General features: G+C 41.8%; 13 protein-coding genes across 19 annotated transcripts; 7 read left to right on the top strand and 6 right to left on the bottom strand.

Moving 5' to 3' along the window:
• Positions 1 to 9,497: 9,497 nt before the first annotated feature.
• clic4 (chloride intracellular channel 4) lies at positions 9,498 to 29,321 on the bottom strand. Its single transcript, XM_030391936.1, has 6 exons — positions 28,885 to 29,321; positions 16,857 to 16,966; positions 13,611 to 13,736; positions 13,015 to 13,121; positions 11,779 to 11,960; positions 9,498 to 11,450 (listed from the first exon to the last, which is right to left on the bottom strand). The coding sequence occupies exons 1-6, from the start codon at positions 28,951 to 28,953 to the stop codon at positions 11,286 to 11,288; spliced, it is 759 nt and encodes a 252-aa protein (XP_030247796.1). The 5' UTR covers positions 28,954 to 29,321; the 3' UTR covers positions 9,498 to 11,285.
• A 1,034-nt stretch (positions 29,322 to 30,355) lies between these two features.
• srrm1 (serine/arginine repetitive matrix 1) lies at positions 30,356 to 40,719 on the bottom strand. 5 transcript variants are annotated; one of them, XM_030443506.1, is made up of 17 exons: positions 40,585 to 40,719; positions 39,571 to 39,660; positions 39,236 to 39,358; positions 36,915 to 37,085; positions 36,590 to 36,690; positions 36,261 to 36,485; positions 35,792 to 35,977; positions 35,523 to 35,642; positions 35,147 to 35,355; positions 34,305 to 34,385; positions 33,473 to 33,559; positions 33,133 to 33,268; positions 32,943 to 33,029; positions 32,365 to 32,847; positions 32,068 to 32,254; positions 31,329 to 31,502; positions 30,356 to 31,209 (listed from the first exon to the last, which is right to left on the bottom strand). In XM_030443506.1, exons 1-17 carry the CDS (start codon positions 40,603 to 40,605, stop codon positions 31,099 to 31,101), a joined length of 2,592 nt encoding a protein of 863 aa, XP_030299366.1. In that variant the 5' UTR covers positions 40,606 to 40,719; the 3' UTR covers positions 30,356 to 31,098. The 5 variants fall into 5 exon arrangements, with proteins under 5 accessions (XP_030299366.1, XP_030299368.1, XP_030299367.1 ...); XM_030443508.1 differs by having other exon boundaries at positions 30,356 to 31,202; XM_030443507.1 differs by having other exon boundaries at positions 32,365 to 32,805.
• Positions 40,720 to 41,736: 1,017 nt separating this feature from the next.
• LOC115597369 (tubulin alpha-1C chain-like) lies at positions 41,737 to 43,971 on the bottom strand. The gene is made up of 4 exons (XM_030443214.1): positions 43,905 to 43,971; positions 43,115 to 43,337; positions 42,879 to 43,027; positions 41,737 to 42,795 (listed from the first exon to the last, which is right to left on the bottom strand). Exons 1-4 carry the CDS (start codon positions 43,905 to 43,907, stop codon positions 41,818 to 41,820), a joined length of 1,353 nt encoding a protein of 450 aa, XP_030299074.1. The 5' UTR covers positions 43,908 to 43,971; the 3' UTR covers positions 41,737 to 41,817.
• A 1,229-nt stretch (positions 43,972 to 45,200) lies between these two features.
• Positions 45,201 to 50,226, bottom strand: tdh2 (L-threonine dehydrogenase 2). Its single transcript, XM_030392428.1, has 10 exons — positions 49,981 to 50,226; positions 49,828 to 49,884; positions 49,486 to 49,692; positions 48,855 to 48,897; positions 48,698 to 48,768; positions 48,449 to 48,598; positions 48,193 to 48,365; positions 47,994 to 48,084; positions 47,630 to 47,899; positions 45,201 to 46,171 (listed from the first exon to the last, which is right to left on the bottom strand). The coding sequence occupies exons 3-10, from the start codon at positions 49,676 to 49,678 to the stop codon at positions 46,026 to 46,028; spliced, it is 1,137 nt and encodes a 378-aa protein (XP_030248288.1). The 5' UTR covers positions 49,679 to 49,692; positions 49,828 to 49,884; positions 49,981 to 50,226; the 3' UTR covers positions 45,201 to 46,025.
• Positions 50,227 to 50,364: 138 nt separating this feature from the next.
• Positions 50,365 to 57,606, bottom strand: LOC115566503 (myotubularin-related protein 9). Of its 2 annotated transcripts, XM_030392425.1 has the most exons (11): positions 56,966 to 57,606; positions 56,561 to 56,617; positions 56,005 to 56,113; positions 55,786 to 55,911; positions 53,619 to 53,792; positions 53,317 to 53,534; positions 53,046 to 53,207; positions 52,467 to 52,608; positions 51,893 to 52,113; positions 51,623 to 51,774; positions 50,365 to 50,638 (listed from the first exon to the last, which is right to left on the bottom strand). In XM_030392425.1, the coding sequence occupies exons 1-11, from the start codon at positions 57,148 to 57,150 to the stop codon at positions 50,505 to 50,507; spliced, it is 1,680 nt and encodes a 559-aa protein (XP_030248285.1). In that variant the 5' UTR covers positions 57,151 to 57,606; the 3' UTR covers positions 50,365 to 50,504. The 2 variants fall into 2 exon arrangements, with proteins under 2 accessions (XP_030248285.1, XP_030248286.1); XM_030392426.1 differs by lacking the exon at positions 56,561 to 56,617 and having other exon boundaries at positions 56,966 to 57,604.
• A 1,227-nt stretch (positions 57,607 to 58,833) lies between these two features.
• fam167b (family with sequence similarity 167 member B) lies at positions 58,834 to 62,202 on the top strand. Its single transcript, XM_030392349.1, has 2 exons — positions 58,834 to 59,237; positions 59,605 to 62,202. The coding sequence occupies exons 1-2, from the start codon at positions 58,938 to 58,940 to the stop codon at positions 59,866 to 59,868; spliced, it is 564 nt and encodes a 187-aa protein (XP_030248209.1). The 5' UTR covers positions 58,834 to 58,937; the 3' UTR covers positions 59,869 to 62,202.
• A 2,606-nt stretch (positions 62,203 to 64,808) lies between these two features.
• Positions 64,809 to 79,161, top strand: lck (LCK proto-oncogene, Src family tyrosine kinase). The gene is made up of 13 exons (XM_030443054.1): positions 64,809 to 65,052; positions 66,782 to 66,894; positions 67,514 to 67,577; positions 68,336 to 68,426; positions 69,590 to 69,688; positions 69,836 to 69,939; positions 70,315 to 70,464; positions 70,561 to 70,713; positions 73,344 to 73,523; positions 75,895 to 75,971; positions 77,806 to 77,959; positions 78,154 to 78,285; positions 78,494 to 79,161. The coding sequence occupies exons 2-13, from the start codon at positions 66,787 to 66,789 to the stop codon at positions 78,688 to 78,690; spliced, it is 1,509 nt and encodes a 502-aa protein (XP_030298914.1). The 5' UTR covers positions 64,809 to 65,052; positions 66,782 to 66,786; the 3' UTR covers positions 78,691 to 79,161.
• Positions 79,162 to 80,786: 1,625 nt separating this feature from the next.
• Positions 80,787 to 85,202, top strand: LOC115566005 (probable histone deacetylase 1-B). 2 transcript variants are annotated; one of them, XM_030391747.1, is made up of 14 exons: positions 80,787 to 80,940; positions 81,671 to 81,783; positions 81,873 to 81,990; positions 82,074 to 82,148; positions 82,233 to 82,371; positions 82,522 to 82,663; positions 82,746 to 82,838; positions 82,932 to 83,040; positions 83,153 to 83,293; positions 83,692 to 83,800; positions 84,049 to 84,179; positions 84,264 to 84,416; positions 84,574 to 84,625; positions 84,714 to 85,202. In XM_030391747.1, exons 1-14 carry the CDS (start codon positions 80,889 to 80,891, stop codon positions 84,739 to 84,741), a joined length of 1,455 nt encoding a protein of 484 aa, XP_030247607.1. In that variant the 5' UTR covers positions 80,787 to 80,888; the 3' UTR covers positions 84,742 to 85,202. The 2 variants fall into 2 exon arrangements, with proteins under 2 accessions (XP_030247607.1, XP_030247606.1); XM_030391746.1 differs by having other exon boundaries at positions 84,264 to 84,434.
• A 526-nt stretch (positions 85,203 to 85,728) lies between these two features.
• On the bottom strand, positions 85,729 to 90,264 carry tmem54a (transmembrane protein 54a). Its single transcript, XM_030391748.1, has 6 exons — positions 90,080 to 90,264; positions 88,702 to 88,898; positions 88,163 to 88,222; positions 87,653 to 87,841; positions 87,410 to 87,547; positions 85,729 to 86,164 (listed from the first exon to the last, which is right to left on the bottom strand). Exons 1-6 carry the CDS (start codon positions 90,090 to 90,092, stop codon positions 86,027 to 86,029), a joined length of 735 nt encoding a protein of 244 aa, XP_030247608.1. The 5' UTR covers positions 90,093 to 90,264; the 3' UTR covers positions 85,729 to 86,026.
• Positions 90,265 to 91,706: 1,442 nt separating this feature from the next.
• On the top strand, positions 91,707 to 94,373 carry zpcx (zona pellucida protein C). Its single transcript, XM_030443218.1, has 9 exons — positions 91,707 to 92,177; positions 92,257 to 92,369; positions 92,449 to 92,528; positions 92,607 to 92,778; positions 92,859 to 92,964; positions 93,060 to 93,145; positions 93,215 to 93,300; positions 93,374 to 94,223; positions 94,300 to 94,373. The coding sequence occupies exons 1-9, from the start codon at positions 91,758 to 91,760 to the stop codon at positions 94,319 to 94,321; spliced, it is 1,935 nt and encodes a 644-aa protein (XP_030299078.1). The 5' UTR covers positions 91,707 to 91,757; the 3' UTR covers positions 94,322 to 94,373.
• Positions 94,374 to 95,527: 1,154 nt separating this feature from the next.
• pabpc4 (poly(A) binding protein, cytoplasmic 4 (inducible form)) lies at positions 95,528 to 104,622 on the top strand. Its single transcript, XM_030392097.1, has 15 exons — positions 95,528 to 96,159; positions 98,570 to 98,763; positions 99,562 to 99,677; positions 100,631 to 100,770; positions 100,850 to 100,944; positions 101,025 to 101,162; positions 101,255 to 101,350; positions 101,487 to 101,756; positions 102,227 to 102,317; positions 102,419 to 102,514; positions 103,384 to 103,514; positions 103,631 to 103,721; positions 103,816 to 103,946; positions 104,049 to 104,170; positions 104,273 to 104,622. Exons 1-14 carry the CDS (start codon positions 95,967 to 95,969, stop codon positions 104,148 to 104,150), a joined length of 1,884 nt encoding a protein of 627 aa, XP_030247957.1. The 5' UTR covers positions 95,528 to 95,966; the 3' UTR covers positions 104,151 to 104,170; positions 104,273 to 104,622.
• Positions 104,623 to 106,142: 1,520 nt separating this feature from the next.
• Positions 106,143 to 110,591, top strand: ppie (peptidylprolyl isomerase E (cyclophilin E)). Its single transcript, XM_030443092.1, has 10 exons — positions 106,143 to 106,297; positions 106,776 to 106,874; positions 107,020 to 107,063; positions 108,094 to 108,120; positions 108,234 to 108,315; positions 108,401 to 108,504; positions 108,594 to 108,717; positions 108,944 to 109,129; positions 109,247 to 109,389; positions 110,367 to 110,591. Exons 1-10 carry the CDS (start codon positions 106,267 to 106,269, stop codon positions 110,433 to 110,435), a joined length of 909 nt encoding a protein of 302 aa, XP_030298952.1. The 5' UTR covers positions 106,143 to 106,266; the 3' UTR covers positions 110,436 to 110,591.
• Positions 110,592 to 111,088: 497 nt separating this feature from the next.
• gjb10 (gap junction protein beta 10) lies at positions 111,089 to 113,231 on the top strand. The gene is made up of 2 exons (XM_030443212.1): positions 111,089 to 111,238; positions 111,645 to 113,231. The coding sequence occupies exon 2, from the start codon at positions 111,739 to 111,741 to the stop codon at positions 112,528 to 112,530; it is 792 nt and encodes a 263-aa protein (XP_030299072.1). The 5' UTR covers positions 111,089 to 111,238; positions 111,645 to 111,738; the 3' UTR covers positions 112,531 to 113,231.
• The last annotated feature ends 3,325 nt before the right edge of the window (positions 113,232 to 116,556 follow it).

The following is a 116,556-nucleotide window of genomic DNA, read 5'->3' as shown; positions in this document are numbered from 1 at the left end:
CAGTCTGGGGTAGAGGAGGTGTTGATTTTTACTGTAACCAGCGGCAACCCAGAGCAGGCCTGTTATGGGGAGTCCAGGGCCAAACACAGCCTGTTAATATAGGATGGGGAGACAGTAGAGGAGTTTGTCTTTATGATGGCTGGAAAAAAAACAGCCGAGCTTCCAACCAAAGCAAGATCCTCGGGTATGCGGTCCAGCCGCAGGAGAAACGGACCCAGGAGGCTTCCGTAGCTCAAGCGCTGGTGCAGAGAGAACACAGGGACGCTTCCAAAAATGGCACAAGTGCGTGCACGTACACACAACGAGCAGCCTTCCCGGCAAGCGACAGTCAACGCGGTGGAAAAATACGGTAACCGATGCATTAAAGCCCAGGGCTTTGAGGGCTTGCAGGGACACAGTGGCATTAAAGACAGACAGACCAGGGGGAAACACACCACAAAATATCCAGAAAGCAGAGGAGTCAGTTAAGCAATATGGGTCAGTGCCGCACACAGACTAGTTAAAAAAAAAAAAGGAATCAAACCAATGTGATTTATGCTCATACAGTTGGGAAAGTGTACATGTGTATGTGTCAGTGCATATTCAACCCATACATATTACTATAGATATGTGCAGCCTCTCGACATATCAAAATGCCAGTGTGTGCACCATCAAAGCCAGACGTACCCAATAATTAAAGCGATCGGAAACCAGTGTTGGCCACAGCGCCTTTCTCCACAAAAGAGGGACCTTGCCTCCTAATAAACAACTTTTATAAAAACAAGATGGTTTTAGAAGCAGAACCAGAAAACAGCTCAACAAAAAAAAATCCCCCAAAACTAACAGTCTCTTCCTTTCATGGCAGCAGAGGCCTCTGGTTCTTTTACCAACCGATGCACTTCCAACCCCAATCCTATTGAGCCCCCTTTCTCAGTATGGAGCCATGGGTGTCTCCTCATTTAGTGGACTGTACAAACGTTCACAACTCCTTGCACTTTAGATGTGAGACAGGACTGTACACGAGTCAAGGGTCCGTGCAAGTTTACAGGTTGAGGGAGCTGCAGCCTCTCTCTGCTCAATCGAACAAATCCCCCAAAGTCTACAAGCTAATCCGTCTCAGGGCTTACCCATAAAAAACAGCAAAGCAAGACAGTGACACGCTCAAAATGACGACAGTAAGCCAGGCTTTTGGCTTTGCGATCTCAACTTGTGCCTTCCTGATGAGCTGACAGGCTGTAGGAGTAACACTGACTGTCTTATTAATGCTTAAAGTATTCTGACAGAGCCTTTTGTTACTTACTTAAACCACGCTGCCTGCAACGACTTAATGGAAGTCTAAAAAGCCATTAGGCTAGAGGGCTTAGCCAACACAAACCATGCGCACTGGCTATGAAAGAGCAGCTAAGGGCAATCAATATATCTCCCCTCTTTCTCCTCCTCCTCTCCTGCTCCAGTGTTAAAGCATGGAATTCTCTTTGGCTGCTGGCGAGTAAAGGAGACACCTTGGTTTAGATCAGAGAGAAAGCAGGGACAGAGTGCCAGCACCTGCAGCGTGAGCAGATTGGATACATCCATTAACGTCAGCTGCAAGTTAATTGCCTTTCGCTCTGTGCTTCTCTGCTTGGTTTTTCTACTGTACTTTGACGTCTATCATGTTGGTTATGCACTGCTCAGCTGAAAATCAAAAATTCATATTTTTCCCTTTGACCCTTTTTCCCTATTTACTCATCTAGATAGTTTTGGTGTGAGTTTTTTTAGAGATGTTCTTTATGGCACTAGATGGTTCTCAAACCACCCAAAAAAACATACATTTGAAAAACTCAACAGATATGTCTCTGCTGATGTTGTACTGAACTAGTGCTGCACAATATAATAGTTCAGTATCAACATCACAAAGTGTGCTGCAAAATAGTCCCACTGCAGGATATACAATGTCATGTATGGCAAATTAACTCCACTCTTGATTAATTTATCAAACAAAGCAGGACCTACTGCACATCAACATTTTTCTGTAATGATGAATTCTTTCCCAATTTGGCTATTTAAGTTACCTGATGAAAACTCTTTGTGTTTTTCATATCGCAACACTCCATACCACCGTATGACCGCGCAGAGGGAAGTTTTAGCACTCAGGGACAAGAGGCTAGCTACCACAGATAACTAATTTAGCTTGGCCCGCAGAGGAGGCCATCACTGTTTACATCCTGGCCTGTCACGAGCCTCTCATCCACGTGTAGATGGACACTTTCTTCTGCGTGGTGATATTACAGAAAGAAAATAGTTCCAACTTCAGACTGCTCACAGCAAGGCCTGTGGATTGTCTTGAGTAACCGTGTCATGATTTCTGGAAAGAGACATTGCTGCTGAGTTTTTCAAATGTATTTTTCTGTGCTTTGAGCGCCACAAGCCGAGTGCCAATTAGTTCCATTATAGTGGACAGAAGGCAGACATCTCTACAGACCTCCAAAACTCTGGTGTGCAGCTCACACCAAAACAACCTAAATGGATAAACACCACTACATGTAAGGAAAGATAGGTATTTTTGTTTTGGGGGGTGAACTGTCCCTTTAAGGCACAGACAGAACAAAAGCCAAAATCAAAACAGAGAGAAGCTTCGCTGTCAGTGGGGGCACGTGAGTGTAGTCTGTTGTCATTTTACCATGGCGACACGGGCAGGGAGGAGCCAGCTGGGGCGTTTCTCTTCAACAGGCCTGGCATGAAAAGAAAAGGCAGCAGGCTGGAAACCGATGGCAGAACCAAAACTTCAAAGACCTCCTCTCTCTCCCCCTAGATGTACTGTATGGCGCTGAAAGAGAACCTGCTAGTTCACTTTAGCACAAAGACATTCAGGCACACTGTTTCTAATGCGTGCACACACACACACACACACACACACACACACACACACACACACACACACACACACACACACACACCTGGGACTATCAGCCGGCCCAACAGACGTTTCCTGATTCCTTTTAAAAAAGGGACGACAGGAGTGCGGTTATGAAAAAAACACACATATACAGACACACGTAGTATTACACAAATGCAAAAGCGCACAGACGCAGCAATAATTCACCACATACCAGACAGATATTCGCCTGCAGGCTCTGACACACTACCATAAGATAAACTGAAAGGTAAATCTTCCTCTGTGTGGAGCTGAGGTGTGGCTGCTGACAGAGCAAACTCTTTCATGCCTAATAGTTTTCCCGTCACAGACAAAATAAAACAAGCCACTATTGTAGTCTCATAAAGAGACTAAACAACCTGGACAAAAGGCCCCTGCAGGCATCAAATACCTGACGTCACAAGTTTTCTTTCAAGTGCACAGCTGACTTGGGCTTATAGTCGCCCCCTTTTTTTCATTTTAAAACCACTTACTTTAAGACCCACATCTCTCTTTATCCCCCACTCACGCACACACAACGTCCCTCACGCTTCCTGTGAAAAAGTGCTGACCGTGTAAAAGAGATAAGAACAAATCCCCAAGAGTATTGTCACAGCAGGCTTGGAGAGTTCCCCCTCCTATAGCTCAGTGTGGCTGAGGCCCACCCTCCAGTGGTGATTATAGTGAATGGCACTTCTCCTACAGGAATTTGTGTCCTCGAAACCCCTTATGTGCCTCTTTACCAGCCAACAGCCGCAGTTAACCACAGCTCTGCCACAGGGTGTGACTGCAGGACACACAAGGGGTGAGTGGCAAGCAGGGGAAGGGGGTGAGGCAGCTTTTTGTGGGTCGCCCAAGGGGGTCCACCACATTCCTCTATCTCCCCACCACAGTAGCCACCGAGCCCTGGAGAGAGACAGCCACCCCACCACATTTTAATGAGGGCTAAAATAAACAATATGAGCACACAAAACCCACCCTGACTGGTTGACTGCGGGCACTGGAGCGGGGCAGATAAGCTGGGCTGTTACTCAAAGGTCTGGGAGTCGATGGGGTGGCAGATGCCACAATGAAATCCACTATTAACTCATGCTGTACGGTAACGTTAGACCTTTAAAGGGCTCGAATAATGGGTAACAGTGTTTATCGCAGAGGCACTGTGCACCCACTGGGAGACAGAGTCTTGAAGGGACAGTCTTTGAAACTGTAAAGGGTCAGTTCAACCAAATGACAAATTAACAGATTTGCTCACTTACCTGTGATGGAATCCAGCCATGCAGAAACTTTAGCTTTGGTTGTCTTCGCCCAGGCTTTGAAAGTGAGAGTTCTGCTTCTACCCCAACACAAAGGAGGCGAGAGAAACTTTAGATATTCTGTTCAAAAAAATCGGTTCAGAAATAATTTTTTTTTTCTGTTTCTGGACAATCCATGGAACACACGATCAACTTTAACCATCGGAGCAGCTTTGAAAAATAGAATTACAGTTAAAAATCACAATGAAAACAGTAAGTGGAACGTTAATACATTCTTCAGTGAGACAGATACCATGATGTATAATTTGATGATTGTCTTGCAATTTATCAATTATGGCAGAAGCTCCATATTGTGATACTATTATTATCATCAAGGGCAACGTATTACATATATCATATCGTGACTTACACTGTGATTCCCACCCCATTATTATCATTATTACTATTATTATTATTATTATTATTATTATTATTATTATTATTATTATTATTATCATCATGAGAATGGTTACTGTTCTGCTGTCAGAGAGGAGGAGCAAATACACTAGCCTGAAGAAAACTTTCACCTTAATTGATAATCTATGAAGTGTAACTAAGCACATAAAGTCAGTTACCTGATCATCTGATAGTGGTGCAACAAGAATTTATGATTCATCCTGCATTCATTCATTTATCATCATGAGTCATGCATCATTCGAGAGTTACTTAAGAAGGCCAAACAGATTGCACCTCTATGTGTCAGCAACTGAACCTTATAAAAGGCACCTCTTATAACACGCGTACCATTTAGTCCAGTCTTGACACCAAATAAAATGCCCAAAATATTGAGATTCATCACATATGGAAGCCATTCAGACACACCAGCTATATATAGGAATATTCTCTAGTTTCACACTTTCCTCCCGCGTGCCACTTTGCATCACTCTTAGCATATTGACGTGGTTTTTTTCATCTGTCACAGTACATGTGGGCCTATTCATGAGTAATTACATGCCGCCAGACAAAAGCCCAGTGTCGCTGCCAAAAAAGACACACAAGATGACGACTTGACGACGTTTTGCAAGTAAAACATACCTTGTTGCAGGATCAACACTCCCTCGGTTCTCATGCTAACAGGTCGCAGACGGCCAGTATTTAGAAGGGCATGCTAACTACTGAAGGGTGCCAGCGGAGGCCAACATATTTTCTGAATAAAGGCCAATGTCGCTGAAGATGTACGGAGCAGATAAACTGTATGGGAAGCATTATGGAGGCTGTGAGCAAGTTCTTTGCTACACAACAACAACAACAACAACCACAACTCAGTGTGTGGTCCGTGCCAAGCTAGCTAACAGCTACTGTGTTTTCATGTTCTGCTGCTTGCCTCTGATTGGTTCATTAGCTGTGCTTAATTACCTTCTGATGCCACCTGTGGCTACACAACAAGTCATTAAAAATATTGACATGCTTCTATTCAGTCACATTATGTAATTATGACTGAGTCACAACAATTCCTTTGAATTGGTTTATAGACGCTTCTCACTTGCCAATGTGTCTCATTGCAGGGAAAGCACAGGTGGAACTAATAGCATTAATTGTGGTTTGGTGGTTCCATTTGGGTGTGCCAGTGTATCCCTCCAGCAGGCCAGCATGTACAGTGCCATCACTCTTCCACTCAAACACCTGAGTGGAATACAGCCATTATTAATGTTATTAGTTCATTTACAAGTCATACAATTTTCCTTTTTTCCTGATGTTTTATTCGGACGGCTAGACACGTTTTATTTTTTGCTTCAAGGTGTGCCATGAGGAGGAATCTCCGCTTGAGATGCTTGACATCAGATATGTTTTCCTCATTCTGATTTGAACTGGCTGAATGCAGTAAGGGGAAAATAAGAAAAATGAATACTTTGATGACCGCATAATTATCATTACGTTGGCAGTTTGGTTCCTAAACTGGGAGCCTGGATGCCACAAGTTGTCACAACAGAAACTGGTCTATTGTCACGAACTTTACATAAATATACACGTTTAGTTTATTTCAAGCTGGCTAAACTTAACATTTATAGTTGGTTTTTTTTTACTTTCAGACCAGGTCAGAACTCATAAACAGGAGTTCATCAAACTTGAGGTTTGTCATTATGAGTTGAACCATATTTTAATGAGTTGAGTCTGCACTGTTCATTCATACAGTTCAGACTGAAAACAATATTTCATTGTTTGAAAAAAAAAAACATATAAGATGGAAAATTGCTGTGTTTCTCTGAAGGTGCTATTTGTAAGAGAAAAAAAAATGTTTGAGTCTCACTCCAAACTTGTCAAAAAAGACTCTTTGGGATGGCAATATTTAAGACAAACTGATCAGTCGGTCAACTGTTTTCAGTGGAAGAATATTAAAAGATTGTGTTGATTTATCTCGAGAATTATAGGAACGAATTTGTGACAAGCTACATGACTAGATGGTCCTTTTTCAGTCATCTAGAAATTCTAAGGCAGTCAGGAAACTAACAGGATGATTACCAGGAGAGAAGAACAGGTAAACATGTGAATGCTATGTTTAATTTACTTTTCGAATGCCAAATGTTTATTACTCATAAATTACTCAATAAAATTGTCCCTTGAGGTCACAAAAGATGTTCAAACTAAATAATAGTGAAAATAAATCCCTCTTTGTTTGTTCTGGTCAGAATCTGTGGTGACGTAGGTCCCAAGTAGAAACTGCTTTGTTATAAAGGCCCATACAAAGTTTTTTTTTTCTCCTGATAAATATCTATAATTTAAAAACTACATTCAATCTATATATTTGCACAATTACTTAAAAAAACTTTGCAGTTTCTCTTCTAAAACCACTGTAAAGCTTGGCTCTAACTCAAGGCTACTTGTGGCTTATATCTTAAATTGATAATGGCAGGCCTTGCCTGTTGGCCACAGTGAACTTTGAAAACTGGCAGTGGAAATAACATTTATCCTTTTATTTCTTTCAAACCTGTCATAATAGAGGTTGGATAATGCACACGAATGGAATATTGTGAGCAAAATAAACTGAAAAGATATTTCACAACATGGATTATTCGTCCAACCATGAATTTTCCACGTATAGGGCTGTGCGCTGTCAATCAACAGATTAACCGAATACAAAGCAACCTGTATGTAGCCACATCAAATGTCAGGTGCACAGAGTCCATATGCAAAAAAAAGGGTTTTTCACACATTGTAGGTCCAAAACCCAGTTGGGATATCACTGTGTACCCTTGAGCGAGCTACTTTACCAGAGTAAATATTTAGCCAGCTGTATAAATGGGTGTTGTGTGTAAAAACCTGCAAACTGAACTGGCACTGCAGCGAAAGGAGTCAATGCCAAACAGAAACAAGGCTCCACTGAAAAACACACCGCTGATTGATTTGCCTGTTAAAGTAAAAGGACGATGGCTAAAATGTGTAGCGAGGGTGAAGACGTCACACATCTTTCTCTTCATAACAAAGAAAATCCGAGGAAACAACTGCGACTGTATCCTTTGTGTGCTCATAGCTTAGCTGAGTTGTTGGCTCCCTCTCATGGTGTATAATATGGCCTGCTCTTTACAGACAGACACACACACACACACACACACACACACACACAGTCAACAGGCTTGAGAAACAATACTCAGCCACTCCTTGCCTCACCTTCATTACCCAATTACACTAATACACTCGCCCTGCTTGTAATGAGTGTGTGGTCTGAATGATAGCCAGCCTTATTGTGTCTTCTCTTACCTCACACTGACACACACATACACACACATTCGTCTGTCTGTTTGCATCTGGGTGGATTTCCTTCCAGTGAATTACAAGTGGAGACCGTGTCTCAGCGCTCGCCAGTAAGGGAGGAGAGAATGTGTGGGGCTGAAACACGACACTTTAATGATCTGGAGAGCGTCCAAAAACTGTACGCCCCCTCACCTTTTCTTCTTTTTTTCCTCCTCTTGCAAAACTTTGTCTGTGATCGGCCCTGCGGAATAGGCTTGTTTGTGCCTCAGAACAGTAGGGAATTGGCTGAAAAACATCATCAAGCTGACAGCCAGAGGGTGTCTTCTGGGGGAGGTGGGGCCCACAGTGGGTGGACACCCACATGAGACATTCCTTGGAGATGGAGAGCTGTAAACAAACATCCCAAACCAAAAGAGTGTAAAGCAAGAAACCCAGTACGAGACGGTTTTAATTTTGGATGATAGTGCAGGAATAAAAAACCTTCACAAAAACATTCCCTGCAGTTATTTTTCCATTGTTTTTTTTACATTTAAAGAGTGAAATAATAATGACATTTCCTATTTTGCAGTTTGCTAGGGAGCTCATGGAGGCCCTCAAGATCCCTGGGCCCCTCTTTGAGATACTCCGTGTTTACACCGCAGGTAAAAATGTCACAAAAGTAGATTTTCCCCAGTAGAACTTAAACGGATTTTGAAGACCGTGTGAACACATCAAATGAAACAAAATATAAAGTTAAGATTTCTAACTTCAGTGTGAATGCCTAATGTCCAAAGGCTGACTTTTGCTGGCTTTAAAAGTTGACGAGCACCAATAATTCATGAAAGATGTGGAATATTTTCTTGAAAAGGTGACGCAAAACTGAATTGCTGGCTTTAATTTGCATTAGGAAGTAGCTGTTGCAACCCTGATCTGTTTCAATGACACTTCAGTTTGAAAAGTTACATCAGCAACTTTCGTGTCACTCCAGCGTAAAGATTTAACATTAGTAACACTGAATGGATGGAAGATAGAGGCAATAGGCCATTGGTCACCAAAGACATTTTGAGATGTCCCAGTATTTTCCTACTGGTGCAGATGAGAAGAAAGGAGCAATAGCTAAATTCCACGTGGCTGCATCTATGGGCTATTCATGCAATATGGTGGTTATGAGACAAAGTTCATGACTGTTTTAATCAAAAGGTGTACCGATCCATTAACATCTTAAATGTCAGGACACCCTAACCCTAACCATGTCGGATTTAGGGGGACCTCTTGGCAGAAATTGAATAAACATCTATATTTGTGTGTATTATCATCACCTAAGACTAAAAGTAATTGAGTTTTCATCCCTTTAAAATGAGCCTTTACCATCTACACCTTGAGCAGCATTGCCCATGATGCACCACAACATTTCTACAGGTGCCCTGAACAGACAAACCAAACCCTGGCTCTGGGACGTAGCTACTTCAGGGCATGAGATGAGGTGTATGTCATTCTTTGAGATCTGCAACGACACCTCTAGGTGCCTCTAAATCCTCCACGCTGGACTTTGATTAAGGAACTGGCTCTGACTCATGTGGGTTGTGACTAATAATGTAAAAGGCAACCATGTGTACTACAGCAAATTACATAAAGGAGGTTTGTACGAAAATCACAAGTCGGAGTGCCAATAAGAATTTTATTTCAATTCAATCAATATTGTTAACAAAAAAAAAAAAAATGAAAGCCATGACATAGCTCGGATATTTTCTATTTTCTTTGTACAACATCACACTCATGTTGTAATCAAATGACATGTGAAAAACCTTCCTGCAAGACACCTGCAGAGAGAAAACAAGTAAGGCAAAGAGGAGATGGTTTATCTAGAATCAGAATCCAGCAGGCGATAAACAGATCCATTTTCCTCAAAGTTCAGATGAAATGTATGCAATTTACACTCAAAACAAATATTTACAATTCCTTTTTTTTTTTTTTTTTTAAATCAAATTTGTTACATAACAAATACGTCGGAGAAACATGGCGAACGGGAGAAAACAAAAACAGGTTTTGCTTTATCCGCACTAAAGCACTTATGGAGCTACCGTATCATAACGTACATTCACTACTTTAGAGATCGATCTACGTACTGAAGAGAAAGTGAAATTTGACCAGGTATTCTTTTACTGCTACTCTCCTCGGATGGTTATGTCATAAATATCTTTAGTATCGCCTGACTGCACATTAGTGTCCTTCGTTTGAGTAAGCTATGGAGAAGGAAACGTTGAGTGTGTGGTTTCTTTCTTTTTCTTTGACTTCACTAGTTTACATAGCTGGAGTCATCCTATCCACAGTGAGATCAGAATCATGTGCCCGTTTTTTTTGGTCCGCCACGTGTAATCCAAACTAGCGCTACAGTCAGCACGACCACAGTGAAGACTTTCCTTCATGCTTCATGAGAAGAGAAAGAGTCTGCAAGCTTGCACGTGCTGCTCAGTGTTTAAATTGACACTTTATATGGCAATGTGGTGATAAACAAAAGGCCAGTCTATACATATTTAAGCATCTGCAAGCTACATATGGTTGAAACTTTTAGACCTCAGGTTACATTTTTCCTGAGTTATCAATTCTGCAGCCAATACAGGAAATCCCCTACAATTCTACTGAGCTGAGCTACAAGACGTTTGCCTTGTTGAGGCAATGAGGAAATCAGAGCATTGATGCCAGGTAGCTTTACCTGCAATTATTTTGATTTATTAAAAAAAAACAAAAAAAAAAACTAACTCAACATTAAAATAAAGCATCTTTAAGTTGATATGTCGACCAGTCGGGTTTGGACTAGCTTCAGCTTCTACTTATAAAGCTGTTGAATACTTGAGTCGCTGAAACTTCAACACTGTTTACCTCTTAATAAGCCAAAAGACAGGACAAAAAAAAAACAACTGCTGCTCGGTGTTGATCTATAGCAACCCTACAAAGAGCTACTTCATCACTAAAACAGACAACAGAAAATTAACAAGAGCATGTGACCTGAGAGAAGGTCAGCTTGAAGGTCACTTATCGGGGAGTGTTGTTTGAAGCGAAGCTCCCAACATTGATAAGCACTGATACACGTCACGCCTCGCCACCACACAACATTCATCAGCATCATGTAAAGCAAAAAAGCAATTAATGATGAAAGGTGGTACAATGGTGACCATTTGCTGCATCAACTAAAGAGGTCTTCATAAAAACCGGAGAACAGGGGGGGGGGGGGGGGGGGGGTCGGGGGTGATGATCGAGTAGGGTTCATGCATTGGCTCTAGATGAGGAGAGAAGGAAAAGAAGTCCAGAGTTTTTTCTTTCTCGTGAATGAGCACATCAGTCCCAGTGCTGGGATGGGGGGTGGCCGCCGTGGGGGTGGTGGTGGGGGGTGGTGGGGGTGGTGTTGGGGCATTTGGGGGGTTACAGTGTGAGGGAATGGAGGACAGACAAGCTTATTTGACCAGCCTCTTGGCTACATCTCCGTAGGCTATCTCGATCTCCTTGTCACTGGGGCAGGTGTTGGTGAACTCTTCACGCGTGTAGGCGTTGTTCAGGTACTTCCAGATGGCGGTCATCTCTTTGGGGATGTCAAAGCCACGGTACTTCTTGGCTACCACCTGGAGGAAGGCATCAGAAGTTAGAACTCTCACCAAACTGGGCTTTGTACTCCTTAGAAACTCCGAGCATACTGTCAGCTATTTGCATTAGTTCAGAACTAATCTAACCTGAAGAATCATCTGTCAAGAAAATATACATTTAAGGAACAGAACAGTTATTTTCAGTCATTTTTTAGTACTTAATCGCTAAAATGCTTGAAATATTTTATTTATTTTTTCTAAATTGATATCATGATTAGTGGCTATTGTGAGAGACTTGACTTAAGACTAAACGCAAAAAAAGAATAGGGCAAACCCTGGGCCTGGGCCTGACAATAATAATGCTCACCTTGACTATATGCAGCTTGGGCAGCAGGTTACAGTCAGCGAGGGTCATTTCATCACCATCCAGGAAGTTGCGGTTGGAGACCTTGATGTCCTCGATGCTGTTGTGGTCGATCTCATCGGGCAGGGGTGAGCGAAGATACTCATCCAGCTTCTGCAGTGTCTTCAGAAGCCCACGCTCCAGAGCTGCAAAGAGATGTATTATAATATTAAACAGTAAAAACTGCTTTAACAGATGTTCTATTATTTCTTCAGCATGAGCAAATACTTAGTAGTGTTAAATTGCCACAGCTTTTCCTGACGCCACCTACTACAGCTGCTACACCGATATGCTCATCGGCCACATGGGGGCAGCATTTCATCAAGAGACAAGCACTTGTGTGCATTATAACTACAGGGAAACTACAATCTAACACAAAGCTTTAGAAAAGCAGCGTAAAACAATATGATGCTTATTAGGAGCTCATTACCCGCCACATATTTCAATGTACTGCAGTTTGTTGCACAGGTGTTATACTTTGTCCTCACCCCATATCCATCCATCTACAGATTATTCATTAATAATTAATTCCATTGTTAGAAAATATGACATGAATGCCTGATTCACTTTTTCCACAGCATTCTTGACTTGAGACCTTATCACCGAACCATGAGATTCAGTCTCAAAATCTGTTGACACAGCTTTGGCTTTCACATCTAGCTCACCATGGTTCAATATTTTCCCACGGTGGAGAACAGCCAACTAAAACATGACACAAAATCTGAGTATTTTCTGAATACCATCAACATCTTCCTAGGGAAACAATTCCACAAATTGTTTCCCCTTAAGATTCAACAGGGTCTACGGGACAATATAGTCCACATTTCTCATATTTTTCCAATAAATCTATCTGTTAAAGTTTGCGATATGACCACTCTTACAGCAGTGACCAGGGTGCATGTATCAGGAACCAGAAGGATGAGATTGTGAGCACTTGTTCATTCTACTGAGCTGCTCTGTGGTTTTCCAGAGACCTCCACCAGGCTAGACAGGGAACATGAGGACAGGAGGAGGCTGCAGAACAAAAGCGCTGTGTTCCTGACCGAACCAGGATACCAGTAAGGGCAAGGGCTACCAGTGTCGCCTAGCAATCAGAGAATTCTCTACACACAGTTGGAAGGTTTCTGGATCTCTGTGCTAAACCAGTGCGCCCTCCCTAGTGCGCGTTTGTGTTTGTCAAAACAGACACAGGTAACTTACCTTCATTTGCATCTGGTTTTGAGTTCTTAATGAATGCGGAAAACTTGGCGAAGATGTCCATACCAGCTGTGTTGGACTCTGGGTGTCTGGCACCGAGCTTGATGTACCTGCACACAGGCAAACATGAAACAATAACAGGTAAACACACACAAATGTATGAAGAGGTTAAAAGGATAATAGATGAAACCCAATAAAAGAAAAAGAAAAAGATTTAACCTGTTGACAAATATTGCTAATGTTGCGCTTGAACATGGTAATTGTAGTTTACTTTGAGTCCTAAATACACCACCACCCTGCTGCTGTAAATATTTACGTGTTTTATTATGCAGAAAATAATCTTTCACAAATGCAGTCGTTACTCCTGTTCGAGTAAATTTTTGTGATTTTTTTAAATTTGATTTTGTTTTATGTCTCCAACAGGAACATACGGTCTATGGGTTGAGACCACAGGCTGGCTGAGAAAGTCAAAAGGAACTGAGAAATGAACTGAAAGATTGTTGGAATTATCTCGATTTAGCCTAATTCATAGCATTGATCTAAGAGTGTGCTCAAGCCACTGCAGTGCAGTATTGCCACAGAGGTGAGAAAATACTCACTTTGGTGGGCAGAGGATGTCCTCAAGGAACTCCTCAATCTTGTTGACGTCAGTTTTGACCTCGCCGTTAAAGGTGATGAAGGGTGGGTGTGTGCCTGGGGCCAGGTTCTGGAGGTCTGCAGGCTTCCTGAAAGACAAGTGGAGCAACTTTAGTGGATTGAAACAAAAGCTATAAAACATGTTGTTTTTTTTTATTATTATTATAATACATATTTGTGGATCCGACCAGTAAAGTAAAATACATAAAAGCAATTGTGAGAAGATTCACAATTGGCCTTCTGTTTCCTGGTTAAACATGTGAATACAGTGGGTGTATATTCACTTCATAAAAGTTCAAGCAATTGAGAGTCTGCCTCACTATAAACCACTTTTTTTTTCTTTTACAGCCATCTCACTCTCGTCCTTCCATAACCACGGTTCCTCACTGTTTTTCCGTCTCTATGAGCGTGTTTGTGTCCCTTTCTCACTGCGGCCTTCTAACCAGCACATTTTGTACCAGATGTCTCTGGCAGGCAGATGACACTGACACACATAAACAAAATGAGCATGTGTTGAATGAGCAGTGTGGACACAACTGACTCATGAAATCCACAGACGCTTTAATCCCTCCGGTTTAGAAACGGCAAAAACACACAGCAGTGTCTCCACGACTGCTGGAAGCTAATAGACTGATGTGAGCCAGCAGGCGGCGTGAATCCACTCAAACTAATGTTACAAACAACTGCATCCACCCACAGAGACTGTTTGATGGTCCGGGAGCAATTGTAATGGTAGCTCAAGTTTTAGGATAGGCCATCTAAGGGCAAAAAAAAAACAACAACAGGAAATTACTTCAATTCTTCAGCATACAAAGAGGAAGTTGCACCCTCACCCAATGATATCACTGAAGAATGGCCAACAAACCGTCCAGGAGAATCCCAGGCTTTCATCACAGAAATATAAACACGACAGCCTTGACCCGAGACAGGACAGGAACTCAAGGACTTATGGCAGTGACATGTGACATTCAAGTCCGTCTACAGGCATATTTAAATACTACAATAAAATCAGCCATAAACATGGCAAACACACACCTTCTTCTGCAATACATAGTTATTTTATGTTTACTCAAGATTACAGACACTATGTAGCACGAACCAAGAATCACATGTTCCTCTACAAATAAAAAAAATATATATATAAAAAATTAAGCAGCAAGTAGTGCCACCAGCTGAACAAAGGGTTGTTTGAGAAGAGAGGGGTATAAACAGGCACTGCTAAGTAGGCGGACATCCTCCATTGGCTTTTACAGGATATCAGCCAGCTTTGTTTCATGTTACACCTCCGCTGCCAGGGAAAATACATGCAAATATAGCCAAAGTTGACTAGTCAAATGGGCTCTGCTTTCCTCTTTTTCCCTATATAAAAAGCCCCAGTGTTTATATGGGTGTCTATTTTCTGCGTGAAGTTTGCATGCAACAATTTTTTTGTTATCCCATCTAATTTTAGTTTACTATTAAACCATTTTCCCTTTGACTCACCTAAATTAGCATCTGCGTCATGTGAGCGCCTCATATTGGCTGCTGCAAATATATACTTAGGTGTGGCCACACCTCTGATGTTGAGCCCTGATCAAGACATAGTGCTAGAAAAACACTTTTTTTTTTTTTTAATGATTTGCCTGTAAACCCTTATCCACGTCAACAATGGCTTTTTAATATTTCCTTTCCTCCTTGTTTGACACGTTTCCTTTAAATCTGAAGAGCCTGGAGAGCAGGGCTCAAGACTTATGGTGTCCTGTTGTCCCAGGGATAATAGACCATGTGTTTTAAAAATGCCTCATATAGCTATTAGTATGTGTAACTATTGCTAAGCAAATGAAAAAGAACAGTGCCGTTTGTCCTTTGCACCGTGTCTTCTTTTGCTGTTACCATAGTTATCTCTAGCTTTCTCTCTCTCTCCCTCTCTCTCTCTCTCTCTGTGTAGTGCTGTGTCAGCGTTAGTTATGGTCACTGGCCAGATACTAAGTTCAAGACCCAAGAAAAATGACGCTCAATGACATTTTTGACACAGTTCAATAACTATCGACAGGGGGCGCAACCCTTCTTTTTCCTGATAACACAACACTGTGAGCAAAAAATCTGTTTAAATTGGCAGGAGGTGAGCTTGTTAGCCGGTAGCTGATACCAGCCGGCAGGCAGCAGAGTCCTGCTGAGTGTTTGGCTGAGGAAGCTAACCGCTAAGGAGCTAATAGCCTACAGCTAACAGAGCTAACAAAAGTAACAGCTAAACAAAGCAGGACTCAGACCAAATTTCTGAGTTGTCTAACACAACAAGTCTGACACAAGTTTACAGTACATGATGTACTTAAGTACTTCAACTGAGTACAGTTTCGTGTTACAAGTACTTTGCATGCCAATAATAACAACCAAAGATGAGAACACAATAAAGAAGCAACATTTAAATTTGACATTTTACACAACAGTTTACGTTCATTTAAGGATGGTTAACGTGGTGAAAAAAAAAGGAGCCCTGTTGGATTGTCTTCTTGTTTTTGAAAGCACAGTATTTATCTTATCCAAGTTGATCTCTGTGGTGTTTTTGGTCCCCTTGTCTCAGAGGAGGCGACGCCTGTCAGAAATCCAGAATCTCTGAGTCAAACACATGTGACAAAGAGAGACCATATAAACCAGACATCCATTTGACCATGCCTGGAAAATGATCTGGCACTCGTCTGTCCTGCCTTTAGCATGTGGAAAAAACGTTTAGGGAGTATTTAGATGAATCATACACGAAAAAGAAAATAGAGTGGGTTTGGTAAAGAGCTCCTGGTACTGGAATCCACATGTGAAGGCACGTTTGCTTGCAGCTGGGAGGAAAAATTTAAATTGCAGTCAAAATTGCAGGGGATAACTGTTTTTTGATCCCTGTGGTTAAAAAAAAAAAAAAACATGCCGCCCATCGAGATCTAGGCAGGAAGTAAGTGGAGTGAAGAACCCCGAATAGCCTCTCCAGAGTCTGTATGTTTATTTTTCTCGAATTTTCTCCAGCCTGGGATAGGGTCATGGGAAAACCAAATAAGCAGTGGGGAAGCAGCGAAGTGTGTTAGAGGTGGGGCTGGATCAAAGCGGTATGGAGTCACCCAAAAAAAACTGAAGGAAAAGCCAAAGGAAGAAAAAGAGGAATATCCGGGTTTAACAGCCAATGACAGGAGAACAGGGCAGAGGAGGAAAAACAAGCAGAGGATGATAACGGGTGTGGGACTCACCTCTTGAGATCCACCGTGGTGACGTTGAAGACGACTCCTTTGAGCCACAGGATCATGAAGAGCCTCTGGGAGAAGGGGCAGTTCCCGATGCTCTCTCCATCACTTCCCGCCTTGAACAAACAAGACAGATAGCAAGTTAGAACGCGAGTAGATACACAAACAATGCCAGCCGTTTCTATCCTATGAAGACCGCTGAAAGTAGAGTGGAAATGTCTGGGAATTAATGACGGCAGGGTCTTAAAAACATCTGGAACAGGTTTCTGATGGCACTGATAGCACTTAGCTTATAGCTGAACACAAAATGGAAAAAATAAAAATAAAAAATGGTCCCTGCAATCTTGATAGAGATCACATCTCTGTTGCATAACCTTTATGGCCCAGAGCATTTTACTGCACTCACCCAGAGAGGGCCCATTTCAGACAATGACTCTTTCATGCACATTACAGGCTGCCCTCAAATAGCCTTAAGTGGGAGAGCCGACCCCCTTGTCTTAAATGCTTCAGCACACTTCCTCTCCATTAATCTGCAGAACTACTGTCCAAGAGTAAGAGGAAACTTCTGGAGTGATTAATACTGGGACAGCCTCTTGTTTCCTCTTTTGCTACACTGCACAAACACAAGAGGTGAGCTGCGGCGGCGGCGGGAATGAGATCGACAGAAGCGGCGCGTGTCCTCCAAATTAATGAGGAATGCTCATCGTTTAGCACGCAGCGTTTGACATATGCGATCACTCAATGGAGGATGAGAAAGTGTGACAATGGCAGTGTTTCTGTCAGTAAACCGAAAGGGAGGGTGTTGTAAACTGTCAGAGATATCTCCCATCTTCACAGCAGCCACCCTGCTCTTTGTCATGTGCTCTCCTTTCGTTCTCTCAATCTCTAAATGATCCTTCCCTTCAGCTCACAGCCATGTATGGGGTGGGGAGCCTGAAGCAGAGGACAAATATGGTTTGGGTTCTACATGAGAAGGCAGATTGACCATCTCATTTGATTAAGTGAGCTTTGCGCAATATCTTAATGAAATCTGCAATGCTGGCTGGTGCACACCGACGTCTGCTTCAAGAGAACCAATTTCATTCTTAGTTAAGTCATATAATGGCTAAAATTCTGAACCATCACGTGAAACAGAAATTGTTATAATTTGCTCCTTTTCGTTCCTAGTGCATTGACCAGTGATAAACTGCAACCTTTATCATAGACTGGAGCTATATAGCTGTGGATACAATGTTGAGGTATGCCACTCTCCAGGCGAGGTAGGCCAAATAAGAATGCACCGTATTCATCTATTCACAAGGACAAGCATGGAGGTCATTCAAGTACCCGCCCTCTGGAATGCACCTCTTCATTCATCCAGTGAATTACTGTAGCAGAGCCTCTGTGGAACGGCTAAATATCGTTTCGTCAGTCACAACCCATTACCTGCAATTTTCACCTCGACTTGTGTCCTGCAGGATGTGATATGCAAAGTGTGGCTCTATTATCACACAAATTCATTTTCTTAAAAAGGGGAATTCTGGTATTTTTACCCTTGGGTCTTATAGTTACTTGTTTGGTGGATAATGTTTAATTCGTACCAAATGTCTGACAACATTACAGGAACAATTTCCACATAAATCAGATCCTTTCTGTAACCAGAACCTCTTTTATTCAAGGGGAAGTGTCATTCTGAAATCTCTTTGGAAAGAGTAGTTTGGAGTTTACCTAGAGGAACTGCCTGCAAGAGCTTTTTTTTCTAAAGTCATGGCTGAATATCAAACTGATTTTGACAATCTAGATGAATTGCAGTGAGAACATAACTGACGGTCCAAGTGTCCCCAAAGGATTTAGTTGCAGCTGTGTCGTGGGTAACAGCTTAGGTGATTAATGGACCCACCCAAAAACCTTTGGTGAATCTGAATAAATACATATGGCCCAGGTTTAAAAATACTGCAATTGACTTTAAGTTGTGGACAGATTTGCAAAGGGTGCTGCATAAAAACACATTTCAGATCAGTTTTTAACTCTCGCACAAATGGATGTTTAGTATCAGAGAGGAAGGTTCTACACTGTCCTCAATAGTGGACTTTGTTCTCAAGTGTCCAGGCAGACCAGCAGCTCCTGGTCAGTGCGGGGCTGGCTGCTGTTGTCCTCTGTGTAACGCCCAGTGGGATGGCTCTGTTTGATCTGCCTGCTGGCATCCATTGTACTGCGGCTGTCCTCCTCCCCTCCCTCTGAATTCAATATCTGAAAAGCTTGGATTAGATCACTGCCTTTGTTCGGCAAATGAAAGTCCCCTTTTCACCTTACATGATTCAATTTCTAAAATAAAGCTTCGGCCATGAAATGTTGGGGGTATCGTGGCGCATGGCCATTACTAGACCGGACAAGCATCAGATGTTTCTTAGGGGGATCAGAAATGACATCAATGGGATGATCACTCCATTTTCCCCACAGCGCTACACCTACAGAGACCCATTCAGCTCTGGATCAAGGGTGGCAGTGCAGCGCAGCAACGTTCCCATGGCGATGGCCAGACACATGACGTGAAAAGCAGAGCACACAGTGTCGAGGGGATGACCGATTCACAGGTAAACCACCAAGAAAGTTTTCTTTCTTTGGGGACAAAAATGCAAACCACACAATGCACTATCATTTTAAATCCTAAAGACCTTCCCCTAACCTTACTGCACTGTAACATAATGAGCTGCTTTTAAGCTGAGCTCATCTTCAAGTTCTGTGTCTCAAGTGGCCAAGAAGAAGGCCACAGCAGCTGAGAATGACATTTCACTCTTTTCTCTCTCTCTCTGTCTGCTCTCAGAGCCATGGCGGTGCACCTACCCTCTGGAGTCTGCAGTAGAGCAGCTCTCTAGCGAAAATAGACAGCTAGAGAAGGAGATATTACAGGAAATAGAGATCATGAGTAGTGCTAACAGATATTAAGGAGAACAGGCAGTAATGGATGCTTTCTATGGGAGAAAGGTGAGACTGCAAGCTTTGGAGGCTATGAGCCATTTGCACATTGCTCTTTTCTTCCTCATCTTCTCCCTCCTTTATCCCTCTCCCCTTATCCTGGGCCCCTCTGTGGAGTCAGACAGGGGGCGGGGGGGATGGGCATTTGGGGAGGAGGGAGAAACTATTCCAGAAATGTCCTGTTACTACCGCCGAGGAGGATGCATGGTTTGGTTTAAACGATGATGCTGGTTGGAGCAGCATTTCAGCTGCTTGTGACATATAAACTGCTTGGCTATTAAAGAACTGCTGCCCTAAATTTCAGTGTGTAGTGGTCTTCAGCAATAATTGTGCTGAATAACATTTCAAAGTAGCACCCTGGAGTGTGAGCTCAGTGGATTAATTAGAATTAGAAATTAAAATGAAATGTTATTTGAAGCCAATTGGCCAAAACAAGTTTGTAGAGGTTTCGGACCCCCCTCCAAACATTTTCCTTCTCCACCCTACTAACACTTTCCAGAGTGCTATTATTATAGTGTGACATTCAGAAAAGGGCTTCTGGAGAACCCTCTATACAGCAACAACACAAAGCGCTTTTTGTTTGTAGAGTTTAAGGCACGTCACCAGTTGGCAAGGGAGGGGAAAAAACACCCCAATAAAAATAAAAAAAAACAAGCGAGGAAAGAAATGATTTTGAAATGGGGGCCTTATAAAAGGCATTTTCCAAGAAGTAGACGAGCGTTTCGATTCTGAACACAAGCAGCGTTCACAGGAACATTTCGCAGTGCCCTGTGTTTTGCCTGCCATTTCGCCTCCCGTGTCAAAAATGACACATCTTGCAGACAGTTGCACCATCTTTCACTGAGATTCGAACAGAGATTTCCCCTGATTTGGATAACGTCTGGGCGACAGAAGCCACAACAGCTGACGACTGCCAACAGACTCTCAAGCTTTATTTAGGCTCAATGGATAGACCATGAGTTAACAGATGCCTGTTTATTTAATGCCACACACACACACACACACACAGCTGCCTAGTGGAGAGTGTGAGTCACGCTCAAGTCGGATGTTATCTAGTAGTCGGTGTCCAGGACAACACTGCCCCACAGCAGGACAATGAGACCTCTGTCAGCATGGGGGCCAGTATCTTTACGCTTATTCCTCTATAACACAGCGTGAGATCATACCTCTTCATCACTTCCCCTAAGACAAATTGTCATACAGCCACTGATGTAATGGACCAACTTAACACAATGTCAGACCTCAACTGATCAGCTCGAGCGCGTCAAGGTATATGGACTTTTAACAGGCTTCTTCTGCACCGTCCTGTAACATTTTACGAGCAGGCACATATAACGCTAGAGCTGTTCAGCTCAACCTCCCTCTCAAACACTCCCAATTTCTCAGTTATTTAGTGATATATCTGCGTTTTAAAGCTCTCTCATCATAACTTGATACACAGCTTTCCTTTTTTTTAGATGGGTGATGTGAGATCACAGTAACCCTAGTCAGCAATCAAGGACAATGGATCCTGTTCAGACTGGGCATGGTCCTCCCAGTCTCTGCTCACAGCCTAATTTTAGTAACACGGAGGCCTGAGCGTTCCCCTCCCAGATTTCATATTCTAAAATTGGGTGGGCTGCTCAGCAAGTTCAAGGCACACTTTGACCGAATAAGGATCTGCACTGTAACAGCGCAGCAGCTTTCCTCCTCCTGCTCCAACACACATCAGGAATGTCCGTTTGAGAGAGTGGGCAGCCATGGTAACGTCACAGCAGGAACGCCTCGCCCTGTTTGCTGGACAAGTATGCAGCAGGGTGGTGGGTTAGGACTGTGACTCGACTGAGCAGCTGAATCCAAAGCTGGCCGTCTTCGTCAGTTTGCTGAATTGAATCAGGTTGAATGATTAAGTTTGGTTAATGACCCATATAATCTTGGTCATATGTCCTATTCCAAAAGGCAAGGCCAACTGCTGAACAGCAGCCTCACACCTGGAATGACTTGATACCTTGCTCAAGGTCAAGTCATGTGTACGACAATATGAGAGGGGTCAAAAGAAGGTGGTACTGTTATTAAAAGGTTCGCAAGCCAATTTTTGTTGGGGAAACACTGCTTGATGTGGTAGAAAACTAAATATCTCTGAACTTTGTTGGGACGGAACAAGCAATCTGATAACATCGTCTTGGACATTTTAGGATATTTTATAGACCATTTTGGGATATTTTTATTTATAATTTAGAAAATAATCAGCAGAATTATAGATAAAAAAAAAAAAAAGATTATCCTCCAGGCCTTTTCGCCATCTTTCGAAGGGATGGCAAAGAATGACAGTAAATGGGAGGGGACAACAACATGCAGCAAGCTGGACTCAGAGCCAGGTCATTGTGTTGAGGGCATTACCTTTGTAGATGGAGCACATGCTCCATCGGGTGACGTACCAAGTCGCCCCAAATTGTTAGAACTTAATAGCTAGGTATCATTCAATACTCAACAGCTTTCAATACTCTATTGGAAGGTTTTGGCCGTCACCAAAAAGGTACTGGTTTTCATTCTCATTTTCTGAATGACTCAGCTTGACTGGGTGGGTAATGAGAGGTGAATCCCTCATTCTAACAGCAATCAGTGATGTGAGTATGAGTGTACAGTAGAGTCTGAGTTTGCCATAACATGGAAATGCCATCACATCCTTGGTGTGGCTCTGACTCAGGCTTACATCACTCTGTGGAAACCTCAACACTTCCAGTCAGACACATGCCTACTGTGCTGGACCACAGTGCTGTCTAAGAACCAGTGGCTAATGTGGAAAGTTGGAGACTCAAGTCAAAAAGAGACCGACTACATAACCAAGTCAGTATTGTTATAACTTCTGTATCTAGCCTCAGTGTAGAAGAGATAGATGACACGCAGCTAGTTCAGGTTTCTCGAATCACATGATGGTGTTTGGTGATGAGTAATACGGATCCAAAATGACGGAAAAACAAACAGACCGCCATGTGGGAGATCAGCATGAACCAACAACCCTCGCCCTAACTGTTGTTTCAAGTGTCTTGCACAAACAGTGTGCTGCATACTGAAGACTTCAGCGGCTCCAACGCTCCACCCACTTAGAGATTCAGAGAACCCAGGCCGATGACCAGGGCAGACTCATGCCTCACAAACAAAAACCCATGCCCCTTTCATCCTCCCTGTTTTTTTCCCCAACATTTGCATAGGAAAATCTAGCTCCACCTATCTGAAACTTATCTTCAAAATGTAATTTCTCCGCACAGAAACGACATTCATTTCATTTCCAACCAAAATTAACCTTGTCGCAATTCTTTCGGAACAAATGTCTAGACAGCTGTGTGAACCACCCTTTGGCACCAACACAATGCCAGCATGCGTCTACCACTCATGCCAGATTTGCATGGCAATATATGTCTAAACCATGGCCACACAAACACTGGCCTCATCTGTAATTCTGAGCAGACAGCGCGTCTCCCTCCGGCCACTCGCTGCTTGCATCCACTCTGACCTGCAATTGAGTTGCCTCTCAGTACCAGGCTGGGACACACTTGCCTGGCTTTTCACAACATGAAAATCAAACATGCAAAACGCTTGAGGAACAGCGCACGCACGATCCTTTAAATCTGCGTGAGTGTAAACTGAACATTTATACATCACATTACTATAAGTCATGATATTAAACGGCATATCAAACCAGTATTAATATAAACCAAATTTTACTTGCCATTCCTGCTGTAGTTTAGTCACAATGTTAAAGTACCACATATGATGCAGTTCAATCATGCAGGTCAATACTCAAGACTCATTTCAGCCAAACGTAAATATAATGAATGCATAACATTACCAAGCAGAGTTGCAATGATTTGTCGAAGAAAAGAATATTATACCGCAATCAATTGTTTCATTCAATTTTAAACAAAAAGGTCAAACATTTGCTACTTCCTGCTTCTTAAATGTAATTTCCCCTCTTTTTCATTTATGATAATAAACTTGACTGCTGGTTGGACAAAAGAGGCAATTTGAAGATGTCACTTTGGGCTCTGGGAAACTGATGAGCATTTTTTCACAATTTGTTGACATTTTATAGACTTAACGACTGATCAACTACATTAAAAGATTAACTGAAAGACAGCCTAGGTGGACATGTGGGACACTCAAGGTTCACTGTACACCTTGATGGCAGAGATGCTCAGATAGTTTGATGAGTCAAAAAAGATGCCCCGTCATCCTATCCTGCATGTTCAGTTACTACACTTTGGGTTACACACACTTTGGCTCTGCTATGAAGACCACAGCACGTGAAACACAAGCAGACTGGATCATGTTAAGACTGATTGAGTTACACGTGCAGCGAGCAGGGGAGATTCTCCTCATTTAAGAGGTCACACACCTCCTCCGACAGTGAAGATGATACAACAGAGTCACTGGCTTGTTTTCCCTCTGTATCCTGATCTGGAGGATTACAATTCCTGCACTAATCTGTCCCTTTGGTGAACAAGTAAAACACACCAGCCAGTGAAGTAACAAGACCCTCTGTCGGAATTAAACCTTAAAAGTCTCATTTCCATTCATGTTTTTCTAGGGTGGTCTTACTTCCTGTCCTTGGGCTTACAGGAGAAATGCCTCATTAGCCAAAGACTTCCTGGACAGGCAATACATACAAGACATACTTTTCCTCCTTTTAACAGGCTGTACAAAGCTTTTCCTCAGAATACATTGCACAGGATGATTATATACAGCAACTATTCATTCAGACACAACCAATAAACGGGCCTATATTCCATAAAATGGACATGCGCACATTCAGTCTCAAAATGCAAAGACTGGCCAGAAAGCGCCTCTTTAAACTAGTGTCATAACACACTGCATCGAATTGGCCAGTCTCCATGCTCAGTGAACCGGATCGTAACAGTGGTAGAAGCAGTGACCGGGCCAGGTGCTGCAATAACAAAGTATGAGAAACAACAGCTTAAAGCAACAGCACAGCACTCTACAAGAGAAACAAGCCATTAATTATTGTTACCGAACTCATGATGCTGACTGAAGCATTGCCACATGCTTGGGAAACATTAACTAGGCTATTGATTTTCTTATATTAAAAAAACAAACAAAAAAACACAGTACTCAGTTAGGCTATCTGGAATAATGCCCAGGGGGAGAGGAACAGTTCATTTTAAAAGGCAAGTCTGACATTTTTAAACCTGGGGCTTATTTGGTGTTTAAATAAAATGACTAATAAAGACAAAATGTTTGGTTCTAAAGGGTATGTTTGAACTTGAACTTGAACACCAAAGTCACACAATACCACAAAATAGTCGATTGTGTCGATGTAGTACAATGAATCCGGTGTACTGCAAAGTAAATCGCAATGTCAGTGGAGTCTTGTGGCTTCGAGGAGAGCGATATAACAGACGTTCTGGTTAAACAAAAATGATCATACTCTAGCAACAAGTAGTATCTCTGTAGGAATCCTTTTACATAATGTTATCAGACACATAATTACAATACAAGAATGCCAGTGGCAAAAAAAAGCACTTTTAATGGACATAATTTGACTGTTGCAATTGCCCCAACAATTTGTTGCAGTCATTGCAGCCCATGTTGTAGCTCCCAACTGAGGTGAACTAATTACCAAACTTCTGTTCTTAATACTTACTTTCACACCAAAATATGTTAAAAAAAAAAGGGGGGAGGGAGCCAAGATTTTAGAATATAGTAATTGCTCTTTAAGATGAAAAGCAACCTGTAATCATAAGGCAAACTGAAATTCCAGCAAGATAAAGTATTATCTACTATTATAACCACCGTTAATGCAGTGGTTTAAAAAGTCATCCTTGGCCTTGGATGTCATTTCATGCAACAGCACTGACTAGAGCACAGGAACTGCTGAAAAAAGGTCATTGGATTGCCATAAAAGAACACATCACAAGGCACAAGTCTGATTGTCACATGTGCAACTGATAGCACAATATGACATGAGCAGCTCCTCCCAAGGATCCTTATACGCGTTTATGGTGTGACACAAAACATATTTTCCCTTGTCCATGGAAGAGAGACTTTGATCTCAGTGTGCATTGTGATATGTGCTGCTGAGTATTCATTCCTTCTATAAAATGGTCTGACAATGCAGACCCCGAACGTCCCTACAAAAGTGTGGCATTGTTGGGTACTCCCCCTTAACACAAGCATCTCCACGGATGGTTCCCATGGGATTGTGCTGAAGGACACAAACAAACACAGAGAGGCTCTTATGCAGTCCAGACTTAAAAGCACTTCACCATGTTTACTGGCTTCGCCGTCGCTGTCTGCTGGCAAGAAAGTGGAAATCTGGAGGCAGCAGAAGGCTTTGCAACCAGTAGTGCGACCTTGGCACACTTGCAGCCATGAGACGCATACACAAGTAGAGATAAAGCCTGCCTGTTTCACTTGACTCATCTGTATTCCGTGCACTCTCATATAGACGGGTCATAGGCCGTTGGAGGATGAGTAACCGGCAAACTTGAATTGATTCAGATTTGTGAAAAGCTGAATGAAAACATATCCAAAATAGTAATGATCTAATGATGAATCTTGGGTACATTGACAACAGTGAATCTCCTTCACCTTCCTGGAGAAGTAACACAAGACACTCATCTGAGTGATGTCGGAAAGGCTTTCAAGAAAATCACTGATTCAACCAGGTAGTGCTTTTATCAATAGACAGGATACTTAAAGTAATTTTACTTCACTATATGCAGCTGCACTCATCCTTTTAGGCTTAATGTCAGTTATACTTTTCCCAACAATCACAGCACAGTTGATGCCAGGTTTAGGGTTTCACATTGCCACTATAGGTATGGGATGTGTGGAGGGGCAAAGTCAAACAGACATGGGCGGATGCTGGGAAGTCACCCTCTACAGCAGTGAAGCACTGTCTACTTCTCATGTGTGCTAAACAATATCTGTACGGTGATGAGGTCAAGGGTCCATCCTCCCTCCTACAAAGTCATCACATCGTGCTCATTTGTACCTGAGAGCAATATAAACTGACAAACTTCAACTCCGGGGCCCATTAAATGTGAGCACAATGTGAAATGTTCCCATAGCAATGTGACAACTGTTGCTATAAACACCGCGGGAGAAAACGTCGCAAGATCATAGAATCTCTAAACAGGGACAGTCAGCCACTAGTGTTGTCACTGCTTGGTCTATACAGACACGGTGGCAAGTCTTGTTCTAGTAGCATAATTAGTCCCCTTTGATATGTGGCAGCTCCCTGCCAGATCAGACACTGCTGTGTGTGGAGAGCACACACAGTTTGTTATCAGCTGTTCCCAGAGGCCCGGTTCAACACAGTGTGCCTATGGCAACCTGCATGCCTGCCATTGTCTCCCATGACTGTGTTTAACGCAGCGCCGTAAGAACAACAGCATCAATAATAGACGTGGACATGTCAGACACTAGTACATAATGCAAAGCTGTGAAAGAGGCAATAGAGACTTGCACACAAGTGAAAACACACAGTGGAAGAAACTTCTTCTCAAGGTCCGGGGAGGGAGGGGCTGAGAGGGAAGAGCATGCCACATGTGTAAACCTTCCAGGCCCGGGGATGATGTAACCTCTCCTGTAGGCTGGGAGAGGTATTTAGAAGAAATGGTGCTGGCCAGTTCGTTTTTCCATCCATTCTGCCTCGTCACTAAGAGGCGCTCTGTTCAGCCTCGTCTACAGAAGGCTCTTCTTAAAGAGGGCAACAGGAACAACACAAGCAGGACAGAGGTTTGGGGGATTATAAATGAATCTGGAAAACTAGAAGAAGACCATTCACAGCTACTGCAACTTAAGAGTACAACTTTTACAGGCCAGAGCCAACGGCATTTGGAAATGCATTATTTGATTAGATTTTATTTGCAGGTAATCCTCTCTTAAATTAATGACTCCCGCGTGTAGCATTTACAGTTTGTTTTTTCCAGGCCTGAGAGCGTTCACCATCGCCGTTACTTTTTAAGCGCTTGCTATTGACAGCCCACTGCACCATCACCCACAGTCTATTCAGCACGACCCCCTCCCAGTCCCCCCCTGTCCCAGGCCCACACTCCCCCTTCTTCTTTGCCATTTTCCCGCCCTGCAAAGCAGCAGGCTGAAGAAAGAAGAACAGCCATTCACAACCCCATCAACCATCACCGTGCTGGGGCAGAGACAATGATGCACGATTATAGTTTCAGGGAAGGTAGTTGTGCAGTAGAGCGGATGGGAAACAGACCATCAATTAGGCGCTCGAATCCATAACAATACATGGATGAACTGTGCTTTCCAGAAAGCAGTAAGGGCAGCTAAACAACATTGAAACCAGTGCCATGACACCGTTAATGACAGATGACTGACAAATACAGCAGCCATAGCCCACAATATAAAACATAAATAAATATAAATATAAAGAACGACCTTGGATACTGTCTAACAAAATAGTATCTCCAAATTAATTCAGTGATCTTTGATTGCAGCATTCAGTGACGACACACTAAACTTCACAACAAAAGAGCCGGTTTTAGCCTATTCCAGTGTTCATCAACGACCGGACAGAAATAATGTACACACTTCCAATAAACCCCATTACTTTGTGTCGCTATATAATTACTCTGTCAGCCCAGCAGCATGAACACGCAGACGAGGCACGTCAGCCAACGCTAGTGTTGAATTCGAGTGTAGGGGACCACAACTACTGAGCTTTTGTTACCGAATTAGCGCCCTGCTTTCCAGCATGGCAGGCTCGGCGAGGGGAGCAGACGCCGTGTCCGCCCTGCCGGTGACACCGCAGGCTCCACATGGCCACGGTGGCACGGCGGGTTTATGGATGGACAGCCTAACAAAGATTCAACTCAGTCCGACTACAATTGTTCTCCTCGCGGTTTTTATCAAATATACAAACCCTCGCGAGCGAAAAGGTATCTTAGACGGTCTTAAGCACACACAAAAAAACCTAACGTTCATTTGTAGAAAGACACAAAAGCAAACACATGCAAACCTTCATCATCACAATACGCTGGTGTGGGTTCAGCTACGTGTGAGGTTCGTAGAGAGAAAAAGTTCTCCCATGCGGCTGCTTCTGCGGTCTTACCTTCACAAACAGCTCGATAACGGGCTCGTTATCCGCCTTTACTCCGTTCTGCGGTACCGACAGCGACATTGTTGGTAGTACTATTTAACTTTTGCTATCAAATGGGAGTTTTTTTTCTTCTTCTCCTGCTACCACGCCCGACTTAGCTCGGTCCTCTTCTCCACCACTCTTTTTTTTCCCCCGTACTGAAGCCCAGCAGGCGCTTTGTCACCCCGAGGAGGACCCGGTGCAGGGAGCACAGAAGTCTCGTTGGCAAAGCGGACAGGGAGGGCGGCGGTGTCTGCCAGATACAGCTGTTCAAACGGTGCTAGTAAATAACGCTAAGCTATTACAACATTGTTGGACCATGAGGCTCTTCCTCCTGGGTATGTAGTGATGATGAGGACGGGTGGGAAGAGGCGACGGGATTATTTAAAGCCGTGATGTCATCTGAAGCGCAAACATACGAAAAAAATGTGGGAGGGTTTCGGGAGGGGAGTCTTCTTGTTGGGAGGAGGACGAGGATGTCTCAGAGCCGCTCACGGCTACCGAGAAACAAATATACAGCAGACACACATATTCTGCCTCGTATCAACAAATGAATCCATCGTGGATACCCAAGGAGCACCATGTAGTGTTGGTCAAGTTAAATTAAAACTCACAATTTAAATATTTACTATAGGCTATTAATGCGGTAATAACACAGACTCAGTATTTATTTATTTAACAACTGAAAGAAGCTGTTCCCAGAAAGTACCCAGAAAGGTTTTTTGAAGCTAGGAAGGTAAACAAACATAAACAAAGTAAAGCTGTATGAAACTGAGTTGTCCTTCAAGGCTAGTTTGTTTATTCAACTTATTTATTCATGAAAAACAGTTTTATTATTTAGTTTGTTTAAACATAAAGAATCAATGGAGACTTTCTCGTCCGATTAAAGTTTCTTCTTCAACAATACATATTGCACTTTAAAACTAACTTTTCATTGGTTATTTGTCAATCATTTACTTTCGTCTATGCAATTCTCTTGACTTTTGATTTTATTTATTTAGGTGCTTTTGATCCAATCACCTGTGTACATACACTGCATTCTGCTTTGTCCGGTTTTACCCCAGATACTTCATAATTATCAGTAAAAAGGCCATTCAATTTAATGAATCAGTCAATGATTAATTCACTTATGTCAAAGATCGAGGTTAACTGGTATTTACTTAATTGTCCAGTACTACTGTTACAAAAGACATATTTTATTGATTTAGCTACAATGCACACTTTTCAGTTCAGCTTTTAAATGTGCTGCATCATGTATTGTGGGTTTTGAAGGCGAGTTTGTGGCTCATCTCTTCAATTAGCACACAAAAGGTGTTTCACTTCTTTGTATCAGATGTAGACCTGCATACAGAGGCAGACATTCAAACGCAATATCTGACAGCTTCTTTTTTTTCCATTCTTCTAAATTAGCTAGTTGTTATACCAAACAAATGACAAAAATCTGAACATTAAGGAATGCACACATCCTATAAAAAGGTTTTATTTCCGAAAGGATGACAGTATGACAAGAGCCAGGGGTACTAAATACAAATCAAATAGCAGTCCCACAGAGTTTAGCTTGGTGCAAGGGTTTCAACATAAAATTGCATATCAATCCATTTGGAAAAATTAAAGCAAACTGTATCACATCAGATTAGTCTTGAAATGAGACCAAGTCAGAGTCAGAAACAGCCAGGTTAACAGTGCCAAAGACCTCTATTCGATTACAATAAGGGACAAGACATTCTGTAACAGCCTCTGATAGTTCACACAGCTATGCAACTGTTTCCACTAGTGAAAGGCATTGGTAACAGTATGTTACTGTATGTTGGTTTTTCTCTACACTCCATAAGTGGTTCATGCACATTAGAGACAATCACTGCACATGCAATCATTTCTCAGTGGAATCTATTGAAGCCTGTGGGAAATATTTCAAACCTGCCTACTTCAAACATCTGAAAGCTCTTTAACTGTTCCCCTGCTCAACATTTTAAAATCAAGGACAACAAAAGCGTTTTTACAGTTTAGATAATACACTAACTGACAAATCAAGTTTTTAGTCAAACACACTCTTCAGAATGTACCAAACCAGTAAAAAGAAAACAAAGACAAAGATTTAACAATTTGTACATTCTAAAGCTGAACCAGGTTGATGACAAACATCAAAAGTGAGTGGAAAATTCAAAAGTGACAAAGGCTCTCTTGCTTTCAGGACATCTGTGATGGAGACATCTGGGCCTTCCTCATGGAGCGCAGCGCCTTCTCTCGTAGGTGCTTCTCCAGGTCGTCCAAGCTGTCCTCTACTTCACTGTCTGATTCCTAAAACAAAAACAGCATGAAATACACACAAATACACAATGTTGGTGCATGAAAACAACAAACAGTATCTGTCTTAGGAGCAGAAGGCCATAGTGGCCACAATCAGAAACGGATTTAACCTTTCTCGACTCTCCATCCTCCTCCATGCCCTGGTTTTCTTGTCCCTCTCCAGTCACAGTGGGAACACTCTTCTCCTTCTTATGCTTCTTGTGCTTCTTGTGTTTCTTCTCCTTCTTGTGTTTCTTTTCCTTCTTCTTCTTCTTTTTCTTTCCACTGCCATCAACATCAGAATTCTGTAGTAAACAAAATTTAATTAGTTAATGTGCCAAGATTGGAAGGCCACAAAAAGGTTCTTATTTATTTCAAGACATAATATCCAGGGAAACTTTAACAATCTAAAGAATTTCTTTTAGTGGTTAATGCATTCAAGGACTCCTGAATGAGGGGTGGGAAAGAGGTGGGATGATGTTGCAGATTTACTCTTCAGAGAATTGTTCACAATCCCGTATATTACTAATCTATTGAAGGAATTGTTGCTGTGATGTTGGACAATTATTGGCTGAGAGCATATGATGATGTTTTTGGCTTGCTGCTCAACTATTTACAGAAAGGCAATGTATCTGCAAACTTTCACTGCAATTTTCAACTCTAAAATAATTTTAAATGCTGCCAGTTAGAGGGCACCAGACAAAAATGTGCATTAAACAACCGGGCATTTTACAATGTGCAGCAATTGTGCATTTACATAATCTCCCAAAGTACCCATGATAATCAAGACTCAAGTTAAGAACTTGCATAAATATAAAGCTGATCTAAGAAATCTATGTTAGTATGTTTATGTAAGCTGTAATGTCAAACCTTGCTTGGAGACTGACTGCCAGAACCACTGCTGGCCTTTTTAGCAGGGGGTGGAGACCCACTGGCTGAGCGGGATGGTGATGGGGAGGCAGATGCGGGGGCTGGACGTTTCTGAGCTGCTGGTCGAGGGGAAACTGATCTGGATCTTGAGGATGCTCTCCTCATAGGCTGAGGACTGGGAGACGGTCTGTGAAGAAGAAAAGGGTGACATTTAAATGAAGGCACATGTACAAAACAGATTATTGCATCCAAAAAGATAAGACAGCATTATTTAGGCATGCTAGCTGCCTTGACTACCTCTGGTTGTTGCGTGGCTCTGGAGTGCGGGACACTCTGCGGATGGGTTTACCACTGTGTGAAGGGGACTGCTGTCTCCGCTGGTTAGATGGCGATGAACTGGAGGTCTCAAAACGTCCCTGAGGACTAGTGGAACCCCTAACATTGCGACTGCGGTTTGCAGGTGATGGGGAGAGGCGGCTGGCTGCTCCGTTGGGAGATCGTGTATCCCTGCTTGGCCTGACAGAAGGCAACATGGGGCTCCTCCTGTGTCTCGGTGGAGATGAGGAGGTTGGAGGCGTGCGTCTCCTTTGAGCGGGAGAACTTCTGCGCTTTGGGGATCTAGAGGGACGTCGCTTGGCCCCTGGAGAGGAGCGTTTGGCAGGAGAGTTTGACATCCTCCTCTTCTGTGGCGGCAAAGGTGAGGGGCTGTAGCGACGCTGGATAGGGGGAGAATATCGTCTGGGGGATGGAGAACGACGACGGGGAGGTGGGGAAGGAGACCTGAGTAACATCAAATTCAATTATCAAAAACATTCCAAATAGTCAAATATGATATACAAATGATAGCTCTAGAAATAAAATGATGATGTTTATACCTTCGTCTAGGAGGCGAGGGAGATCTGCGACGACGTGGTGGAGAAGGGGTACGACGTCTGCGTCCAGGAGATGGAGAGCGTCTTTTTCTGAAGGCAAAAAAACACGTGTGAAATGTAGACCATGGATTTCAGTCTGATTCTCGGAACATCAAGTTAAGTCATTCCAATAAAAATGTTGTAAGTGTCTGACCTTGGAGAGATATCCCTGTGTCGCCTCCGTAGGGAAGGGGTACGACTACGTCTCCTCCTGACCTCACCGTTTCTGGCACCTGGCCCTGCATTTGGCCTCTTGAGCCCCTCGTCTTCTGAGGAGGAAGACCCTGTATCTGAAACCAAAGACATAGTGGACATCAACAAGTGTTTTTATTATATCCATAAGTATATGCTGAGGAAAAAACACCAAGGTTGGGGTTAGGGCACAGCTTCAAAAGTCCATGAGACGATGAGAGCAAGATGACATGGACAGACTTGGTTAAAAAGAGAGGGTTGAGTATGTGAGAGGACAGAACGGGGATAAAAACGCTAATAACCTGAAGATGACTGTCGGTTCTGCCTGCGATACTGACGCCGCTGCTGCACCGAATCTGCTGTTGCCCCTTTCTCATTTTTATCCTCCTCTGAAATGTAGAGCAATGAGTGTCCCATCAGTGTAGACAGAGCCAGGGCAAAAGACCAGTGCCATGGAAAAGTTACAGATAAAACATAAAAATAAAGATCCCTATATCTGGGTATACTGAGTTCTCTTTAAGTTGTGGTACAATGTGGTACAGTGTAATGAGACATATGCTACCATTTCTTCTTGTGCAAGTGTGATTCATCATGTTTTAGACTGTACTGATAACTGGGACCATTAGACAATTATGATACAGAATTATCATTGCAGGTTATTCACTGGCATGAGGTCCTTGAACACAGATTACTTAACCTTCTTCTTCACAGACCATTTCCATTTGCAATGATCAAAAATATTTTTTTGGCAAAAAACTAGTTCTAAAGACAACAGAAAAATATTCATTTTTTATGTTAAAATTGGATTTTCAAACAAGCCCCTGGAAATGTCCTCCAATTTTTTCCTCCATAGCTAAACCAAGCTTCTACCATTAGCTTAACTTGTAGTGCATTTTCACAGATAATCATTTCAACCCAGGAAAGCAAACATTCGACAAATCTTGCAAAAACTATTGACAGGACAACATCTACCACTGTGCTCCTTCCTACTGAAAGTCAGGGCAAACCGACCCAGGTAAACAGTATCCATTTCTGACAGATACAAGTTTCTGGAAACTTCGTATGACCGGTCATCCCTATTTTTAAAGTGAAAGGCCATTAAAGTTCTTCAAACAGACCTAACTTAACTCTTACCTGAGTCAGACCCTTCAGAAGGTCTGGGCTTGGCATTATCTGATGGAGAGTCGCTCCTTCCTCCTGGTTTTCGCTTTAAACCTGAAAAACAAGAATTTTAAATTCACTTATGATAATCATTCTAATTTACTATAACTAGTGAAATGAACAATGCCATAGCCTATCGCTGATGGGTTACAGCCATCGATTACTAATCACTCACTATTGTAACATCGTGATTCAAAAGGCCAGAGAGCACAATTAAGCGGCATGCCCCCTCAGATATACAGTAGGGCAAGAGTTATTTATGATATATGGGGAGAAGAAATGAGAAGAAGAATGTTGCTGCTCGGTGCACTAACATCATGTCTCCATGTCCCATTTATTATTTTCTTAGTGAACCAGATCCGTTTAGCAAACACAAGACACTCGGTTAAATTTGTTGCAGCAGTGTTTCTTTTCATGCAGGCCGCGGTTGGTCTCAGTCGAGCCATTTCATATACAGCCTTCTTAGCTTAGCTTTTTTTACTAGCCAACCAATGTTTTATTCACATGAGGCTAAACAAAGCCAAGTTACGGATATGTGGTACTGAGATGAGAACGCTTTTAAAGCTGGCACAGGGATGTATGTTGGTGGTGATGGGAGATTTATGGGTAGGGGTAAGATAGTTGGAGATTCATGTTAGAGCAGCAGTGGGAAACAGCGGCAGCTACAGTGGTGAGCTAATACACACCACACTACGACTACACTGAGGGGACACTCTGCCTTAAATTCATAAACAATGTCATCGTCCATCATGATGTTTCACTGTAGACATCATCATATGTCAATTCAGCAGATATCATCCAATCCTGGATCATACCCATTGATCTAGGTGGTGACGCCGAGCCTCTGCCTCTTCTGCCCCGTGGAGATGGTGATCTTCTGTCCTTCCCTGCAGGGCTGATGGAGGTGTCAGGATGATGGACTTGTTTTCGTGGTGGTGTGCTTGATATTCTTTTCATCGCTTTTTTAGGTGAACGAGATCCGGAGGAGCTGCTGCCAGATGATGAAGCAGAACGAGAGCGCCTCCTGCAGGAAGCAAAATATTAAGCCTTGTAAAGCCATGATATACTGTACACAAATTATAAGGTAGCCAGTAATATATTTAAACAATAAAAATAGGAATGAGCTCTTCAGAAACTAAACCTGTAAGCCAAAACAACTGATTTTTTAACCAGTAAGCTGCATTCACTGACCTGCGGACTGGGGAGCGTCTATGCCTGTGTCTGGAGCTGATGGGGCCACGTCTCGGGGGGCTCCTTCGTCGAGGAGACATTCTCCTCCTAGGACTCGGTCTTCTACGAGGGGAGTAAGATCTGAAATATGGTTTAGAGGGAGAGCTTAGAAAGCTTTTAATTTTTCTCAATACGTTCAAGAACTATGAAGTTACACAAGGTTTATTAGACAAGGCTTTTGAAGAACCAGAACACACTAATATTTCATAAGTAACAAAATCAGAAATAACCTGGAACGAGAGCGCCGTCTGCGAGAGCGGGAATGAGAACGTGAGCGGTGGTGAGGTCTTTCCCTCCTGTTGTCCTTTTCCCTTTCCCGAGACCTAGGCCTTTCCTCTTTCTTCTGAGTCTTCTCTGGTGAAGGTTCTTTGACTTCAATCACAGAGTCTGCCTTCACCACCTCCACAACTGTTTCACTACAGGCCACAGAGAGCATATTATATTCTAAATGTTACCCTTCAGGATATCATTTTGTTTATCTGAAAACAAAACTACCCCTATAAAACCCATTTTCATGTAACATTATCATTTTTGACCCAGTCTACAGTTTACATTCTGTTTGTTAAGAATCATGACAACAAACACAAGAACACTAAACTAAAAACTGTGGATTTGTAACTAAAATCAACATCACAAACAAATTGTAAAAAAATAAATAAATAAATGTAAAATTGAACACAAAGGAAGTTTTCTACAAACCAGGTGGAAGGTGTTTCTTGGATGACTGGTTCTGGCATGGCTCTTCCAGATATCTCAGGCTCTACAAGTGGCTCCAACGGTTTTGTGGGCAACTGCATCAAGGATGGTGGGGGTGAATTGCCACCAGCTGGACTGGGTTTGCGTCTAGGTGATCGGGAAGCACTGCGTTTCCTTTCCCGCTTCACTGGCGACCTTCGCCGTGGTGATGGTGACCTTGTCTTCCGCCTGGACAAATAAGCAGTAAACAAAGAGTTTGTTGTCATGTTCTGTAAAAAAAAATAGACTATACCAACTTCACAACTTCAATACTTGGGACACTTTTCTCTTACCTCCTTGGGCTCTTCGACTGAGCCCTTTCTCTGATGTCCTTGTCCTTTTCCTTCTTATCCTCGTCAACTTTTTTCAAAGAAGCTAGCTTCTCCTGTTCAATCTATCAGACATGAAACAATGGGGAACAAATATGAGTTTAAAGGTGTGGTCTATATTATCTATTGTAGTACACACAAGAGGCAGTAACTTTTCTGAAAAATGCTTTAGGACTGTACACTCTTTCCACCAAGAAATAAATCAACCACCCCCTACTCTGACCACAGATCCATGACCTTCCTATGATCAACAAAGAAGTGCTGAAGTGCATCTCTGGGAGAAGCTCACCTGTCTCTGTTTAATTTCCTCTTTCTTCTGTTCCAGAAAAGCAGATGGGATGCCAGCAATGTTATCCTGGGCACTCAGCAGCAGGGGCCACAAGTCCTTCATGAACTCCCGGGCATTCCTCCCATTCAGGAAGCCTGTCAGGTTGATCTGCATCATCTTGCTATCCGGGTGCTGTAACACACACACGAAGGGGGAGAGAAAAGACCAAATGGCCATTGAAATAATGGAAGTCAAAATATCATGGGGAGGTAGGATCCCACTGGTGGGACTGCCTACCTTCTAGTCCTAACTAAACTATACCTGTAACTATGCAGTTAACCATAATCAAAACATGACTACAATATTTAACATACCTGGGTCCAATACTTGACTCAATAACCTATCAAACTAAAAGTGTATTGTACTCACAAACTCATCAAACTGAGAATGCGAGCTAGCTGAGGGGAGACATATCTAGAGACTTAAAAACTGCATGCAATATTCTTTTCTACCCATTTCTGATCTGATTCTCCCTAGATATTCAATCAACACACTCACATAACACAAAAATTGTTTGCATTATATTGATTTCCTCAGTGCTATCCCCACTACATTACATGTATGTGTCCCTACCCACCCCGTGTTCTCCGGTCTCCCCACAGTCTACACTTCAGGAGTTAAACAAATAGCCACAATACAGAGTGCATTAAAACCCAACACAGCAAGTACAGTTCCGGTGTCTTCAGTGAGTCCCGTGGGATCAGTGGGCACGGAGCTCCCTTGGCTTGCTTCCGCCTCCCTACTGCTTGAGACTCAACCACCTTGAGCTTAATGTTATATCATTTATCTAAATTGCAAGAGACGAACAAGCAATAATGAGTACACAGTTACACAAAAAGGAGTTTTATTTCAACAACTGATAAAAATATTGAGAGATACCGTAATCTCAATTAAATCACCCTTTCTTACCATTATGCAACAGTACCCGTTAAACTTAGCTTTAACAGCCCCCATCCCCCAAATGCTATGGCAGGAAAAGATCTAATGAAAAGACAAAAAATAATATTTTTTTGTGCAGTGCTCATGTCACCTATATCATTACTTAATACATGTGTTGTTTTTAGCATATTAGGAGAAGAAAAATCATTGGTTATAGGCATATGCCAAAACTTGCATTCTGAAATAACGTGTGTAAATTACTTAACCTTTTCTCAAAAGTCAGTCTGTGCAATGGAAATTACCCATCTCAGGTGGCTTGGCATATAAGTGGGATACACAGTATGAATCAAGGACAATTTGGCCATAATAATTCTATTTGAATAAAGGGGCTTACAGTCTACAGGATGAAGAACATGCACAACTAAGTCTTCAAAAATTAAATGCATAGCATTGTGGGGCTCAGTATTACAGGTCTACTGGCAAGAAAGATTTTGTTAAGTTCCAAAACATTGGCTTTTACACTGGTCTTGCAGTTTCAGAAGAGTAACTTAATGCCAGACTGTAAAGTATTGTTTCTAATGGTTCAAAATCTCCAGTCTGTTCAACATCTGATAACACATAAATGAGATGCAGAGGTTTAACAGACTTGTTACAGAATAATTCTAAATCATCTGAAAATCTTGTGTTTGCTGACCTCCAGTGGCTGAAAGTCTCAACTTTCCACAGTGATGTAGAGGTACATCTGGCTGGGTTCACAGCACCCTCACATCACTGTTAGGTGTGGTTACATAAACTGCAACCAACAGAGGTGCAAAACACCTGAAACTTCCAGAGGTGGTCAGGTGGACACAATACTTTTCAGCTTGGTGTTAAAATACTCTTAAAAAATGTTTTCAGCTTATAATTCTAGATATATTTGAAAGGATCTGGGCAATTTAACGATGCACTGCAAATACCCAGGAGAATTATGATTATGGCATTGTTCAGGTGTCTTTCACTGACATGATATTGGTGATCCCTGCATATAACTCACCTCAAACCACACACTGCATCATGAAGGGAGAGTTGGGCTCAGTGACTTTGGGCTCAGGAGAGAGCTAATTAGGTGTTGGTGCTATACTTCTGATGCAAGGTATAACATCCATATTGGTTCAGGCCTTTTAAATCATAAATCACATCATCATTAGAAGACTGCTGAATAAAGGCACTTTGTCACATAACATCAAAACATGGTTATGTCATTATAAATGAGTTTTACACCAATTGTTACTTTACCCACTCAATGTCAATTTGACTAGGATGTGCAATTATGCGCAGTTACCCCTATGTACTGAGTAAGCAATGCCCTAACATATATCACAGTTCTAAAAAAAAAAAAAGAGACACAAAATTAAAGGCATTACCTTCTCCTCAAGCTGGTTAAATATGAACTCTATGACGACGTCATCCTCGAATCCAAGAATCTCTGTCACTCGCTGAGTAATCCAAGGTTTGATGACTTCCAGGTTCACTTTGGTCATGTCCACCTAAGGGGCAGAATAAGCAGCCAACAGGTTGGTAAAGACCAGCAGGACAAGCATGACTAAATGACTTGAGGCTACAACGTCTACAGAGAGGTCTGGGTTTTTAGTTTCATGCAAACAACAGTGAGTGCTACATTACCAAGTAATCACATGTTTCAACAAACAAATCAGTACCAAGACTGTGACAAAAATAATGTAAATGGACGATTTGATACCTTCTTGTCCAGACATTCTGCAAATTTCAGCTGCTTCAGCAGTTTCTTCTGCTTGTTGCTGAACCGGTTGTCTTGCTCTGCACTTGTGCCCTATAAAAAAAAAAAAAATGAATGTTAAAATGTTTGGCGTATTGAAAGCAAGTGCACAGTTAACGCTACATCGACACACACATCAACATGTGTTTGAGACAGCACTCAAAAACATGCCGGTAATACTGACATCAAAACCAAAACAATGACTTTAAGTTATGTTAGCAAACATGAACATTATGCTACTTGTACGAGCATATGGAAGTTGGTAAATTGGTCAGCAGTAGTACCCATGCCCGGTGCCCACAGAATAATGTTGAAATAACCCTTGAGATTGAAGGCAGAGAAGCTAACGTTAGCTTGACAGGCTAAGCGGTAGCCTGCTTAATCCTCCAAAGGGACCTGACAGTCTTATATTAGCCAAAGTCTGGAGGCTATTTTGACCGACTACGACTGTTACAAGTATAGAGTATCAAAGTGACATCCGCGATGTTATTCAGTTCACAGTTAGGTGAACTTCACCCTAGCTAACGTTAGCATAGCAACGGTCGTGACTAGCTCCCTCAAAGATAGAAACGATGCACCCCTTGGACGCCATTTTCAGTCAAGGCTAACACATTAGTAGTCGCTAGCTAGCTATTTTGGCTTGTCTATTTGCTGCAAATATGTTTTTACACACGAATGTGCACACGCCATGCCTCCTAAGCAATAAAACGCAAACATTACACAATAGAACAGGGTAACATTTACATCGTTAAACCACGTAAACTATAGAACTAGACCAGCTGAAAAAAAGACTCATGTCGAAATCTAAGATTGTTTGTCATCAGTTGATAGACGAAGCCACCCTGACCATACCGTTTCCGACTGTATGGCCCTTCACCTGAACACATACTGCATATGTTGTGTTATCAAAAACGACTTCAGCTCCGTGCAACTTTGCCACAAATACCGTGAGGTTAGAAAATAAATGTAGAGACTTACGCGGAAGAATCCCGCGTCCATTATCGGAGAAAATTAACAGGCGGCGTTCAGAGAGACGTGTGTGTGGCTCCGGTGAAATTCTTAGAGGCTAGTCGGATGAAGAGAGCGCCTCTACAGGAAGCAACACGAACTGCATCTACTGTGACAGTAGGGACTAACACTGCTTGACCGGTTTATGAAGTAATGAAGTGAGAAAACACCTTACCTTTGTGTTGTGTTTTTTTACTCGCCAGAAGGGATTCCTTTGTCTGGTTTACACCAGAGAAGCAATCATGCACACCGAGAAAATGACCAAGTGCAGATATGAGCGGCTTTTAATGTGTTGTTGATGAACAGGACACATTTGTTGATATTGTTTTAAAGCTATTAACGCTATGATCTTCTGTGAAGATCGAGCTTCTATATTAATATCCACAAAATGTGTTAATTTTTCCTTTCCTGAATAATATATTTTGGTCGTACTAAAATGATTTTGAGTAACTTGTCCCTTAGTAGGGCTAAATATTTTATATCTGCCCTGAATACACCAAATAATCCCTAACCCTTAGAGTTGTGTCCTGACTAGCTGTGGCCCTAGAGGAAGCTTCATGTAATCGTATGTATTTCCTCCAGTGATATCACTCGGTGGCTAAGTTGCATTGTGGGTAATTTAGGTATTTGAAAGGCAGTCCACTGGTCTAGCATTGCATTCCTGTAACAATGTTCGACTAATTATGGACAGTTGATAAGACAAATGATCTGAATCAACAATCCAGAAAAAGAGATATCACCTTTTTTATCCCACGCATTCTTCTTCCTTCTCACAAACTGGTGCTTTAAATGAGATTGCCTTAGCTATGATGATAATTCTAACATGACTGTTTGAGGAGTTTTTTCCAAACACAGTTGTTATAGAAATAGACCTGGGATGGTTAAAAACATACACCTAGCGCAAAAAAAGTTGAATATCAACACAGTTTTGGTGAGCAGAGTAAGAGTTGTTCTCGGACAAAGTATCACTAACAGCTGTGCTTTTTAAAACAATTTCAAAAACCAGTTTGATACTGACCAGGAGAGCACTATGCTTTAACCATTGGCCAAACTACAGAAAATCTGAACTGCTCTATTAAAAATGCTTTTATTAAAAGTAATGAGTGTATCAAAGACAGGAAATAGACCAGTCAGTGAACAAATTTTATTTCTTACACTGATGAGGCACAGATCAGTGATCGGTATAAGGGATTGCATGCCTGTTTAAAAATCTTCTCCATCATCGTCGTCGTCTCCCTGACTATCGGTTCCAACCTCTTCATAATCCTTCTCCAGAGCTGCCATGTCCTCCCTGGCCTCAGAGAACTCTCCCTCCTCCATACCCTCACCCACATACCAGTGAACAAAGGCACGCTTAGCGTACATCAGATCAAACTTGTGGTCAAGCCGAGCCCAGGCCTCTGCAATAGCAGTGGTGTTGCTCAGCATGCACACAGCCCTCTGGACCTTGGCCAGGTCTCCACCAGGAACTACAGTGGGTGGCTGGTAGTTGATGCCAACCTTGAAACCAGTGGGGCACCAGTCCACAAACTGGATGGTGCGCTTGGTCTTGATGCTGGCAATGGCAGCATTCACATCTTTGGGCACCACATCACCACGGAACAGCAGGCAACAAGCCATGTACTTGCCGTGGCGAGGGTCACATTTGACCAACTGATTAGCTGGCTCGAAGCAGGCATTGGTGATTTCTGACACCGTTAGCTGCTCATGGTAAGCCTTCTCAGCTGAGATGACAGGGGCGTAGGTGGCCAGAGGGAAGTGGATACGGGGATATGGCACCAAGTTGGTCTGGAACTCTGTCAGATCAACATTGAGGGCGCCATCGAAACGAAGGGAGGCAGTGATGGAGGACACAATCTGACTGATCAACCTGTTCAGGTTGGTGTAAGTGGGACGCTCAATATCGAGGTTCCTACGGCAGATATCGTAGATGGCTTCGTTATCCACCATGAAGGCACAGTCAGAGTGCTCCAGGGTGGTGTGGGTAGTCAGGATGGCGTTGTAGGGCTCCACCACAGCAGTGGACACCTGGGGAGCGGGGTAGACCGAGAACTCCAGCTTTGACTTCTTGCCATAGTCAACAGACAGACGCTCCATCAGCAGGGAGGTGAAACCAGAGCCAGTGCCACCTCCGAAGCTGTGGAAAACTAGGAAGCCCTGAAGGCCTGTGCACTGGTCAGCCTGAGGACAGAGAGGGGGAGGCAATGATCAAATATTCTGAATTTTTTTTTTTAATTAAAGTGTTCTGCACTGAATTTACTCACCAGTTTGCGGATCCTGTCCATTACCAGGTCGATGAGCTCTTTGCCAATGGTGTAGTGTCCACGGGCGTAGTTGTTGGCAGCATCCTCCTTGCCAGTGATCAGCTGCTCAGGGTGAAACAGCTGGCGGTATATCCCAGTGCGCACCTCATCTAAGGGGAATTACCATAAAATATGACAGTAGCAGCTGGAAAGAAACCCAAGCAACAATTTTAAAAATGAATTTGATTTCAGTTTACCAATGACAGTGGGCTCCAGGTCGACAAAAACAGCTCTGGGGACATGCTTTCCAGCTCCAGTCACACTAAAGAAGGTGTTGAAGGAATCATCTCCTCCTCCAATGGCCTTGTCACTGAGCATCTGTCCATCCGGCTGGATCCCATGTTCCAGGCAGTAAAGCTCCCAGCAGGCATTGCCACTCTGGACACCAGCCTGACCAACGTGCACTGAGATACACTCACGCTGTGGAATGGTACAAAGGTTTTAAGGAATCAGAATAAGACTAAGTCTCTCTGTCTGAAAAGTTCTAGGAGCAACTGTAACAAATTTAACACTGGAGGCTACTCATCACATGTTGGGGACTCCTCTAGAGCTAATACAAACCAAGGAGTAGGAAACAAGAATCTTTTGTAAAGAATCAGACACCAGCTCATCATGACTTAAGTCACCTGATGAAACAGTGCACAGTCATTTTCCCTCTGAAAGAACACCTTTCAGACACAAATATATAACAAAGAGGCTCATTATTCAGACATACAGTTTGCCTAGATAAGATTGAAAATCTTGCTTTGGAAGTTCTGTAACAAAAACACACATCTGTAGTGAAAGATTTTCGTATAAAAGTAGCCTCCAAAACATGCAACATGGTTTTAAGTGAATGGGTTTTGTTCCATTCCTTCAAATAAAAGTTAAATTGTAGAAGGTTAATCCTGCTTCCTTGAGTTGGCTGCCTTGTGATAACACACCTCAGAGCTTTAAATTTGCTGAAATCAACACAAAAATCAAGATAAGCTGTATTTTAATACTCACCATGTTTCCTTAAGTTGTTTTACGTCTTTCGGAGTTGAGACAAAGATGAGGAGGAGACTGGGAAAACTCTTTCAGGTCGACTTTAATGAGTCCTGTGTAAGAAGTAACTGGTGATTTCTCCTAGGCGGTGCTTTTAATACTATCTTTCTCGGTGGAAAAGTGGGGTCACATGGGGGGATTCCTATTGGTTAAAAATGAAATCTTCACAGTATGACAGGTCATAGGCTTGCTTCATGCAGCAAAAAACAAACAAAACAAAAACACAATAAAACAAAAAAGGCACTAAGTGATTGAGTGAATACTTGCCTCCATTAACACATCAGTATCTTAAATGAGACACATAATGCTGCTTTTCAATTTCATTATTCAATTTTGGGCTACTACTAGAATAGGTCTTCAAGCTTTAATGCTAAAAAAAATGAGTTTTCTCACACTGTCCAGAGCAGCAGCTCTATATTCCCCCTCTTTCGGTTTTAGCTATTGTTTCTTTAAGGTTCCCCCCTCCTGAATACCAAGCTTGCTCTGATTGGTCAGCTCACACAACCTCGTAGCTTCGATTAGTGTTAATAAAGGAATATATTATGCAAATGTGTGACATGGTGACATAGTGTGATGTCAGAAAGTCAAGTAAATAAAGGCGGGACTACCAACGAGGTGTTTCTGACGCTTCAGGAGCAGGATTTTCTATGGGAGAGATAAACTTTTACAAGTCCTTTTACATGCACAATGACCTATATAACACACTGGAGAAAAGGGAACAAAGGCATGAAAGGTCTCCTTTAACAGTAACAGAGTCTACTAAATATTACTTTATGTAGTAGGGTTACCTTGTCCACCTTAAAGGCCAGTCTGCCTTCTTACAGCCTGATCACATGTCCCACTAAACCACAGGTGTAGCTCATTTAGGCTCCTCTAACTGTTAAATAATGTTCCAGCTCTAGCAACATTTTCAAGCATCTCTTGAAGAACATTCTTGGAATATTCTCAGACTATTCTTTAAAGGTTTTTTTTTTTTTTTTTACAAAAACAACAACAAGGTTCCCTAAATGTTCTCTAGGGGACAACGCCATGGGAATCTTCCATTTTCTAATGTCTTGTATGTAAAATCAGAACTTTCAACTTTCTGGTAACAGTAGAATTAAGTACAATTACCTTAAAATTGTGCCGAGTTTCCACCATAATTAATGTTATTTTGTCAGCATCATCATAAACATCATCACGGCTCACTCATTATTAAACATTACTCCACACTCCAGATGTGGAATACATGAAGTGCAAGAATTTACAATGTTTTTTTTGAGGTTTGCTTTTATTATCAAGGTCCGATTCAAAGTACACTGCATTTTTATACATTGTTGTCAAAAGTAATCTACAGTAAATAAGGCTTCATTGATTACTGGTACTCCTTCGTAACCAAAATCACACAAATGGCAAAAAAAGTTAAAGAAAGGCTCCCTGTTAGATGCCACAGCAGGGGTAGTTGGGTTGTATAAATTGTGTGATTTTTCACTTGATAGACTATATTATAAAAGACTGCCCTTTAAGACAGCCAGAATACATGATGAGTCATTACAGTCCAGAGTTATCTGAGCCTGCCACTCCTGATGATCCTGAAATCAAAGTGTACAACAGATTTGTTACTTTAAATGTGCAACTGGTCCATATTGTATTCAACATTTGAATAGACATTGTAACAGACTGTTGTGTCCATGGATGCGATTAACATGACATTTGGAAAATCTCTAAAGTTTAAGAAATAAGTACTTTTCTATCCCATCTGAGGCAACAAGTGTAAAGTGATGCTTATACCATGATAACAATTAAAAACAACAAAGATGAAGAGAAGATTTGACAGTATATGATTCCCTGAAAAAGACTGAAATGTGCGTGTTTGAGAGCATGCACATGACGTCTCACTGTTTACCAAATATTGAGAGGTTCTGACTGGGGATTCCTACTTTACAAACAGTCCCTGGCTCATTGTTGTAATGTTCCAGAGCAGCGGAGGATAGTGGTTGACAACTTGCGAAAGTGAAGTGAAAGAAAGTGTATTGGTGGTGAATGCTGGCTGAAGAAAAGTCAGGGCTAGGGCATTGGTCAGTCTTTGTGGAGCAGGATTCGCTAGCTGACTGGCAAACCCTCATTTGTCCTCTTGTCTCGAATGGAGCGCAGCATGTCTGCCACCAGCTCCTCAAGCCCAAAAGCAGGTGCCCAGCCCCAGTCCCTCCTGGCATTGGAGTCATCAAACCTCACGGGCCAGCTGTCTGCTGCCAGATGACAAGCAAAATCCCAAAATTATTTCAAACACGTCAGTTTTAATTTAAGACAGCGATATCAATGCCAAAAATGATTATTTCACAATAAAAAATGTATAAAATATCAAGTAAAAACTTTCGGGTCCATCCAAGAAAAGACCTCCAAACTTGCAGATAAAGCTTGTTTAAGTGTCACATATTTTCAGCATGTTAACACATGCCAGGACATGAATGAAATTTCTTCAGCAAGTGAACAAATCATCAGAAATGTTGCATGAAAACAAGCTACTGCAATTTTTCATTGCCCGAATGCAGAGTAGAGTGCACAAGGAAAGTCATATTTGCATTTATTTTTTGCAACCTGTGTAGATTGGCCTGTTCAAGGTCGCTCCACACAAATAGGGGGAAGCATATCACCAGAGTAACCACCAGCTGCTGCACACCATAATCTTTGCTGTAGCTGTCTTTGGTTTCAGCGAGTAGCTGCCATTAGTTAGTTAGCTTATTTTACAACAGCTTGACGCCCCGTAGACCATATTTACACGGCAGCCATTTTCCTCTGAAGTCACGCTCAGGTCAGGAAGCTCAAATGCTGGCATAGTGTTACACTGTAGCGTTCCAGGTTGCAAGTCGTATAAATGTAGAGAATCTTACAGATAGTTATCATTCATTTTGATTAATCATCAACTAAAAAGATGATATTCATCACAGTTTAGTTAAAATTCTGGAGGGACATCAAACCATATTTTCAAGAAAAACTGAACATGACAAAATTTCACATCATCCTTCCATATTTCAAAGTAAAACAACACATTTGATAACCCATCAGCTAACATTAGCATGCAACAACTTCCTAGCTACCGTTTTTACAGTCAGTACATTTCACTTTCAGGTTTAAATAAATGTGTCCAAGATGTTGTGACATTATTTTACAGTAGAAAGTGGTTGAATGCTAATGTTGGCTGGTGTCTCAAGGTAGCAAATAGTTTATCAATATGTTGTTTTACCCTGAAGTATGGATAGATTTTCACTATCTGTTGAGTTGCAATCAGGAAGAGAGTGCTGAAATGACAACGTTTCGTCAGATTCTCTGCGTTTGTTGGACTCGCAACTTGAACACAGCATTATGATGTGAGCTGCCCACCCTGAGCGTGGCGTCAGAGGAAAGAGGGCCACAATTTGCCAAGGTCTTACTTCGATCAAACCAGGGGTGATTGTTAGAGCAGTGTTGTTACATTTATTTTGTGTCTGTCGACTTTGAATGATGTGAGTCAAAGTTAACAAACCAGTTAAGCTTGTAAAAGGGAGAAACTTAATTTAGGAAGTGTTTAGTTGTACCTTCTGTTTGAAAAGAGAACTAGTTGGACCCCATGTTTCCGAAACGTATAGTCTTTTAACAAATTGAAAACACTGCAAATATGTGTCATCCCACACCGGTTTTATTTGTATACCACGTGTGTCCGGTCTTACCGATGGTCTGGCGGACAGAGTCGGGATTGTAGGTGACCTTCAGGTGAGGGAGGTGCTTGCGGATTTCTTGGGCCACCTCCTCTGGAGTGAAGCTCATGGCGGCGATGTTGTAGGTACGCAGGGACAGCTGGCACTCTGGGGCCTGCATGAACTCTACCGTGGCACGATGGCAGTCGGAGATATGCATCATGGGAAGGCGAGTGTTGGGGCGCAGGTAGCACTCATGGTGACCTGTGCTGAGAGCGTCGTGGAAGATCTGAACGGCATAGTCTGTGAAGATAGAGGTCATAAGCGCTTAGTCCGCAACATCAGTTGATTATGGGGGAATCTATGTGGCATACGCAGACGTCCGGCGATGGAATACCTGTTGTTCCTCCTCCAGGAGTCGTGTTGACTGATATCACACCTGGGTAACGCAGGCAGCGGAAGTCCAGACCATATTTATGATGGAGATACTGAATAAAAAGATGCAAAGAACATTGACACGCCACAAAATCATGCATATACATGTAGTGGAAGAGTGCCTGCGCGTGTAATGTGTGTGCACTTTAAGAGGAACCTACCTCCCCCATCAGCTCTCCGTGCACTTTTGACACGCCATAAATGGTTCGAGGTCTCTGGACACAGAGGTCAGGGGCGGGGTCACGTGGAGAAGAGGGACCAAACGCTCCAATGGTGCTGGGGACAAAGAGGCGCAGGCAGTTCTCCAGGGCCAAGTCCAGCACATTATGAAGGCCTAGATGGACAGCAGAACATCAAAAGTGGAGTTCAACCCATAAAAAAGGCAGTACATGTAAACTGTGTGCGCATTCAGCTTACCTGTGATGTTGATCTTGCGTGCCAAAGCCACGTTAGCCTCGCCCACGGCACTGAGCAGAGCGCTGTAGTGGACCAGCCAAGTGATACGATTATTTACAATCAGTTCTCGGAGAAGTTTGTAGTCCAACACATCAGCGTAAACAAATGGGCCTGGCGGGAAAAGACGGGAAGGCCAGTTAAAAGAAAACTAGTGCTTTCTTTTGAGTGTAAATTGTGTTTAAAAGAGAGCAAACCAAGATTTTTGCGTACCACTGCTGTAAACATGAGGCGGAGGCTTCTTGATGTCTGACAGGATTACATTCTCTATTCCATACTGTTTCCTAGACATTAATACACAGATGGTGACATTCACGTTTCAAACATCAAGTAACTTTGATGTCTCAGGAATTCCCTCACCCTGTCTCACCTCAGTATCTGTGCGAGTCCCACACCTAGCTGCCCAAGACCACCTGCACACAGAGATCAAGTTAAATATTGTATCTCTCCAGAGAAAACAAGACAATCTTTGGAGGTCTAAAAATGAAATCAATGTTTTCGGTGCCCCGCGTTTCAGCTTTTTTGTTTGTTCCAAAGCTTTATCCGAGGACAAAAAGTGACAGCAGGGTATTATTCTAACCCACAGCTGCTCATTGGCTCTTTTATGTCACCAGCACTGTCTGTACGCACCCTATTGTCAGGAGTCAAAATGGGGGTCCTGCTGCTGCACAGTGAAAACAACTCGAAAAGACAAAAAGACAGCACGTGTCTGTAGTATTCCACTCATGGTGTTGATGCTGCTATACACTCTTGGATTTGATTTAATTCAGACACGGGACCTGCTTGAAAGTGATTTGAGAAAAAAGGTTCCCTTCCCTCAACACCTTTTGTAACTTTTCTTTGGCCAACAGCAGAAAACTGTAGCTACACACTGACAGTGGTAGAAAACAATGCTTCAGTGTTTGGGTGGCAGTGGAAAAGTCCATCGTTTCCCTGATTGTATACAGGAGGAGGAATTCAGGTGGACGTAGACAGTATGAGCTCAGAAAAATGTGCATTACCCGTAATGAGGACGCGGGGGTTTTCCTGAGGAGGTGGGGGGCCGCAGCCCTCCTGGCTGTTCCATCTGCTCATCTGCCTGGGCAAACAGCTGAAGCTGCGACTGGGCAAACTCCGCGCCCTGCTGAGACAACCTCGGCAAAACAGGCCCAGCACAGCCGCAGTGGGCACACAGACCCGCACACACTGTTGCATATCCAGTAGCAGTCCTTTAAAAAGTTAAATTAACCGGACAATACTGATGACACAGAAGCTCCCACAACTTAGGCAGACACAAGTTGTGTTAAAATAAAATTACAGGCCACAAAGCTGAACTGAAATGATCAAGAAAGAATACGTTTTACCTGATAAAATCAGAAATCCCAGACAGATGATTCTTGATCCAAAACAAGCTGAGGCAACTACGGCAAAAGAAAAAGGAAACAAAAAAAATCAAAAACTATTCCTCTAAATCATGAAATAAGAGCTGATAAGAAGTGTTGGAATTAAAAGATTACCATCCACTGGGTCACCGTTTCAGTTCACTCGACAACACTGGATATAAAAGCAGGTGAAGAAAGTCATGCTGGGCTATGTGGTTCTTGTCTACTTTGTATAATCACCAGGGCTTGTGGCTCTTGACTGAACAGGACTACAGTCTCCAGCTTGCAAAGCTCCATGAGTGCAAACATGCTGACTTGCACAGGGATTTGTATTGTGAAGAGTGTTTAGCTGAGCTTAACAGGACTGGGAGGTGTGTCCGTTACACAGGGATCCGCTATTGATAATATTTATGAGTGAATGTGCCTTACGTCAGAAATAATGACTCCATTGAAATTATGCAAAACAGGGAGAAAATATAAAAATCCTTAATCAGTTGTTTGAAACACTGGAACACGATGTGAAAATAGTTTTTTTAATCATACACTTTTTATAAAAAGTATACAAAATGACTGTACATTAAGACACAGTAGTATGTTAAGACTTGGGAAATAAAAAAATACGATGTCAAAAGACACTGCAGATTGGTAACATTCCTCCTTTAAACATGTTCCACATGTTCAGGCTGAGTATCCACAGAAAGTGTCAGCTTCCCCCACTCGATGACCATGTTCCTGATTTCCTCCTGAGCCTCTTCCAGGTGACGAGCTTGTGGGGTCCACCTCAGGAAAAAACCTAAGAAACAGACATGGTTGGAATCAGCAGCAACACTTCAGTAAAATCCTAGAATCATCAAAGTTAGCAACACAGTTCACTTACAACACTGAACTAGAACAGTGCAGGATTATCAGCCTCCCGGGGTGTATATTCAGCATTTTTCTAATAACTGTATCAGTGTTTTTTTTTTATATATATCCAACTGCAGAGAAAATAAATCCTTTTTAAAATATGCCCCTTCACTCTGGTGCAGCAATATCTAACGATCAACACTAAATAATCTCAATCTGCAAAGTAATCGGTAACTAAAGTTATCAAACATATCTAGTAGAGTGGAATAAAGGAGCAGAAAATGGAAAACCTCAGATAAAGTCCCTTTAAAATTGTAATTAATTAACTGTTATAATTCCATCATTGGTTATCGTCAATTGGGACACCAAAATTGAAGTAGGTGTTGATCACTTGCAACCTCTGCTGGCCAGTTAACAGAAGTGAAGATTTAGCAGTCAAATGCAGCATACAACAGAGCCTTCACTAAAACATTAATATTGGTTATGTAGATGGTTTCCAGCTCATTTTGGCTGATTTCCGATATTCAAGTGTTTCTTTGGCCACATAACTGCAGAGAACATCAACACGCTTCACCGAACACAGTCATATTTTTGGCGAACGGTGAACTGAATGTAACTATTTGCAACTAATGAACATGAACGAGAGCGCCGCAAACTCCTGCGAGAGTTAACAACACTCCTAAGACTGACTAGGCATTATCAAATGGAGGAGGGTAATGTTTCATTTCGAGTAATCTCTGCGCTGAAGCTCAAGTTCAATGCAATTCATTACAAATCCAGCGGTGGGCTATACTTTATATACTCAACGTCAGAAATAAAAGCATTGTGATTTTATTTGAAGCCACTGTGTCGTAGGAGCTTCACTGCCGACACCAACTACAGGTCAAAAACGTGAAATCAAGTTACAATACTTGTGCCAACTAAAGCTTACCTCTCCAAAGCTGCAGGGACTGAGGGTGCACTGAGGGCCAGATTGCTAGCTCAGTGGGCTCATACAGGGGGTTAGAGTAGTAATCTCTCTCCCCGGGCCTCAACAGGGCCCAGAACAAACAGTGAGTGTTCTTCATCACTCCTAGAGAACACCTGACAGGGAAGAAACAGGTGGAAGGTAAGAAAAGTGTGTGAGAAGATGAAGCTGTTTGGGTTTCTGTGCCAACCTTTAAATTCAAAGTGCCCGGTCGCTCGGAGAGGAACGACTGACCTTTCCTGATGGCTGTTGCAAAGGAAGGTGCCATAGTTGGATGCGTAAGCCTCAGTGGCCAGCCTCAGAAGCAGCGCCTGAGAGAAGCCTAGTGCCAGAGGGAACTGATGCAACAGCTGCCACACACAGTCCAGCAGCAGCAGGAAGACCGGGGACTCCAGCTGGAGACGAGCGTGGGAGTAGGCAAAGTGGGCACATCGCTGCTGAAACGGGTGTCCTGCCTGAAGAGAAGAACCCATGATGGACACAGTCTTGTTCTCTAAAGACATTAGAGGTGTTTACAGGTCTTGGGGGGTACACTACTGCATATGTAAAATACAAGAAAATACAAAATAAATAAAGAGTCCTATGGAGGCTTTTGTGGCTCCAAAGGAAGCAGCATGTAATCTGATACACTGCCTACAGCGATGTCACACAGTGGCTAAGTAATGTAGGTGCTAGAAGCATAAACCTAACCACTGAGCTAATATGCTATCACCTACAAAATAAGATCTATACTCACAAGTCTTCTTTACAAATTAGACATCTTCCAGTCTTTGACACATGCACATACACATACACACAGCACGCTCACTTGTATCCATTCTCTCTCCAGCAGAGCCAGGAAGCCCTCCAGCGTGCGGCAGCGCGGGTCCATGATGAGCTGAGCCAGAGTGCTGATGAGCAAAGTGGAATCTGTCCCCTCAGAGCCGTGAACCAGAACTGAATGACCGTCCCTGGACGAAACCCACAGATGTAGATTAATACAGTTCTGTTCTCCCGCATGGGTAAGAAAAGGCATACATGCATTCATTTAAATGCTAAGAAACTGAAGCCCTTCTACCGGTGCTGTTGACATATTTTACGTTTGCTTTTTATTCTTCTGTTTTAACATGCATGTCCGGCCTATGCTGTGGTACTTTACTGTCTTTTGACATAATGTTCTTTATGTGATTTTTTTGCAATTTGCACAAACTATTGTGTACAGGTTCAATTAATTAAATATTATCAATCTATTCACACATTATAACTGTGGATTTTACCTGCGTGAAAGTGAAAAAAAAAATAATTCTAAAAAGGTTGTTTGCATACAGTTTGCAGTTACACACGCAGGAGATCAGAGCACACAAGCTACAATCCCATCACAAACACACACAGTGTGTGTAGTTCCTACCTCTCCACGCACTCTGCCAGCAGGCCAGCGGTCGACAAAGCTGTCTGGACGTGAGACAGCCACTTTGAATTTTCAAGCTTACTGAGCCAACGATCCATATTATGGGTCGAGTCACCACAAGCCTCCACCAGTTTAATTAGACTCTCCTGCAGTGCTTTACCCCTGTGCACACATATAAAGATAGAGAGTTTGACCGGACGGAACGGTTATTATAGAAAGCTGAGCAGCATCCACTTCCCACTAAACGCTTTTTACAAACACACACACACACCTCTCCATCTGCCTGTGCAGTCTCTTCCAGTGGCTATAAGACGATTTGGACTCGAACCCTCCACCTGTCATCCGTGCCTGCTGCGCCTGCTGACTGGAGCGTGTGTCGATAATGTAGCCTTTATCTGAGCCTTCCATCACAGCCTGGAGGAGCTGCTCGTCTTCCCTGCAGCGCTTCCTATTGGCTCCTGTCAGGGGCTGACTGCTGCGCATGATTACCTGAAGAGTTTTTATTTGATTAGAATAATTTAGCTGCAGTTATGGATTGTAAGCTGACAGCAGAGATACATAAAAGCACCTCACCATGCCATTCTTCCTGTGGTAGTAACAGAGGACGGGGAAGCGTCCTCCCTGTCGGAATTTGGCCACCTTCTTTAGCACCTCGTCGTCTGTGTTCTTGGGGACGATGACAGCTGGGGGGTACGAGGGGCACACCGAGTAGTCTCTGTTCACAGCGCTCACCCTCCACCTATCATGCTGGAGCGAGAGAGGACGATGAGGGCTTGTCCCAGTGACACATGGGTAATAAAAAATATTGGACTCTCGATAACTCACTATTTGGAAAATTTGAACTTAATACACATAAGTCATCTAAACCTTTGCCAGTGATCTGCACACAGTACAGCCTTGTTTTCCACGCTGTAATGACTTTATGTCAACAGACACTAAAATGACAGGAAACAGCACTGATGTGGGTGAGTGAACCTTCCTCTGCACAGAGCATGTCTTTACTCACTCACTTAAAAAAAACTTTGTTCCTCGCTTTTCAATTGCATACTACATAAAAAAAACTATCTGAGCTTGAAATAAACAGTTTGACATTTTAGGAAATACACTCTTTTGCTGCTCTGCCCATAGTTAGTGGTGGAGAAGACCGAAACCACTTATAATTCTGTACGATCAATATGAGGCTACAGGAAGGAGACCGGAGAGATTTAGCTTATCTTAGGTTAGTTTAGCATGAAGTGTGAGAGAAGTGGGAAACAGAAAGCATGGCCCTGTGCCAAAGTGAAAAAAAAAAAATTGCCAAGCAACAAAAAAAATTATAAACACAATGATATCTTGTTTGTTGAACAGATAAACAGTAAAAACTGTAAGACTGACGTGTCTGGACCCCCCCCCCCCCCCCCCGTTTCCTGGCAATAACAATAAGGCTCCAGGCACTCCAGACACTCTCCTCTATAGGAGAAGAGGAGAAGGTTGGGCACATAACGCGCTGGAAAAGCAAACCCTGAAACCAAGTTTCACATGTTGGTTTTTATTTTTAAGCTTTAGAGGTGTTGGTATCTGGATTGTTTTCTGGCCTTTGCTAGCTGTTGTCCTGATTCTAATCTTTCTGCTAAGCTTAACATACAGTCTCTTGGCTTTATTACGCTATTTTTTTTACCATAAAGTTAGGTTTTCCTTTTTATTTTGCCAATGTTTTAATGTATTTGTATTTACTTACTTCCGTATTATTTAGATCTCTCCGCTATTTATTTACCTATACCTATTTATTTTGGTGTTTTCTTCTTGCATTTTTCCTATGTGTTCAGGGGGCCTGTCATTGAAAGCTTGTCCTTCCTGGGGTCAACTATTTGCCTTATGGTTGACTGACATCAGGGTGCATATATTGATAATACATGCATTGTTACCACATAAGACATAAGTCAATTATTTTTTGTGCATGTAATGGCATATTTATTTATTGGCTCATTAATTTATCTAATTTTTCCATTTTTGGCAGTTTAAATCCTCCACACTACCAGCCACCGACAGATACAACTTTGTCTAAAATCAACAAGCAGCGCTCACGTTTTACCAGCTTTTAGCTCTGAAGAGTGATATAGATCTTCTCATCTAACTCTTCCCAAGAAAGTGAACAAGCTTATTTCCCAAAATGTCAAGCAATTCCATATAAACTCTTTTTGACAAACCTCAACAACATAACATATTTTTGGGGAGAAAAATGAATAGTTACATTTTACACAAAACAACGTAACTCCAATGGAGGTGGCAGGAATTAACTTGAGTAGCGGGCAAGCTCCAAACAGTTTCTTCTCAGAGACGGGAAAGTCAACAGACTGGCCTGTTGAAAATTAAAGATATCCTAAATGTTCTGGGAACATTGTTCCGGAAAAAACCCCCCCAAAAAAACCACATTCAACAATGCTGCCCTCAGGACATACCCTTCACCACCGCAACATGCCATTCACAGAGGAAGGTCTCTTTCTATTAAACATTAAATCAAGCTGTGTGCAGCACATTCCTGAGTTTAAGGAAAACAAGTGAAAGCTAAGCAACAGGGACATCCTGACTCTCGACCCCTGCATTCAGTTTTGCTAGCATTTTCCTGTCATGTGGATGTTAGATCATTGCTATAAAAGGTTGCCTGTGAGTGGCTGGGTGTGCATACTGTATGTTTTATGCACGGCGCATCACATCCATTTGTAGCAGAAACCAGTATATAAGTCTTTAGTATGTTTCTTACGAGCTCTTTCATTTGACTGTAGTGCTTTTCAGGGGATGAGAGACCCCACTGGTCCTGCAGGCTGAGATCAGAGGGTCTGTAAAAGAAAGGGTACATCTCCGACACCCTGTCCAGACAGGACAGGGTCTACAGAGAGAGACATGGGAGATTGTTGTAAGAAATGTCATGAATGTAATCAAATGTTAAGCACAGATTTGTAATCAAATTATTGTATCATACCTCAATGGAGTGTGCAATGTTGAGACACTGCTCCATGCCTGGGATGTCAAGCTGGAGCACTCGCAGATCTTTACACTTAATGATAATTGTCCCCGAAGATCCAGATAACCTACACACACACACAAGCACACAAAACAGTAGAAACAATGCCCCTGTGCCCACTTCCCGCCTCGCCCCTCAGGCTTTGACTCCAGCAGTGCACAAAGTTTGACTTGCAGCAGCAAAGAAAGGCGACCCCAGTCAGCTGAGCTGAGCTGTTTGTGTCTCCTGCTGACAAACTGGGTCTGCAGCCGCTACTGTCGTTGGCCAAAAATATATCAAGTGGTCTCAACGCAAAGGCTTTCATGAAGCTAATACAAAGCTGTTAGTAGCAAGCAACACACAACATGTTCTGTTTGTGTGTGTGTGTGTGTGTGTGTGTGTGTGTGTGTATGTGTGTGTCTGTGTGTGTGTCTGTGTGTGGAAGGTAATGAGAAACCAGAGTTGCTGTAATCTTATTAGCACATTTCCTATTTCAGCACACAATAGACACATGGCAACACAGATGATGTCCAACCTTTCACCACGGCGTGCATTAGAGAAGAGGCCCGAATAGGCCAAAAGGTTTTCCACACTGGTTAAAAAGATTTGAGGAATAATGGAATTAGACAAGAATTATACACTGACACAGTTAGTTGTGTGGATTAGTGTAGTTTTGTTTCGTTTGTAATAATACTCCTTATAATTAATAAGCGTTAAAATGATCCATGCACCGGTTATTAAATGCTGTAATTAGTATTTCAAGCAATCGAATCAGGCTAACAGTTGAATTTTGTTGAATCAAATGACAAACGGAATAAAATGACTATTTACTACTGTTTTATAGCTTAGTTTCATGATGTAATGCTCAACTAGACTACTTAATCAACAGTATATCATTGCAGTGAGGATGAGGTGCCACCTCTCAGTCCTCCTCCCCCACCTTTTCTCTATGGCATCGATGTTTCTGAGGAGCAGCAAGACCTGCCGGGAGCTGCCCTCGTCTCTGTCCGAGAAGAGCAGGTGGTGGCCCGTGATGCACAGGGTGCCTCTGCTCGGCGGGTGCAGCGGCTGTCGGAGGACAACATCCTCCACGTTGGCCGTCTTAATGTGCTCAGAAAACTCCATCAATCACAAAACATTAAAAAAAATAAAAAAAATAAAAAAATAAAAACACCTTCCGCTCCTGAACTTCTACAGAGCACTTCAAATCACTTCCTCGCCTCTCTTGTTAGAAAATGAAAGCAACCTCCCTCCTCCTGCTCCCTCACCCTGTCGGGCTGCTGGGTAGGGCTGCAGATGCGCTCTGTTTATTTGCCGATAAGGTGCCTATAAATAGAGCCACTTCCATCTGAGCACAATCAGCATGGAGTGCAGCTACACCTTCTGTCACACAGGTGGCTGAGCAGAGAGCACGCGACCGCTCTGGAAGTGGTAACGCACGGCTCGAGGCGACAGAAGGCGGAAGTGGACGTTTCCTGAGAAAGAGCAACACTGAGATGTGTCACAAAGTGCTGGTAAAAGTTCTGCAGGCGACATTGTGAGTGTGGAGGGGGGGAGGGAGAGATGTGCTTGTTATATATAAGAGACGACCACAAGATGGCGGCATAGTCAAACGTAAAGAGTGGGTCGATCACGAGCACGACTCACCAAACAATATTTCTGTGGTTCAGTGCAGCGGTGGAAGCAGTTTTTACTAAAAGTTTCCCCACAGTGTAGAGATAGTAAGCATCAAAAGTACACATGTAGAATTCAAAGTATTAGATTCTTGTATTAATGCTAAAATACCTCACTTTAAGTATCAAGTCATTATATTTAGTCTATTACTCACCATATAGAGCATTTTATTATTACTACGCTAGAACGCACCATTTAAAGTAGAATATTATTATATTAAGGCTAGAATGCCCCATGTAGAGCCCTTTATTATTATATTTAGGCTAGAATGCACCATGTAAAGTGTTATATTGTCATATGTAGGCTGGAATGCTCCATTTAAAGTTTTATATTATTATATAAAGGCAATATTATGTTATTGTTTTGGTATTACTGATGCACAAGAGCGCATGCAGCATTTGAATGTTGTAATCGGTTGGCTGAAGCTTTTTTAGCTATTAACTTTTATATGTGACGTTTATTCTTAAAATGACTTATGAACTAAACAACTAAAATAACTTAACTATACTCCTCAGAGAAAGTTTAATATTTACTTTATTATATGTAATATAGCGGTGGAATTAAAACCAAGTAGAATGTTGAGGGTGCTTTTAAAACTTACTTGAGTATTTTCAATGGATGCTATTTCATACTTTGACTCACAGTGGCCATTTTCCTGCTATGTGTAATTGTATTTCTCATTCTTTAGATAGGTTTGATTCTCAATACTTTGCTGACACTTGTAATTGAGAGTTTCTAAACTTGCCTAAACTTAACTTAACTACTTAACTTACTTAACCCAAAAAGATTAACCTGGCGACTGATGACGCAGAAGTATAAAATAACACTCAAGTACATCAAGTACCTTAAAATTATACTGGAGTTACTAAGTTACTTAGAATTCCTTAAAACAAATATAAAAAAAACAGTGGATGTAATGTAGACAGTGTAAATCTGCGCCACAATTGATTCGAAAATCTCAAAATGATTTTATTGTGAAATTCTTAACGCACAGTTCACAACTTCTTTTTTTTTTTTTTGTGTGTTACAATCCAAATGTGACTGGGCGACCCCTGGGCTTTGCTGGATATCCCACTTCCTTACACACACGCGCGCGCGCACACACACACACACACACACAAACTATAAGTGAGCCAGATGGGCGGTCACTGCCCCTTATAAAGAAGTTGAGGACCTGTTGCGCTCTAATCGCCGAGCTGCCGATCCAGACAGCGAATTCCTCAAGGGGCGCATTCATCATGGATCCTAAAGAGTTCGTAGATGAGTCCTCCGAGGGAGACACCGAGGATCTGGACAGCGTGAAAGCGCTCACAGAGAAGCTGAAGTTACAGACCCGCAGACCATCCTATCTGGAGTGGCAGGAGCGGGTACAGAGCCGGCCGTGGATCGAGAGTTATTCCGCGCACAGTCCGGAGTCCGGAGGAGAAGTCGTTTCCATGCCTGCGACTCAGAGGAATGACAACTCAGAGGTGGCTGTGCGCAACATCTGTGGCTTTGACACTATTGATGATGCTTTGGAGTTTCTGAGAAAAGAGCTGGTGAGTGCTGTCATTTTAGTTCTGCTAATGTTGCAAACTGCACTGTGCCAAAAAAAATATATATATATATATCTAGCTCCCTGCTTCACCTCTCAGGTAGACAGTCATCTATGACTTATGGAATTGCATGACTGACTACCAGCAGCCCTCACAGCTTAGACAAACTGCTTGTCAAACAATATGGTGTCTGCTTTCTCACGCTCTCATCCACAGCCGGTATCAAACTCATGCCAGTGATTTACACGCCTTGATAAGAAGATAAAAACTATAAACCAAACGCACACTTCCACACATTTTCTGGTTTCTCAGTGATGCTCACGTTCTCTCCAACCCCCCTCCCCCACCCTTCCAACCTCTCAACCCTTAGAGGGAGATGCAGGTTCAGGACAACCGTCTGGCCCGCCAGCTGATCCACCTGCGTGGGGAGATCCACCGGCTGAAAGTGGAGCAGGTGTGCGACCGCCACAAGGAGATGCTGGACGATGCAACGTACGAGCTGGAGGAGTGCGGCGAGGAATCGGACCTGCTGTGTGACATCCCGATGAAGGCTGCCTTCGCTCTGTCCACCCCACTCAAACATCTGGGCCTCACCAAGATGAACATCAACTCCAGACGTTTCTCACTGTGTTAAAACCTCTAACTTTAGCCGTGTAACATTCAGGACATTCCCCTCACCTCCCATGTGTTTGTGTTGGCAAGTAGGGTTATTTCCTCTTTCGGAGGAAGGTGTGTTTCAGGATAGAGCGAAGGGAGATTGCCAGTTTTGGTGCCCTTGGTGGAAGTGAAAATGACTCCTTTGATTCTCACCTTGGCCTGACATGCATGAAGAAGCGTCGGCATGCAGACCTGCAGGGGCACACGCCCTTAATACAAACATGCCCTCCTGGTGGACGGAGCATCTGCTGCGCCACTGTTAACTGTTCTTTGCACAGTGCAGTGTTCATTACAGTATTTAGGTGAAGACTAGCTTGACTGAACTGTAAATGTAGGTATGGAATGGGCATTATGTTTAGTGTCTTATTCCCAATTATTTGGTAATGTGCAAAACAAAGTTTCATACGTGCCAAAGAAGTTTAAGACAGTTACAGGGAGAGTAGTGCGGATTTTCTCTAAGATTGTCATAGAAAATAGAAGAGGGTCACTCCAGCATAGAGGACAGTTGAGGGTGCTGACGTGACCCTCTTCTTCTGACAGCTAGTCTTATTTTTGTATATCAGTGGTTCCCAACCTAGGTGTCAGGACCCAGACAAGGCATCATAACACAAATCTGAGAGGTTGTGAGCTGATTAAAACTGAATCACCAGAATAAATGTTGGCACCGTGCCTTTCTGCAAACTTCTGAAACTTTTTATGTGATGCAAAACTACATTTTATATGTTCAATTTTCAATTTTATGTGTTGATAATTCTATGCTTATGTTCCGGTTAGATTTAGGCACAAAAACCACTTGGTTATGATCAGGGAAAGATCATGTCTTTGCTTATGTGGGTCTATCATGACGTCACGGTAAAAACATCAAGTTTTAGCTAGAAATTATCCTGGTTTTTCATCTAAAATATCAGTTTTTTTGTTGCTAATTATAAGATTAGAAAATGACACCTTGTTGATAATATCCAGTGGTTTCACAATTACAGATTTTGAAACTATCTGAAACAGCGATCTCTTGCCTGGCAGCTGTACAAATGCTGAAATGCTGTCTGGAACAGCGTTCTCTCTTGAAAAAAATCCAGTGGGTTAGCTTGTACAGATTTTAAAGCACCATCGAAAAACAGTGGTCTCTCGCCTAACAGCAGTACAAATGTTGAAACGTTATTTCGAACAGTGGACTTTTGCTTTAGGCAGTGCTGATGGTGAAATGCTGTCTCCAACAAAGGTCTCTCATTAAAAATATCCAGTGGTTTCGCTCTAACAAATGTTAAAACACTGTCTCAAAGAGTTATCTCTCATTTGGCAGCAGTATAAATGCTAAAACTGTCTCCAACAGTGGTCTCTTGTCAAAAATATGCAGTGGTTTTGCTCTTATAGATGTTAAAACACCAGCACAACCAGTGGTCTCTCCCCTAACAGCAGTCCAAATGTTGAAACGCCGTCTCAAACAGTGATCTCTCACTTGGCAGCAGTACAAACGTTAACATGCTTACCGCGTGTCGAAAGGCCTAGCTGTCATACCACCACCAGCCCCTCCTCCTCCAGACATGATACCTAGCTCATATACATGTAATCTGAATGTGATATATCAGGTATTATAGAAATGTTGATGATACGTATGAAACATGCAAGTTCAACAGGCTTTTCATGTAAACGTTCAAATGCTCCATTTTAACAGGTCACAAGATAAAAAAAAAGGTACGGAGCCACTGCTTTACATTACATGTACTAGTAAAGTTGGCTGAAAATAGAAAAAGTAGGAAGTAGGAAATGTTCAGCAGCACTTAAGTGTAAATTGGGTAAATCTGTTGAAGCCTTCATCTAGCTGACTGTCTCTAACTTTGTCCTCAAAGGAAGTGGGAGGTCACACTCCAGCATTTTTACACCTCGTCTTCACAGACCAAAAATATCTCCATAGCCTCACCAGTGCAGTGACAGCACCCAGGAAGCTATGCTTAATGCATTTTGTTTTCCATTACCATATCCAGATGCTGCAGAGCACGGCTTGGTAACTATATATGGCTGGACACGTGACCAAGTGTATTTTGTTGCTGCGTGGGCAGTTGAGGGAGAATTAAATCATTTATCATATAGCTAACTAGTAACAACAAATAGGAAGAAGAAGGTAGTTTTGTTGATTGTAAATAGAAAAAGGATGCTACAATTAGCCTTATTAGACTGTTAAATCATGCTACTGTAATATGAATGTATCTACATGACAAATGAGTGTAAAAGCAAAATGCCTTTAAATGTAAAGTTGTTATTTTCTGTTGTACATACAAGACAATATTGAATAAACTTAACTTTATCCATTTAATTTGTAAGTGATATTTTAACCCTAACCCTTGTTTATCACATGTGCAAGTGGTATTTTGGACTGGTTCTTTGTTTTTGTTCATGCACAATTTACCATTAGTATTATCTAGGCTAAGTGTCAGCATATAATCCACCAAATCCAGCCCTCGCACTTAAACCCAACTTGACAATAGTCTTTTCTTTTCTTCCCCGGGCACATTCATGACCTGGTGTAATATCCAAACATATGAATGGGGCCCTACAGGGATGTGCAGAACCATAGACATTGTTGGGCATAATTAGCTAAACAGGAAACCGAATATGCCTTAGCAGACTGTGGTCACTATGTGAAACAAGAGCACAACTATGACTGCTGAAAAGTGCATAATGCCACATACTTCAGGACGCATGGCCTCATGTGATGACCTCAATAATGGAAATTAATATCATATGGAAAATGCACAGAAGCAGAGGTACTGTGCCTCCGGGCCTCTTTGGTGAGTGCTTTTGGAAGAAAGCATCGCAGACTTGTGTTTCTCATGCCACTCAGCACTGCCCTGCAGATACTTTCCCTCGACCTTTTCCCCATATCACAGCACATGTCATCGTATGAGCAGTAGCTGACAGCAGAGAGTAAATAAAGCACACAGTTTTGTTATTAACTTATGCAAACTTAAAAACGCACGGTGTTTGAATTTGTTTAAGACTTTTTAAAAGTGTGCGTGAGTGCACATCTGCAGGGAAACAAAAGCGGATCTCGCTCACGTGAAAGAGGCCAACACCTGCATCAAGAGGCGGGCAGGAGGAGGGTTGGAAAACTTTCCACATATTGATATTATCTCTGTTTGATTGCGTAACAGAATGTGATTTCCAACCACATTCTGAAGTAGTGACAACTGCGGTTCAGGGTAAACTAGGAATACCCTTTAAGGCTCACAGGGCCTTCCAAAAAGTGAACTTGAATATGATGAAGCAGGAGGATCCACGGTATTATTCCATCAGATTAATGGGGAATTTGTGCCTGATAGGATCGTTCCGCCAGAAACAGATAAAATACCATTGCTATTTTCTCTTGTTGTAATCCGCTCAGCAAAAGGGTCTGCAGCATACATCACTGTCAAAGGTGAGACTACTTCACTCATCCTCCTGTACAGTGTCTCAGCTATGTGCTTTAACGGAAAAAGAGAGAGCTCAGGTGGTTTCATCGCAAGTGACACTTAATCTATGCTGTGGCAGTCATCTAAGCACATTTTTCTGTGCACTTCCTGTAATGTTTGGACTGACTTCCTGCCAGTGCATGCTCTGTAGCAGCAGCCGTTCACCACAAGAGAAGAGATGCGGCCCACAGCAGAGTTGTCTGAGAGGTAGAAAACGCAACAGCACAGGCTTGGAGTGTGTTGGGAACCTTAGAGACTTTTTAATTCACTTCTCCTCTCAGGGCTCAAAGTTACTGAGCTGTGGCCCCCCGCTCAACAAAGATGTGTTGATTTTTACGAGGGTCATTCACTGATTGATATTTTTTTTTTCTTTGTGGGTGATATTGTCAATTTTTTCAAGCCTGACTTGTAAAAAACCAAGGTCGGGGTCTTTTCTTTGAATGGTCCGCTGGCCACAGAGCAGGCTCAAACCACGTGTGATTGACACAAATAGCCTTGTTGTCTTGTTGTCTTGAGAGTGGCCTGAAACCACTCAACAGGAAACACAACAGCTCCAAATAACAAAATGCTCTTTTGTGTGGCTATGGTGTAATCATTTATGACTAATTATAATACTGCTAAGATCAATCTGATGCTGTCTCGTCAAAAAACTCTCTTGCATGGTAAGTTATTTTGGATAGTGTTGCATATAGTATCCAAAAGTCTTATATAGTATCTGATATGAACTGTACTTAGAACCAAAAGGACAATTAAAGGTAAATTTAGTATACATTTACATGTATGTATACACTGTCTACTTGGCATTGACTTAGTGTTATAGATGTTGGTGTTTTCAGTAATGCATAATCAGTGATGGTGTTATCAGATCTAATAGTCAGCATTTTTCTGCTTACTGGAATCAGCTTCTTTTTTTTTTTTTTTTTGAATCTGACAGCAGATAAAAACTATTTTTTTTTTTTCAAATGCGCTGCTTTAGCTCTGATGGAGCATGTACTCTGCAAAGTAGCTAGTAACTAAGGTTATAAACTTAATATAGTGCAGTAAAAAGTACATTTGCCTCCAAATGTAGTGGAATGGAAGTATGAAGTGGCAGAAAATTTAAATAGTGCCTCAAAGTATCTCAAAGTTGTACTTAAGTAGAGTACCTGAGTATATGTACTTTGTTACATTCCATCAGTGCTCTTGGATAACCCTGGACCGCCACCTCAACCCTGACGGTGTTCCTCACCTTTAAAGGTCACGGACTAACAACTGTTACACACAAGAGTAGCACAAACATACACAAATATAACCCCCACCAGTGTCTCCTACCCTCCTTGTCTAACTGTATTGGAACATTTACATCTCTGGGAGAGGCGCCGTCCTGACCCGTTAACCATGGAGCCCATGACGTTCCCCTTGCTCTGCTCACACACAGCTGCATGGTAAAGCACCTGTTAGAAGCCTGCAGAGCAACCCCTCAACCTTTCAACGACAGGAAGTTCTCTGGGCTGCTCTCCTCCACTCCTCTGCGCTCTGCGTTTGCGTGTGTGTGAACAGACACATATCAGCAATAAGAGAAGCGGATGATGACATCTTCACACCCGGGCTCCGGTGGTGAAAAACTCAAAAACTGCTAACAAACACAAGAACTATTAAATACAGAATATCTCTATGGCGGTGCTCGAAATCTGATATTACTTGGACACTTGAAGAGAAAAGTTATACTTCAAGAGGTAAGTTTCAAACTCGTGATTTGATCGGTGTCACATAGTTAAAATCGGATAAAGAAAAGACTGTGATTGCGGTAGATAACATTATCATATTTGTTGCATAAAATATGTTAGGTAAAGCAGACAAGTTGATTAGAGAAGACCAAATGACTTATCTTTCGACATTTTTATGAAATACATTGTACTTTGAAAGTTGACATAAAGAGCAGGATATGCCCACACCCAGAAGTGATGGCCAATTGCCAAAAATACATATTTTGTTTGATATGAGATAATAGAAAAACTAGCAAATAAACACATGTTCAGGTACCAGTTGTGTTATCATCACTGTTGTTTAAAAATCATTATTTAAAAGAAGATGGGACCACATAGGAACAAGGACGCTTTCACACCTCAATAAAACATACACTCTATCTTATTAATTCATCTCTTAAGTGTACTATTAAAATCTAACAAAAACATCAGGCATTTTTGTGTTTTATGAATGTTTAGCTGTCACGCCAACATGTCTAAATGCAGGAGATAATGACAAGATGTGAAGTACAAAATTGGAAAGTCAAACCTCAAATTGTAAATGTAAAATTGACACAACAGCAGAAAAAGTTTAAAAATCCACGTAAAGGTGTTTTTTGTGTAAATGTTTCTCGTTTTGTAGGGTTCTAATGTCTTTTGAAAATATATAGTTTTAGACCACAAGCTTCTAGCACATGAACTTATTTTCTCAATACCCATAATACTTTGCAAACAGTGACAATCTTCGTTATTTGTTTGGAACGGCCTTCAAGCTGTGCATCATAAAAAGGAGAGGGTAGCCCCTCAATGGAAAATGCTGACTTTGTTTGTGTGACTCCTTAATGCTCACTTGCAGGCGTAGGAGTGCTGATCATTCCAAAAAAACTTCTGGTGATCCTCCACTGATTTGCCTCTCAGGTCTCAGTACAGTGGTGTGTTGTTACTGCCGGGTCAGGCCTCCTCAGATTTTCTCACGGCTTGGAGCCCTTGGGACAGACGAGTGCTGCGATTAGCCCACTGACCCTGTTCTACGAGTGGCCCAATGGGAGCCAAGTGATCTTGAGAAAACCAGTTCGTACAGGGCACCAGTGTAAAACACAGTGTAGAGCACGTGCAGACATTGGATTATTCAAGATTAGTCTTTGTGGACTTTGGTAAAGCCTGATATTCAAGTCTCAATTAGAATTCGAACATGTAACCGCCTGAGTATTGCAACACTGAAAGTTGTGGAAACAAGGTAGTCGTTTGTTGCAGGTCAGCATGTGATTTTATATCATTGCTCTGTAGATGTTTACACAGTGTCAAAACAGTGTCTAAAAATGGAGGCTTTTACAGTTATTCCGCTCTTAGTTTCCAGCTCCATTCACCGTCAAGCCTCCATTTTGAGGCGAGGCCCACAGGCACATCCGATTCAAGCAGTTCTCTGAGACGAAAACATTTTCTTTAAGCGTCCTTCGCCCGTAAATCTTAAAATGCAACCATGAAAGAGGTCTAAAAATGATATGTGGAAAATTACATTATTTTGCTAAGAGTGTTTGTCTGTTCTCAATTAAAAACTGTCTTGGATTGTTATGAAAGACATTTATTTGCCGGTCAAAAATAAAATACTTCCGATAGAGAGTTATTTGCAAATAAAAAAAAATAAGTATTTGTCATTTTTTTTACATTTTGATGTCTGTTCTCGACCTATTAAAAGACAGCTTGAGCCTCTAAATTGCAGGAAAGATGGGATGTAACTGCAGTTCGGACTATTCAGACAGCGAGTGGATCGAGAACTTGGATGAAATCTGTGAACACTGCAACTGTCCCATAGCTCCTCAGTCATGCAATCCAGTGAGTGTCCACACACACACACACACATTTTGTATTTGACATGTTTTTTTTGTTTTGTTTAACAGGGGCAGCACATGTGTACCTTGTGGTGTGTTAAAGTGTGTACATGACATTGACATGGGTGGGTTTTGGTTGTAAGTGTGGTTGAATGTGATTGACCCCACTTTAAAAATATACACAAGGAAATACACATGAGGTGACTTTAGCTAACAAGTGAGGGGGTGTGATCTCATTTCCCACAATTCATTTCAAGTTGTGTAAATTACGTAAACATACCTGAGAAAAATATAAAGTAAAATCTGTTATTATTCCAGGATAGTTTTACAACAAACATGATTGCGAGGGAAGTTGTCTTTTGTTTGTGTCTGATTAAATGGCAGTGTAATTACTCTTGCAATGTTGTTTGTTTCCTTTCCATGAGTTTGATGAACCATTAGATTAGAAATAAAGGAGAAAACCACCTGTGTGTGCCACAATACACTGAGACACATTGTCTGGGGGAAAACTGCTGATGTTTTTAGCGACGAGATCTGTGCAATAGAGCAGAAATGCACATATCTTTCATTTTCCTACGGAAAGTTGAATTCAAAATGTGTCGACTCTTATTTTCCCTCACCAGTACACAGACCAGCTGATTCCCTTCCAGCCATCAAATCATTCGCCCCCTACATCTCCTTTACCAGGTGAGACAGTGTATTTTCCGCCATGTGTTTGTGCGTGTACTTCTCGTATGATACTTTTATTCGAGTCAAGTTTCATGCAGAGCTTTAAGATTTTATAGAAGGTATTATTGAATATATAAAGAAACAATATTACACAAATTGAATTATATGTTTTCAAAAGCTTTTGATTTTGTCCTTTACACCAAATCAAATTGATGTATATGAGTATCTTTTACATCACCATGTATTGTTATTATGTAAGCCTTTTATATTTCACCCATACAGCGTTTTCCCTTTTTCCCACCAGTTTCCTGGGAACATTTCCGTTTATTGCTTTCATTGTATCCCCCGGTGTCTCATATGAATCTGTGGTTGCTATATTATATTTCAATCTTGAAGTAAAAAGAGCTTATCGCTGTATGCTGGAATTCTTTTTAGCTCCTTGTAGGCTCCTTGGAAACAAAATACATCAGTAATCATGGAAATCAAAGGAAAACAATTTGATGCACATGTCTTGAAAAGCAAATTAAACTGGGAATTTCCATTTGTCACACAAGAAAAGTATGGTGTTGGAGAATCACATGTAAACATGGTGTTAATATGCTGTTGGAGAATCATGAGTCTCTGATTCTGTACGCCTCACCTTCAGACACCCGATCAAAATTATCTAACCATCACAAACTCTCTCCGTTTACCATGCTTAGCAGAAGTGATTTGTCAAAATATTAATACATCGTTAGAAGGAATTTTAACTCAAGCATACAATATTCCTCTTGCAGACAACCTTGTGGTGGCCATTTACAGTTATGAACCCAACCATGATGGTGACCTGGGCTTTGAGAAGGGAGACAAACTCAAGATCATCAACAAGTAAGCTGCTGATTTATATATAGTAAACCATGGTAAAATAAATCATTTTAAATAATGTTTTCAGACCAACCACGACACCTGAATGTTACTCTAAGTGTGTAGAACCGCAACATACACAGCAAGACAACCCGCTGCGCATGCTTGCCAGTTATGTTAACTATCATTTACCGCTCCAAAAACCTAACCTCGGTGTTCACGGTGGCCTCGCAGCCCCGCTCTCGCCCCGTCTTCCCTGCCTCTATACTCCTGTAACACACCAATACACATAAATACAGGAAATAAAGGTACATGTTGTGCTGACAGTACAGACCTACAGGGCCATTTTTAGCTATAACATACATAGGTAACACACCATGAAGTAAAATGCAACAATCTTTTTTTTTTTTCTTATTTCAATTTTTGATCAATCAAAAGCTTGTCTCCAGAAATGTGAAAAAGCCTAGGAGGAAGGATTTATTTGGTTTTATTTGAACCACAAGGTCATGTCTTTTGGTCATGTTTGTGTTTTGTTTATGTTTTCACAAGGTAATCTAGGTTTCAATTTAGGACAGAATTACTAAATTTTGGTTCCTTGGGCATAAATCCCTAAATATTATAAACATTTACTATGTTACAACCTCATCATCTTTTGTGCAAAGGGGCCACCAGAATCAACCATAAAGGAAATATTTTCCTTGTAGTATCTTTAAAGGTGCAGTATTAATTTATAATGGAGACGTTCAAAAACCAACTCAAAATTTGTGTGAAGTAATACAAGTTTTGATGTTATGGTACTGATATATTGTGTTGCAGAGGTATCTACTGAAGTTAGCATGCGATCCAGCTAGCTCCGTCCCATCCCAGACCAAAACTTCTGTGCTGGCCGTGTAAACGCCAACATTCATCTGGTGCTCTGAGCTCCCAGTCTAGCCCACTAGATGCAGTGGTAAACCAGCTAAATAGAGTTATCAGCAGCTACTCTGGTGACATGCTGACCTCAAGTTGTTTTTGATAATTGCAAATTGTTAGCGGCCAATTTTTATATATTGCACCTTTAATCAAAGTGAAAGAATTTAGTGCTCTACATACTTGGTGCAACAATGATTTTCATTACAAAGACTCCTTTTGCCTGAAGGGGCTGACTGAAACTGTACTCATATACTGCTGTCTCTTTTAACACCCAGGGAGGATCCTGAGTGGTATTTGGCAGAGTCTCTCACCACAGGCCAGCAAGGCTACATCCCATACAACTTTGTTGCAATGACCACAGTGGAGACTGAACCGTACGTCATACAGGAAACATAACGATACCGCTCTCAGCACCATGTGACTTAACCTATACACCATCTCACAAAATTCATGCTGTGTCCCAGAGTGCAAAGGAAGTGGTTAGCTCAAAGCATGAAGTATGTTGTGTATTTGTGCTGCAGGTGGTTCTTTAAGAACATCTCTAGAAACGAAGCCATGAGGCTCCTCCTGGCTCCCGGGAATACGCTGGGCTCCTTCCTGATTCGAGAGAGTGAGACGACCCCAGGTGATTGACTCCTACACAATCTACACATACTCTGTTTCACAAGGTTGTTTCTCAGCAGTATACACAAGTATGGCCTATCAAATTTGCTTAAAGGTCCGTCCTGTAGCATTTCATAACATCATACAAGTGAGATAATACTTGAGAAAATTACTTGGAACCCCAATTTCTCATTCTTGTTATTACTGGCAGCATTTCTAAAATAGGCCCCATTTGATCAGCTGCAGAATGAAGTCAGTGTTAAGTCTGATTGACTTTGCCTCTGTTCTACTGAAATATAATTAGAAATGCATTTAGCGATGTTAAAATGCTACACAAATGATCTTATGGGAAATATGAAATCATTTCACACTGGACCACGCTTCTTTTTTTTCTCAGGCTCATACTCCTTATCGATCAGGGACTTGGACCACAACACCGGCGAGGGGGTGAAGCACTACAGAATCCGCAACATGGACAACGGCGGCTTCTACATCACGGCCAAGATATCCTTTAACTCGCTGAAGGAGCTAGTCCAGCATCACTCACGTGCGTGCAGCCTCTTGAGGGGATTGATCAAGCTTAACGTGTTGATCTTTACCTGAATCATTTCAAACATGTCTCCTCACTCTTGTTACCATCCAGGTGATGCAGATGGGTTGTGCACAAAGCTGATGAAGCCGTGTCAGTCGAGGGCGCCGCAGAAGCCCTGGTGGCAGGATGAGTGGGAGATTCCTAGAGAGTCCCTGAAGCTGGAGCGCAGGCTCGGAGCGGGACAGTTTGGAGAAGTCTGGATGGGTGAGTGACAGGTCATGATTTCTGGAAAGAGTATATAGAAAGAGTATCATATTATGTATTTTTTTAAACACTTTGAGTGCCACAGACTGACTGCCATCTTTTTCCATAATATTGAAGAGAAGGCTGATATCTCTAGGTACTCTTGATTTTGGGGTGAACAGCCCCTTTAAGTTCAATCACTTAAGTGTTCATTTTGTTCATTTTGTACAACCATTTTGCAAAGATACATCACATGTTCAAAGCCCAGTTGCTCAATTGTCAAGTTGTGGGTTTGAATGTGTGTCTGCTAGCAAGCCATTTGCCAGGGTTTTTTCCGCAGTGTATGCGGAACAGTTTCCTCCACACAGCCTTAATTGTAGGCTTGTATGAGCTGGTTAACTGGAGAATGATGTGAGGTTTTATCCCTGTGCAGCAACACTAGAATTATTTGAACCTTCCTTTTAAATGAGCTCCCAAATTTAGAGGAATTGCCTCTTTACAATAGTTGCATGAACGTCTATTGTCATAGTGGAATATTGAGGTAAACAAGAAGGGAAAATGTTTTGTTTTAGAAGGGTATCCACTGAAATAATCTGAGCCACAACCCTCTTACTGGTTTCCATCCACATTAGCCAGCACAATTCAGCATCCCAAACAAACCAATGTATTAGAGTTAAACATTACCAACCATGGAGCTCTATGTTCTCATTTCACAGCCACTTTTATTTACAGTATCTCCTTGCATGTAGCCTGGGCACTGCATTTGTTTCTTTATCCTCGTCCAAACACTGGACGCACTTGAATTATGGGAGTGACTGTCATTTATTCTGTGGTGTTTACTCATGCCAGATAACGTGAAAATATGTGATAACCATATTTTATAGCGAGAAGATTTCCATAGAAGATAAAAGCGAGCGAGGAATGCTTTGAATAGTGATCATAAATTGTTTTGCTAACCTTCATGCATGGTGTGAGATGTTCACAGTGTTTTATGACTGCAGAAGAAGCACGATGCAGGAGTGTTAATGTACCGGTGCTGGAATGAGATCGTGTTTGCATGAGAGTTATATGGAACTTTGTTAGTTTAGCAGACATTTGGTCACAACTCATGATCCTTACAAGCTGAGATGAGCGTTTTCCTGGTTTACTTTTACATTAAATGCAGTGTATTATTTATGTGCACAAAACATTTAAATCCTGCTCACAGCATGGCTCTATTTGGTATGTATCTTGGTTGGTCCACCGTTTTGGTCCATATTGAAGTATCTCAAGGCCTACTGACTTACTTTTCCACCACTAATACAAGGGTGCAAAGGTATAGTTAAATAACCCAACAATCATTTGGTGGATTGCTTTCAAAATTAGTATAGATATTCATGGTCCCCAGAGGATGAATCCCAATGACTTTCTGTGTCCTCTGCTTGTTTGTTTAGCATAACCCGAAGGTCATTGTTTTCGTTCATCTAATTAAATGCTCAACATCCACTTGATGAACTGGCACAAACTTTGGTGCAAATATTCACGGTTCCCTCACAATAAATCCTACCAACATCAGTGATTCCCCAACTTTGCCTCTAGCATCATCCTGAGGTTGATTGTGGTTTTGAAGCAACATTTCTCAACAACTCTTGACCTAGTTCCTGTCAAGATGAAATACCAAAACAAACGGCAACTCATGCAACTATCAAGGTTTTTAATCAATCAGTGCAGAGGTGATGTGAAGTGCACATGTGAATTGACATTTTTCAAAAATGTTGTACAATTTTTTGGGTGATTTGATTCTCATCACCACAAAAGAGACTAAGCAAGTGGCGTTCATGTTGCCTTCTACCTTCAAGTCCCTCTACCCTAAATTAATTACAGTAATTGTATAAATCCCTTTTCCTTTATCAACATTACCAAGTGATTATTCAGATTAGTCCAATTCTTTGGTATATGCCTACTACAAGTTTGGTGCTACTTAACAAATGTTAGCATGCTTACACGCTAAACTATATGGCACCATGGTACAGTATACCTCAGCATGTGAGCACTGTAATCGTGCATGCAAGCATACTGATGTTAGCCTTGAAGGTGCAGTATGTGAGAATTTTAGTTGAAAACTGACTTGAAGCAATAACGGTTTCGGCGTTATGACATCTAAGTGATGTGTAGTAGAGATATCTACTGATGTTAGCGTGCCAAGCAGCTAGCCCCAGCCCATCCCAGGCCAGCTACGCTTGTGCTAGTGTTGCACAACACTTGCTGGTGCTTCAAGCTCCCGGTCTACACTACTAGCTGCACAGATAACTGAGCTAACTAGCTATTGACAGCTACAGTTAGCAGCAAATATCCCCCTATGTGTCTATAAGTTTGACGGGTGGCCAATTTCTACACACTGCGCCTTTAAGCTCAAAGCACAATTATATCTAAGTAGATCCTCACAGAGCTGCACAGTCACAAAATTGTCTAGCATGGCCAGCTACATTGCTGCCAATTGCTGTTGAATGTTGAGGTCAGCACAAGTCATATGTGTAGCACAGCACGAACATCCATCACACAGCAAAGCATTTTGGGTGTCAGTATGTAGCTTCATATTTCTGCATTACTCTTAGTTTTGTTTTAATAAATACCTTTCAATAACCCAGTGACATTTACATGTACATTTCCAGGTGTCTACAATAATGACCGGAGGGTGGCAATTAAAAACCTCAAGATGGGTACAATGTCAGTGGAAGCCTTCCTGGCAGAGGCGAACATGATGAAGAACTTGCAGCACGCACGCCTCGTACGCCTCTTTGCTGTCGTCACCCAGGAGCCAATCTATATCGTCACAGAGTACATGGAAAATGGTAGGTAGAAATACCCTGTCTCGCTACATCTTTTGTAATCACGCCAACCATTTAGAGGAAATTCCAGATATCACTGAAAGCATCAAAAGAGAATAAACACCATGTCCCCCGGTGTTTCCCTGAAATTAATGCTTAATTGGACATGAAATAAAAAGATCTCCTTGGGTGATCTCACCAGCTTGTTCCAGTCGGGTTTAGTCATCTAAATATGTCTAAGCATGTCTGCAATGATCATTTCCTTAATCTCCCGCTGTTACGCTGAACACCAAAGATGGTATCATCAGGGCGAGCTCTGTGCCCGGAGCAAAGACAAAGAAAACCGTTTGTAGTCAGGATCAAACATGTTGATCTGTTATCGGACTCTGGGTGCCAAAAGCACATGCTGAAACAAAAGACTGGACTGCCCAGTGTGTTTCACCCTGTTAAATGAGTCATAGTGTTACTAAACTTTAGTGACTTTGTTGAATGAGCTTTTTGATCACAGCTGCCTTTTTATTTATTTGTGATTGATAAACAATATGAGATTTTAAGTGAATCTAGCTGTGTGAGCAAACCCAAATAAGGCAGATTAAGTCGTGAGCCTTGCCACCCAAAGCATGCTGCTCTGCTCTGCTCTGCTCCGCTCCGCTGAAGTGGCCCACCTTCTGATAGGCTATTTTCAGCTTCTCCTCATGAGCCCCTTGTATTCGCCGCTCCGTGCTAAAATGTTTCAAAGCAAACATGAACTCTCACTTCTTTTCCCGAGCCCCTCCAGACAGGTTACTGTTGTTTACCCGCAGAGGGGAAGTCTATCCTGGCCCGTCTGGGACGAGGGGGTGTTAAAAGAGGAGAGGGTGAATCACAAGGTTATTGTTCAGCCCTGATGAGACCTGGCTACCTTCCAAAGTACGCGTTAGGCACATGCATCCACAGAAACTCACATGCACAGACACGGAATGGACAGAAATATTGGTTGCGGTAGTAAACAAGCTTCCACAGTGGTGGTTTGTTCAGCATCTGCCCACTGCGTCTTCATAATTTCCCCAACCTTACTAGATAACAAAATACATGTGAAATTACTGTGAATCACGAACGTGAGTTGTAAGATGGCAGCCATATGGAAGTGATACAGTATATGTCTCACTTTAAGCTCAAACGCCGTTGTTGTTCTTTCTCACTGGGAGGAACAATAACAAAATGCACGGAGAGATGCCGTCACAAACACAGCAGCTGCCTTACAGCTGAATTGAATGGAGTGCCTTTGTACAGTCTTGTATGTGTGGCCTGTAAACCACCAGCTATGGTGCTACATGAGGCTGCCTCTTTGTCTGGGATCTACGTGTGGACAGGACACAATTGTCGTCTCTGTTGTCAAGAGAAAGGATGGCTCAGAGTTCCCGTCTTTTCAATTTGTCCCTTTTTTTTTATTATCGAAGACAACAAAGATGGAAAATAACAGGCGTGTCATCCCAGCTTCCCTTTGTGACCTTGACAAAGAGTCGTCCTCTGGCTCTCAGACTTCAAAAGCAGTCTTCCGGACTTAAGCAGAGGAGCAAAGGCCTCCTCTTTCCTGGCATGGTCATTCCTCTTAAAGTATTTCCTTTGGTTTGACTTGGCTGGCTGGCGTGCAGACGTATTGTTCTGCGCTAATCAAACCCGACACAAAGTCAGCTGTCATAGATGATGCATCAACCTGACTGATGCTCTGTGTACTTCCTCACTGTGTTATGTTCCCTGATTCGGAAAAAAACGGCTATTCTAATCCGACTCCGTCTATTTATGTCTGTCGGGAATCAGGGCGTTGCAATTACTGCTGCATTTATTTGTAGCTTAAAGGTGCAATACGTAAGAACTGGCCGCCTGGAATTCATAGTCCCAGCAAATGGAGGAAGCAGATCACCAGAGTACATGCTTACTGCTGCTCACTGTGTTCTTTTCATACATCTATGAGGGTAGCTACTGTTAGCTCGTCAGCTCAGTTAGCCTGCCAGATTATCAGGTGATCTGCTGGTGTTTACGCTGTGAGCACTGGAGATTTGGACTGCTGGGAGAATTAGGTTTTCGGGCCTGGGGGTTTCTAGTTAGTAATATTACTCAAGTTAATTTACGAATGTTTTAAACTAACATTCTTGCATAATATCGCACTTTTGAACTTCTGTATGTAGAACCTTCAGATACAGTAATAAACTAGTGCGTGCATCTGTATTACTCAGCACATACTGGCGGCGGTAAGCTAGTTGACCTATTTTTGTTTTAACCACATGCTGGGGTTTACACGATTTGTGATATAAATCAATGTCTTGCCACTCAGTTTGCATTAACAAGATTAGACCATGAAAAACATGTAAAATGGCTTTTCTGAAGAGAAATAACTTTACCGTCATTTTTACAGGTAGCCTTGTGGATTACCTGAAAACAACGGAGGGAAGCAGTTTGCCCATGAACACCCTGATAGACATGGCATCTCAGGCAAGACACCTCTGTTTTCTTCTTCTCCTGTGTCTATACTCCTTTCATAACATTTATCAAATTCCCTTTCATTTTCTCTTTCACTTCCTTTTCTCTTGCCATGATCCTCACAGAAAGCAGTGGCCGCTTCTGTGACAAGGCTTATGTACAACACTAGTCTTGTAACATCGGCAGAGCTGGATGGGTGTGGGTGCATGCCATGCAGCATGTTTTAAGTATTCAGTGATGGTGCAGGCTCAGCTAAAACTATCCAAATCAGGACATGGGTGACGAAACCTGAAACCGAATGCGTGTTGGCGATTTTTTCCGCTTAATTTCTTTGACTTTGTCTTGCCGCCTTCATCAGCCCATGATTAAGATGCTCTGTCACAGATGTGTCACAGTGATTGTGTAGGATTAATAAGTATTAATATAAGTTCATGTTGTAATTATGACATTTAATAGCCTGACATATGACTAATTGGGTCAGATAAGCCAGATGTATATGCATGGGGTTTGAACGGACTGCAAGTCAACGTGATAGTTTGACATTTTGTGAAGTGTGCTTACCTCTTTTTTTTTTCCCTACATAGTGAGATGAGAAGATACCACTGTCATGTATGCTAATCTAACGGCTACTGGCTCAAGCTTCACTTTTTGCTAGCTGCAGACATGAGAGCTGTACGATCAATTATCTCCAGCAACAAAGTGAATTAACATATTTCCAGAAATGTCAAGCACTAATCATTACCACATCTACTTCTCGAAATGGTGCATGTCAGTGGCTATAGGAACTCTGACTTACATGTGTTGTGGGTGTGGGAATGGAAACACAACCACAGGAAGACAGACTGAAGTTTACCAAGAGAGAATATTCTTCATCCGGAGTGGGCAGATCCTCTGACGCCTTAGAGCTTGGCGCAGGGTTCATACACGGCTTTGTGGTGAACATATTTTACAGAAAGATGCTTTCAAAGTCAGTCGTCGTGCACTGCTAACATTTTCAGCAAAAGTGCTTGGCAAGTAACTCTAACCTTTATGTAATGGACCGTAAACATTTTATCCATTAATGACATGATGACACCCACAAATTCATCGATTGATTCATACCACGGTCAGATGAGAGAAAATGAGACTAAAGAGGCGTCAAGTCAGCTGAATGGGAAGTCATGACACGGTCATGAAAAACAAACTTAGTTTATGAGTTACAAATCCCCACCGCGTACGTACATCTCACATTTCTGACAAGACCCCCAGGGCCGGTCGGACCTATGTGAGAAATTGTTATGTCTGAAATGTGCACCGCTGACCCAGCAAAACATAAAGAGTTTCATGTCTGAACACACACACTGCACCGCCAATCACACCGATGCTTATTAAGAGTGGGCGGCGGTTTCGGTTGAAATCATCAGGAATTACCTGAAATGCCTCACACACCAGCAGCCTTGTGCATGTGTGCGATGAATTTACCCCTGTGGGCTACGAATGAGGAAATGACTCATGCAGTATGATTAAATCAGAAACACGGTGGCAGGATAAATCAGCCAGTCTGTCTTACAGTAAGGTAAAAGCAGGACTGCAGCTTTACATATCAGGAAGTAGAGCAGGCACAGCTGTGAAACCGGGTGGAGTATGTGTGTGGAGTGTGGAGGTAAAGGGTACAAGAATTGACCCGAGGAAGTGGTAAACTCCCTGGTTTGGTAATCTTTTTTTGTTGTTATGTCCAACACACACAAATATTACACACCATACTCAGTCATACGCATATCGCTCACACTTTCCTGCTTGAACACACACACACACACACACACACACACACTGTAGGGCTTTTCTGAAGATGTGCTGTCCCCTGCAGGTGGCTGACGGCATGGCCTTTATTGAGGCTAAAAATTACATCCATCGAGACCTGAGAGCAGCCAACATTCTGGTGTCTCATGAACTTATCTGTAAGATTGCCGACTTTGGACTGGCAAGACTGATTGAGGACAACGAATACACAGCAAGAGAGGGTAACTGGACCTTGTAGAGATTACTCATATGACACACACGGAATATTATTTGTCTTATTATAGTTACGTTTTTGTTTGAGCGTATTTGGCAATGAAAGACATCAATTGCTTCACAAACATTGAAGCGTGATGAGAATCTTTGCAGCAGCTCCATCAAGTGTTTATGCCTGTTTTTTCCGCCCCTGTGTTCATAGGTGCAAAGTTCCCCATCAAATGGACTGCCCCAGAGGCTATCAACTATGGCACCTTTTCCATAAAATCAGATGTGTGGTCGTTTGGGATCCTCCTGACTGAAATAGTGACATACGGACGCATTCCTTACCCTGGTAAATACTCATTCACTGTACTCATACCAGCTATGAATTTCAAACAAGTACACCGAAGCAAATATTGTACTTTTACCCCACTCCTATTACTTATTTGAACATTTTCGTAAAATACATTCTAAAACCAACACATTACATGTCTAGCATAGATTATAACTAAAGACACCATATCCATGGTCTACTCTCCAACATGTTACCTGTTGTTCAGGTATGTCCAACCCAGAGGTAATCCAGAACCTGGAGAGGAACTACAGGATGCCGAGGCCAGACAACTGTTCAGAGGGGCTTTACAACATCATGTGTTTGTGCTGGAGGGAAAACCCCGACGACAGGCCCACCTTCGAGTACCTGAGGAGCGTTCTGGAGGACTTCTTCACTGCCACAGAGAGGCAGTATCAGGAATAGCCTTGATGGGGCAGAGAGACATAAAGACATGCAACAAAAATACTCAAACTAAAGGCCTAGTCTGTGAAAGAGGAGGCTGAATTATATTTTTCTGTCTGTTTGTTTGTTTGTTAAAGAGTATGTGCCTTTCTATTGAGGTACACATTGAGATTCTGCAAATGAGAGTTCTTTGTTTCTGCATACTGAAATGGCCTCTTTGATATAATACAGTCACGTGTGGAACCTGAAGCACACTGGGGAGCCAGCTGGGAACTGTCTGATGTAGCTGAATACGCAGCTGCTCTCCTGGTGCTTATTATTAAGATGTACATATTGTCAAACTGCTTCCGCCATGTCTTACCTGTGCAGTTAAACCAGTGTTTTCCAATTGTTTTACCTACAGTAAAAAGTCTTTACATGGTTGTTGTGTGATGATATACCGAATAAAGCAAAACCCATCCCACTCATTTAAGCTACGATGAACCACAATCAGCCCGCATGTACTGTGTGATATGTTTCATCGTGTTCAGAAATGCTCAGATAAGATGCAGTTTTGCAGTACTCGCACTTTTCATGCATAATTTCTCTTTACTATCCTAAACAAAATATACACCACATTTTAGAGCCAAATATGATGACTTTATACCACGTTATATTTATTGGATTGTTGGATTTACTAACATACTTTAAGATTTACATTAAAAAACTTAAGAGTTTATTGAATATGATGCATAACCACAGTTAACAACAAAGCCGTATAACTATAAGTAGGTTGAAATATTTCCTCCTTGACGGCTGCTTACCATCAGTTATTAAAGAATACCCAAAAATCTAAATGAATTTGTAACCTACATACTCCAAGCCAATGGAACGTTGGGAGAACTTTTGGAGTCCACAAAATAATTCTGGAGCGTCACAGGAAAATAGAGTCAGAAGGGGACTTGTTTGAAAACATAAAAAAAAAAACAACTGGAAAAAACATGAACAGCTCTTCTAATGTAATACAAGTCCCCCCGAGCCCAAAGAGCCTAAATTGATTTGAAAAGTTATTCATACCCTTTTTAAGATGAAGTCTCTGATAGCTGCTAAGCTGAAAGCACCAGTATGCACCCTGTCTGAAGCGGGTGCACAAGATCGCGGTAGGGCACTCAAAGTACCCTTGTTTGTCTACTACAAATAGCAATGTCGTTCACTTCTCTTATTTGATGTCAAATGCAAGGAGTGCCATTGTTACAACCTACCCCACTACCAGGGTTGGTTGAAACACAACCTGGAGTATATTGTAACAGTAAGATTGAATAACTAAAAACTGAGACCGCACCACAAAATATGAATCGATAAAGGTTTATTGTGCATGTGCCAACACTAAAGCATCTTCCTGTGCTTCACTAAGAAAAAAAAACTGAACTCATCACTGATGGCTAAATGAAGTACAGTGTCAGTGGTGTGGATCCTAACATTAGAAGAGCTTTCTTAAAGATTTTTTAGTGATAACACCTATGAATGTTATACACATAAAAATGGAAACCCTCAGCAGGAGGTCAGAAGTAGCTCATAGTCCACGTAAAATCACAGGAAGATGTTTGACAATTGGTAAAACAACAAACATGCACACTGTGTCTGTCAGAGGGATCAGAGTCACAGTGGTGACAAGTGTATGTAGGTTTTTCAGGGGTGCAGTTTTTCGTGGTTCTAGAACTTGCAATTTATTTATTCATTCCCGGTCTCCCCTACTTTAGTTGTTCGGGATGATGCTGCAAGGCTGTTTTTTCTTTCGAGCCCCAGAATTTTTATTTTTATTTTTTCTGGATTACAAAACTTCACCTGACTTTGTTGGCAGGGGGAGAGTTTTGGATGAATTTAACCCTTTAATCAGAAAATATATGATAAAGTAATACTACAGGGAACATTTGGCTGGTTAACATGATGTTTACCATTTTCAGTGTATTTTTGATAATACTACTGCACTTTTAAGTTGAAGTTTTAAAATTGCGGATTTGCTATTTAATTATTATTATTTTAAATTGAAGCAATGGATTTTCATTGTGTAAAAACAACAAAACGTCACAGTCCTCAGTGTGGGCAGGCCGCAGCGGTGTCGCCCCCTGTTGAAAGCAGCTCACATCACACCTCATTGATTGGACGCGATACAAACTATCCGCCTCCGGTCGCTGTTGTCTCTTGCGGTGTGCGGTGAAAGGCAGCCAAAGAGCACTAAAATGGCGCTTACTTCCCAAGGAACAAAGAAAAAAGTTTGCTACTACTATGACGGTGAGTAGTATTGCACTTTAGTCGGCGGACGCACTCTTGAATGAAAAGCGCCACTTCGGGCTCACAAAGGTTGCAGCTTATTTCACCTCTTGCTAACCTGGCACGTTAGCTAACCTAGCTAGCTTGAGTAGCAGGCGGCTCTTTTCACAACACACGAGTCCACACAGAGTATTAGTGCCCCAGTAGTATCTGCTCTGTTTACCTAAACGCGCCGGTTCATCTTAAAATACAATTTCATGCGTTCAGCTACCAGATGTTGGCACTTTAACTTGATTAGTTATCGTCACTAGCTTGAGAGCTAACAAAGGGGATACGAGTAGCTACTTCATTGTCACCGCAATTAACGTCAACACTAAGCTAACATTAAAATGGCTCGTCTTGCTCCCTCCCGTGCTCAGTAATTTCGCTCGGAATAGTGTTTTGTCCTACTTCAGTTGCTGCTTGCAACAAAACGCCACCCTTTAGTTACAGCTTTGTACTTTTTATAGTCCCGTGGAGGCGTTTTGATTTCAACATTTTAGATGAGAAGTCCGGTTTCGGGATCATGATACATAAGTTCTGCGGGAGGATACTGGTGAATTCCTTCGCCACCTTTTCGATGCACGAAACGCTTCCGCACAGAAACATGTTATGTCAGAGCGATTACTGCTCCCTCCACATTTAGATTGAATCATTTTGCAAATACAATGAATAAATCCAACATGTTGTGTTTTATCGGCTTATATTTCAGGTGATGTTGGAAATTACTACTATGGTCAGGGGCACCCCATGAAGCCCCACCGAATCCGCATGACTCACAACCTGTTGCTCAATTATGGGCTCTACAGAAAGATGGAGATATACGTATGTTGAATTACAGTAATGGTGTTTCTCAGTTCAATTTCCGATCCGTTTCTAGTGTGTCTCGGGTACTGATTTGTCATTTGTTTTAGCGTCCACACAAAGCCAGCGGAGAGGAGATGACCAAGTATCACAGCGATGATTACATCAAATTCCTGCGTTCAATCCGACCAGACAACATGTCAGAGTACAGCAAACAGATGCAGAGATGTAAGTTTTGGTTCGGAGAGTTGGCCTGTGTGGGGAAAGTTGTGTGTTCGTAGTCTGATTATCTGTCTGCCCTTGCCTTGCAGTTAATGTGGGAGAGGACTGTCCAGTGTTTGATGGTTTATTCGAGTTCTGCCAGCTCTCAGGAGGGGGCTCTGTTGGTAAATTTATGCTTTAATTACCCAGATTATTTGTTAAATTAATTTTAATAAGGTTGCTAATTTTGCTTCCTCACTGTGCTTCAGCTGGTGCAGTAAAGTTGAACAAACAGCAGACAGACATTGCTATCAACTGGGCTGGAGGCCTGCATCACGCCAAGAAGTCTGAGGCCTCAGGGTTTTGCTACGTCAATGACATTGTACTGGCCATTCTGGAGTTACTGAAGTGAGTACAAAAACCACACCATTTTGCATGAGTGGATGATACTTATTTTTTTTAGGCTCCAACAAATGTACAGTTTAAGAATATTTCTATAAACATCATAATCAAGATCAAAAAGTTTGAGGACTTAAAGGCACCCTCCCCTCTTTCCAGATACCACCAGAGAGTTCTCTACATAGATATTGACATCCATCACGGGGATGGCGTGGAGGAGGCTTTCTACACCACAGACCGCGTTATGACTGTTTCTTTCCACAAGTATGGGGAGTACTTCCCTGGCACAGGCGACCTGAGGGTAAGCCTTCAAGTTACTTGACAGCTAAAAGTCACATCATCATCGTCAAATAGTGAGTTGACATTTTCTTTGTTCTCTGCAGGACATTGGCGCTGGGAAGGGTAAATACTACGCTGTGAATTACCCACTGAGGGATGGGATTGACGATGAGTCATATGAAGCCATATTCAAACCGGTGAGTTAATAAACAAGGATCTTGTTGACTGTGATGTTTTGGTAGCTTCGTGGACAGAAGCATTTGAGTGAGTGAATGTTGTCGTTTGTGTAGATCATGGCCAAAGTGATGGAGATGTACCAACCCAGTGCAGTGGTTCTGCAGTGTGGAGCTGACTCTCTGTCAGGAGACAGGCTCGGTTGCTTTAACCTCACCATTAAAGGTAAGATAACAAAACGTCTTTGTCCTGATGGCACAACTATCTTCAGTAAAGTTGAACTAGGAAAAGAAAGCATTTTCTCCTAATTTAATATTTTTACTTGCTGTGTGCTCAGGCCATGCCAAGTGTGTGGAGTACATGAAGAGCTTCAACCTGCCACTGCTGATGCTTGGTGGAGGCGGCTACACCATCCGTAATGTGGCTCGCTGCTGGACGTATGAGACTGCTGTAGCCCTTGATACTTCCATTCCCAACGGTGAGACGTTATGCCCACATTGTGCTGAATATGAATAGCAATGTGAAAATATATGTCTTGGCTGTGACAACTTGTTTTTTCATATCTTTCAAATCTTTTCTTAGCTTTTTAGAAACAAGTAATTGCATATAGAGTTGCAAGTAACTTTTATTTGTATTTGTCGATCAGTGTGTTTATTTGCTCTGGTCTTTAAAATGTCAGATTCTTTTTTTTTTTTTTTTTATGTCGATTAGTGTTTCCCAAAGCCCACTGTCATAGAGGGGTAAAGAAAACAGGAAATATTGCCCTTAAGAAGCGGGAGTGAGGGAATTTTGACTAATTGTTTTTGGTGATTAATTTATTAGTTGACAACTAATTGATTATATGACATTGTGTATAATGTTCACTCAATTCAACAGAGCTCCCATACAATGACTACTTTGAGTACTTTGGACCAGACTTCAAGCTGCACATCAGCCCCTCCAACATGACCAATCAGAACACCAACGATTACCTGGAGAAGATCAAGTGAGTGCATTAAACTGTGCTATTGAAATTTTGATCTATTTGTCCTGAACGTTTTATTATGGTTGCATAATGTATATTTCTCAGCTTCATCTGAGTCATTATTCAGTAGTTTCAGCAGATTTGATTTATTTGTGTTGTGATTGATGGGAAGAGAACTAGGCCATATTAGATACAGTTTCATATCTCAGGTTGTTTGTGATTTCAACTTGTTAGTGATCAATATGTTCACCCTGTGTTTTGCTTTCCAGGCAGCGCCTGTTTGAGAACCTGCGTATGCTGCCCCATGCCCCGGGAGTTCAGATGCAGGCCATCCCTGAGGATGCTGTACAGGAGGACAGTGGAGATGAGGAGGAGGATGACCCTAACAAACGCATCTCCAGTAAGAACCTCTCACACAGTCACAGCTTTCTAGGAACAGTAGAGTTTGATGTTTTAATTAACCCTGTCCTCTGTTAATGTTCAGTCCGTGCTCATGACAAGAGGATAGCATGTGAGGAGGAGTTCTCTGACTCGGAGGATGAGGGTGAAGGAGGCCGCAGAAATGCAGCCAGCTTCAAGAAAGTCAAGAGAGCCAAAACCGAAGGAGAGAAAGAGGGAGAAGAAAAGGAGAAGAAAGGTGAGGAGGAAACAAAAGGTATCTATTCATTTTTTTTCTCATTCTCATCTCATTGCTCATGTCATTTCGTAACATAGAGATCTTATTTTCGGTCAAATCGTCCTATTTAATACAAGAATTTAGTGTTGGGATTGCCTTGACTTTTTGTCTTTTTTAGAAGTAAAAGAAGAAGAGAAAGTGCCAGAGGAGGAGAAAATGGACACCTCAAAGTGAGAAAACACGGCACACCTTAATTACCATGTTGTCCAGGAAGTGGCTTATTGTGAGGGTTAATATTTTCCTCTCTGGGTCCTTTAGGCCTAAGGAGGAGTCCAAGACACCTTGAGGTCCTCAGCAGCCATGCAACTGATCAGGGCGGATCTTTGTGCAAAATTTCGTGGATGAACCAGCTGTCCAGGCTGCAGCTGTGGAACTCCATGAAGGACTGTACCTTTTTAACGAGACCCCAATCCCTCACAAATCGGACAGGGATCTTTAACATAATTTTCTAGGACACCTTTTCAACCTTGCCGTTTCTGGACTGAAGTCAGTCAGTGTTTTTGAGTATTGTTTTTGTATGCTTTCTCATTTTTTTTATCCTTCATCTTTTTATGCTACCACATTTGCTTTTCCCTTGTGGACAACTCTGTAAAATGGCTTAGTACACGTATGCTTTTATATATCTGATGGATTTAATTTATTTAAATCAGATATTTTGGCTACTGTTTTGTCTTTCAGTCCCATGTTTCTCCTGTCTTTGAATATGTAGTTGAAGCATGTTTATACAATAGAAACTTTTCTGTAATACATTTGTGTCACTGGTCTTGCTTCCATAAGGTCTTCAGCAGTGGTTAAGAGGGTTGAGTATGGACCTGAATACCATTTACATGTCAAAGTGTATTACAGTCTTATATTTTAGAATGTTATTTAGTATATGCCCTTTACTGATGCAGACATTTTTGCTAAATTTTTTCCGCTCCTGCATCACTATATTGAAAATTTACGCACACATTTGTCACACACTTGGGGTATCAGGCTTTTTTGATTCCCGTCGAAATTGGACATAAATGTCCAGTAGTACTCGGTGTAAAACAGGAAGCAAGAAAAATACCAGAATTCATATGTTGTGTGTGTGTATATATATTTGTATTCTGAAACTTCAGTAAAAGTGTTCCACATGAGAACTTGCAAATGTCGTTTAAATCTGACAGACCCTGGTGTGTGCTGACCCCACTTCCTACACCCAGTAAAGTTAATGTAGCTTTATTCTGTAAAGTTGAGTTTAAGATAAAATTACAAAACATGTCTGGTATGATTAAACTGCTAGCCAACGTTTTAAAAAGAAATCATTTTAATCTCAAAATACAGGTAACAGCTCTTTGTATTTTAAGACGATACCAACATACGCGAACAACGTCTGATTATCAAACCAACAGCAGTATCTTAGAAAAAAAAATCCTCCTTTTGATATAGAAGGAAATAAAATGGCAGTGTCTCTGCTGGCTCAAGTCCCATGGATGCGTTCTTCGGACATTTAATGTAACAGACGCACTGAAAACACAGCCTCACAGATGAAGTCTTATCTCGCTAAGCCCAGCCGTTTGCAACCTATCTCATTAGGTTTAGCTGTGTCAGAGCCATTCACTCTGCTCCACTGCAGTGACAGAGTCCAGCAGTTCATCCTGCTCTGCAGGCTCATCCTGAGGATCACTCTCTGGATCTGGTGCTGGAGGCAATGATTGGATTTCAACAGGTCTCTGGATACGCACCTGAAACAAGACATGAATTAGAATTTCATGGAAGAGATGCTAATTTGAATTCGGATCCTGACTGCTCCAACCAGGTTCATGCTATATACACACATACATACACACTGTATATAGTATATACAGTATCTTACATATTTCTAAAGTATACAGCAGCAGTGTTGGATATCTTCAAAGCCTGTCAAAACTTGTGACAGCCGAATTTCATTAGCTGTTTTACTACATTTGTATGACAACTGACAAGAATGAAAAGACTTCCTATCAGACAACACATACAATGTATTGTGATTTTCAGTTTGCATATTTTATACACCATATTTGAACATGGTGAAGGTTAAACCCTTGACCACAATTGTGCCTGTTTATAAAACCATCTGCACAAAAACTACTGGTAATACATGTATCTTGACTTTGTGTTTTAAATAATAGTTTTAATCTTAATGCAATGCTTGCAACACATAATTAATACACTTAACACACATTTCATTTTTATATGCCTTTGTGAAGTATTGACAAATCCAGTGATGGGAAATAAACTGAGCCACTGTTAATGAAACATGCTTTTTCAGTTTTAAGATCAAGCCATGTGATCATGCACAGACAGCATAAGAGGAGAGACACAATTACCACACTGCTCTATTCAGGTCTTCCTAGTCAGCAGGTCCTCACCGCTGGGTTCTCTCTGTCTGCCTTATGTTCAATGTCACATTGCTATTTGTGAATATATGAAGCCAGGTTAGTTTAACGTTACAATACTGGTTTGAATAAAACACATTATAATTCTGCAATGCGACTTCTTAGCCTTGTATTAAAATGGTATTTTGTATGAGTACTATTTTATGATTTTAAACTTAAAATGTTAAGAGTTTAACATAGTTTAAAAAACGTGTAACCTCAAACAGTACAGTCTGTCATTCAGGCAAAAAAGGTGCTGAATTGTCCTGTAAAAATACACGTTCTTTAGCAAATCAAGGTTACAATACAGTGTTTGTCCATTTCGCTGTGTGGATCATTCGGTTCTGTTTTGTGAGGTTTGAGAAATTCACCTTTGTTCTTTTCGTTTTTACTCCTTTGAAACCGTATACATCACTATCAGACATGTTCAAGTAAGTAGTTCCAAGTCATTCAAGCTGAAATAACGTGCTATTTATGTCACAGTATGACAAAGCAATTAGTGCTCTACCACACTACAGACACAAGCACAGCTTTTGACATATGATCCAGATGTAATAGAGTCAGTGATCTTACCCTCCTAGCCCGGGACGGCCTCCTCCTGCACGGACAGAGGTAGAGGAAAAAAGTACAGACAGCAAAGCAGCGGAAGGAGAACACCATTTCCACTATGGACATCAAGATGAGAGGCACCCACAGGATGATTGTGGTCCCCTGTCGATAAAACAGAAGGTGAGAAAACTCTGATCGCTCCCTTTTTTGCATCAATTCAGGTCAATATCCAAACTGCAAGTGGAGAAATAATTATATCCAACTTACATAGATCCGGGTGGGGTCAAAGGGGCATTCGTATGTGATGCTGGAAGAGGAGCCAACATGATGCGTGCAGTGTGTTAGCAGGCTCCATCCTTTGTTCATGATAGCCTTGATCACAGAAACTGACAAGCCCACGGTGGAGGCAACCGCCAGGAGACCCGCCAGGAAGCTGATGACCAGCAAGACCCACTGCTGCAAGGACAACATGACATGAGAACGTTGTTAAATGTAAACTGATGACCCTTAATGTCATACGTCAAAATATTACCTGCTTTTCAATGTAAAGTAGATGCAAGAGGGAAGTATATAGTGTGGAGGGAGTAACGTGGAAATCCAAGATGGTTCCAGTATTTGAATGAATTCTGGGTGTACGTGTAGCGTTACTTATTATCCACTTCTGTACCTCTACACACATGTACTCATTCAAAAAAAAAAAAAAAATGTGCAAGTTCTGACAGGAGAACGGAGGAGGGAGAAGCCGTGTCAGTGCAGAGCGAGGGCAGTAGTATTTACCAAGATCCTGTTTTTCTTGTTTTTCGACAGAACAATGGCCGTTATTCCGCTGATTATTCCCTGAAGGGCAAACACAAACATAAAAAAGGACAGATGTTTAATTCACAGACAGATAATACACTACACCAGTCAAAATGCTGCAACTTGAAGATTAAATATTCACATGTATTGACCTAATTTAATTTTACACTGAAAAAATGAAGTCTGATGTAAACCGGTCTTCACATCAGTGCTCCAGGAGCGACTTCTTTGGTCGTACATGCACCCAAAGATCTGTCCAGTGCGACTTTTCCATTTTCATTGATCACACCGGTGCACCTGACTTTCAGCAGGTCAGATACAAAATAATTTTGCCAAAGTACTTTTTAAAAAAAAAAAAAAATATCAACAATGTGTGTACACAGTTGCCTTTGAACAAATTTAGCGCTGTTTACAGTCACTTTCATAATTCGTGAAGAAACTAAATGTGCTTAATGAAGACACACCAGTGCAACCAGTATATGACGTTTGCCTGGACATGTGCACGTCCCAACACTTACCACCAAGCCTGCCACGATGGCAATGACATTAGAGATGGCGTACACCATGGTCCGGGCCTGAGCGTGCACGTTGATGTGCCGAAGCACAGCGCCATGCACCAGTGCTCCAAGAAGGAAATTGACATGGCCTACGAGCACAAGCCCCAGCCCCATCTTCATCAGGGCTTTGTTGTCCTTGAGGCTGGCACAGCATACTCCTAGAGGAAGAACAAAGATGTTATGTTGACCTCATAACTTGTCAACTTAGGGCACCAGGACCACTGCCAAAATAAAATAAACGATAATTAACTAATTCAGTATGTTGTGTGTGCAACAGTCGATATGGTCAGGTTGAAGCACGTTCCTCTCATCCCACAGGAATCAATTTAGTATTCACAGAGAAATTCTTGCATGCAAATGTTGCAGATGTATTAAATGTGATCAGTGTGAACCCTGCATGAGAACTGACTTCACTGCAGTGTTGTGGTTTCAGAAAGGAAGCGGGCCGCTGGTTGATGCTTGAGAATAAGGCAGTTACCACAATTATCTCCGACCCCTGCAGAGAAGAAGATCTCCTCCACTGCATGCTGCAAAATGCCGCAGCCGCGGTGACACCTCAGAGAGAGGAGGGGGATTACGTTACGCTGTGTTGTTCCTTTTCCCTGAGTAAAAGGTGAAGCACCCACCCGAAGACTATGTAAGCCCCTCCTGAACCAAACAGGACAAAGCTTTGGGTGGGGTGTTTGAACATTGTCGGCCACATTTACCAGGCCTAAGGGGTCAGGTAGTAACACACACCTGTGACCTGCATGACGCCATGTTTTTGGTCATAATATTGTTGGTCTAATGTTTGCTAAGACATGATCACACATTGTTGCTGAACAAATACTCTATGATATAATATTTGCAGTATTCTGATATTTTTGCAATGAATATATACATCAAACTTTATTATTTATCTAACTTTGTGTGTATCTGACAGGGTCAGCATGACTCTTTGATTCTGCTTGGTGATGTCTGACACTTGTTTAGGTTCAATAATAATGGTACAGTGTGGGACCAATAGCCTCCTGCTATACTGTGTCTACATCTGACCTATGAAAAGGTCAGAGTCAGTTCTACCTGAGCCAGTAGCTACCCAAAAAGTTTTACTTGCATTTTAGTGAAACTCCAGAGTACACCTGTGTAGGGCTTAACAATTAAATCTCATTACTAAATATTAACACACAACAAATATGAGAGATTACAATGAGTTCCGTCAGGAAAACCGCGGAAAAGCTACGTATCTTCCTCTTGGAGCTCCGTTAACAACAGCAGACCACGCCTAAAAACTTCAGCACGCAGCACGACCTACCACATACCTGTCACTCCACCGAGGCTCCCGTGAAATTCTACTCACCTAGATTCACCATGGTGTATTCTGTTGTCCCCTTAGATCACATTGGCGTTAAAGCGGCATTAAAGTCATTTCTGACAGCTCTTTTTCGACACTCCGCCTTCGACGGGTCGCTGTCTTCTTTCGGCGCCGCTAACCTGCGGACAAACAAGGAGTGACTTCCGCCTACCTGTGCGGAGGCGCCGCCCCGCCGCACGTTCACTGTACAAGAGCGGTGTTTGGGAGGGGGAAGTTATTTACCTGTTACACACGCAACTCTGTCCCCACTGACACTTAAAGGGATATTTCAAATCACAAGAAATACAAAGTGGTTCAAACAATATCCAGTGACAGTATCGCTATGTAAATACCACACCATGTTGCACAAGTTATAGCCTACTATAGACGTTATAGTGTAAGTAATACCTGTTTGTCTGATCGATTAATGTAACGATTGCCCTTCTGTTTACTGGATGAGTTGTTTCTTTGGGCAACAAAATGTCAGGAAGTGGTGAAAATGTTGACCAGTATTTCCCAATCCCAAGATGACGTCCAATCACTTATTATATCCCAAACCAAACGCATTCCGTTTAGAGTCATTGTGGAGTAAAGAAACTAGAAAAAATTCACATTCAAGGCACCATTATGTGACTTGACCTTAAAATAACAGCTTCAGAACCATTTTGATGTTACAGTGTCTTGTAATCAGGTGAATGATGTCTCTGTCACAGCCACTTTGTCCCTCCCATCACTTGTTTCTGCACAATGTAACTTCAGTGAGAGGGCAGGATCACAGCGTTACATACATGTTTACTTCAACGTAGAAGTTCAACACATAACATCGTTATGATGTAATACATTTTGCTAGCCATTTGCACCTACATTATGTCTGACAAATTGTTACAGACCTGGGATTTGTATTTGTGACAGTGGTGTTGCACTCAGAAACTGTGGAGGGCGCCATAGCACACACAATGTCAATTACTACATAATGTTGCTTTAAGAAGCTGGAATCAGAGAAATTTGACTTTTTACCTAAAAATGCATTTCATAAATATTTTCATCTAAATGATTTAATTGCTTCCGCTCTAGACTTAATGGTGAGTAGAGTGGGCCGTTGTTTAGTGACATATTTATGGAATTATCTTTATCGTTACTGATCATGGTATTTCCTTTTGAAATGTGTAAACCATTATACAAGTTATTCACTGCATGCCCACATAGCTAGACTCATAACTACTCAGTCCTTTGAGCATGTAAATGTGACCTGATTCCTACATGAAATAAGTTATTAAAACTGTGTTATACACACATTATTCTGTTTCTAAAGATCATAATATCAGTATGTAATCATAAAATGTGCAGATTTGGCTGTTTTGGACTATCTAATTTAGATACAATTAGCCTCAGGTGTAAGGGTTTTAACAAAACCCTGAAATCTAAATGACATTAAAAACAAACAAACAAACAAACAAACAAAAAAAACAAATACACAAAAACACCCCCCAAAAATAGTTGCTTAATACATTATGTCTCACAGTGAAACCCAGAAAAAACACAACTGAGCATCTCTGGCAGTATAATTGCCTGTGAGGCTCGTTAGCTTCATTACCTTCACCTGTCCCTCCTGCTGCTGCTCCTTCTTAATGACACACCTGTGGCAGGAGAGCATCAGAGTGGTCGGTTTACTTGGAGGTCTGCAATGGGGACGACAGAGATATTACTTTGCTTTTTTCTTGGAAATCTCATCACTGTTCAGTCACGAATGAAGGAGCAGGATGACGCATTTCCCCAAGAGTTCCCAGGATTTTTTGACTACATCTCGCCTTTTCCATTCAAACGCAGCTTTGATTTCACTCCTTATGACACCGTCTTCAGCTCGTGGCGAACCCGGACCCCTGACTTTCACATGCTCGCCGAGTTCCCTCCCATCATGCACGTTCCCAATGTAGAGGTGTTTTGTGATGAATCTGAGCTGACCCTGCGCGTGGATAGAAGATTAAACGGTGTCATACTGTCTGCAGAGGAGATACAGTTGGGCGATGGCTGCTACAGCAACAGAGCGCTACCACACCAATTTGTCTTTGTGTACAGTTTGGATGAGTGTGGAACTGCACGTGTGGTGAGTTGACCAAAATCTTCCTCATCTTCCTCTCCACGGCTTCATGACAACTTTTCTGAGATTGTAGTTTCTCTTACAGATGCAGAATGGCCTGGAGATGTTCACAAACACTCTGTACTTGAATCTCAAAAAGCCTCTTCCCACCTGGTGGCAAACTCCTTCCCCAGTGCACATCTCCTGCTCCCCAAAGAGGTGCATCTATTGATATTAAAACTACTATCACAAGTAGGTCACAAGTAGCCATACTAAAGGGGACCGCTTGTCTTTCCAGGTCATATGCTGATCCAAACTTCTTTGTCTCGGCTGCGTTTTCTGAAAATGGCAGGACCTTTAACATCAAAGCCATGAATCGTGAGTAATCTCATAAATCAAAAAGATGCTATTAAGCTAGGTTGGTTTTATAGATGCATAGTTTTGTTTTTCCTGCAGCCACCTGGAGCAGCGCTGCAGAGTCGAATACCTATAAAAGAGGCCAGGCTGTCAACCTCCAGCTTTCTGCCCAAACCAGACCAAAGCAGCAGCTCTTCATCCAGTCCTGTTTTGTTTCTGCGTCTCCCGAACCTGAGACTGTGCCCAGGAAAGCAGTCATATTGAATAAAGGGTAAGCAGCCAGTCAGGAGCTGGTGGTAACGCTTGCAATGTGACGATACGATCAGCTGCAATGATGTTTGTTCTCTGCAGGTGCACGGCCCCGCTGGGTTCTCCTCATGCTGTCGTACAATTTGTAGCTTCTAACAGAGCAGATGTGGTTAATTTGGTTCTGAACACGTCTTATCTAATTTCTGAGGTATTTTATTTTTTTCATACATTAAAAAAAAAAAAAATGTTTTTCCTATCCTCTCCTATTCAGCTGTATGACCTTGTGAACTCTTCCTTTCGAAGCTGTACATTCATTGCAGTGTCCTCCTCTCAGACAAGGGTGTCACCTTCGGCTCCAAATCCTGCAACTATAATATGATCGAGTCAAGGTATTTGTCTACACACAAAACTGTATTTGGAGACCTTTTTCATTACTTGATGAGATTGTTCTGTTCCAGATGGGAGGACCTGAGTGGAACGGCAGAGGTGTGCAAGTGCTGCAGCTCAAAGTGTAAAGGCCTGTCAGTCAAACACCTCCCTGACGGTCAGTGCTTTGTGGCTTTTGTAAAGTGCAACCGCATATGGGCTATTTCTGGTCTCTAACTGTGTCATTTCAGATGTCAAGGCTACTGTCAGCACTGGCCCATTGGTCATCGTGGACAAAGATGTAGAGATGATTCCAGAGCCTTCGTTCTCTGAACCACAAGAAACCCCCAGTCCTCCTGTTGGTGACCCCATACAGTTTGTTCCCTCTGATGGAGCAGCGACTGCGGATGCAATTGTTTCTGGTACTTCTATATCAGGAAGCAAGCTCTCTTCCCCACCTCAGGGTGTCGTGGTTGTGAGCCAGGACCCAGCTGGGAGACTGACCCTTTGGCTGCCTGAAGAGGTGAAAGATGCTGAACAAAGCGAGAATATCAGTTCTGAGCCTGACGACTACTTGACAGTTGAGTTACAGGCAAATGACCTTCCAGAGCTGCAAGTCTTGACCGCGGACCAAGAGTCTCAAAATGAGATCAGAGATCATAATATGAATCTTCTTACACTGGTTGACTTGATAATTCATCCACAACTGGAAAAGGCATCAGCTGCAGAGGACTCTCAAATGAAAATGTGGTTGGGAGGAGTTCAATTGTTGCACACTGAGGCTCCAGAAGAAGCTGATGTATCTCTGCCTGATAAGACATCTGAAGAAAAGAATCATTTTGGCAAAATGAGAGATGAGCTGGCTCAAAGGCAGGCAGATGCAGCTGTGATGCCCGGAGAAGAAACAAATGATGCACGTCCTATAATTCGCTCAAAACTTCAGTTCTCCAAAGGAAGAGGTGGTTTGCAAACATTGAGCTATGAGGAAGAGGAGGTGATGCAAGAGGAGGACAAAGGTGTGATCAGAAGATTTGGGATGGATGCAGTTAAAAGAAAACCAAGGCAGACGGGACTGCGGTCAACTTTCCTGGATTTGTTGAGGTAATCTTGATCTGCAGTGTCGGTATGTTTTCATATATGTGAATGACTAACTTGGTTCTTAATCTTTTATCCTCAGGAGGTTGGACAAAGCAGAATAAATGCAACTTCATAAGAATATCCATTGCATTGAATAAATGTATTAAGCAGTAATATGTGTTTTTGTTTTTTTTTACGTTAAATGCATATTCAAATGGTTTTTAAGATAAGCAGGTTTTCACTTCAACCAGACTGAAACTGCCAAAATCAAACCCAATAAATGACTGGCTCCCTGAATTGTGTTTTTATAATAGTTTTAATAACTTTAATGTAGGTATCGGGTCACATTTACGTACTCGAAGTACTGAAGAATTATGATTTTAACTCTATGGGCATGTAGCAAACTACTTTATCTGTACTATATATTAGTTTATACATTTGGAAAGGAAATTACATGATCAGTAAAGATTAAATTATAAATAAAATGAATTTAAATGTCATTAAACAGGGCCCTCTGTGCTCACAATAAGTATAGCAGCAAAAAAGTGAGTACAAATTAATTTTTCATTTTTAGAAATACTTTTTAGATGAGTCAGTTCTGATTCCAGCTTCTAAAAGCAACGTCAAAGTAATTGGCATTTTGTGCAATATGGCGCCCTCCACAGTTTCTGAGTGCAACATCACTTTGGTAAATGCAAATCCCCGGTCTGTAACAATGTCAGACCTAAGGTGCAGACAACAAGAAAAATGTCTTACATCACAACAATGCTATGTGTTTAACTTTTACGATGAAGTAATCACGTATGTAACGCTGTGATCCTGCCCCCTCTGAGGTTACATTGTGCAGAAACAGGTGATGGGAGGGACCATTCACCTGATCACAAGACACTGTAACATCAAAATGATTCTGAAGCTGTAAAGTCACATTGTGTTGCTTTCAAAATAAATGTAACCATTACATTTGATAAAATTTGACAGTTATTTGTACTTTGCCTCTGTTTACCTTACCCTCCCTATTGAAGACACCAGTCCTTTAAAAAAAAAAAAAAAAAAAAGTTTCCTGCTGCAGTAATGATCATTAGTAATCACCTTTTGTAAGCTGTAGAAAGCCCTGTCTGTCCACGGGCTGTTTTGTGTGAGAGCCTTTTGTATTCCCACCCAGATGTCGCTGTGGGGAGCGGGGCTCTGTAGTTGGAGCAGTGCTGTGTGCGCTCTCCCTTTTACGCCGCATGCTCAGTGTTTTTTTTTTTTCTCTCCCAAGTTTGACCCTGGCCACTATTTCCTCCGCACCGTCACTCTCTATAAAGTGCCCATGCTTTTCCTCACGCAGTCTCTTTCCCCAGCCACAAAACAACCGTGAGTGTCTAACTCACTGTTCTTGAAAAACTTAAAAATAATATAAAAAAATATAAAAGCAACAAAATCTCCATAAAAAATAAGAACCTTACTATTTAAAGAAATACAAACATAACAACAAAAAAAAATAGCAAAAAATTAATAACAAAAAATAGAAACAAGAGGCCTCGGGCTTAACCCGAAGTTGTTATCCACCTTTGACGGAAGACTTCAGAAGACATCGACTTATGTCGTGATTTTTCAGGTTTGATATTTTCTCAACAAAGCTGGACCCCAGAGCCAGCTGTCGGTGTCTTTATTAGGCGAGAAGTGAGGCGCAGCTTGGACCCAGGATACACTTCACACCGGCATTATTCTTCCTGGCGTGTTTGAGGGAGGCTCCGCATTCACTTATTTTGTGAACTCCGAGATATGAACACGGCGACGGGGAGTTATCCGATGGCTTCTCTCTACGTTGGCGACCTGCACCCCGACATCACGGAGGCTATGCTGTATGAGAAATTCAGCCCAGCCGGACCGGTGCTCTCCATTCGGGTATGCAGAGACATGATCACCCGGCGATCCCTGGGATACGCTTATGTCAACTTCTCCCAGCCAGCTGATGGTAAGAAATGAAACCTGCAAAGTGCTTTTTTATTTTTTTATTTTTTAAGCGTGTTACTTGCATGTGGCTTTAAGAGGCTGAAAGCATGCATCCTTCAAACACTGACAATGTCACCATATGCTCTCAATGTCAGTCCTGAAACTATCCACATGATCACAATTAGGGACATACTGGCAATGCATAAAAATGATTGAACTTTAAATTCTGCTGGATGAAGTGATATTTCTGCAAGACAGTTCTTCAGACTGTTTGGAGCACTAATTTGACCCACATAAGCATGTCCCAGTTCTTCTATGCTCCTGCTAATCTATGTCACCACCATGGTTGAAGCCCTCTCTCACATTATGAGTTGGACTTGTGCTTAAAAGTTAACAGAGGTTCAGTTTATGTTCTTCAATAATAGCGCTGCAGTTTGGAATATACTGTAAGCTCCTTTTGCAGTTCTCACTCATTAAGCCCAAAACGACCCATTTCTGCTCCTATTTAAAGGGCCACTGAGTGAAGTCAATTCCCACTACCCTCTGCTGCAACAGTATATTGACTGAAAGCATGAAAAGTGACAAGAACAGCTGAACAGTGACGATAAGCTGAACACCTGCCCGACATGTTTATGTGCATTGTCTGGTGCATTCAAACGTATTGGACTCGATCCTGCTTTCATTTGGATTTAATCACAGTTTTATCTTGAGCATCTATGCATCCACAGGTATAGCAGAAGTGTTAAGTATCTTTTTTATCATAATGCTTTTTTTGTTTCCTAGTCAAGGGTACCAAAGCATTGAGCAATAGTAGCACGTGTTGTGGATGTCTATAAAGGCCCAGTGATGCTATTTACATTGTGTGGACTCTGTTGCGCCTTGTATCAACGTTAAACACCTGTCACACATTTATCTGAGCCGGCAACCAAAAACCCGCAGTAATTGGAGGCTACGACTGGCTCGCTTCCAGGAAGATAGTATCACTCACTTGAGTAAATGTAATAAGAGCCACAAGTGAGGAGACACCATTTGTTATTGGAGGTGTAGATATGGGGGATGGTAGCTGTTGGGTATTTACATGGAGACCTAACTAACACGTGTCGGAGGGGCAATAGCTTTTTGCTGCCCGTAAAATGCTTCGAAAAAAGTTCCTGAACGGAGTTATGATATAGTTTATACATCAGCAGTAAATGTTGTTTGTCATGTCACTGCTGTATGTGTTACAACACTCATTGGTGTTGCTCATCTGAATGTGTTGAATGTGTCTCTTCCCCATCAATGATAGAGAATGCTCTACTCACACTCCATGCCAGCACATACCTCTCAGGACCCCTCTCTAAATATAGAAGGTCTTTCTGAGCAGCACAAAATCTGCCTGCCCATAATAAATTTAAGTTCTTAACATGACAGGAATGGTTAACAATGACAACTAATCCAACACTAGCATTTCACACAACTTCACGTTCATTGCGAACGATAGCATGTAGTACATGATTAATGACCGTGCACATACATTAGATCTCTTTTGGCCTTTTTTTTTAAACTAAGTTTTCTACACAGAACCTTCCAGAAGTCCACATGTTTGACAGCGATCACACACCTTTTCTGAGCACACTGCCTGTGTGAAGTACAATTGCAAGCCAAACTGCTGATGCCAGCAGACGCAAGGCAGCTCCGTTTTGTTTACCAGACACTTTTAGCTGGAAAGCCTGGCCTGTGTGTGTGTGTGTGTGTGTGTGTGTGTGTGTGTTACTGTGGAGTGACCGAACAAAAGGATGTTTGGCTTGTGTGCCCACATGGACATGAGAGCCTATATGAGAGTCAAAGCTGTAGTCTGAGAGAGAAATGGCAGAAATAGCTATCAAACTGGGCTCAAAGATGGCGTGATTGGAGGAAATAAAGAATGTAACCTGTTACTACTTATGCTCATTTGTGTTTTCTGTGCTGGTACTGCAACTGGCCTAGGTGGGACGTGGCCCAGCAGCATGTGGTGAGTTAGAGAAGGGGGCCATGTGCTCCTAGCTGCCACTGCTGCTGCCCCTTCACACCTGTCCCAGCTGCTCACCGGCCACATGGTCTACTGCAGTATCTTAACCATGTTACTCAGGCCTTGTATCTGTGCTTGTAGCAGCATGGATTCTCCATTGTAACATACAATGCACGGGAGGGCAAACTGTTTTAATTCACTCCACTGTAGCTTTATGATATTTCTTCAGGAAAGTTACTCAGGCAGTGCCGTGTTTGTAGTCTAAAGCATTGGCTGGATTATCACAGCTTTTACTGGTCTTGAAACAACAAGCACTGACCATTGTAGATGAAGCATGATATATAGCATACATACTAGTGACTGACATGTTGTCAGACTCATGGCTCTGTGTAAACAACCACGCATGACCTTTCCATTCACCTCTCTGCACCCTCCTCCCTCCCAGCTGAAAGAGCCCTGGACACCATGAACTTTGACGTGGTCAAAGGGAAGCCAATCAGAATCATGTGGTCCCAAAGAGACCCCTCCCTTAGGAAGTCTGGAGTGGGCAACGTGTTCATCAAGAACCTTGACAAGTCCATTGACAACAAAGCCCTGTACGACACCTTCTCCGCCTTTGGCAACATCCTCTCCTGCAAGGTACAATTGTCGTAGATGTAACTAAGAGGCTTTAAAACAGTAATACTGTGGGTTTTTGTTAATGCTTTATATGTTCCGACTGTTCCTGCTTGGAGTTTCAGACAAATTGTGCACAACCAAACCAACTTACAAACCATTTCTCCTGCCAATTCCAACTAAGAACTGGTCACATTGTTCCAACACTTCCACATTTTGGGAAATACAATTATTCAATCTCTTGCAGAAAAGTAAGAAGATACAACTCTCATGTCTGGAAGTTACATATGAACTTACAGCTAAAAAAATTGGGAAAATGTTGCTTTTATTGTTTTGATTTACAATATGTCACATTTCTGCATTAAAATGTCTAACAGCTGGACTTATGTCATATATTGTGTTGACACATACTATCCAGATGAACTTTAATGTTTCCAACAAGGCTGAAAAAGAGACATTTTTCATTTTGCTCAAGCTAGTCGCGCCTTTCATTTCATTGCATGTTGCTATAACTTCCAGGGAAACATCAGATGAAACATAAGAGTGAGGAAAGAAGACTAAATATCATTTGAATAAAACTTTAATACATTACCTCATCCGTGAACATTTCTGCCTGAGTCACGTAGATATATTTTTACCATTAGTGGTTGTTGTTTAACAATTAACAGAACAACGCCCATGATCCCACGTTTCTTACAGCTTTGCTTTCGATAAAGAGCCCCCACATACTGTGCATTTAAAGTTCAGGAGCGGCCTGCATGTGTCATGATGCCTTACTTTGGATGCATACTGTATTTACCCTCATGTCTTCCTCTGCTCCAGGTGGTGTGTGATGAAAATGGCTCCAAGGGCTACGCTTTTGTCCACTTTGAGACCCAGGATGCTGCTGATCGTGCCATTGAGAAGATGAACGGCATGCTTCTGAATGACCGCAAGGTGTGAGTGTCTGATCATCTAGGAAGCGGGGACAAAGGGGTGTTCATTGTTAATAGTGTTTTGAAAATAATTTTGCTTGCATTTGAGAATGATTTTGATAGTATTTGATAGTTAGCATGACATTGAAGGTCCTCATGTTGAAGGCGCTGTGCTTGGTGAGCTAATGGTGACATGTAATGCATAAACCTGACCTGTCTGTTGTGTTGCGTGAACTGACTTTTCATGTCTTTTTTCCAGTTGGTGAGTTTGTGCGTGAATAATCTGACTAATAAGCTCATCTCTCACTGCTGCCAGTATGAAGATAAACTCTAAATTGAGAGATAACAAACTAAAAAACTCTCATCCTTCCTACCAGACGCATTTTCTGTTGCCTCATTTGTCCACTCGCTGGTCACCCGTCTTGGAGTGTTTGTTTGTGTGTGTATGACAACGCTTGTGTGTTTTAGTGATGGATCGAATGCAGGAATGCAATACTGGATGGCGGAAGGAGAGAGAGGTCGTCATAGCAAGGTATATAAGATCATTTGGTCCTCCTCAGCTTTCCTGTACTGTACTGTGAGACTCTGTTCCTCCATCCCTCTCCATCCACCTCCTCATCAAGTATTTGGACCAAGAATTACAATGGTTGTCACTGTGTTGTCTAGCATGCTGACCTATCTGCCTGCCTCTGGTGATATTAACCGCGGTTCGTTGTTTTTTCATTGTTTACCCTAGGAATGAGTCACATGATGAAATGTAGCTGTGAATTTGATTTGTGGATGTTGTCTTATTTGCCGTTGCTTGCGTGGTCAGGTCTTCCTCTGTCATTGCGGAACTTTCTGTACCCGGAAACCCGGATCAAGAGTGTTTTAGATCGGACAAAGCAGGTCAAAAGAGACGGATCCTGGTTTGTTTTCTCATCTCAGTCGGGACTGTTTTAAAAGAGTGCGTGTCGCTGCTCTCCCTCTACCTTCAGGTTTGTGGGTCGTTTCAAATCTCGCAAGGAACGGGAGGCTGAACTTGGTGCCAAAGCCAAGGAGTTCACCAATGTGTACATCAAGAACTTTGGGGATGATATGGATGATGAACGCCTGAAGGAGCTTTTTGACAAATATGGTAAAATGACTAGATCCATGGGTGTTACTCCAAACTCTAAAGTCTTACAACAAACTGACCTGACCTTTAACCTCTGCAGGTAAAACACTCAGTGTGAAGGTGATGACAGACCCCACCGGCAAATCCAGAGGCTTCGGATTTGTTAGTTACGAGAAGCATGAGGACGCTAACAAGGTACACGAGCCTAATGGAAATGAGGAATTTTAGTGAGCCTTTATAGGTCATTCCTCTGATAATAATGATTTAATCCAAAGGCTGTAGAGGACATGAATGGCACCGACCTCAATGGCAAGACTGTGTTTGTGGGCCGGGCTCAGAAAAAGATGGAGCGACAGGCTGAGCTGAAGAGGAAGTTTGAGCTACTGAAACAAGAAAGGATCAGTCGTTATCAGGTCTGTGGAAACTAACCTTTTAATTAATCAAATTAATCTGGACCATGTCAAAGAAGCTGCTACATATGCCTAATGACTGTGTTTGGTTTCAGGGTGTAAATCTTTACATTAAGAACCTGGATGACACCATAGACGATGAGAAACTGCGTAAGGAGTTCTCTCCATTTGGGTCTATCACAAGTGCTAAGGTGAGAATGATCAAACAGATTCTGCGATGCATCACCACTAGAGACAAGACTGTGCATCACTGCGGTATAAATATAGCAACAGTGTGACAATATTGTCTGCTTAAAGGTACCCAATCAAAATCTGTTGACATTTTAGGTGATGCTGGAGGAGGGTCGCTCCAAGGGCTTTGGCTTTGTCTGCTTCTCCTCCCCTGAAGAGGCCACCAAGGCTGTGACTGAGATGAACGGACGAATCGTTGGTTCCAAACCACTCTACGTAGCTCTCGCTCAGCGCAAAGAAGAGCGCAAAGCCCACCTCACCAACCAGTACATGCAGCGTATTGCTGGCATGAGAGCGATGCCGGCGAACGCCATCATTAACCAGTTCCAGCCCACCAGTGGCTACTTCATGCCAGCTGTGCCACAGGTGTGAAAATCAAATCTGATATGTTAGTGTCTCTTCAAGTGGCTATATTTTATAGAATCTATATATATTGATGTAATATTAAAGGGGTCGCTCCTTGCGGTGAGCACACAGATAATTATCACTTGGCTCTACAGTTCCCCTTAGCTTTCCAAAGCCCTTTAGCGTGTTAGCTTATTTTTGTTTTAGGCTCACTGCAGGTGTTTTTAGTGGAAAGCTGAAAAGTCTTTCTGTATTCTACCAGCCTAACACTGAGCTACAGATGACCAAAGTTAGCAAATAGCTGGTGAACATGGTGGAGCATTTAACAGCTTAAGAACCTGATATTTCCTAAGAGGTTGGTTGAGACCAAAAACAAGATTAGCTAAAAATAGATTGATTATATTTTTTGCACTTGTTATTAAAAAACCTGTTGTGTAGGGTATGATTTTAATGACATAAAATGACATATTTCACTGACTTCTATCCCCCAGGCCCAGAATAGGACTACATACTATGCACCCAATCAACTAGCCCAAATGCGACCCAACCCCCGATGGCAGCAACAAGGTGGCAGAGGTCAAGGTGAGCATATGGCATCATATGATAGTGCATCTATCTTTGATATACTTCAGTTACCTATTTCAGTATTACTGTAATACTGTCTCCTCATCTGTCACTCTTAGGCGGTTTCCAAGGGATCCCCAACTCACTGCGTCAGCCAGGACCCCGTGCCAATTTGAGACACATGACTCCTAATAGCGGCGGACAGGGTCCACGAGGTGTGTGACCAATATAAATGAACAAAATTATCATCATCAACTTGTAAAACTACATGTAGTTCAGCCTGGCAGCAGTTTGAACAAACTACATTTCTACCCGTGGAGAAATGTAGTTTGTAAAACTACTGCTAAAAAAAGTAGTTTTAGCAACTTCTTATACTCATTATACTCATTTAACTCAGTGTTAAATAAATCAACATATGGTGTATATGAAACAAAATATAATAGACTACAAAAAATTCACATACCAGCAGAAATATGTCTCTCAACTCAAGTTTCATTTTTTAAAGAACAAAAGCTGACATTTTTGTTCAACGTCACAGGAACTTCAGAGGCACTAACACTTAGGCACTTGAACTAGATGCCGGGGCAGAATTGCTTGTTGACGCGACACATGAGCAGTCTCTCAAAGTTTTTGTCAGACACCGGTTCCGTTTGGCACTAGAAACATCTTTACCAACACTAAAAAGCTGCTCACATGCTGCACTGGCCAGGACACCAGTGTTGAACTTAACACTTCACAAAGGCTTCCACCTCATCCACTTTATCAAAGAAAAATAAAATAACATTTATATTATATAGGTCTTTTGTTATAAAAAAAAATATTGCATGTTATTGGCCAAAATTCTAGTTTGTAAATTGAGTAGTTAAACTACAAAAAATTACCCAAAAAGTCGTTAAAATACTTGACGCGGCACAAAATATGAATGTAGTTTAACTACCAGCAAGTTACAGCAAATTGTAGTTAAGCTATGTAGTTCAACTACATGTAGTTTAAGTCTTCCCAACACTGTTGATTGATACTACATGTACATTAGTGATTGTCAAGACAGTGTGTGAATTCTGCTGCATTTCTTCCTCTCTGCTAGCTTCTGGCCAGGCCATGGCTCCTCGCCCCTCAATGGGAGTCCCCGGGCCGCGTGCCATGCCTCCTTACAAATATGCCACCGGTGTCCGTAATCAAAACCCTCAGGTGGTGCAACCTATTGCCTTACAGCAGGTATGGGCAGAAGACCAGTCACATTGGTCACACACATCTTGTGTTCCTATCACATCAAGCCCCCAAACCTATCATTTTTAATCCTCTGTCCGATGTTCTATATTTGTCCCTTCCAGGCTCAGCCAGCTGTGCACGTTCAGGGCCAGGAGCCTCTCACAGCCTCCATGCTGGCTGCTGCACCCCCTCAGGAGCAGAAACAGATGCTAGGTAAGAATTCCATAGTGTAATGAAACAACTGTAGTGCTTTTCAGTTTACGTTAGATTCATTCTTTCTGTTCTTTTTTTTTTTTTTTTTAAATAGGTGAGCGTCTTTTCCCACTGATTCAGTCCATGCATGCCAACCTGGCAGGAAAGATCACTGGCATGCTGCTGGAGATCGACAACTCTGAACTGCTACATATGCTGGAGTCTCACGAATCTCTGCGTTCAAAGGTACTTCCCTCATTGTATTTTTTTGCCACTATGTCACAGTGAAATGTCCGTTAGCCATACACTACACTGTGTCATTATTCACGTTTGATGTTTGGTGTGCAGGTGGAAGAAGCTGTGGCTGTGCTCCAAGCCCACCAGGCGAAGAAAGACGCCACTCAGAAAGTTGGTGGCATGCCCACAACTGCTGCTGCTGGCACATCCTGAAGACGTGCCACATTCAATCGGTATGATAATACATAAACAGTGAAGTTATTCATGCTTGCTGATTTGATCATGCATTGTTGAAGTTTTGTGTAAGTTATAAAAAAGTGATTGTGTTGTTTCAGGGCACAGAGAAACAGGCAGAGATGCGAAGAGACTCACCACACTGACTCAAAACACCAGATTCTTCTGAGCAATTAGGCAGAAGGAAAGAAAATTTAATTTAAAAAATGTACTTGAACATTTTGAAAAATGTTACAGTTGACAATTTTCTAGCTCTGTAATACTTTTAAACTGCATACCAAGGCCCCTAACTCTGTGGCAAAGGAGATAACTTTTTAAAGGAAAATGAGCCTTGTTCTTTTTCTTTGCTTGGAAGTTTTTTTTGTTTGATTTGAAATTATGGACTCCCCCATTCTATCATGTTATCATGGGTGTGTGATATTCTCAATAAAGGGATGAATTATCAAGGTTACCATTCTTGTGTTATTTTAATGCTTTTGTGTTACCTATTCTATTCAGTTTCAAGTGTGTAGGTGTGACAATTATACCTTTTTGTGTTGGCTAGATAGTTATAATTAAGGTTTCTCTGTTTTGATAGATGATTGATATAGAAACCAACATTTAATCTGCCGGTTAAAAGGTATTTTTGCACTGAAGACAGAAGGACAGAGAGGTTTTTCACTGTATCAATATTAGTTATAAGTATGGTTACTGAGTCCATGCATAGAGACCTCATGATCAAATTTATATTCATCACAACAAAAAAAGGACTGTCACTTTTGCATGGTCTGATATTGAGCTCTGAAAATGATAAAAACATTAAATTCGTCTAATTTTGTAAATAAGAATTTGTAATGCTGAAATAAAATTCTATTTTATAGGCGTCAACTTCATGTTCATGTCATTTTTAAGTCATTTTAAAAAAATAAGTTTATTTTGGAATTTTAAGTATGAAACCCACTCTAAAAATGTGACTGGGATAACAAATTATTTTTTTTTTTTGTATTTAAGTGACACTTTTTGGTAACTTTGTCTGACCAGGTGAATAAAAAAAAATTGTCGGGAACAATCCGAAGGAAAAGTAATGCAGTCAGAGAGCATGTAGGAGAGGTTCCTGCTGCGTGTCCAGTGCGTCGCATTGAGTTAACGGCCAGAAAAAAGGACAGAACACAGACAGCAGAGGCTCACCTTTAACGAGGAGGATGATGTAGCACTTGGTGATATCATCATACTTCTTGTGAGGAGGGTGTCCCCTGTTAATAACAGGTGACATATATACAACAACTGTACTGGAAACTAAAGTGATTTTGTCTGTGTCTAAGTAAAACTAGGGTATTGCAAGATGATTTCTTACAACCTGGCAACACATAAGTAAAATTCAAACAAATTGCATCGCTTAGAACAATATCATTTAATTTCACAGCTGCCATTTTAACTTGTCATTACAGAAAAACACAGGTGTTGATAATAACATTAACGATGGCTCATTTCTTTTCAGGTGCCCTAGTAAGTCATGTGAGTGTGGCAGTGAACCAGCATCCTCAACTGGCCTTTTTCACATTTTAACACGTCACAGCAGCAAAACCACAGGTGTAGATGATAGAATGAATGATGGCTCGTTTCAGGCTCTGTTATTTTGCACACAGATATACTGGGACACTGGAATAGACCATCAATAACGTTATTAGTAACGCTGGTGCTTTTAAACTATGACAAGACAAAATGTCTGGGGTGAAAACTGAAACAATTTGGCCCAAAGAGAATACAGAAATGCAGACCTACTTCCTTTGATATCTGTAAAATTTAGTTTTATTCAATGGTCAGAAAACAGAAATGCTGCATCTACAGTTTTGATAATTAGAACAACTGCGGGAAAATATGTAAATGGAGGAAACTTACCTCCGTAGGAATAGTGAGGCGGTCGTCATAGCTCTCAACTAAATGTAAAATGTTTAATTTGATGGTATAAAAAGGTAAATATGAGTTGTCAAGTTGTAGAGAGACTCCTCCGACAGACGGCGCTGCAGGGAATTTGGACATATGGAGGCGGGCTTCGATCGCTCTGCACCAATCACGAGCTGCGGGGTTCAAAGTTGAAGGGTTAGCTATATCCAATATGGCGGCTAACAAACGAGTGCTGTATGTTGGTAAGTTACTGTTACTTTTCGTAAAAAACGTGTTAAAGTAATATTGTTTCATCATATATAGCAAAAGTAATAAGGTTGTTACTTTATAAGTACGACATTGGGACCCAAATGAATGTGTATAGAGTGCACGTATAATGAATAAACTCTGATATGTAACGATGCAGCTGGTAAAACATGAGAGCGTCACCTGAAAACATGTGAACTTAGCCGATTTTAAACCTCAGTCAGTCTCCACTACACCAGGAATGCGGTATATTATGTCAAGTTGTGTAGTGAGTTGTGTAAGTGAACGAAACAAACCAACAAAAACAGCTTTAGCCTCAAAATTTCATTGGTTCTTGTACCCTGAGCGCACGTTCGTGATGTAAACCTGCATTTTTATCCTCCCTGTATGAATAGACAGACACTTATAAATGTTCAGTGTTAGTTATTGGCTATAAGCGACAATCTAAATGTCATTACGGTGCATTTCTGTCAGGTGGCCTGGCAGAGGAGGTGGATGAGAAGGTTTTACATGCTGCTTTTATCCCGTTTGGAGACATCACAGACATCCAGATCCCATTAGACTATGAAACAGGTAAGATCAGTGTGTGTGTGTGTGTGTGTGTGTGTGTGTGTGTGTGTGTGTGTCTCATAGTAACTGCACTGTCACTGTGTAACAGCACAACTGTGGGAAAGATGAATATTAAGCTATAATAATGTGTCTTATGTTCTATTTTCAGAAAAGCACAGAGGATTTGCATTCATTGAGTTTGAATTGGGAGAGGTATGTACCGCTTATAATAATGGAGCACACACTAAACTATAATATTCGGAAATAAGCCCTAGGTATGAATTATATGAATATTTTTTCAGTCCAATAACTACCTGCTTCTTATGGCTTATAGCAACAAGTTAATTTAAGATTTTTGTGTTTTTAAAAGAGGTTCATAGATTAAGTTTATCCAAACCTGAGGGTAAGAAAGGCCCAGGTGTAGTGAGCAAAGTTGGATGATTTATTCCAAGTCACTAATGAGATTTGTTGTGTTAGAACTCGTTGGCTGCTGTTTGAACCCTTGTGGAACTAATATTATAAATTGCAATGATGTTTTCTTCCTCTGAAACTATAAAAAAGAAAAGAGAAATCCACTACACCAGAGGCAACATGTTTAGCTCCCTAGTCTACACTGTGTGGCTTTAGCCAGGTGCAGCAGTAGTTTGAAACAAGCCAGTGATATACATTTCCCAATATTGGGATAATACTTGTTGTATGTCAGGCCTTTATATATTGTGCATCCCTTATTTACCCAATTAAGACATAGTCCACATGGGAATCTTCATAAAATAACATTGCAAATTAATTACTTTACCTGATTATGGTGGCATTCTGTATTATTTTCTTGTATACAGTCTGAAAACACAAATAAACCACAGTAAACCACTGTAGCAGCAAAGGGGAAAGAATGCATTTAAGGTTCAAGGGGGGCGGCTCCAAGTTATTAATATGGCTTCATCTCCAGCATATTTCTTTCATATTTCTTAAATAATATAGGCGTCTCATTCTCAGTGGAGAGCTTGTCAAAACAACAGCAGCAATTACACACAGTAACAGACAGACATTGATACACTCTGTCAACAAAAAATGATAGATTTATCATCATCCTTTGTACACAGCCTAATTGGAATACTGTATTTCTAAGTGAAAGACTAAGGGTACTCTCACTAGTGAATTTAGTGCCATGAGGTTTTTAATTGAGACATAGAGGGACTGTCATGCTCAATATTTCTGTGCTCATAACCTGTTCATTCTTCTGTAGGATGCTGCTGCAGCTATCGATAACATGGTGAGTGGAACACATCGCTGAATCATATTTTTGTGTGTGAGACCTAGCTGTTGTGAGTTTGCTTAAAAAGTCCAGTGATTTAATTTTGACTTTTTCTTTGTTCTATCGTCAAGAATGAGTCTGAGCTGTTTGGACGGACTATCAGGGTCAACACAGCCAAGCCCATGAGAATCAAAGAAGGTTCTTCTCGTCCAGGTGACTGATAAATACCCCCTTTATAGAAAATTACACAGAAATTACAATCCTGGGTTTGGGTTTTTAACTCTGCTTTTCCTGTCAGTGTGGTCGGATGATGACTGGTTGAAGAAGTTCTCAGGGAAGACGACAGAAGAGGCTGAGGCTGAGGCAGCAGGTGGAGAAACAACCAATACGGCGACACAGGAGGTGAGGTGGCTTTTTTCTAAAGTGCTCTGGTACCTTTTTGACTTTTAACTATGTTTAGCTCGTGACATGGTTGTAATTTATTTTTGCAGGGTGAGCCCCCGGCCAAAAAGGGCAGAGTCAATCCTCAAGTTTATATGGACATCAAGATTGGGAACAAGCCAGCAGGGAGACTACGCTTCGTCCTTCGGGCTGACATCGTTCCCATGACAGCGGGTGTGTATGTGCGATCTCAGGCTTACATTGTCACATCTTTGTCATACATATATACTGTAGGACAGCAGGTAGCACATTGTTAAGTTTGTTTGTATGAAGAATTGGAAAAGATACTAAAATGAATTCAGGTGTTAAACAAGTGTGTTATGATATCATCTCCCTTTGAATAACCGAAAAAATCAGTTGGCAAATAGTAATTTTTATTTATTTTTTCATGTTTTTGTAGAGAATTTCCGCTGCTTGTGCACACACGAGAAGGGCTTCGGCTTCAAAGGCAGCAGCTTTCATCGCATCATCCCTCAGTTTATGTGCCAAGGAGGCGACTTCACCAATCACAACGGCACCGGCGGCAAGTCCATCTACGGCCGGAAGTTTGACGATGAGAACTTTGTCCTCAAACACACCGCTCCAGGTGAGGATTCTGTAAAAATGTCCGTGTGTCTGATCTCTCTTTGAATGAGCATAATGGTTTATGTTCATCAGCAGATCATGAAGATGACCGCCCAAATGTTGTCTTTCATGCTCACAGGACAGCTCTCCATGGCCAACTCTGGGCCGAACTCTAACGGCTCTCAGTTCTTCATCACCACAGACAAAACAGACTGGCTGGATGGTAAACATGTGGTGTTTGGAGACCTGGTGGAGGGAATGGATGTGGTCCGTGCAATGGAGGTAGAGAGACATTAATAATTATTTTTTCAATGTATTTTTGTCTGTTATTTGTTTCTATTCCCAATATGACCCAGATATCTCAATCTCAGTAAGACATAGCGTATTGCTTAGTAGGCAGGTTTTGTTATTACTGATCTAGTAGAAAGGATGGTGGTTTTGAACGTTTCAGGTCCCACCGATAACTGAAAACGCATGTCATTGAAGGAACAGAGTTTTACATCGACACTCTCCATCGAGTGAATGCCCGTCCATTCTGTCTTATTACAAACAATAACGTGTTTCCACAGTTATTCCAGTTGTTCCACTGTTACGTGGGTATAGCAACCCGGGAATAAAATGCATCTACCTGTTTCGGGTGCACAATGGCAGACGCGCTTCCTTTGTGCTGTAATTTGTCCTTCTTTTTCTGGAAAATGGAGCCGGGACAGGCTGAGCACAGTGAAAGCTAGGTTTATAGGGGACCAATCTACACATATGGTGTCATTTTCCTACAGCCATTAAACTGTTCAGTCAGTATTTACTTCAGATTGATAGGCTGTTGATTGTCTACTTGTCTATCTATATTTAAATTTAAAAAATAAAATATATTTGTGATCATACCATCCACAAGTGTAATCTAGGTTATTATTATTATTATTATTATTATTATTATTATAGATTATTATAATTTAAGTTTGTAAGAGCACAAACTCAAACAACTCTACGGGCTTTGTTGAAGCAAGAAATGTATCATTCTCCTCATCATTCTGATGAAGACGCCCATGGCTTTGAAATGTTTGTCATTTAATAAAGTTTGTTGCCTCAAGCTTTGTGCTACAGTACACTTCAGAATATATTTCTGAAATATATTTCTCTAAGCTTTGTGTTTTATTGGCCATTTTGTGAAAACAGTTTGTACCATTTTAAAGACAATCATGCTGCAATTTGGCAAATAATTGCTCTATCTTGAAAAGTTGTTTTTTTTTCTCTCCCTGCAGGCTCAGGGATCTAAAGACGGCAAGCCGAAGCAGAAAGTCATCATCTCTGACTGTGGAGAATATGAGTGAATGAAAAAGGAATGTGTGCTTGTTTTGTATGCGTCTATGGAGGCAGTGTATGTCGGAGAGAACAAGTGTGTTCTTGGTCTTTTGTACTTTGAACTCACACCACCTGCCATGTAAATATTTCAATAAACATTTTTTTCATTTTATAAAGAAACCACAGCTTGATGTCTGTCATTCTTTTGTGAAGCACTTTGTGTTGTCTGTCCTTGAAAGGTCCAATTTAAATAAACTTATCATTGCTTACAAAATAAATGCCACGTTAATCTGCTGATTGTTGGCTTACCTTTTTTATAGTTGCATAATTACCTATTAAGAGCACATTGTCCTCCTTATTTTGAAGTTGGGCTAATTAAAAAAGTAAAACGGTAACTGGCCGTCCGTATTGCCGTAATAGTTATAAACACATGTATTTTGGTTTCAGATGTGCACACTATACAACTCATTCATGCTAAAACATATCATCTATATATTATGAAAAGTATTTATTGGGTTTTATGTAAATCGTGAAACGATCACGTGCTGGGAGCCTGTTTGACCACGCCACACTCGCAAAAAAAAATAGAAAGAAAGAAAATCTTCGCCCGCCTTCTTCACTTAATTTGACAAACAAGTATTGTGTGTAGCGGAATGGGGCTGCCACACCTGAGCAGGTCGGGTGGCAGGAAAAAAGCAATGGCAGACAAACAACTCCACCCCCTCCACTCCCGTCCTGTGTTGAGAAATCTGCTCAGATACTCATCGGTGAGGCTCATCCGAAGCCCGTCTCTCCGCTCCGACACTGGACCGTAACAACCGCGTTTTAAACTGTAAGTATACACATTTCATATGTATGTTTATGAATCGGACTTTCGGGTTTAGATTTAGTAGGTGTTAGATGTGGATATTTTGTATATGCGTAATTACGCACGGAATGTACAAACTTTAGCGCGTTAAACGCTGTCGATGCGGGGCGAATGGCTGATTTGAGTAAGAGCTGTCGGACTGTATGTCAGCAGAAAAAGTTTTTACTTATATGACATGAAAGTTTCCTGTTCAGTGAACGTTTGAAGGCAGCTTTATATGTTCTTTTGTACTTATACCTTTTAGATTTTTGCCTTAAAGACATGTCAATGTGTATTTTTATGTCAAAGACGTTCCCACCGCCGTTTGTTGCCTTCTTGGCCCAGCTACATTTGTGACATAACCTAACTTTTTTTTTCCTGCGGCTGGTAGATACCTGAATTTTGTCTGTGCCGTTCCAGCCGAAAAGAGGCTTATCTGTCTTCCATCAGCAGGAAGAGAAGATAGACTGTGAGCAAACCTCATCATGAACTGGGCATTCCTCCAGGGCCTCCTCAGTGGAGTGAACAAGTACTCCACAGCCTTTGGCCGAGTGTGGCTCTCTATCGTTTTCCTCTTCAGGGTCATGGTGTTTGTGGTGGCGGCGGAGAAGGTCTGGGGCGATGAGCAGAAAGACTTCAAATGCAACACGGCTCAGCCCGGGTGCCACAACGTCTGCTATGACCACTTCTTCCCTGTGTCCCATGTCCGGCTGTGGGCCCTGCAGCTCATCTTCGTCACCTGCCCCTCTCTCCTGGTGGTGATGCACGTTGCCTACAGGGAGGACAGGGAACGTAAACACACGCTCAAGTATGGCGAAAACTGCCGCCGTCTCTACCAGAACACCGGCAAGAAACGTGGAGGCCTGTGGTGGACGTATGTCCTCACCCTGGTCTTCAAAATCGGCGTGGACATCACCTTTGTCTACCTCCTCTACCACATCTACGAGGGTTACGACTTTCCCTCGCTCATCAAGTGCGAGCAAAAGCCCTGTCCCAACAAGGTGGACTGCTTCATCTCTCGGCCGACTGAGAAAAGAATCTTCACCCTCTTCATGGTTGTCACCAGCCTGGTCTGCATTCTGCTCTCGATCTTTGAAATCCTCTACCTGGTCGGCAAACGCTGCCGCGAATGCTTCACCTCGTTCCATAATTCTCGCCAGGTCATGACCAACACGCTGTCCAGTGGAAGCACCTTGATGGAGTCAAACTCAATAAAGTTGACAGGCAAAAGCACCCCTGAGACACCTGCTCCTTCATACAGCGTGGCCATATCCTGAGATGCGGAAAGACTTATGGAAAAACACTGACATGGGAAAGAAAAAGGTGCTTTTCCTCACTTCGCAGGCACTTCCCTTGAAAGACTTGGCAGCCGACATTTCTCTGCTCAGGCTCTGAACTCGAACTAAAGTAGTTCCTCACTGTTTCTGTGCCACAACACTCATGTGTCATTAATGTGGAATGTGCTCACTGTTTTGTGTAAGGGTAGGAGAGTTATTTTTGATTTTTTTTTACAGATGAAGCTCTATAACCCTTGCACAGGAAAGAAAAGAGGAAAAAATCTGCGTGGCACAGTGACAGATCTAGCCTTGATACCAATTACATGAGTCACCGTGGTTTGGAGAGTATGGTTTTACAAACACATGTGGTTTTCTGTGTAAGATTTTCCTTCTGCTCAGAGCCAGACCCCCAAATGTTTACTTCAAACTGTTCTTCTCCCTTTGGTTCGCTCAAATGTTCATATCTGAGTCTTCGGCAATAGTCTACATAATTTATCAAAAGGTTTAAAGATTGTACTGTTGTGCATGTTACTGTTTTACATTGATGTCTTCTCACGAGCAGAAGAGAGCAATGGAGCTGAAATTGAGTGTTGTAAACACAGCTGTTAATAGTATCAGGATGTGCATTATTCCACAGTGTTGAGATGCAGTGTGGCTGCATGATTGTTTATATTATTTTTCATTAAAGATTTACATGCTTTTGAAAATGAGTTGTTTACTTAATTTAGCGAGATCCATGCACAGTTGTTCTGCCCTTTAACAGTTACACAATATGTAAAAGGGTGTTAGGAAATACAGTAACGCACCATGTAAACCCAGCCAAAGGATTTGTTGATTCTGCTTGAGCTCTGTGGTCTGACAAAGACCTCAAACTCTCTTTCTTCTACAACTTATTTCCATGTGTTTCATGCAGCCCTCCCTCCCCGTTGGCACACTGTTGCTAGGAGCAGCACCCTCATTGTTTAGCATGATTGGTACTTTATGAAGTGCGGAGGAGGAGTCTCCCACTCCTCGGTTCAATTCATGGGTGCTGACGCACATGGATCCACCCAGTGCAGGAATGTGTCGGTCCGTGCAGCCCCTGAATGGATGTTTCCAGTATTTACACTTCGCAACGTGCGATAGGAGAGATGTAGCGAGAGTAGAAAAAGACACATTTTTTTCAATCACGTCTTGTGGGATTGATCCGTGCAGGTATTTTTAGAGAGTTTTCTGCTGATGAGCCTGTGAGATATCTTTAGACTCTGGAACGTTTGATGCTAACCCAAAACCACGAAGGGGGATAAGATATCATTTGTGCTACTCTGAACATTAAAGAATGACATTAGAAGAAGTCAAACAAAGTATCTCTCAGGATCATCTACAGGCACATCTGTTAACACATTTCATTGGAACCATTAATGTCTATTTCAGTCGACAGTCGTTCGGATGAAATCTATTAACAAGCATGGTCTGTGGATCATCAGAGTAACTAGGGCAGTGTTTCAGAAAAGACAAGTTGCTCAAGTTGTAGTGAGTTGGCAACAGATTGAAATCTAAATCATCATTAGGTTAAAACCAATACTGAGGAAGGAGGAAGTAGTTGTTTTTTGCGCGAAAGATGTTATCCATCTTCATTGATTCCTCAAGAGTAACTCACCTGCACACAAGTACGTGACAGGTGTACTTGTGTGTGTGTGTGGATGAGTAACTCTTGAGAAATCACTGAAGATGGACGACGTCTTCTGCCAGAAGTGACGCAATGGACTGGGTGAAATGATGAAGTCTCAACTAATCATCACTTTGCTGGAGAACTAGTGTCCAAACAGTATCTACGCTCTCAATATTATATAAGGTAATAATTACTAGCACTTCTACTAGCTTCAGTTTGTCATCTGAGTTTTTTCTCTGTTGGTCCAGCCTGACTGGGTGGTACTGTAAAGAAGCCAACAATCACTCCCATTACAGGGGCCCTCCCATCTGTTTTGGGGTGTTTGCATTGCTGGTACTGAAGTACTAGAGGGCAGAGAAAGTGAGGGCAAAGACAAGAGAACAAAGTGTTTATCCTGTCGGGCCTTGTTGGGACCTGCAGCTGGCAGACGTTGACTCACAAGGTGCATTCCTTCAGGTGTGTCCCAGCAGACCGACCGCTTAAACCAGTTCTTCATCGAGAGCAAAGAACTTTTCTACCCCCACTTCAAATGTAATCCTTGTCGACTGAACAGCTCTTAATGTAGCAAGTACAGATGTTGTGATCACGTGCTCAAGCTCATGTCACACAGCATTTTCCTGAATATCACAGCTGCAGTTGAGACATGTAACAAAATCCTGAGAGTTTTAGCTCATAGCTGCAAGACTTAGAAGTGTTTGACTTAGAGATGCCTGCCCCTTCTCATAGTGTTACTGTTCACTCTTGGAGTTAGCCTTTTTATAACATAGAAAATGCTTTTTAGTTGTACAAAGGTCAATTGCTTTTGGGTAGCCATGTTTTAGCCTGCCACCAGATTGCTGTCTTTGAGGTAGTCATGACCACTGCTATTGCTAGCGTTAGCTAGTTTAAATATATAATATGTACAATGCAATATATTTTAGTTGAAAACAGATTGTGAGAAAAAAAATCAGTTTTGACATTTTGATGTCTATGTATTGTGTTCCAGAGATATATACTGAAGTTAGCATGCTAACCAGCTAACCTCAGCCTGTCCCGGTCCCAAAGCTCCCATTCGTTATCGCTAGCTGCACGGCTAACTGAACTAACAAGCTAACAGCAGCTACAGTTAGCAGAAGTTAGCAATTACTCTAACATGCTACCACATATTTTTTTTAAGTATGACTTTGACAGGTGGCCAATTCTTATAAATTGCACCTTCAAGTACACCTAAAAATGTGTTGAAAATGTGTCACTATGATATTCTGTCATGTAAGAGCCGTAGTCGGTCAAAATAGCCTCCAAACCTTGGCTTATATTAGCCTGTTAGGTCCCATTAGATGGTTAACTGTTAGCTAGCTAATGTTAGCTTATCTGACTCAATATGACGGTTTAAATTTAGTGGTGCCTTGGGCACTGGGCATATGAACAAATGTTGACCATCTCAACTTTTAATGTAACATAATATGTTACAACAAGTAACAGTATGTTAATGTTTTCTAACTTAACTTATATTCATATTTCAGTTTCACATCTTCTTTGTCATAAATGTTGAAAAAATGAAAATATAACAGCAATTCAGCTTGAAGTTTGTATTCTATGAATGTGGCATCTCAACAATTCCCACATCACAACCTTGTAAATTAAAGGTGCAACTGACAGTCTGTTGCTCTCAGGAAAGGTTTCACTTCCTTCTCTTCTAAGAAATTTGGGGGCTTGGCTGGGGGCACCCTTTTTTGTTACGAGCCTATTAAAAACATTGTATATGATTGTACCAAACAATAGTTTGAAATAAACAGGACTTGCCCTGAGACTAGTGATGTCTGAACAAGTCTCCTGTTATATAACTTAGACGCAGGATTTCAATAACTCCTGTTGTGGGCATGCAAGAACTGACAAGCGCTGGTGCAGATTTGGCATTGTGCTCCAGCTCATATTTGATAATTGCATAGACGCAGTAATGCTGTTTGATTGGTAAATCCTGTCTGCAAAGCGTTTGAAAATGTGAAAAGTTTGGTTTTGAAATTAGGTGGATGGTTCAGTGGAGACAAAGGCTCATGATCTGACAATAAGGATGTGTTTAGGACCGCTGAGAGTTCATCAATTGTGACAGTGTCATCTGAGAAGAGCTCGGTTTTTGAAAGAAAGAAGGAAACACAATACACCTTGAAATGTCAAGCTTCCCTCCAGACGTGCTTCACGATGTAGATAAAAAACAAACCAAAAATGATAAGATTCCTTAGAATTACATCTATTTTTCTCCCTTATATAGGAATAATACTGAATCTATGATTATGCAGATAGGTGTGATTTCAATAGTTTAACTGATCGACAGGAGATGTCCCCTACTTTGTGGAAAAGTGCATTCTCTGTAGCTTTTAAGGTGCACTATATAGTTT

This window comes from Sparus aurata, chromosome 16 (assembly GCF_900880675.1).
Source record: "Sparus aurata chromosome 16, fSpaAur1.1, whole genome shotgun sequence".
NCBI lineage: Eukaryota > Metazoa > Chordata > Actinopteri > Spariformes > Sparidae > Sparus > Sparus aurata.
Note: the sequence above shows the minus strand (reverse complement) of the source record. Positions and strands in the feature narration are given on the sequence as shown.

Excerpts from the sequence above, each read along its gene's own strand:
- clic4 (XM_030391936.1), bottom strand. The coding sequence starts at position 28,953 with ATGTCGCTGTCGGTACCGCAGAACGGAGTAAAGGCGGATAACGAGCCC. Across the intron at positions 13,737-16,856 it reads ACCACGGTGGATCTCAAGAG|GAAGCCTGCAGACCTCCAGA; the intron begins GTGAGTCCCACA and ends CTTGTCTTTCAG. Across the intron at positions 13,122-13,610 it reads GACATCCTCTGCCCACCAAA|GTACATCAAGCTCGGTGCCA; the intron begins GTGAGTATTTTC and ends GCCTGTGTGCAG.
- srrm1 (XM_030443506.1), bottom strand. The coding sequence starts at position 40,605 with ATGGACGCGGGATTCTTCCGC. Across the intron at positions 36,691-36,914 it reads AGGAAATTAAACAGAGACAG|ATTGAACAGGAGAAGCTAGC; the intron begins GTGAGCTTCTCC and ends CATGTCTGATAG. Across the intron at positions 32,255-32,364 it reads GAGCCACGCAACAACCAGAG|ACCGTCTCCCAGTCCTCAGC; the intron begins GTAGTCAAGGCA and ends TCTTCTTCACAG.
- LOC115597369 (XM_030443214.1), bottom strand. Across the intron at positions 43,028-43,114 it reads CCTGGAGCCCACTGTCATTG|ATGAGGTGCGCACTGGGATA; the intron begins GTAAACTGAAAT and ends AATTCCCCTTAG. Across the intron at positions 42,796-42,878 it reads TGGACAGGATCCGCAAACTG|GCTGACCAGTGCACAGGCCT; the intron begins GTGAGTAAATTC and ends CTCTGTCCTCAG.
- tdh2 (XM_030392428.1), bottom strand. The coding sequence starts at position 49,678 with ATGCAACAGTGTGTGCGGGTCTGTGTGCCCACTGCGGCTGTGCTGGGC. Across the intron at positions 48,599-48,697 it reads GCCTCATGTTTACAGCAGTG|GCCCATTTGTTTACGCTGAT; the intron begins GTACGCAAAAAT and ends TTTTCCCGCCAG. Across the intron at positions 48,366-48,448 it reads ACGCAAGATCAACATCACAG|GCCTTCATAATGTGCTGGAC; the intron begins GTAAGCTGAATG and ends CTGTCCATCTAG.
- LOC115566503 (XM_030392425.1), bottom strand. The coding sequence starts at position 57,150 with ATGGAGTTTTCTGAGCACATTAAGACGGCCAACGTGGAGGATGTTGTC. Across the intron at positions 56,114-56,560 it reads AATGCACGCCGTGGTGAAAG|GTTATCTGGATCTTCGGGGA; the intron begins GTTGGACATCAT and ends GTGTGTGTGTAG. Across the intron at positions 53,208-53,316 it reads CTGCACAGGCAGATGGAGAG|GGGTAAAGCACTGCAGGAGA; the intron begins GTGTGTGTGTGT and ends ATGTGTGCACAG.
- fam167b (XM_030392349.1), top strand. The coding sequence starts at position 58,938 with ATGGATCCTAAAGAGTTCGTAGATGAGTCCTCCGAGGGAGACACCGAG. Across the intron at positions 59,238-59,604 it reads AGTTTCTGAGAAAAGAGCTG|AGGGAGATGCAGGTTCAGGA; the intron begins GTGAGTGCTGTC and ends CTCAACCCTTAG.
- lck (XM_030443054.1), top strand. The coding sequence starts at position 66,787 with ATGGGATGTAACTGCAGTTCGGACTATTCAGACAGCGAGTGGATCGAG. Across the intron at positions 70,714-73,343 it reads GTTTGGAGAAGTCTGGATGG|GTGTCTACAATAATGACCGG; the intron begins GTGAGTGACAGG and ends GTACATTTCCAG. Across the intron at positions 75,972-77,805 it reads TGATAGACATGGCATCTCAG|GTGGCTGACGGCATGGCCTT; the intron begins GCAAGACACCTC and ends TGTCCCCTGCAG.
- LOC115566005 (XM_030391746.1), top strand. The coding sequence starts at position 80,889 with ATGGCGCTTACTTCCCAAGGAACAAAGAAAAAAGTTTGCTACTACTAT. Across the intron at positions 84,180-84,263 it reads CCCTAACAAACGCATCTCCA|TCCGTGCTCATGACAAGAGG; the intron begins GTAAGAACCTCT and ends GTTAATGTTCAG. Across the intron at positions 84,435-84,573 it reads AGGTGAGGAGGAAACAAAAG|AAGTAAAAGAAGAAGAGAAA; the intron begins GTATCTATTCAT and ends TGTCTTTTTTAG.
- tmem54a (XM_030391748.1), bottom strand. Across the intron at positions 87,842-88,162 it reads ACAAGAAAAACAGGATCTTG|CAGTGGGTCTTGCTGGTCAT; the intron begins GTAAATACTACT and ends TTGTCCTTGCAG. Across the intron at positions 87,548-87,652 it reads TTGACCCCACCCGGATCTAT|GGGACCACAATCATCCTGTG; the intron begins GTAAGTTGGATA and ends TTTTATCGACAG.
- zpcx (XM_030443218.1), top strand. The coding sequence starts at position 91,758 with ATGGGGACGACAGAGATATTACTTTGCTTTTTTCTTGGAAATCTCATC. Across the intron at positions 92,779-92,858 it reads GCAGTCATATTGAATAAAGG|GTGCACGGCCCCGCTGGGTT; the intron begins GTAAGCAGCCAG and ends TGTTCTCTGCAG. Across the intron at positions 92,965-93,059 it reads CGTCTTATCTAATTTCTGAG|CTGTACATTCATTGCAGTGT; the intron begins GTATTTTATTTT and ends TTCCTTTCGAAG.
- pabpc4 (XM_030392097.1), top strand. The coding sequence starts at position 95,967 with ATGAACACGGCGACGGGGAGTTATCCGATGGCTTCTCTCTACGTTGGC. Across the intron at positions 100,945-101,024 it reads AGCATGAGGACGCTAACAAG|GCTGTAGAGGACATGAATGG; the intron begins GTACACGAGCCT and ends TTTAATCCAAAG. Across the intron at positions 103,515-103,630 it reads AACCTATTGCCTTACAGCAG|GCTCAGCCAGCTGTGCACGT; the intron begins GTATGGGCAGAA and ends TGTCCCTTCCAG.
- ppie (XM_030443092.1), top strand. The coding sequence starts at position 106,267 with ATGGCGGCTAACAAACGAGTGCTGTATGTTG. Across the intron at positions 106,875-107,019 it reads CCCATTAGACTATGAAACAG|AAAAGCACAGAGGATTTGCA; the intron begins GTAAGATCAGTG and ends TTCTATTTTCAG. Across the intron at positions 108,505-108,593 it reads CCAATACGGCGACACAGGAG|GGTGAGCCCCCGGCCAAAAA; the intron begins GTGAGGTGGCTT and ends TTATTTTTGCAG.
- gjb10 (XM_030443212.1), top strand. The coding sequence starts at position 111,739 with ATGAACTGGGCATTCCTCCAGGGCCTCCTCAGTGGAGTGAACAAGTAC.